General features: G+C 39.5%; 2 protein-coding genes and 1 long non-coding RNA gene across 4 annotated transcripts; 2 read left to right on the top strand and 1 right to left on the bottom strand.

Annotated features, from left to right (window-relative positions):
- Positions 1-11734: 11734 nt before the first annotated feature.
- On the bottom strand, positions 11735-13197 carry LOC124271310. Its single transcript, XM_046706406.1, has one exon. The coding sequence runs from the start codon at positions 13153-13155 to the stop codon at positions 12190-12192; it is 966 nt and encodes a 321-aa protein (XP_046562362.1). The 5' UTR covers positions 13156-13197; the 3' UTR covers positions 11735-12189.
- A 24130-nt stretch (positions 13198-37327) lies between these two features.
- On the top strand, positions 37328-99018 carry LOC124271309. 2 transcript variants are annotated; one of them, XM_046706404.1, is made up of 3 exons: positions 37328-37431; positions 94492-94579; positions 96684-99018. In XM_046706404.1, exon 3 carries the CDS (start codon positions 96793-96795, stop codon positions 98704-98706), a length of 1914 nt encoding a protein of 637 aa, XP_046562360.1. In that variant the 5' UTR covers positions 37328-37431; positions 94492-94579; positions 96684-96792; the 3' UTR covers positions 98707-99018. The 2 variants fall into 2 exon arrangements, with proteins under 2 accessions (XP_046562360.1, XP_046562359.1); XM_046706403.1 differs by having other exon boundaries at positions 94492-94588.
- A 13036-nt stretch (positions 99019-112054) lies between these two features.
- LOC124271308 lies at positions 112055-123944 on the top strand. Its single transcript, XR_006897004.1, has 3 exons — positions 112055-112204; positions 118090-118094; positions 123934-123944. It is a non-coding gene; the product is annotated as an uncharacterized LOC124271308 (long non-coding RNA).
- Positions 123945-144179: the final 20235 nt, after the last annotated feature.

Raw genomic sequence — 144179 nt, 5'->3', positions numbered from 1 at the left:
AAATGGATGTAAATTGTGGTCCTTAGGGATTGCAGGTTATAGTCTGTTTGCAGTGAAGCAATGCCGATAATTTCACTTTACACCAAAAGTAAAATCAAATAATGTGAAATTAAGATTGCGAATCCTCATAACTTTACCTTGCCAATTAACCTCAAATCTCAGAATTTTGTTAACTTAGGATAAAAATTGTTTAACAAACGATCTTGAATTTCAAATCGCTAATATTGGTATGTATTACAAGGGGTATACACGATAAATATTTGAGAACAAAGAAGGGTTAGTTCTACGGTAGTCCTAAGTCAACGCTAATCACGGACCACGATGCATTTGTTTCACTATTCCAACTACTGCGTACCTTGTAATACAAACCAATAATAGCGATTTGCAAGCCCGAAAAATATTAATGTTCTAAAATGGGTGAAAATGGGACTTTTGGATCAATCATGAGACATGTTGTCAATACACAGAGAAGCAGCCAAGAACCTGACATTGAATGGTCATGATATATTCATCTCTTGACAGACACCTGTTGTCACTACCGTGGAATAGCGGCTGATAAGTACATGCTTATAATAGAGTATATTGTCAATGTATTCACAGGTTTTCCTGTGTGTGACTCCTACGGAATTCATCTATATTGTGCTTTTATTAGCAGAACTTCAGGTGGCTCGGCAACGGTTTTGTAGCTTTTATTATCATATGCAGGAAAAGGATTTTGTTGTTTTTATTTACCGCTACATCTTATTCAAAATTGCCTTTGTTCACCAGCAGAATGGTACCCAATTAGGATAAATTTAGTTTGTGATTCCCTGCGTAGACGTGTACATAAACGTTGCAATGGTAAAGCTCTGGGGTGAACACCCACAAAGCAAATGACGTGTGCACTGGCCTGTGCTCCTGCCCTGTAGGAGGGGTAGAGTAGCTTAATGGTTAAAACGTTCGCTCGTCACCGCCGAGCCAGGTTCGATTGTCAGCTATGGTTAAATCCATTTCTGGCGTTCCCCGCCATGATATTGCTGGAATGTTGCTAACCACGCGTGTATTCCCTGCCTCGGCGTCTGCAGTGTGTCACTCTGCGGCGTGAGTAAGCAGCAACATTCTCCCAGTGGTCAGAAATGTATAAAGAAACTTCATGCAGGGAAACCAACTCGCGTGGCGATGGGGTTGTGTTGGGTAACTCTACTTTGGCACTCTGCCCCGATGTGTGAGGCGAGAGCCAGAGTCAAAGCTGCCGTACCATTAGATACTTTATCCTCACAGTCAACAACATTATAAAATATGGTTACATGTTGAAGGTGGCTAGTCTTATTTACGGACCAATAGCAGTTGCTTGTCTAAACTGCATCTGGTGAGAGTGCATTCTTGTCAAATTCTTGGTTTCAAATCATACAATGTGTGTTTCATCACAAAGGTCATGTTGACCTAGATCGCTCAGCATGCGTCATGCGGAATGTTTAACCAACCAACCAACCAACAAAACCAAACCAAACAAACCAGGATCCGGTTGTATCATTGCTTCATTAACTAATGCCAACATTGGAACCCCAATGATACGGTAAATCCTTAATAGTTATTAGTTAATGTAGGCAAAACGGTTGTATCAAACACTTATTAGCATATTATTATCTAATGACGTCCTAATGTAAATATTTTTCATTATATTCGGGGACTCCTAAATATTTCCCACAATATCGCGACGTAAACACGTAAGCATTACTCTCGGTCGTCTGTGAAAATGGCATCTTTACGGCTAAACCTCGGGGAAAAAAACAACATTTCGACTTCTGTATAGAAACACGTCTAAATAATTCTGAAACGTCGCCGATAAACCTAGAATCGTTTGGGATGTTTTTGGAAAATACACGAACACGAACGCCGAAGTGAGCTTTCCGCCATATTGGATAGTGTTTACAAAATCAAGTTTCGCTAAGGCCGGTCATATGACGCCTACTACATCACATATATTTCATATTCGAGTTGTGACAAATGCATCGCTGAATTCCTCATACATTTTAGAATCAACTTACAAAATGGTCTTTGTCACTAAAACCAAGTGTCTGGAAAAGACGAAACATATTGGATTAGAAAACGGGCGTTGTGCTCTCATAACACAGCGCTTGCTAGAACAGTAAAACAAAGCGACAATCAGATTTTATGCTGGGCATCACTTTCTCATGTTTTGGACATCAGTTTGTCTATTCGTAGCATGCATGAGCTACATGCTTTACAATATGCACGGTAAGAGTAATGTCGCAAGAACTAGAAATTAAAATCAGATTCAATACAGAAATATGATATATTCATACGAAAGTTCTGTGCACCGTGACGCCATGCCAGACGTAAATCACGGAGAACAACATAGGCAATTATCGGCAATTATGAATTTTCAATGAAAACAATGTAAACAAATAACCATACGCAGATAGTCAGAATGTTTCCGATTACTTACATCATACATTTATGGACAAAGGTTCCCTCGCAAAATCGTGGGCACCCATATCCACGAAGCCGCCATTTCATGAGAAATCGGTCATCGGTAGTGATGTCATACATCAACATTGTTAGACATAATGTGGCAATTTTTTTTAGGTTAAGGTCGGTTGAATATGAGTAAACACAAGCACACTGTCCTGCGGATTCCACTTTTAGTATTAATGTATACTTTCCGTATCGTTCACATATGGTTTCATGAAACTAATTTCATTATCAACATTTAGTATTTTAAACGTAAGTAAAACTGATATAATAAATGAAAATGATTTATTTATTTCATGAAATGTATATATGCACACATTTTGAAAGGATATGTCTTGTTCATCGAATTTGTTTATGTTGTGTTATAGACAAAACAACTACGTATAATCATTGGCCAGGTGCGTGTTTGTCACAAATGTTTTGAGTATCATTGTTTTCGATAATTCCGTGAACAAAACATCAAGAAAATATAATGTCCTTATTCACAGCAAATTCTCTCCAAGTGACCTGAGTTGCAATGACTTAGTATTAAGCATAGCGGAGTGATGCCGCCTTATCTTTATAAGCATATGACCTTTTGTAGCCATTTGACGTCATAGGGGAAAATCCATTTTCAACACATATTGCGAGTTGCTTTTAACATTGAGTGTATAAAGTTATACATAAACACACAAACCAATTTAATACATACCTATGTCGTTCAGGTATAAGGCAGAATTTTGTTCGCTCACACTTTCCGTAAACATGCCAAATTGAAAATACAGTAGCACAGTACTTTTATCAGTGCACGATAAAAAGCAGAGAAATTTACTGTTTTTAAACGCATAACAAAAGTAGGAGTAACATTCAGCGGTATCTACTTTTCCAACTGAGTTTATACCATGAGATAGGACATTTAATACTCTACATTTCTGTGTAATTTTATAGCTGTAGGTAGATCCACTGCTGCGCAAACAAAATTCTGGCGCAATGTTCACTTTCCAGGAAGTTTAATGACGCTCTAATGATACCCAAGGACCTTCATTAAGTTAATGACGCACTAATGACAACACGACGTCATTAAAACGTTAGTACAAAAGAATTGGATGATACATTTGTTAATGAACGTTTAATGGCACGTTCATGCTTCATTAAAGTTTGATACATCCGGGTCCTGAACATCAACCCCCTATGAATTGTAATTTAAAGATACTTTCATAATTTGTTCATCACATGGTACTGAACTCACGGTACGATTTCTTGGTACCAAAAGTTCCCGGGTCGATCCCACCTTCAGCACTGTTTTCGTTCAATATTTTTTTTTCAGATCTTCTTTACTAGACTTCTTCTCTACCCACAACTTCAAGTAATGGCTAATAGAAAGAGCTCACGTAAAATATGAAGAGATGTTTGCCAATGTGAAGAAAACACCTTTCTCAAATTTCCGTTGATTAATCATGCTCAAGTGGCTATAATACCATGTATAACATGTCCCAACTTATCACACATTGTGCAACACTATGCAACATTACTCGGAACCAAACAGCTGTACTGTCTTTCCGCCCATTAAATATCAGTTTTTATTCCACCCCTCAATTAATACAGTGTAGGAAGACCTACAACAATGTTTTTAACTTTACAAAGCATCTTCAATGGCAGATGAAAAGAAAATATATTTTCAGCACGCAAAAAAGAGAACAGAAACATTATGTTTATCACATACTGTTAAATACTGATACTGAATAGCGGGAGTTAAGGAGCTGACAGGCTAACAGTCCCTATTTTGAAGACAACAAAATGTAGGAATATCTAATTTCCATCACAATTCACTTTGTATCAGTGGCCTAGACATACTAATATCCGTCAATTTGTGTTGATGATGAGGAAACAGTATCCGTGGATATTGTGGATAAAGCCTCAATGCCTATGACACTGTGTGTATTATGTCCGACGATGTACAACACTAGACAGTAGTGGTTAGAGCGTCCGCCCGGAGAGTGGAAGGTCGCGGGTTCGATCCCCGACCGAGTCATACCAAAAATCGTTACAATATGGTACTTGTTGGTCCCTGCCTGGTGCTCGGCATTAATGGGTTCAACAAGGACAGTGGACTAGCACTATAAATCCAGCTTAAGTCTGGGCTAGTACAAGCAGCCGCACATACACACACACACGCATGCACGTCGTCATATGAGCGAAATATTCTCAAGCACGACGTTAAACCCAATTTCACCTTACCTCACCTATATGGCAACGGTCTGTAGATATTCGAGTCTTTACCACACAATCCAGTGATCAAAAGCTTGTACATCGATCTTAGCAAGTGGGATCAGACAGCAACTATGTGAGCGAATCTCACTACCGGGTTTGTCGTTCTAGTGAAAGTATCCATGTCGAGACATCATTAGGCCCACAGACTATATAGCTGAAGTAGAGTGAAGCTGTCAAACAGCACATCACACGCACCTGTTGATTTATTGATACTAACCCTAGCGCACCGGAAAACACTTAAATGTATTTAAATATAACATTTGAATTTGAGAGGAATGTCATTCATACCCCACGATGTTTTTACAATTATGTAATCCAGCTAATTTACAGCCTATGTGGTTGTGGTCTTAATAACCTTGGTCATGTTGTGAATAATATTTTCTCAAATTAGTCCTAATTGCCAATTTTTCTGACCCCTATTTTAAAGAGTAAGACCTCCAGGGGGAATATCAACAGGCTTCTGTGCATGGTGTTGTGGTGTCTGTGCATGTATGGTGTTGTGGTGTCTGTGCATGGTGTTCTGGTGTCTGTGCATGGTGATGTGGTGTCTGTGCATGGTGTTGTGGTGTCCGTGCATGCATGGTGTTGTGGTGTCTGTGCATGCATGGTGTTGTGGTGTCTGTGTATGGTGTTGTGGTGTCTGTACATGGTGTTGTGGCGTCTGTGCATGGTGTTGTGGTGTCTGTGCATGTATGGTGTTGTGGTGTCTGTTCATGGTGTTCTGGTGTCTGTGCATGGTGATGTGGTGTCTGTGCATGGTGTTGTGGTGTCCGTGCATGCATGGTGTTGTGGTGTCTGTGCATGCATGGTGTTGTGGTGTCTGTGCATGGTGTTGTGGTGTCCGTCGTTCAGATACCCGAGTAGCGTTACACAAACAGTGCATGTTGCCATGTATACTGAGGCAGCAATGCATTCAATAATGTCATATCTGACTGAAGGCGTCAGTAGCTGTGACAGTGTGTGTATCATGGTTAACACTGTAAAACAGTAGTCACATGCACAGCCAGTCAGCCTTCCGAGCAGTTGATTACTGGATTGCCTGGTCCAAACCGCCACCATATAGTCGGGATGAGCGCGGCGTTAAACAACAAACCACCACAACCAACAACAACTACAACAACAAACCATTTAGTCAAGAAAAGTAATTTTATTTTCACTACAAACCAATAACGTTATGTCAACAATACTGTGACATGTAGACAATAGAATGACGTCATAGCTTGACGCCCTTACATAAACATTCATGGTACAATATACTTCACAGGAGCAGTTAAACCAAAGCTGATGTTACTGGTGTTGGTAGAAGTTGTAGTTAATGGTAACATTGCTGCCGTGCATGACAGATCCGGGGATTCGGGCCAAGCAGTTATTTACCATGCTGCTCTGCACCTGCACATTAGGCCTAAGTGCAGAGTCAGTAGTTTCACGAATATCCAAATCTTTCAAAGTCAACATCATTCAGAAAGTTATTGATATCGTCAGCAGGCGGGACAATATCACAGGTTTTCTCAGTTATGGTGACTGACATATTTTCCTTTTGGCTTTCTCATCAGTGTAGCCAGTATATGTTTTGAGGCAAGATTCAGACTTATGTCCGGTCACGGTCATACTCTGAAGGAAGGGACCTGAGCTGCGTTCAAGATGTGACCTTTTGTCGCTCTCAGTGACTGATTGGTATACTTCATGGAGAGCCTTGCCTTGATGCTCAGATTTGGCATCATTGAACCGAGACGGTTGTGGCCAAGGGAATGGGATAATAATGCTGGTTATTTTCCATCTTCGAGGTCGGTTATTGGAACAACTTATGGCAGTTTTCGTTTAGAAGTCTTACGTACTTCACATAAGAAAAGGCATCTGGGCATCTTGTATTATCTGTAAAACAATTAATAAATTGGATGAATAAAAATACATAAAAATGTAACACATTGTGGATTTGAACCTTTGAACAAGCTCTTATCTAAGACTACAAACCACAGCTGAAGGAAATTGAATGAGAGTGACGTCACTTGATATTGTAGTTATGTTATGTGGTAACTTTGGTATGTATCCTTTCAATGTAATCACATTGGCTTACATTCAAAATATTGTTTTCAATAAAATTGCATACCTTTCTTCTCTTACATCCTCCCTCTAGCCCGGTCTCCGTCATGTTGACGGTTCTTAGTCTGTTCATCCGTTCACATGTAAACAAACCTGTCTCCGTCAGCGTCCGTGGTAACCGCGTGGTAATCTTTCTCCTTTTTTGCTCCTTGCTTCGATATACAACTTTGACAAAACAGCGTCTAAATCTTCAGGGGCGAGGTTTTCAAATTCAATAGATTTACCTTTTTTGACTAAGATATTCCCAGAAAACACGAATCGCCGTCGAAGTCGCTTTCTTCGTGTTTTTAGCATCAACATTTTCCAAAATGATATTTTCTTCATTTACTGAAATTCCGCAATTCTGTCGTCTCGTCGTTAACGAATGAAGCGGGATCCCTTCAAGCAAAGCAATCTGATTGGTTGAATCATAGGGAAGTCCTCATCCGGGTCTCTCAAAATCTATATTCAGAAACTCAAGTCAATATGACTTTTGGTCGGACCTGGGTTTGGAGACAATATGCTCAAAGGCTTGCCAATCTACCAACCATCTGTAAAGTGCCCTTTTCATTTAATTCGCAGATATTTCTTCAGTTCCTCGTTTGAACCCCAAATAGGCTCCCTCTTGTGTGGTTCGTTGAGATGCTTGTAAAATATGAATACAATTGATATTTGAGCCATGGATGGATGGATGGTGTGGGTTCATGTGTCTGAAGTGTGTATGTTCTATCTCAAAGGCTTGCCAACCTACCAACCATCTGTAAAGTGCCCTTTTCAGGTTTTTTGAAGACATTTCTTCAGTTCCTCGTTTGAACCCAAAATATATTCCTCTTGTGTGGTTCGTTGAGATGCTTGTAAAATATGAATACAATTGATATTTGTGCCATGGGTGGATGGATGGTGTGGGTTCATGTGTCTGAAGTGTGTATGTTCTATCTCAAAGGCTTGCCAACCTACCAACCATCTGTAAAGTGCCCTTTTCAGGTAATTCGCAGACATTTCTTCAGTTCCTCGTTTGAACCACAAATGGTCTGCTTTGCTGAGATGCTTGTAATTGATTAATACAATTGATATTTGTACCATGGATGGATGGATGGTATGTGTGTATGTGTCTGAAGTGTGTATGTTCTATCTCAAAGGCTTGCCAACCTACCAAACATCTGTAATGTGCACTTTTGAGCCAGTTTATAGACATTTCTTCAGTTCCTCGTTTTAACCCCAAGTAGGCTCCCTCTAGTCTGCTTTGCTGAGATGCCTGTAATTCATCAATACCGTTGATATTAGTGTCATGGATGGATGGGTGGTACAGGTGTATGTTTCTGAAGTGTGGATGTTCTATCTCAAAGGCTTGCCAACCTACCAAACATCTATAAAGTGCCCTTTTCAGGTATTTCGCAGACATTTCTTCAGTTTCTCGTGTGAACCCCAAATAGGCTCCCTCTTGTGTGGTTCTTTGAGATGCTTGTAATAGATGAATACAATTGATATTTGAGCCATGAATGGATGGATGGTGTGGGTTCATGTGTCTGAAGTGTGGATGTTCTATCTCAAAGGCTTGCCAACCTACCAACCATCTATAAAGTGCCCTTTTCAGGTATTTCGCAGACATTTCTTCAGTTTCTCGTTTGAACCCCAAATAGGCTCCCTCTTGTGTGGTTCTTTGAGATGCTTGTAAAATATGAATACAATTGATATTTGAGCCATGAATGGATGGATGGTGTGGGTTCATGTGTCTGAAGTGTGGATGTTCTATCTCAAAGGCTTGCCAACCTACCAACCATCTATAAAGTGCCCTTTTCAGGTATTTCGCAGACATTTCTTCAGTTTCTCGTTTGAACCCCAAATAGGCTCCCTCTTGTGTGGTTCTTTGAGATGCTTGTAATAGATGAATACAATTGATATTTGTGCCATGAATGGATGGATGGTGTGGGTTCATGTGTCTGAAGTGTGGATGTTCTATCTCAAAGGCTTGCCAACCTACCAACCATCTGTAAAGTGCCCATTCCAGGTTTTTCGCAGACATTTCTTCAGTTCCTCGTTTAAACCACACATAGGCTCCCTCTTGTGTGGTTCGTTGAGATGCTTGTAATAGATGAATACCATTGATATTTGTCTTGTGGATGGATGAATGGTGTGGGTTTATGTGTCTGAACTGTGGATGTTCTATCTCAAAGGCTTGCCAACCTACCAAACATCTGTAAAGTGCCCTTTTCAGACACTTTGTAGACATTTCTTCACTTCCTCGTTTGAACCCCAAGTAGGCTCCCTCTAGTCTGCTTTGCTGAGATGCTTGTAATTGATCAATACAATTGATATTTGTGCCATGGATGGATGGATGGTATTTGTGTATGTTTCTGAAGTGTGGATGTTCTATCTCAAAGGCTTGCGAACCGACCAACAATCTGTAAAGTGCCCTTTTCAGCCAGTTTGTGGTAGACATTTCTTCAGTTCCTCGTTTGAACCACAAATGGGCTCCCTCGTGTCTGCTTTGCTGAGATGCTTGTAAATGATCAATACCGTTGATATTTGTCCTATGTATGAATGGATGGTGTGGATTTATGTGTCTGATGTGTGGATGTTCTATCTCAAAGGCTTGCCAACCTACCAACCATCTATAAAGTGCCCTTTTCAGGTATTTCGCAGACATTTCTTCAGTTTCTCGTTTGAACCCCAAATAGGCTCCCTCTTGTTTGGTTCTTTGAGATGCTTATAATATATGAATACAATTGATATTTGAGCCATGAATGGATGGATGGTGTGGGTTCATGTGTCTGAAGTGTGGATGTTCTATCTCAAAGGCTTGCCAACCTACCAACCATCTGTAAAGTGCCCTTTTCAGGTATTTCGCAGACATTTCTTCAGTTCCTCGTTTGAACCCAAATAGGCTCCCTCTTGTGTGGTTCTGTTGAGATGCTTGTAATATATGAATACAATTGATATTTGTGCCATGAATGGATGGATGGTGTGGGTTCATGTGTCTGAAGTGTGGATGTTCTATCTCAAAGGCTTGCCAACCTACCAACCATCTGTAAAGTGCCCTTTTCAGGTATTTCGCAGACATTTCTTCAGTTCCTCGTTTGAACCCCAAATAGGCTCCCTCTTGTGTGGTTCTTTGAGATGCTTGTAATAGATGAATACAATTGATATTTGTGCCATGAATGGATGGATGGTGTGGGTTCATGTGTCTGAAGTGTGGATGTTCTATCTCAAAGGCTTGCCAACCTACCAACCATCTGTAAAGTGCCCTTTTCAGGTATTTCGCAGACATTTCTTCAGTTCCTCGTTTGAACCACAAATAGGCTCCCTCTTGTGTGGTTCTTTGAGATGCTTGTAATAGATGAATACAATTGATATTTGTGCCATGAATGGATGGATGGTGTGGGTTCATGTGTCTGAAGTGTGGATGTTCTATCTCAAAGGCTTGCCAACCTACCAACCATCTGTAAAGTGCCCATTCCAGGTTTTTCGCAGACATTTCTTCAGTTCCTCGTTTAAACCACACATAGGCTCCCTCTTGTGTGGTTCGTTGAGATGCTTGTAATAGATGAATACCATTGATATTTGTCTTGTGGATGGATGAATGGTGTGGGTTTATGTGTCTGAACTGTGGATGTTCTATCTCAAAGGCTTGCCAACCTACCAAACATCTGTAAAGTGCCCTTTTCAGACACTTTGTAGACATTTCTTCACTTCCTCGTTTGAACCCCAAGTAGGCTCCCTCTAGTCTGCTTTGCTGAGATGCTTGTAATTGATCAATACAATTGATATTTGTGCCATGGATGGATGGATGGTATTTGTGTATGTTTCTGAAGTGTGGATGTTCTATCTCAAAGGCTTGCGAACCGACCAACAATCTGTAAAGTGCCCTTTTTAGCCAGTTTGTAGACATTTCTTCAGTTCCTCGTTTGAACCCCAAATAGGCTCCCTCGTGTCTGCTTTGCTGAGATGCTTGTAAATGATCAATACCGTTGATATTTGTCCTATGTATGAATGGATGGTGTGGATTTATGTGTCTGATGTGTGGATGTTCTATCTCAAAGGCTTGCCAACCTACCAACCATCTGTAAAGTGCCCTTTTCAGACACTTTGTAGACATTTCTTCAGTTCCTCGTTTGAACCCCAAATAGGCTCCCTCTTGTTACAGACTCTTGTCCGATTGTGTAATAATTCACCTACACCTCTTGTTACAGACTCGTGTCCCATTGTGTAATAATTCACCCACACCTGTTGTTACAGACTCGTGTCCCATTGTGTAATAATTCAGCTACACATCTTGTTACAGACTCGTGTCCCATTGTGTAATAATTCACCTATACCTCTTGTTACAGACTCGTGTCCCATTGTGTAATAATTCACCTACACCTCTGGTTACAGACAGGTCTCATTGTGTAATAATTCACCTCTACTTCCGGTTACATTCATGTAACATTGTGTAATAACTGACCCACTCCTCTTGTTGCAGGCATGTAACATTGTGTAGTAATTCACATACATTGCCTGTAACAATTAATCTACACACACTGGTACAAACGTCTCTTTGTCTAATGTCTGATTTTACATCAATTCACGTGCGCATTCGTTAAAGCATCTGCCAGCACCTAACGATTAGCCAAATCATTTCTGTACCAACATGTCCTATTGAGTTACTGTCCACCACGTCTCATTCACGAGCAATTCAACAATTTACCAACATAAACCTGTAGAGGATGGCCCGAAAAAATTCTCTTTCGTATCAATTAGAGACAAAAATTCTAATAGCACAGGTGACAATAATTTAATAATACATCAAAGTGAATAACTGAATGTTAATGACAGGTTCGTCGTGCCTTCGTCGCACCTTGTATTTTAAGGAAAAACACAAGTTTATTTTTTTTACAAAATTTAATTAGTGAAACGATGTAAGTAGATGAATGGGCTCTGTTACCCGAAATCACAATCTACTCACGAAGTTAGGGGTCATTTACTGGTTCCTGGACCCATCTAACATGTCACAGCTAAACCATTTGCCCGACTAAAGCAAGGTTTTGTGGAAGAATTGAAATACGCAATTCATCCCAGATAAATTGAGGTTAAAAGTACAAGGCAGTCTAGTGCAGAGTGAGGAGACACCGCAAATTCGCTCTACAGAGTTGCGTCCCATGTGTACTCTGGATGCCAATTATCCTGGGTTCTAATCCTGCTTTGTTCTAGGTTCGTCGGCATTTCCTTTCATCACTTCAGGCTTTCTTCCCAAATTAAGCTAACATGCCGTGACGTAACTGTATTACTGTTCAAATCGGCGTTAAAACAACGCACTCACGTTAAACAATTCATGTTTGGCAAATATTGTAAATATTGAATATTTGGGCGAATTGCATCTAGAAAATTGCATCAGAAATGTTTACCCTAAAGCTTAGCAAGAGACTCCTGACGCGACACGTGCTCTTCTAAAACCTGACTGTCACTTTCCTTCTTGGGCCGGTTTTGTTTGTCAATGGCTTCAGAATGCAGCTTGACTGTTTGTCCTGACAGTTTCATGCCCTCGATGATCCCTGTCGTCGTTATCTTCAATGCATACTTCTTAAACTCATCCCCCGGCTCCGTCTCGTCCACAACGTTTACTTGCTTCTTTCTTATTTGCTTGTCAAAAATGGGCTGAAGGTCACCAATGGAAAAGGAGGAAACCAACTCCTGACCCTTCTTTCGTCTGATGAACACCGGAGCCGATCCCGACGGCATCCTCATCAGTGTCTCAACCTTGAACTTTTTACAAATTTCCTTCTCCGTGAACACGACCTGTGCAGTGCAGTGGCTGTTGGCTTCAACGTTGATATCACTTGTCGTTTCAAACGTCAACGTTTCTTCGAACGTCTGACCGGTAGTTTTGGAGATCTCCAGCCGTGCTTCCAGACCTGCTTCCAGACTAGCTTCTGCAACTCCAATGGAAAACTTTGCGGACCCACCGATAGAAAATCCTGTCTGGAAGGTGACGTTTACTGAAGCTGTTCTCGCCCGTTCCATCCTGAACTTGTAGACCTGGTCCCTATTGGTGTCGTTTTGATAGTCAGTGGATAGGAGAGATGTGTTGGGAATCTGGTCGCCATGCTTGAGCTGCTTCGGTTTGGGCCTAGAATCGGACTCAGAATGGGTCTTTGATTCGGACTCAGATTTCTTGTCAAGCTTAGCAGGCAAGTCTTCAAATTGGTAAAAGTTCATGGGGACATCTACATCGAAATCTTTCCTTCTGAGGAAGAGCTTTCTCCAGAAAGATGATTTGTTGACGAATTGATCCCATGCCCAGTCCTGTATCTTCTTTTGTACGTCGAAAATTGGGGAGACGTCTTCTACCTTCGATTCACCACCACAGACCATGGTAATCACTTCTGAAAACAGAAAGATCTCTTAAAATATGTCGCAGATACAGTTGTGAAGCACAGGGCATGTTAATGACCACGCCAGCTCTTTTGGGAAACAATTTTACTATTTCAGATATAAACATCATGTATTTACATTGTAGTCTTCGTTTCGAAAACAGGTAATATTCCACCCTCTTACACGCAGACGGGATAACTCTGTATCTTGAATTCTCTTTAATATCTTAAATATTTCCCTCCTTACTATTTGAATGTTTTGTGGAAAGTGTGCATTAATATAACAGTTTAAGGACTATCATTCGTCATTCCGAGTAGGACAACATGTTATAAAGTTCTGAGACTTGTTTTTCAAACGATAGTTTTCTGTAGAAAAACAATTAAGTCAATAATTATAACATAGTATGACGCTACAATATGTTTCCTTTAACGCTTGAAGTGATGTGATGATTTGATTTGGTGTGACAACAGTATTATGCGAGTTTTATGCAATATATTGGAGGAAGTAAATCTGAAATATATAAATAAAGCTTACAACAGGAAATTCCTGCTAAGTCATGTCATTTACATATTCATCGGATCGTGATCGCGTATATCGAAGTTAATTATCCCACGGATAATACCTAGAGATTATTACACGAGCAAGTGTGTCATTCGACTTATACAGAACGAGTGTGAAATTGTGTATTGTCCGAGCTCGAGTCTAAAAGGTTCTTTAATTATCCATTTATGCATGTACATTTGTGCAGTAAACTCGGTAAGCAACTATGGCGACCCTCTTCATTTACGGTACGTTCAGTTGTTTAATAACGGGGGCGGTGGGGTAGCCTAATGGTTAAAGCGTTCACTCGTCACGCCGAAGACCCGGGTTCGAATCCCCACATGGGCACAATGTGTGAAGCCCATTTCTGATGTCCCCCCGCCGTGATGTTGCTGGAATATTGCTAAAAGCGGCGTAAAACCAAACTCAGTCAGTGTTTAATAACGTCACAGAGGACGGAATACAGAAAAAATGGTTGCTAGGCAAGAGTGTATATACACAATGTGGGTAATAACTGTCATGTGAGAAAATAGGTTTATCGTTCTAAAATGGTTTCCACTGAAGATATTTCTTGGCGACATCAAGGGGATTTCCCGTTGAAAATGAAACTGCATTATACCATAACGAGACAACCGAGCATGATCACAACACTGCCCTCTCCAGACAGGTCACTGATTCTAACATTTTACTAACTGAAAATGCTTAAAGAATGACATCGGATTGTAAACATAATCTCACTCTCATGTATATTGACATCTCCCACTCTCGTGTTTAATTTCTTCAAATATATACAGATTTAAACGATTACCATGAATATCCGCGATAGAATTGGTCTTCAGCAACCCGTGCAAGAGGCGACATACAACCGGTATATTGCTGAGTGTTGCGTTGAACAACAACGAAACCAACCAAACGTATTTAAACGAATAAGGCAACATATGAAAGTACAAGTGTTCCTATATCTCTTTCTTGATTTCACCACAGTGTAATTCAAAGGCTTCGACGAAACCCGGAAAAAGAATATAGGGACACTGGTCCTTTTGTATGTTATCTTGTTCGTTTCTATCGATATTTCAAAAACGGTTTTAAAGCACATCGGCAAACCATGAAGTCTTATGTCAAACTGAGAATTAGTTTACAGTCTAAAAAATATCAAATGAGTAGTATTAATGATATATGTCAATTGCTATGACATTATTAAATGACATGATTAAATGTCAAGATATAATGTATACAGTTCAATCGCATAAAATCTTTTCATACCCAAATAGCAAATCTCAAAATGCATATTCTATCGGAATACGTTTGTAAAACAAATAGATTAGAACCATGGGTTTATTTCCAAATAACAGCATTCAGTTGGATTCCACCGTTATATTTGTCTGCTTGTTTTGGTTGAGAAATTAATTAACACGCGTCCTTTGGTACATCTGTATCTTCAAAGATCCCGGGTATTCAGTGTTCAGAAATGCATCTCACATATGATGTAACATTTTTCTAACGGTATATCACACTTTTATTACAGACGGTAGCCCAGTCCATTGTGATGTTCAGTTACGTCAGCCGGCGAATCGTCACAAAGTAGGTCGAGTCCCTGGTTGCAGCTCGTGACAGCCTGGTTGATTGATCAGTGCACCTTTAAACATGTACTGAATCCTTTTGAAATAGTATTTTGGAATGGTACGCTTTTTGTTCGACGACGTCTCCTAGTTTCGTTTCCCTGAGTGGATGCAACTTGAAAAGCTCTCACACAATTAAGCCAGTAAGCGTACATTGCCTAAGAACCCTAAGATCGTTTAAGCTTGAAAATATTTCAGCATTAGGACAGATGCAATAACATTTCTAAAGATACTCATGTCGTGCACACATCGACGATCATAATAACTTGCTGACATCCATTAAACAAAATGAATATAATAACTACCCTGTGAACATACCCATGAAGGTCCGCGTGAGAACTGATCTTTCACTACCCATATTACTCTTAAGATACGACAAACTGGATGGGGTGGTCAGGCTCGCTGACTTGGTTCATTCACATAGTATCCTTGTTACCGTGATCGATACTCTTGATGTTGATCACTGGACTGTGTGATACAGAGTCGAATTTTTACAGACCGCCGACAAATAGCGGGAATATTGCTGATAGCGGCGTTGTAGAACGTGGACTTGAGACACTGTCAGTAGAGGAACATTGTGTTTTAATACCTTTATATCAAGTAGTAAAATTTTAATCAATACTGCTGATGTTGCTTGAAGCATACTCAGTGTTAGTTAGGCTAAATGAAGTCCATGTGTATTGTTTCTCTTAGATATTTCCAGTTGATTTCACTTTATGATTCAGTTTCAGTTTTGCTCTTTTGTGGTACCTTGGGTTAAGGGGCGGTCAGGTAGTCGGGTAGTTAAAGCGTTCGCTTGTCACGCCGGAGACCCTAGTTCGATTCCCCACAAAAGTACAATATGTGAAGCCGTTTCTGGTGTCCCCGTTGTATTGTTTATCACACAGGTTAAGTGGTGGTCAGGTAGCCTAGTGGTTAAAGCGTTTGCTCGTCATGCCAAAGTCCGGAGTTCGATTCCTCATTTGGGTAAAATGTGTTGAACCCATTCTTTGTACCCGCCGTGTGATGTAGCTGGAATATTGCTAAACCTGGCGTAAAACCATACTCACTCATCTTTTCATACACAAGCATCACTGATCATGTTTGAAATTAGTTACATAACCTATAGTCTGTTTTCAGTGAAAACGTACCGAAGAATTTCACTTTAAACAAAACAGTAAATCGAATAAAGTGAAATTAAGATAGCGAATACTCATAAATTTACCTTGCCAATTGACCATTTAAATATCAGAATTTTATTTAGCTTAGGATAAAAGTTGCTTAACAAACGATCATAGTTTCAAATCCCTATTATTAGTTTGTATTACAAGGAGGTATGCACATTAAATGAAACACCGAGAACAAGTAGGGTTGGTCTAAGTTAACGCTCATCACGTACTGCATGTACATTTGTTTCACTGTTCCAACTACTGTGTTTACTCCCTTGTAATACAAACCAATAATAGCGATTTGAATCTATGATCGTTTGTTAAACAACTTTTATCCTAAATGAAATAAAATTTTGAGATTTAAATGTTCAAATGGCAAGGTAAAATCATGAGGATTCGCAATCGTAATTTCACTGTATTTGATTTACTTTTTGGTTTAAAGTGAAATTCATCGGTACGTTTTCACTGCAAACAGGCTATATAATGGGCTCCGCTTTGCTTATCTATAGTATAAAGCACTTGAGATAAAAACATAAGACGTGGTCAAATGTCCATTTCTTCCCAAGCTTAGGTAACTCTTGTCCATATGTTATATCGTCAAAAAGGCTTCAAAGTACTTAATAATAGTCACAGAAAATGCCTACATCTTGATTTTTGTGTGAAGAGGTAATGCACTTGAAACAAAATGAAGTGTATTGAATACGTAAGGCAAGAGTGAGGACGTAGGCAATCGGAGAATGATGCTTCCAATCACGAAATCATCTGTCAAAAAACACTGTTGTGCTTTCTGTGATAGACTGATGTTTAGTACAGAACAGAACAGAACAAGTTTATTTATAAAGACATGAGCTCACAAAGCCCCTCGTCAACGTTACATGTAAAATAAATTTTACATTCAGAGCAAGAGGCAGGACATTTCAAAATTAACTTTAGTATGAACTTTGCTTTATGATTTTATCTAGACACAACTGAGAAATCTTATTAGAGGGTAGTCACAATTGAAAAATAAATAAAAGGTTTATTACAGGTTATGTCAGTAACAAAGCTTGTGTTTGTTAATTGTTGTCTGTTTGATCGACAGGGTATGAATGTATATGACGGTGATTAGAAGCTCTAGTCCTCCAACATTTGCTTCTGGGGTATTGAGGTCATCTCAGATTCCGATTCACATTGCCGACATGGAACGACTTTACCTAGTCAGGTGCTGGGTCCTTTTGAACTACAAAACCGGTCACAAGTACATATCTGTTCATTTGAGCGATGCTGAGCTCGATACAAACAGATGAGACATTTTATAAAAGTATTCAAACTTCAAATATCGAATTCACATTCAATTCTTATTACCGAGGTTTTCTTTTCACTGTAGATATAACTGTACTAAGGTATATATAATACTAAAGATGGTGGTCTCTTTAAACATTCAAACATTTAACTGAACGTATACTCCTCTTCTCAATTTTCTTTATCTCAAGAGGTGAATCCTTTGTGATACCCCCACTAACCTCGCTGTGTATGACAGGACTGAATAAGAGGTGGTGAAGCTTAGTCTCTCACAGGACACCCACTACTGTTGGATTCATACAATTTTCTAAACAATTTATGCACGCTACGCTACCCCGACATTTTATTCAACAAGGACGTGAATGACACACCACCACCATGGTCCAGCATCAGTGAGTTATTGCATACGGCTGTCGCCGTGAAAAGCAGGTCAGTTCAATACTGCAGTAAAGCTGAACTATGATATATGTGATTAATTATTTTTTAAGGTCAATGCGAGTGCAGATTTAAATTCTCGAGTCGGCTTTTTTGTGTCGAAAGTCCGGTCTTATCGAAGTAGGAGGTCATTTCGCGTTTAGTTGTTTACATTCTTTTCAAGGTCAACGCGTGTGTGGATTAATCTCGGCAAATTATACAATTAAACACAGTTGAGTCGAACTTTCATATGCCGAATTTACGGATGTGTCGAACTTCCTTTTTCTCGAAGTAAGAGTTTGGTCCCTGTTTATTCCTTCCTAGGTTATGTGGCGTTTATACCGAACCTGAGATAACTCGAAGCAATCACGTGGGTCACTTCAACCACGACACAAGTGTGATGACATAAGGGATACTTAATGGCCCAGCCTTTACTTCGACACATCGGTGTTTGAGTGCTATTGTACCGCCTTTATTAGTGCTGACGGTTGGTCATCGCATTCATAGAACATGGTACTAATCTCACACACATTAGTGCATTGAGCAGTCTCAGGTGCATGGTTAAAAATGAGTCCATGTGGGTCGTAGCTAAGCGATGAGTAAACACATCAGCTGAATATATTGCAATGTCACCGTGTACCTGACAGCTGAATGACACAATTAATTCGTCTACGTACTGAATATTGATCGCTTGTGCAAGGGAAAATACGTCTACGAACAGATTAGACAGCCCAGCAATTGAACGACAACATGTGTGTCAATGGTGTCATCCCGATCTGACGACAAATGAAAAATAGGCTGTTGCTAGCCGTCGACAGAACAAAAAACCCGGAGTGTCGACATCGCGTGGTCAACATACCATGACGGTGTTAATTAATGAAAGAGAATGTTTGCTTAGTGATTTGCAAGTGACTGTGGTCATTATGTTCGATTCATGAGTAAATGAATTAAGTTAATTATAGAGAATGTCTTTTTAACAATTTGTAAGACAATTAAGGTTGCAAACAGACTATTATTTTACGTTATGCGAGTGGAAGGATTACCATTTTGAAGTTTAACATGCAAAAAAAATACCCGAAAGAAACAGAGAGCTTATAAATTATTTTGGATATTGGGAGTAGAAGGATTATCGAAATGCTGTTGAAAACATTTATTTGGATACATTTGGATTCCGTTACTACCACCTGGGTAGAAAGTCCATGGACTCTGCCAACTTGGAATCATTTTGAAAATGATGGACACAGAACTAACAATAATTTGGAAGGTTGGCACAACAAAATCAACAAGTATGCCATAAAGACACATCCGAATGTGTTTCAGGTTGTGCGAATGCTGCAAAAAGAACAGCCAGCTACTGAAGATAAAATTCAGCAGATCCGAGGACAGCAGACATCCCGTCCGTAGACGTCGCTACTGAATCATCAACGCTAGGATTCGATCCTTGAAGGCCGACCTTCTTGCCGACAGACTTACCGACTTGAACTACACAGACCATGTGTCAAGAAGAAATATCTGGACACATCTTTTATATATTTATTGCTTATACACCAGCATAAATCACTTATTTCTATAACACACACACACACACGCACACAAATATATTGTGTGAGATTTATGAAATATATATACAAATATGTTATACTCTGTGACATATGATACATACATGCTGTTATACTGACTAAATAAACATATTGTCTTCTATATATATCTCACTCTGTTTTTAATTGGTTTGTTAATTTCGAGAACACTGGGCGTGAAGTCACTCCTGTAGAACATCATCTCCCTTTCCCCGGACTGTCGACAAGTTGTTTGGATGGATTATTTGTTGTTGTCGACAGTCCGGGTATAAACCGTCTCAATTATTTGTTGTTGTCGACAGTCCGGGTATAAACCGTCTCAATTATTTGTTGTTGTCGACAGTCCGGGTATAAACCGTCTCAATTATTTGTTGTTGTCGACAGTCCGGGTATAAACCGTCACAATATTGCTAGACATTCATATTAGGAAGCAAATTCACGTGTACACTTGACAGAGTGGTAATGAGGGCAATAGCATACAAGGATTTTCTGCATAAGGAAACGTACATTTGAGCATGTATTATCTCATGTTTTCAAAGTGTACGATGTTTTGTTTGAACGCCACACTCTGCAATATTCAGCTATGTGGTGGAGTCTGTAAATAATCGCATCTGGACTAGACAATCCAGTGATGAACAGCGGGAGCATCGATCAACGCAATCAAAGTACGATGACATGTGTCAATCAAGACAGCGAAGCTGACCACACGATCCCGTTAGTTGCCTTTTACGACAAGCATGGGTTGCTGAAGATTAATTCGACAGTGGATCTTCACGGGGATGTGTGTGTGTGTGTGTGTGTGTAATTCAGTGAGTGAGTGAGTGAGTTTAGTTTTACGCCGCACTCAGTAATATCCTTCTATATGGCGGCGGTCTGTAGTTAATCGAGTCTGGACCAGACAATCCAGTGACCAACACATCATGAGAATCGATCTACGCAGTTGGGATACGATGAGATGTGCCACCAAGTCAGCGAGCCTGACCACCCGCCTCTTACGACGAGCAATGATATTTTCCCTCTTGGCATGGTGGAACCTTGCTTAAGGAATCCATCATAGCTGAGTAGATAAACGAACATTTGACTGAATACACGTTATGGCACCAACTTACCTTGTGTCTACTTTCACTTTGACCAAATCATATTCATGTCTGTTTGGGAGTTTGAGATCTAATGTCACATATCCTACATCCTAAGTGTCTTTTTCGCTGGCACTGTCAACTATTGTTCAACTATGTGTACATCAACACCGCCATAACGTCACTTGCAAGAGTCATCAACAGGATCTGTTCGCGAGGTCCGTGAGTTCTGGACCTGCCTCTGGACCGACTGACTGACTGAGCTTGGTTTTACGCCGCTTTTAGCAATATTCCAGCAACATCACGGCGGGGGAACACCAGAAATGGGCTCCACACATTGTACCCATGAGGGGATTCGAACCCGGGTCTTCGGGGTGACGAGACAACGCTTTAACCACTAGGCCACCCCACCGCCCCACCTGCCTCTGGATCTTGACCTGCAATGTTGACAGAATAGAACTGGTCCAATGTGTTGAACTGTGCTATTCGTGTGACAGCTGTTATGACATCAGTCATAAGCCTCATCTTACTTCATTTGCTCATCTTTTGCCAACAATATCTCCTGTTCTTCGGGATATTACTGTCTGGTCCCGACTTGATTATTTACGGAGAGTCGACATATCGCCCTGAAAATTCCGACTGCAGAGTTAATTTATACAGTTACAACTGGCGTTTTGACACAAACGAACAACTTCCAATGTCGGCTGCAGAAACCTTCAGAGCCTGGCGCCGTATAAGTACTTTTAAGGGGAGGCAGACTGGGATCCGCTGAATGAAGCCTTTCTTCACGTCGTTTTGTAACCAGAAATAACCAGTTTCAGATGGGTTAGACCTAACTTCGATGTAAACCTTTAATTCATGGTTATATATAATAATTATCATAAGTCCACAGAGTATTAATATTTGCCGGAGTTTGTTTTTCCCACCCGGTACCCATTCCGTTCCAGGGAGCGACAACTGCATGATGTCGGGAATTATTCAAATTATGTAGTGCTCGGAAACCAGAGACACGCTAGGATTCTTTCCACCACCTGGTCATCTACCATCGGAAGAGTGTTTTATCATAGTGAATATCATGTACACTATAGTCACACGACTGTTAATACTGACATGTTAACTTTGTTCCCACAAGTCTGAATAACAACCCAGTCACCAGCTGACACGACCTCATTTTTGCTAGCTACAATTTTTTAAATGGATAAGATTTGCCTCTTTTTAATGTAAAATGTAATGATCAACTCATAAGGGAAGCAAATGCTAAATCAAGCTGGCATCTCCGTATAAGCGATGTGACACATTTAATATTCTCGTTTTGAGCAGAGAATACAAAATGTTACAAAATGTCCAACGTTTGCAAAAGGATAAAACAACTATATTACCACAGGGTTTTTAAAACAGTATGCAACAATAATAATAATTTTTCACTTTTCAATGCATTATGAAAACGGGCTATAGATCGTCAGAAACCAATGTGTACCAAAGACCAAGAACCGTACCTCTGCTGCTGGCATAGCACCAACAAGAATAATATCGTCCTTCCGGTCGCTGGTAACGGTAATCCGTTTTGGCCAAAATGTATGTGACACACATTTTTTGTTTTATACAGTCGAAGATGATTTTCTCTGAATGACATATCATAAGCGTAACGATACCTTCTCATGAGGGCACTACTGTTTCTGTGCTTCAAGCAGGTGCTTTTACGGGAACTTCCGTAAACCATTCTGGCAATATTAATTCCTCTGGGCCTTCCTGGTTTATAATATGACCTCATTTTACGGCTTTGCTACCTGTTACGTCGGCTCCGTTAACATCCTGTGTAATGTCTCGTGTGTGGAACAGTGAAGGCGATACTGGTCTAGGTCAGATACCGGTGTCGGTGAAGTAGAGGGTGGTGATGGTGAAGGAACGAGAGAGAGAAACTCTGGGTCATGAAAATGGTTTTACTGAATCCTCCAAGCCTTCGGGCATTTATTCTTAAAATTGTATATGTGGCCCAAACTGGGGCAAACTGTCTAATGCAAATCATGTAGATCCTTCTAATACCTTCTGTCGTGTGGTATCATATGCGTTTCCCAAATCGAACGATCGACAATGAATCATATTTATTTTCAATGGTAAGTTTACCCGAATATACACATCTGCCTATATACAATCTAAATTATGCTGCAAAAGACAACTTATAATCTGGGCTTCACAATTTAATGCGATGAATGATGGACAGAAACTATTATATTTACAGCATAGATGAAATTCAGAATCCTGATCCACAAACCGTTTCCAGCTCCAGTGATAAACTGTGTAGTAGAGTTATGTGAGATCGTAACGTTACGAACGCTTTGTGAATCCGGACCCTGCCCCATGCGGCCTAAACCAACCTTCCTCCATTCGCATGGTTTCCTTCACACGAAAGAGACTCAGAGGGTAGGATATCGTCCACAGAGTGTAGGATATCGTCCACAGAGTGTAGGATATCGTCCACAGAGCGTAGGATATCGTCCACAGAGGGTAGGATATCGTCCACAGAGTGTAGGATATCGTCCAAAGAGTCACGATTATTCTGAACGTAGGGCTGGTGCGAGACGCCTAATTCTAGGAGTTTGGGTCGCTTCTAATGGTATTGTTTCGTCCACCGTTTTTTGAAATAATAAAATATATTTCTTTACAAATATGTTGGTGATTCTCGCCCATAAAAGCGAGACGATTGGAAGCTAACTGGAGATTTTACGGTTCTTCCTTCACTTACGAACATACCATCTGAAGTAACATATCGTGCAAAATGACACACGTTTGCCTGCTGACACAACTTTAAGACAAAAGTGATATGAGAGTTGGATTAAGATTGGTCAGTAGAATGATATAGAAACGGCATAACAACTGGTGGCAATGCGATCGAGCCACAAAACGCCATCCAATTTCGTCAGTATATATTGGAAACAGCAGAAGAGGACTCAAAATATTGATGAAAGCAAGGAGCACAAATAATCCAAGAAAACAACAAAGAAAATGGATCTAATAATGTTTTATATAAACATACATTTGAGACACATTGAACACAAACATTTATTTTATCCTTGTGTGTCACTTGATGACAGCACCAATGCGAACAAACACTGACATTGTTTTAATAATCTTGTAAGATAAGGTCCGTCTCTTCTCCCACGGAGCTATCTATGGTGTAATCAGATGTAAGTTCATCTTACCGAGGCAGGGGAGTTAACGAATGAGAGGAAAACAGGTGTTTACATCCTGCGCCACAGATGGTACCAATAACAAACGATAACATTCTTTCATGATTATATCTGGGGCGGATGGGTAGCCTAGTGGTTATAGCGTTCGCTCGTCACGCCGAAGGCCCGGGTTCGATTCCCTACATTGGTACAATGTGTGAATCCCATTTCTGGTGTCCACCGCCGTGATATTGTGGAATATTGTTAAACCCGGCGTAAAACCATATCCACTCACTATGATTAAACCTTCATGGGGCACGTAAAGCCAAGTCGTATTCATCTATGAATTTTGGTTCATAGATGGGTTCGAATTCCTGTCCACCCGATTGTGTTTCTAGGTCTGTTCGCACCATACCCGTATTCATGGTTTACCCAAACGGGTAAAGTCTGAAGCCTGCATCACGTCGGTATTTCCTCCCAGGAGGGCTGACACGACGTAACTGGAATTCTGTCGAATGAAGCGTTAACCCACTGCACTCAATCACATACCCTCGTAGAGTAGGAAACAACGCAGAACGCAGCCAAGGTCCAGAGGTACATGTTCATTTTCGTACCAACACTCACCGCATGTCGTAAACCAAATATATCTATCTGACCAATCATGTTTAATGACCCCCAAGGTAGTGATGCAAATATATCCAGTCAGAATTTAAATACCCATAACTCCTCCGCCATATCGAACTGGCTGTCACGGGTTTTCTGTAAGGGACCACAGAATTATCCATGACTTCGTGACTTGATCACAGAAGCACCAAGATTCCTCCGCGGACTACATGAGAAATCCATTGCTGCCATGGAATTGTGATATTGCATGAGTGAGTGAGTTTAGTTTTACGCCGCTTTTAGCAATATTCCTGCAATATCACGGCGGGGGACACCAGAAATGGGCTTTACATACTGTACCCATGTGGGGAATCGAACCAGGGTCTTCGGCGTGATATTGCATGATGAAAACCATGTAACGCCAAATTGTGCCGCGTGGCTTGTTTGTTGGTGAACGCCGCGAACAGCAATATTCCAGCTATATGGCGGCGGTATGTAGTTCATCGAGTGTGGACCAGACAATCCAGTGATCAACATCATGAGCATCGATCTACGCAATTGCGATACGATTAGATGTGCCACCAAGTCAGCGAGCCTGACCACCCGCCTTTTACGACGAGCATGGGTTCCTGAAGACAAATTCTAACCCGGATCTTCACGGGTTCCTGCCGCAGTGTACATACTATGTTCTAAAACAGGTTCTTCCATAATTATATCAGTCAGGTCACACCTTGATTAGAAGACAAACATAAACCGTACTTCAAGAGCTATTTAAAGTTCAGTGCAATCGCCAGGTTGTGCTATAGGGGAGCCGCGTACACGGTACTAGCTCCAGATAGACTTCTCCAAACTACCGACAAATGACCTGTTGGACTGAAACGAGCCAAGTGATCCCAGCGGTCCTAGTTCCAGCGGTGATCGATCTCTTTTATCGCCCAGTTGGCGGAAGGGGGAGATATAAACCGTTACTTCCTGGGTTCTGTGGGTCGGGATCTACTTTATCACCGTCTAGTCCTCTCTTTAAATGTATGTCTACGAGTTCCAGGCCGCTCTCTGACAACTGTAAAGTAACCGGGTGAAAACCTCTCTTGCTGTAAATAGGGCATTTTTTGATGCGATGTGTTGCGGCAAACAAATTAAATTCTTCCTGTTCTAATGGGTCTAAACTACAACTTAGTACAGTATTACTTGGTATGATTAATTTGTTATTTGTACTGCTGGTCCAGTGACTGCACGCGCACGCACCCGCATACGCACACATAGGCCCGCTCGCTCTCACTCACTCACTTGGTTGGTGCATGTCGTCGTATCTCATGTTCGTAGATCGATTTTCATGATGTCAATCACTGGATTGTCTGGTCCATGCTCAACTGTTTATATTATACTTGGAACATTGCTGAGTGCAGCGTTGAAAAAAAGAGAAAACAAACTTGAATCATCAAACATGGATAGACATTGCGCCATGGTTTTGTATCCCATTTAATACAACGCCCAGAGGTTGTACGTAACACTCAGCAATATAGCTACGATCTGTAAATATTCGTGTCTACACTGGACAATCCAGTGATAAACAGCATGAACATCGCAGTTGGGATACAATGACATGTGTCAACCAAAATTAGCGAGCATGACCACCCAATCCCGTTAGTTGCCTCTTACGACAAGCATGGGCTTTTGAATATCAATTCTAACCCGGATCTTCACGGGTCTTGGTCAATATGACCCGTGAAGGTCCGGGTTAGAATATTGGCTTGGTTGACACGTGTCATCGGTTCCTAATTGCGCAGATCGATGCTCATGCTGTTGATCATTGGATTATCTGGTCCAGACTCGATTATTTACAGACCGCCGCCATATAGCTGGAATATTGCTGAGTGTGGCGTAAAACTAAACTCACTCACTCTTGATCAATATATTTGAGCTTATACGCGGTAATATGATTGGACAACAAAGCGAATCAGCAAATACTTGTTTTCCCGGGGTCCAGATTCCCTTAATCGCTTTTAGTGTAAATTTACTTTATCGCCTGCATGCATAGAATGAAAATGATTGATGAATCGACCTAGCTATTGTTGAAAACAACAACGCCGGTTCGCCGAAAGCTGGCTAGGAACCAGTTGCTACCCTACTTCTCTGAGTTGCGAATAGGAGGTACAGCTCGTTTTGCGAATCACGTTTTAAAACATTTCGACAATTCCTGAATCATCAGGTCATATTAATTTACTGTGTATTTGTGAAATGCGTTGGTCTGTAGAGGGAAGTAACTCTGTTCACACTGTGCCGTACCTTACTAACGCCACACACAAGGCAAGGTGGTATTATCAGCTCTCTAGACATTGTCACAGAACCAAATTCGTCAGTAGTCAGAGAAATCATATTATAATCTTGCTGCTTGAATGTTCTTTAAAATCATATAAAGTATGTTTATTGAAGTATCACAGATTGTGTTTTCATTAATTCCAATTATTTATGCAATTTTAACAATTCAATATTAATTGCAAATTGAACCATTTTAGTATTTCTGTCACGAAACAGGAAGTGTTAAAAATTAAGAAAAGAAGATTGCGGTATATATTCTTCAAATTGTCACGCGATCACCCGAAACTCGAAACCTGTTGATAATATTATGATAATATCAGATTAGTTTCAAATTGTGAGCACTGAATTCGAGTCTTTTTCATATGTTAAGTGCACATTCTCTCTTCAGGTATGTCCAATAAAGGTTGCAATAAAGGCTTAAATTTGTAAAAAAAACTCCCTTCAACCCTTCAATATGTATCTCGGATTCAACATTATTTTTACCACAATGTTTACTGCATTTATGTACACCTCCCACGGAAATCAGAATCAGACCTGTGAAAATCCGGGGTAGAATATGTCTTCAGCAACCCATGCTTGCCACAAAAGGCGACTATGCTTGTCGTAAGAGGCGACTAACGGGATCGGGTGGTCAGGCTCGCTGGCTTGGTTGGCACATGTCATCGGTTCCCAATTGCGCAGATCGATGCTCATGCTGTTGATCACTGGATTGTCGAGTCCAGACTCGATTATTTACAGACCGCCGCCATATAGCTGGAATATTGCTGAGTGCGGCGTAAAACTAAACTCACTCACTCCAAGGAAATCAGATATGGTTTCAAATAACAATGAAGCTTCATATTTTAAGTCTTTTTTTTCGTACAACCACTACCGCTCCTTCCCCCAACACTAAACAAACGAAGGAGCAAAAAACTGAACAGAGAAAAAACGTTTTAGATGAAGTGAAATTTGTTATGACGTCCATTTTATTACATTAATAGAGCAGTGTTGTTGCGTATGACCCCACTGAAATCCCGCGCCGCAGTTTATCATAAATATCCCACTCAGGCACATTATGTTGAGTCCGAGTCGACAAATTTTAATAAGTTTTATTCCTTTAATTCCGAGCGGACCAATAAAACTCCGGGTTAGAACTGGTCTTCAGCTACACATGCTTGTAAAAAGCCACTATCGGGAGCGCGAGGTCAGGCTGGCTGGCTTGGTTGACACATGTCATCATATCCCAATTGCATTGATCGAAGTTCACGCTGTTGATCACTGGATTGTCTTGTCCAGACTCGATTGATGACACACCGCCGCCATATAGCTGGAATATTTCTGAGTAACAACACGTACCATCTTCAAATATTTTTACTACGTTTTCAGGGGATCACATCGCCGACCTTCGCTCTCTGAGCACATGTCGTATACATTTATAAAATGTTAGAAATTCAGAAGAAAGATGTACGATGGGCAAGGAATATTATTTTATATTTCCCAAGTTTCATTATTTTTCATTATGGCAATAACTAATGTCGTGAACAACGAATGACATCATCTTCAATTATTTACGACATATTGCCAAATTACTGAAACCGTTTATCAACAACGAAACGACAAGCTTAACCGACCTAAATGTTCCAAGCAGCAATTATGTTCCCAAATTAGGTTGGCCGAAAACAATTCCCCTTATCGCCTTGAATTCAGTGCAATGTTTCTGAGCCGTCGTTATGTCTGCATTCAAGAGAGCACGCCACATTGTCATATAATCATTGATTCCAATACACCACGACCATTGGAAGTGTGAGCTATGACTGGTTATTAATCACACCGTCTCATATCATATGCATGACAAATTTCGTCTGCGCCGAAAGGTCACGCAACCTAATTACCTATCGCTTATTGCGGCTGTAATAGTTTAAATACGCCCGAGTGAATAGTTCACATTACTGCGCATGCGTTAATAGAGCTCGGCATTAGCTGATAACATTGTGCGGCTAGAAGTGTTATGAAGCCTTACTAATGACACAAACCATTATGGGGATCGGTATTCACTCTGTGCCATCAACCGTGAACTAATTTGCATTTTTGAAAAGGTGTTATAAAATGTTGAGTGTATTATATAAACAGTTCACGACTGTAATCAAGAGAAATGATCTGTTAGTGGGTGTAACTTATATGTATAAAGATACAGTTTTTTGTTATTTTAGAACCCGATTTTTTTATTACAGTTAGAACGATTGATGTCTGTACGGTACAACGTTGACGAGAGTGCTTGAATAAAATGGGAACTATATTTTATTCATTCACAGCTGGAGCAGCCAGATTTCCGTAGACGTAAACCTTCCTGACACCTTCCAATATAACGTTTGTTTTGTTTGTTTGTTTATCGCCGTACTTACCAATATTCCAGCTCTATGACGGCGGTCTGTAGATAATCGAGTCTTGACCAAATCTATTGATTTGCATCGGGATCGTGGTCAGGATCACTGACGTGGTTGATACATATCATAGTATTCAAATTTCGTAGATCGATGCTCATGATGTCAATCACTGGATTGTATGAACCGGACTCCATTCTTTAGATGACCACCGTCATAAAGATGGGATACCGATAAGAGTTCGATAAACAAACAAACAATTTTAACAACTTTAAGTGTTTGTAACAGTGATAATTATATCTTAGTTTAGTTATAACTGTGTCTAGTTATATTATTAGCCTAGTTATATCTGTGTCATGAAGGATGAGTTCTGTTTACTCTCTGTGACGTATATTGTGTTATTGATCTCCCACAATCATATCCTTTGTTTTGATATCAACCTCTGTTTGAATAATACCATATCCGTTCTTTTAATTTTGTGTTTTTATATCAACCTCTGTTTGAATAATACCATATCCGTTCTTTTAATTTTGTGTTTTTATATCAACCTCTGTTTGAATAATACCATATCCGTTCTTTTAATTTTGTGTTTTTATATCAACCTCTGTTTGAATAATACCATATCCGTTCTTTTAATTTTGTGTTTTTATATCAACCTCTGTTTGCAATAATACCATATCCGTTCTTTTAATTTTGTGTTTTTATATCAACCTCTGTTTGAATAATACCATATCCGTTCTTTTAATTTTGTGTTTTTATATCAACCTCTGTTTGAATAATACCATATCCGTTCTTTTAATTTTTTGTTTTTATATCAACCTCTGTTTCAATAATACCATATCCGTTCTTTTAACTTTTTTGTATTTGTGATATCAACCTCTGTTTCAATAATACCATATCCGTTCTTTTGGTAACTTTGTGTTTTGATATCAACCTCTGTTTCAATAATACCATATCCGTTCTTTTAATTTTGTGTTTTGATATCAACCTCTGTTTCAATAATACCATATCCGTTCTTTTAATTTTTGTTTTTATTTTGATATCAACCTCTGTTTCAATAATACCATATCCGTTCTTTTAATTTTGTGTTTTTATATCAACCTCTGTTTCAATAATACCATATCCGTTCTTTTATTTTTGTGTTTTTATATCAACCTCTGTTTCAATAATACCATATCCGTTCTTTTAATTTTGTGTTTTGATATCAACCTCTGTTTCAATAATACCATATCCGTTCTTTTAATTTTGTGTTTTGATATCAACCTCTGTTTCAATAATACCATATCCGTTCTGGTAATTTTGTGTTTTGATATCAACCTCTGTTTCAATAATACCATATGCGTTCTTTTAATTTTGTGTTTTGAATATCAACCTCTGTTTCAATAATACCATATCCGTTCTGTAAATTTTGTGTTTTTATATCAACCTCTGTGTCGATAATGCACATGCGTTCTTTTAATGTTCGGCTAAAATTCTCAATAATCGCCAATACCTGAAGGGATGGTGTAAAACCAGCTTCGGCCCATGCAGGTAGCATGGGTGTTGTAAGGCCGCATCGTCCCTAGTATGGTGATCTACATTTAGCTGCAGCAACCCGTCTTGGTTTTGTGTTTTGTATAGTTCTTACGGTAATATAGTTTTTTGATATGATAACATGCTAGTTTTAAGTCAATATCTGTGATACTTTAATAGTTTCACAGTCCTTTGACAACAGGTTTTTATGGTCTAATATTTTTTTTCTTGCATTTTGAATGTATGACCTGTTCTACTCACTATATTGCTGAAATATTGCCCATGTGACGTTAAATATTAACTCACTCACATATCATGTATAGTGTCGCCACTCAAGCCCTTCCCGGCTCACTTGAATAATCTCTTTCTCAAAAAGTTGGTTTTGCAATAACAAACATCCATTGTCAGCACTCGCACATGGACGGAAACCCTCGTTCCCTCCTTCATCCTGTCTACATCCTTCTTCGTCGACATTCATATCCGGCTATCTCAGTACACGTGTATCGAAGGAAACTTACTGACGTGACAGTGCATCATTTGCAGGAAATAATTATTGTATGTTTGCTCTTTTCCTCTCTGTCGCTGCATCCATCTGACGGAAGCCGAGATAAGGAGATTCTGACATTAAAATGTTTCGGATGGGCACTTTTGTTTGTTTGTTTGGTTGGTGTGTAACTCAAGAGTATTCCAGCTATATGGCGACGGTCTGAAAATAGTCGACTGGCACAGACAATCCTGTTATTAACATCATGGGCATCGATATACATGTACACAGTTGGGGGTGAGTGAGTTTAGTTTTACGCCGCACTCAGCAATATTCCAGCTATATGGCGGCGGTCTGTAAATAATCGAGTCTGGACCAGACAATCCAGTGATCAACAGCATGAGCATCGATCTGCGCAATTGGGAACCGATGACATGTGTCAGCGAGTCAGCGAGCCTGACCACCCGATCCCGTTAGTCGCCTCTTACGACAAGCATAGTCGCCTTTTGTGGCAAGCATGGGTTGCTGAAGACCTATTCTACCCCGGATCTTCACGGGTCGTAGACAGTTGGGATACGATGACATGTGTCAAAAAAGTCAGCAAGCCTGATACCGTGTGTCGCCTCTTACGACAAGCATGGGTTGCTCAACACCAATTCTAACCCGGATCTTCATGGGCTTGTTATCACTGACACAGCATTACGACTTCTTGCCCCTTCCTTCACTTGTTGTCACGTATTCATATTTTCCCGTTAATGGTGAGGTGTTGTGTTCTTTAGGCCACACACATACATATGCACCTCGGTTAAGGGGCGGTCTTCATAACGTCAACCATTGGGTTAGCATGTTTAGCTTCAAGGTGAGGTGAGATGAGGTGAGGTGAGGTGAGGTGAAATTGGGTTTAACGTCGGGCTTGAGAATATTTCGCTCATATGACCATGTGCATGCGTGTGTATGTGTAGGTGCGGCTGCTTGTACTAGCCCAGACTTTAGCTGGTATTATAGTGCTAGCCCACTGAGATACCATGCCGCAGTGAAGCATGAATACCCCACTCAGACACATTATACCGACTCCGAGCTGACCAGTCCTTGTTGTACCCATTAATGCCGAGCGCCAGGTAGGGACCAACAAGTACCATATCTTAATGTCTTTTGGTATGACGCGGTCATATCAAATGACATTAAAATATGCTGTTTGTTGGAGGGATACAAACCAGAAGTCAGTACGTGTCTGAGTGGAATGTCCCGTGTCCACACACGCCCGCGCGTACGCAGGCATGTGCGGGTTACCTATGTACAATTGTCATGAACGCAAGGTTGAAACCTATATTCTTCTCAATCCCATATTCTTCTCAATCCCGTTTATCCATACATTTCTTTAACAACAAGGGGGACGGGGGGTAGTCACGCCGAAGACCATGGTTTGATTCCCTACATGGGTACTATGTGTGAAGCCCATTTCTAGTGTCCCCCGATGTGATATTGCTGAAATATTGCTAAAACGGCGTAAAATCATACTCAAAGAAAAACAAAACATAAAACAAAAAAAAAACTTAATCAGCACGCTTTCGTTAGAAAACGCGCAGACCTGTTTAAGAGGTTTCCATTGAATGTTGAAACCTACTTCCAGGAACTCTAATCCTAATGAAACCAGTTTCACTGCCCTACTTTCCAATGACAGTCTACTACTTCTGAGTATGATGGATAAGTTGTACAGCTAACTGGAATGGAAGGCTGTGCTTATAATTTTAAAAATCAATACTGCGTCATATTGTGATGTTTTGTTACTGTTTACATCGTAAATCAATGTCACTTTATCTGCTACACTGAGTTCAATTTCATCAAAAGCTAATAGGCAAGTAATAAATACTTATTTTCAATACGGTGTACTACATAATTTGAATCCTGTGATATTTGACCATTGTTAACCCAGATCTTTACCGGTACCCATAAAGAGTGATAGGCTTCATATGTGATGTGAGATTTTTCGAATTGGGGCCTGAACAACATGTCACGTTGTACGTGTATTGGTTTCGAATAGGCTAGAAATCCCCCCAAATAACGTTATCGCCATTATAGTATTTCTTAGGTGTCCGTATAATTCTTGATTTTAAGCACCATGAAGGTGCTCGTAGGTTTCAAAGATTACTTCGTCTGGCTATTCTCCCACATCGTGTATTTAACTGAAATGATGTAATTATTTATCTCAGAATAACATTAAAATCCCTAACACCTGTTATTGAAACTTTCATTTTCATTTTTTGATCTTTGATTTAATTGATTGTAATAGTTTTCATCATGTTGAATTAGTGACAGAACTGGAATAGTAACTTATTATATTGAGATGTCATTAAAGATTACAAGTGACTTTGAGAAGCTGCCAAAATACATATTCTAACAAGAATCACTAGAAAAATTTAAAACCCTTTAAAACAGGAAAAAACAGAATGCTATTTCCTGAGGATAGACGGTGTTCATTTGTAATTTCTATCATCCGTCAAACCAAGATGTCCCAATTGAGTGTGGTCATTTCTATAATGGATTACAAGGATTTTATTTTATTGATCAATATAGTTTATTGTTTCAGTAACTACGTTTTTTCACACATTAAATTCTGTCACACACTAATGTCATTAGTGTATCAGTGAATATTTTTGATAAACTTGTGGTTCAACTGTTGTGCTTGTCGAAGGCCTGTTTCTTCGCGAAACAGGTCCAAATTACCACCGATTGTGAATGTGTTGGTCACAAGCATATTTCACAGTGATGATATTCTCTCTCTCGAAAACATGTGTAAAGAGCGCCTGATACGTTCAAGTGAGCTTGGGGTGAAAATTGATTTCAACAGCTGGGCTGCGCTGCGCTGGGCTGCGCTCATAGCGCATGCACAGTGAATAGGTTCGCGCAGCTTGGACTCGGGATGTCCGGATTATAAGGGCGTGAGCAAGAGTAGTCTAATCAAAACAAATAGTAAATCATCTACTCGTTACATAAAAGAACCTTGTTAGGATCTAGATCTACTCAGCTATGTGTCAACCAGTGAGGCGTTCGACATTTCAAGACGGAAAACCTTCGCTGGCGGTGAGTACTCGGTGAAGGCTTTGGTGTGAGCTATTTTCTAATGTTTTGTTGATATTTCACAAGCGTGAGCTTTGTATATGTTATACCAGTAGATTACCGATTTAACTGTTTATATAATTTCATTTGTCTATTTCACCACACGTTCTTCTTACCGAGTTACTTTCTCAGTTCGATACTTGAAGGCAATGTCATTATTTAGCATTTACAGAATTTCTAACTGTGATATATATATGTCTTTGTCACAGACAAAACTCAATGTCTGTTTTATTGACACCTATGTGTCTGCCTGCCTGTCTGCTAATGACAATATGCAATACACAACTTCGATCACTGACCACATGCAATTTGAACTTGAACTTGAACACCCATCAGGCTATACACCATAAACAAAACGCATTGATTTATGGCTCGTGTACCGAGTTCGGCCTCTGTCACATTATGTAATTACACAGACAGGGGTGATACTTGTACACATGACATGTTATGATGTCTGTTGATTGCAAAATGCTATACACAAAAAATGAGCATGTATTTACAAAACCCAACATCTCTGTATACACACACACACACACACACAATGAGCCGTGAAGGCTACGGCAAACGAACCAGCCAATGAAAGCCTTCGTTACACTTGAGTGCACACCCACCCGCTCTGACTGGGTTTTCGGTATCCCGGGTACTTTGTTTCGAGGGAAGTAAAGCCAAGCACAAAATATTGCACTTTTGATTTGCGACTGCACGCTTTTAATTTTGTTTATATGTTTTTTCATAATCAGCAATGTATATTATATATCATGAATAAGTGATAATTGTGTTTTAATTATGTTTGTTTTTTTGGTTGCATGTGACCTTTAAGAATCGATTCCAAAGATGCAAAGTAAGCAAAAACTGATTTTTATTGATGCATAAGTTTAGCTCGGGCAGCAGGACCAAATGACTAGAAGTGTGGGCATGTATTGCTCCTACCTGTCTTATACCCAGGACCCGATCGCGTTTTTCTGGTGTCAGTCGTAGTATTTCAGTTTTGTTATACTTTGACGTGCCGACAGTATCATGTATCTACCTTTGGCTGCACAAACTGCACAATTTGTTTCACTTTTTCTGAATTTCTACACGTGCGGTGTACGTGTATCACTTTCTGCATAGAGCATTTCTGTGTTTGGTAGATGGGCTGGCATTGATCTAGTTTGAACATCTGTTCTCACTTTTTTGCCAACTTATTTTTAAAGTGGTGTAGTGTGTCAGTTGATAAAACATCTGTACAGTTGAGATTTATCTCTTCATGACAAAACAATGGAGCTATTAAATGATGGAAATGATTTACTTATCAGACTGTTGGTTAACTATATTGTTTTGTTTAATGTCTGTTTTATTAATCTCACACTGTGAAAGGTTGGCATGTTTGCTTGTTTGTTGTTTAACGCCGCACTCAGCAATATTCCAGCTATATGGCGGCGGTCTGTAAATAATCGAGTCTGGACCAGACAATCCAGCGACAAGTAGCATGAACATCGATCTACGCAACTGGGATACGGTGACCAAGTCAGCGAACCTTACAACCCGATCCCGTTAGTCCGCGCTTACGACAAGCATGGTTGCTGAAGACAATTTTAACCCGGATCTTCACGGGTATGCTTTGCATGTAAGTGTTTATTTGTTTTCAGATTAGAAACAAGAAATACCCAAATAATTAAATCTTAGAAATGACAGCAAGCAACATGTCGGGCTTTCTTACCAGATAAAGTTGTTGTAAATGAAATACTGTTTAAAGCGGCTTAAAACCAAGCTCACTCCATAAAACATAATTCTTCCATATCTTTACAGAACAGAATACATTCCCATCCTTTTATGTTTTAAAATGAAGATATGTATCAAAGTGATCTCATATACACCCTAAAGGCGGACAGCTGATAATATGTTAATTCATATTTGGTCGGACAAAGTAGGTTTGACATGAGCGCAAAGGAAAATCATTTTCCAAGAAAAGGAAATGACATGTGGCCTATAATATTATTGCCACGTATAAGTACTAATATTCACTCACACACTCACACATACACGCACTCACGCACGCAGACAGAGAGAGATGCACGCACGCATCCACGCGCAGATGCACGCACGCACGCACACGTACATACATACACACAAACACACACATACATACATACAGATATACATACATACATACATACATACATACATACATACATACATACATACATACATACATACATACATACATACATACATACATACATACATACATACATACACACACATATACATACATACATACATACATACATACATACATACATACATACATACATACATACATACATACATACATACATACATACATACATACATACATACATACATACATACATACATACATACATACATACATACATACATACATACATGAGCTTTTCCTTTCTCTCTATGTAAGCACACATTTGAGCCAAATGGACATATATTATATTTTGTCCAGAAAATAGAAAACTTATTACCGGAAGAACTTACCACACCGAACTGTCCCCATGCACAGATAAAATATTCAACATGATAATGGTTACCGAAAGATAGATTCTGCTGGACGTTAAACAGCTAGATACAAATATCCTTCCCGGTGTTAATCGTCCCTTGGAGACGCTAGGATAATAAAACTTCCCGACTGTTTAAACTAGCCAGCGACATATATGCCATGTTAAAACCCCGCAGTCCTTCATCGCAGCATCTCTACAAGCCGAGCAACTACATCGAATCGACAGGGAGTTCAATGACGCTGCCAGCAAGTGGCCAGAACCTCGCAGGCGCTTCCATCGAGAGAGATATATCACTGCGTTTATCTCTTGCGAATTTTCATTGAGCTCCTTGCTTCATCTTCGTCAGGCTTTACATGTAGGTATGATGCTTAAGTTTTAGCTTGACTCACATGTCGACCAATCATCTGGAAGTATGATGTCACGTGGTGTAACAAGAGGAATGTGGTGCTTGTTTCGGTGCTGACAGCTCATTGCTGAATTCGCTACGATGGAATAGACTGGATTATATGTACTTTTACCAAGACGTGGAGTCAGTTACGTGGAGATGTAAGTATATTGTTTTCCTTCCTCTAGTTACCGAACATTTCCGCTTGTTTGATTAATATTTAGGAACATTAGTTACTGAGATACAACATCCTCAACGCAAAACATGGCTTCCTCTCGTCTCTGCTCACTATTGCAAACGTGAATATATGATTTCTTTCGATTTAAGACAAATTAATTAATGTTAAAAATGTTTCCATACGAAGGATGATGCATACTGCATGTAAGTTTCAATAAGAAATAGACACGCACATGCATTTGTTATATAAACACATGACACAGGTGATGTTAATAACATGTCGAATGCAGGTGGTGTAAAAATACACAGATCTCATCTCAGTTGCATGAAACTCGGATACATCATTCTGCCATAACGCCTATGGTAAGTAACCAGTGTATAACGTATATAAGCAGCAATTATCGCTCTGCAGCGAGCTCAGCTGGCGTTCCGGATAACAGTGTAAATGAAAAATATTGACTTTGTTCTACTGTAGTGGAGTCAAGTGCATATAGTATACCTAATCCATTCGACAAACGGAAAGCGCGCGTCTACTCTGTGTGAACTGACTGACATTTAAATTAAAGTTGTAAACAAACCGCATTGCTTGTTAATCCTCTTCTAAGATGACAGAGGTCAACTTTGGTATAAAGAGATGCCCACAAGGCATATCTGAAAAAAATCTTTATGTATATAGATAGCATCAACAAAGGTTAATGGTCCTCTGTGAAACCCTGAACTAGTTTGCATACAAGGTCGCCAAGTAAATCAATGACAGTATTTACTTTGTTATGATTTCCTAGATTTAGTGGTTTTGTGGCTATTTGTTTTTACTCGTTCTTGTTGTACGGTGGAGAGTAAATGTCAATAATACAGTTCATGGACCTTATTTATGGACATTATTTGTGGACATTATTTATGGAGATTACTTATGGACAATATTTATTATGATGTCCAGGCTGGTCGTAAAATACCGTTAATAATGCACTTCTGAATTCAGGCATGGTGTTAATTGCAAGCTTCTATAAACTAATTATGTTTGTTATTCAGTAAATTGGCACCACTAGTCGTAGGAGTAGCAACCGTCTACTGACTATGGTGTCATGTACTTTACAGATACCAGTGGAATGTATGCTTATTCTTGTACAAGCTGTCAGAGGAAAGTACATATCAGATATATATGTACGTGAATATGTATAAGTATGTGCTAATGTATCTTATATATCTCACATGTATCATGTATAACCCTGCTGTAGGACTCAACCGCTGGCATATACGAACAACCGTTTAAATCGGGTAACCATGTAAATGAATATATTAAGAAACAGGTCTAAGATTGTGCATACCTTCGAATTCACCGAGTTCGAATTTCTGTGATCAATAAGACGCATGCGGTTCGCACGTGTTCTCGCCATCACGAGATAGGTACGGATACAAATGGTACTGGAATATACCAGACACGCTCCACCAGTGCTCCACCTCGAGACCACCAATATACCAGACACGCTGCTCCAGTGCACCACCCGGAGACCACCAATGTACCAGACACTCTGCTCCAGTGCACCACCGAGAGACCACCAATATACCAGACACGCTGCTCCAGTGCACAACCCGGAGACCGCCAATATACCAGACACGCTGCTCCAGTGCACAACCCGGAGACCACCAATGTACCAGACACGCTGCTCCAGTGCACCACCCGGAGACCACCAATGTACCAGACACTCTGCTTCAATTTACAACCGAGAGACCACAAATACACCACCCACACTGCTCCAATATACCATCCACATACCTCCAATACAGATGTCATTCCTCTGAAATATACCACTCCTGCAACTAATATACTACTTTAAATCTACACACACACACATCCCAAATATACCACATACAACTCCAATATAGCACACACAAAAACAAATATATACCACACTGCCAGTAGTGCAACTCTAATATATACCACACACCGAGTTGAAATATTAACACCCCCCCTCACACTGTTCCTATGCACCACCCACAAGGCTTTATTGATAAGCCACACTGCTCCATTTCACCACACATTCTGCTTCGAAATGAGTCACACACTGCTGCAACGCAAAGCCAGCACTATTAAAGGAACCTACAGAAGTACTCTGATACACACCATGACACTACTCAAAATACACACACACACACACACACATACAAACACTACCTCTTCTCCCATACATCTACGTTAAGTACAAATATTCCACTCCACAGCGTCAAGAAACACTTCTCACTTACATCTAAACCACTTCCCTGATACACCCAATTCCAAATACATACAGCCACATACCACATGTACCTACTCATACCACTGCAATATCCCACATCCTGGCATCAATACACTACACAATACCACTATACATTTCCTACCAACCCTTCTCTATTATGCCCACTAACATCTTTTCCATCTTAACGGAATAAGCTGGTTAGATGGAGTTTAACTCGACAAGAGCACAGGTCTACTCACACCACTCTGCTTTTAAGTCTATTTGACCAAACTAAAAGCAGTCCAGCCACAGACGCTCAGTGTATTCCATTCCATAATGAGCCATAGTTATGAGTAACGGTATATGCGCCTCAACGATCCCTGTAAAGTATGTACAACAATATGCACTTAACTCAGCGACGCTGCAGACTGACGGTGCTGGTTTAGACGTCCCCGGGGAAGATCTACAGTCAGGGAAGCAAAGAACCCACAACAAACGCATCGACTTTAAATTATATTTTTTCGTCCTTTTCAATTTGCGATATTGAAGCCGAAGGCAGCAAAATGAAACTTTTGAGATAATCTGGGTTCTGAGAAAAGAGGACCGTGGATCAACACTGGAATATTTCAAACCGCTGATTGATCTCTCCAGAACGAAAGTCTTTTTTCCTCATTCGGTTTCCGTCTTTCTTCATTAAAGGTGGGACGATGTGAAACGAGTTTGACGTCGCGTTGAAAATTACGGGCTCGTGTGTCTATGTCTGTTTGCATTAGTCAGGAGTTTTGATTTGCTGGCTCAATGAGATCCGATGTAGCAGTTTGACACGGATAAACAGATCTGACACAATACACTGACTCCGATCAGATAACATTTTGACCGTTCAGTCCCTGCTTCGTCCCCTATGTGCTGAGTCCCAGTTCAAGGTAAAAACAATTAATTTCGTGGACCTCACACACTGTACCCGCCTAATTCTACTCTACCAAACATACACCTTCTTGCCATTTACAAAATGCCAGTTACACTTGTCACATATACTTAACCACACATTAGTCACTGTGTTGCACACACCACACTACGGCATATGCCACACTATCAACGGACCACTCACCACACACAGCACGTAACACACCGCACGCACCACACACCACATATCACACACAACACAGCACAGCACACACCACGCAGCATCCACAACATATCACACACCACACACCACACAATACGCACCACACAACACACACCTTACGCGGCACTCAAAACATAACACACAACACACAATACGCACCACACAACACACACCGGACACAGCACTCAAAACATAACACACAACACGCACCACACAACACACACCGGACGCAGCACTCAAAACATGTCACACAACACACACCAGACGCAGCACTCACAACATGTCACACACAATGCAAAACACACGCAGCACAACACGCATCATTCACACACAGACAGCACACACCACGCGCTACACACAACACACAAGACACAGCATCCACAACATATCACACACCACACAATACGCACCACACACCAGACGCAACACACAGCACTCACAACATAGCACACATAGCACAACACACACCACACACCGGCGCAGCACTCACAACATATCACACACAGCACACACCAGACACAGCACTCACAACATATCACACACAACACACACCAGACGCAGCACTCACAACATATCACACACAGCAAACACCAGACACAGCACTCACAACATATCACACACAACACACACCAGACGAAGCACTCACAACACATCACACACAACCTAGCACCACACACCACACGTCACGTATCACACAACACACACCAGACGCAGCCCTCACAACACATCACACACAACCTAGCACCACACACCACACGTCACATATCACACAACTCACAACACACAACACATACCACAGACAGCACACTATCCACACTCAATACCAGATACCACACTTCACCACATCATGTATCAAGGATTCTGTACTTCAAATACGTTAACCTCCTCATGGTTCGTTAGATAAACACAATGTCAAGAAATTTATTATTAATTTGAACGTCATCGTGTATGTGTAAGTGATTATCTACCTCGATGCACCTTCAGTCTGTCACACATAACCTTCCAAGCATATTTAATATTATTATGTATGCAAACAGCCGGTGTACCGTTCTCATTCCCACACATTTAGCTTACAAATGAACTATGTGAATAGACGCACTCAAACACACTTGGAACACGTGCAATGCTGACATCGATACAACAATAGCTATATATTGCATCAAACAAACATATTAGGCTCAAATTTAAGAAAACTCCCAGAAACCATGAACCGATTGACAAATCCATCCGTGTTCATGAAACCTAACAATGCCTGACTTTTCAAGCTCCAGAGGATCAATCATAACGTGATTAAACAGAGTGTCGTCTTGTAACTCTACCTACATATTTCATCAAGTTACACCTGATAACTCAGGTGACTAAACGCGCAAATCAATATGAAATTGATTAAAGTTCCTTTCATCCGACTTGGTGAGCCTATCACAGCTGGCGTTTAACTGAATTGTTAATATATAACAGTGTTCTTGTATTAATGATTGAATTGTTCTTTTATTACGAAAACGAGTTGTAAATGCCACGCATCCAGTCTTATAACATGACCCAGTTTACATAGTTACATAAAGCCCTATTGAATGTAATTTGGTGGTGGTGGGGTAGCCTTGTGCTTAAAGCTTTCACTCGTCACGCCGAAGACCTGGGTTCGATTGCCACATGGGTACAATGTGTAACGTTACTAAAACGGTGTAACTATATTCACTCTCTCGAATGTAATTTGAGAATAATATTTCCATAAATAATTAACAGTGAGAGTCATGTGCGACTCAGACAAGTCACATATAACTGACATTTGTATTTTTGTAAGAAATACAATGGTCATTGTACGAGGGGTTTATCTAAGATTGAAATCTCCACTGACCCAGCTTTGCAATGATATGTCACCATTGATCAGCAAGTTAACTAAAAACACTGTCAAATCTATCGCAGAGTATATTCAGTTCACTTTTTTTCAATCTCAGTTGGGATTCTTAGCATGACATGACATCGGATACCTCCAACAGCCTGCAAACTCACGTTTATGCCAGAGCTCACCTAATATTGTGAGTTCCTTGCATGAATGAAGATACAATCGCGTGCATTCACAACTACATTTTGTGTTATTGTATTTCAAGACATGGATCGGTAACGCAATACGACGCAGCGAACTTTTTTGTTTATTAATTGGAATCAAAATATCAAGTTCCTTGTATGCCGTTTTCCAGAACAACAAATTCCCCCCCGAATCTATGCAAACGAGTTAAAGCTTTCTGTAATTGGGTTTATCCTTAATAGTTTTCTGAAGGCCGTGACCGATACAACGTCCAGCATGAATAGTCTTTAATGGCGTGTAGCAGTCATCTTCGGAGATCCACACAGACATAATGAAGACTGTTCAGTGTTGGACCTTGAAAGGAAGCCCACAAGTTGCCCCGCTATCTATAATGAGAACCATTTTCTCATAACAGGGAGTTAATCTTGTTATACTCGCCTATAGCTCATATACCATGTTCACCATTGAGCATAAATGCCCATCCATCAAACACTAAGTTACGCCTCCAATTGAGCCGAAATATGATGTAGTGTATTACCAGACTAGATTGCCAGTAAATCGTCATTCTGGCGCTTGGTAAGTGCTTCAGATTCTGGAGGATTATGGTTGTGTCTTTGCAATATTCAGGCAGTAATGCTAGTAGACACAGCGCTATATTTAGTACAAGGGAGATTGCAGTTCGGATTCGATTTCAAGATTTACTGACATTCATTTGTCTTTATTAGAAGATACATGAAATCTAGGTCGCCAATGGTATTAACCTGTCCCATTCGTTAGATGATTGTACAGACTACATGTATTTTTTGTCTGAAGCCCACTCAGCAGTTAAGTGAAATAAAACCGTCTTTGAAATCTTTTAGATGAAAAAATACACTCGACGTAACTGACGAGTATTGATGTTCATTTGCAACTCTGTCTTGGAGAAGCAGGGCTTTCGTTTACCCAATAAAAATACAAGTCTAGCTTCATGAAGTGATAATTTAGTTCTTTCGGTTGGAAACATCCTGAACTTTAGAACTACCTTAACTAAAACTCCTCTCGGTACAATTTTGTTTTCTCGAACTTCGATTAACTTAATCAACCTGTATATATTGGAAAATGGAGACAATTATATTCGTTGTGCTCGCTTTCTAAAGTCGGAACCATTAACTGACTTTACTGACAACGTGTCTTTGCTCATAATATCAGTCATTGGTTTGTCTTGACCATTACTTCAAGGTCCTCGTTAAATAGTTGAAATAATACACAATCAAATCCAAATTATATATCCGCTGTGTAATTGTATTTGAATTGAGGACTAGAAAACTATTACGAGAGTTATACTTCAGTTAATTTGCAGAGTGAGTTCTGAATAGCCGTGACATTGAGACCAAAATGGTAGGTCTTCTGTTATAAATAGTACGTTCAATGGAATGGAACTGCCCTATACCCTATACCTTATTGCTAATGCTGAACTGATCTATATCATTCTGTCAATGAATCTCTTATTGACTGACAGAGCAGGCACCTAGCACTGTAATGACGCTTGTGGGTTCAGTGGAAACTCCATTGCCAGGGTGAGTTGTACTTCTTTCATGGCATCGTGTACTCACAATGTATTCACCATTATTTTCATCAGTCTCCCACTAGATCTATTTCCCGCTATTCAGGACAATTCAGAATGTAACATTCTTCGGATGAACTCTTTTTAAAGACTAATGACTGTTGCCATTGGTAACGCGATGCCTATCTGGATGCTTCGGGCGTTCCTAGTTTCATCTCAGTGTCCCTTGAGACATATAAAACATTATCTCCAGGAAATCGTCGATTCGGTTGATTGTTTAGATACGGGAATCATAACGTTGGTGTTGTTTTTCTAATGCCCGAAACAATGTCTCTGTGTACATGAACAGACAGTCATCTCCATATAAATGAGATGATACACGGGGAATGATGACAGATCAGGAAGTCAACATTCAAGGACTATAAACTAACAAACTCTATACTGTAACCTTCTGAGCGTTTTCTGGTAGACATGTTCAGGAAATCTCCTCTTTTTTCGCCCTTGTGACAAAAATGATGTTCATTGTGTTTCTAAACTTTGAGTTCGTTTAGGTGGGCCGGGGTTAGACTCTATATCGCCTGCACACATCAGGAGGGAAACTACAAGGTATAATATGACACACCTGACTGTTGTTCGTTTACCACCTGGTAGCGTTATAAGGGGGATCAGGCGTGGAGTTCGCCTGCCAGGTTGAAAAATGTTCCGATCCTCTGTCTCCATGCTTCTACAGACATCGACATGAATGAAAGAGTGTTCACTATACCTTATACTACAGGAATGTCAATTCAGTTGGGTATATGTGTTTCGAATAACAACTTTAAAGTGAACGTGTACAGACTGAATGAGGATGCCCCACGTACGAACTATGTGTGTTCATTCTGTGATGCCGCGGTACAGAGACAGTTACTTCAAACAATTACAAAATGTCTACAAAGGCCCACTCACTCTGCCGTCAATTGTGCAATCCAAAACCCCCCAAGTCATATACTGCACAGCACTATTTTTACATTATGTTTTTAAAGTAAGATCCTAATACAAATGATGACCACTGTTTCAAGAAACCGCCAAAGTTTGTGACTGTATTATAGGCCATGAGGCCGATATTACGAATAAACTTCTGTCTGTCTAAACTTCTGTCTGCACCAAATCACCCCTTGTTCGTCTAGGTGAACTACTGTCTTGACCTTTGCTTGTGTTCGTGAACGGCCTCATACATTTATTGTCACAGACTCGGCAAAGTTCTATCTACAGATAAAACAACCCACAACAGAAAAGTTGATAACATGATCAAACGAGAGTTTGAATGATCCCAGCACAATGTGGCTGGTTACGCTGATCATCAGCTCAGGGCTTTTGAATGCGAAGACTCCCTAACACTGCAGCCCTGAGAAGTCCTGTGTTCCTGGCAACTGACCAGGGTTACTCTCCAAGTGTCAGAGACTGGAGGGTACCAGACCTAAGGGACCGAGAATAATTGGGAGCCGGACAACTTGTTGTTTGGGATACAAGCGTGTCATTCCGTAAGCGAGGTCCGATATGTCTTCCCGATTCTTCTAAAAGGACAGAAAATTCAACAATAAACAGATTTCATTGGATTTATTCAAACGACTGACTGAGTTTAGTTTTACGCCGCTTTTAGCAATATTCCAGCAATATCACGGCGGGGACACCAGAAATGGGCTTAACACATTGTACCCATGTGGGGAATCGAACCCGGATCTTCGGCGTGACGAGCCAACGCTTTAACCACTAGGCTACCCCACCGCCCCTTATTCAAAAGAGAAGCTCCGGGTAGTAAGCATGAACACGTCTATTCCATGACACCCTCTACATATTCCAGGTCGTACCATGACTCAAAACTATAACCATGTCGAAGAAGGTAATATGCCGATCGAGCCCCGCCATCATGTCACTTAGGATATTGTGTTTGGGCCAACCATGGGCTTGCGCTGGCAATATCATTCTTCTTCTTCTTCTTCTTCTTCTTCTTCTCCTCCTTATGGTAACTAACAGTGTATTCCGGCTGTTGGTCATGCAGCGGAACGGTATTGAATGGAAACATATATTTTCCACTGACCAACGCATCATTCTGGAGTATTGATGTCTGTCTTTCCACCAGTATATATTGCGTGTTTTGTATACAGTTGTTCATATATCGCGTGTGTCATGTTAATGCATTATATTCATCCAACGGCTTCTCACGACTTGGTGTCATGTTTTTCACATTATATACATAGACTAATTAATCTTCATGTCTCCATGTAGCTCTCCTATGTGGAACATCACGTCGTCATTGTGTGACAGGGTGTATGCTAGTTCAAGGTTCGGGGTCTTTTTAAGTGTAATATTTACTTTGTAATTTAGTAGTATTTAGGTTCCGCGGGTGTGTGATTTAATGAATGTGAGATTAAGGAGAATGGGATTAAACTGGTGTGTGAAGGAGCAATACCTATTAATCAATGAGTGTTGGAATGTGGTTGAAGATATTTGAGTTTTCGCCAACGCACTTGATACGCACTTGATACAAAACGCAACCTGGTAGATTAGAACCAAGGAGTAGTGATATCAACTGGGGTCCTCTTGTCGCTTCAAATGGAAGATTATAGAAACCGCCCTATTTTCCGCAGATCTCCAAAGCTTATGGTTATGTCTCACTTCAAGTAATCTTCATGATCGTGAACACTTTGTACATGATAGTCCCCGGTAATCCAAAGTCGCCTTACACCTCTCTAGCAATATTCCCGCAATATCACGGCAACAACATCAGGAATTGGATTTACACACAACTTGTAGAAACGAACCCTGGGTTTGGGGGTGAAAAGCGAATGTCTTAGCCAGTTACTAACCACCTCCTGGTCCACCATTAGCATGCTGAACCATATTAACCTATGTCCGACTGCCATTGCCAGCACTGTGCTCAGCTTTGTTGAACCATGTTATCCTATGTCCGACTTCTATTACGAGCACTGTGCTCAGCTTTGTTGAACCATGTTAACCTATGTCCGACTTCTATTGCGAGCACTGAGCTCCTCAGCGTTGTTGAATCATGTTAACCTATGTCCGCCTACCATTGCGAGCACTGTGCTTCGCACTGGTGATTGATGTTCGCCTATATCCGACTCCTATTGCCAGCATTGCGCCCTGCTTTGCTGAACCATAGTATCCTATTGCGAGCACTGTGCTCAGCAGTGCTGAACCATATTATCCTATGTCTACCAACTATTGCGAGCACTGTGCTCAGCAGTGCTGAATCATGTTATCCTATGTCTACCAACTATTGCGAGCACTGTGCTCAGCAGTGCTGAACCATATTATCCTATGTTTACCAACTATTGCGAGCACTGTGCTCAGCAGTGCTGAATCATGTTATCCTATGTCTACCAACTATTGCAAGCCTTGTGCTCAGCATTGTTGAACAATGTTAGGCTCTGTCTGTTAACTATTGCGCGCGTGATGCCCTGCAATGCTGAACCGTGTTAGCCTATGTCTATCAACTACTGCGAGCACTGTGTCCATACCCAGCAGTGCTGAATCATGTTAGAAATGTGTCCGCCTGCTATTTCGAGCAACGTTGAAACATTCAAAACAACCTCTTCCAACATCTGACGGATGCTATTTTTCTATGTCAAAGAATAGAGTTCCTCAGGAAACAGCTAACAATGTAACCACTTATGTAAATACAATTATCGTCGCCAGTAATGCGATTCCTGTCGGATATATGAGCACAGCCGATGTGTTGCAAGCATATATCTATCTCGAGGTTAGATCGATTACACGTCCTTAAGGCTCGCTATTTGCAGGACATTCTGAACGTGAAACAAATGCTTTTGTAGGGCTCACAGTATATTGTCCAGAAAGGAAACTTTATCTTGCGTGAACTGTTGTTCCTTTTAGTTGCATGAGGGTAAGAAAAGTTAAAAAGATTTTGTTTGATTTGTTGTTTAACGCCGCACTCAGCGATCTGTAAATAATCGAGTCTGGACCACACGATCCAGTGATTAGCAGCATGAGCATCGATCTACGCAATTGGGAACCGATGACATATGTCATCCAAGTGAGCGAGCCTGACCACCCGATCCCGTTAGTCCCCGTTTACGACAAGCTAACCCGGATCTTCACGGATTGAAATTTAAAACTTAATTCATCTGGATGTGTATTTGTAAATTGTCGACATTTCTCTGCTCTGTTACACATTACGTGTTCTTTCTGTTCACCAGCATCAAACTGGAAAATTACGAAAGCTTTAAAGACGTGTATGCCACAACATGATGTGATTTTGACTGTCCAGGTATTTTAAGAAGCTTAACATGTTAACCAGACATTCTAGTCTGAAATAACAAACCGCTGCGAATAAATGAACAGCTTCAAAGGCTTTTAGCACCGTGTTCCTCCCAACAATCCATACACATTAACACCACAATGAAACTCAATGAAACCATGAAAGGTTTCAAACGTGTTATAATGACCCGCTAATGCATCACGCAGTGTTTCCCCGACCAGAGCTAACCAGGTTTCCAATTTCAAGTGTAAATACTCTGTATATTCAGCCATACTACCAGACTCAGGTGCAGATCCAACACTTGCTCCCAAACATTAATCGATCCACGTGTTATCAAGCCCACGGTGTATTCGTACAGTAAATCAACCTCTCACAGTTAGCTATTCAGACACAACAGTGCAGTCTCAGGAGAAATACGGCGAGCGCCGTTTAACCTAACGTTGAGCATATTGCACGTTGACATTGTTGATGTTTTAATGTGACATGACGAGATTGGACAACTTGCGATCCGTGTTCTGTCAGTATCGGATTAGCTGCTTCTGGATCAGCAGAGTGAGTGAGTGAGTGAGTTCAGTTTTACGCCGCACTCAGCAATATCCCAGCTATATGACGGCGGTCTGTAAATAATCGAGTCTGGACCAGAGAATCCAGTGATCAACATCATAATCATCGATCTGCGCAATTGGGAACCGATGACATGTGTCAACCAAGTCAGCGAGCCTGACCACCCGATCCCGTTAGTCGCCTCTTACGACAAGCACGGGTTACTGAAGGTCCATTCAAAGCACTGTGGTTATGTGTCCCAGTCCACCCAGCTGTGAATGGGTACCTCGTAAGGACGGGAATGTCGCAAAAACTCGGTGCGGCAAGAGCAGCAAGAGTTGTATGCTCCCCAGGGAGCTGATATTGATAATACGATGTGCCGTTGAGACTGACATCCAATGATCGAGGGAAAAATACAAGCGCATTGAGCATGCACTTGTGCGCTGATATGTGCGCTATATAAATATCCAATGAAAGTCATTTTTTTCAGCGTGTGACTTATTCAATGAGAGAGTGTGTTGAGTTCAAACTTCTTTGACCAATTGTAGTTTGGTTTTGCGTTTGTTGCTTAAAGTGGCACTCGGCAATTTACCAGCTATATGACGCCGTTCTGTAAAATTCCGACTTCGGACCAGACATTCCAGTGATTGACATCGTGGGCATCGATCCAAACAAGTGGAATAAGATGATATGCATCAGAACACCCGAGACCTAATCAGCTCTTATGACGAGCATGGGTTACTGAAGACAAATTCTGTTCCTCATCTTCATGGGTGTACATCGGCGTATCAGCGTGATGTGGAAGGAAATTCAGACGTTTACCATTTTGATGCGAACTGGATAGGCCTACCAATGGAAACAGAGAGAAACCAAACTAAAATATATGCCACACACATTACAAACAAGAGATAAATCATCATAAAACGTGTATCGTATTTTCAAAGGAACCAAAGACAGTAAATGGTTTTGACCGTCAGAAGGCTGAGTGTGCACTTAATTCAAATAATTCCATTATGCAGCTATTAGACATTGTTGTTTTCAACCTGAAGGAGTCTGTTGCTGTCGTACATTCTTTGTTTGAGAATTACGGCGGTTGCGGATTTTAAACCGATTGGAAAGGACGTTGTAAAATGTACGCCGTATATATCGTAACAATACCTCTAACATATTTGCGAAGAGGCTTCTGCCACGCTCTAAATAGCGCGGTTTATTGATAGACACGTGGTCCTTTTGCTACATACACTGATGTACAGAAGATTAATGATTAGCGTTCGAAAAGATTAATGAGTGAGTGAGTTTAGTTTTAAGCCGCTTTTGGCAATATTCAAGCAATATCACGGCGACGTTCCCCACAAATGGGATTCACACACTGAACCAATGTGTGGAATCGAACCCGGGTCTTCAGTGTGACGAACAAACGCTTTAAGCACAAAGGAAATTGACAATATAACAAAAAGACATGTAATACACAGACTCAGAAACGAAAATACACTCCTCGTGCTTTGGAATTATTTAATGTGTTTGTTTTTTGTTTTGTTGTTGTAGTTGTTGTGTTCATTTTGAATGATATTCATCTTCTGTAGCTGCTCCCAGTAGACCCCAAACCATTTCAGCCTCGGAAAAATATGTTTAATCAAACTACAAAAAAAGCGTTCAAAGTTGCGTTTCAAACAAGTGGCTCACTCGAATGTCAATAAGCAGGAGGTGTATTTTCTGTGAAGGAGTTATGTTAATGTACAAGTCCTTTTGCTCTTTGAGGGCGGTGGGGTAGCCTAGTGGTTAAAGCGTTGGATCGTCACGCCGAAGACCCGGGTTCGAATCCCCACATGGGTACAATGTGTGAAGCCCATTTCTCGTGTCCCCCGCCGTGATGTTGCTGGAATATTGCTAAACGCGGCGTAAAACCAAAACTCTGTCAGTCAGTCAGTTTTGCTCTTTTACGACGCCCCTGGGCCAACATTTTAGTTAACCAACTCACCATATTACTTTAAGACCATTACACTGTACACATGTACTTCATTACAAAGTCTAAACAAATCAAATTTGAGATAAAAAAAATTCATTTTTAAATGTGACAAATAAATATTTCCTATTGATGTAGGTCTCATTCTCAGATAGTGAAATATTAATACATTGGGACTGATAGCTGAAGTATCGTGATATTATCATCATAACCGTGCTAACTGAAAATAACTCTCAAAAGATAACTTAATTATATTTCCACACGAGAGCAATCTGTACATAACCCTAGAGACAAGAACAGGAACGTTCTATTGATTTTATGTCGTTATTGAAAACGCTGAAAATGTATTGAAATTAATTTCTCCTTCACAACTTTAGTTTTAATATTCTGCAATTTCGCGAGCAAGATAAAGCCAAGCTTTCAATCTTCATAAAAAGATAAAATGCAAATCTGAGACCGGAAATGACTCTGGTTTCCCGTTTTTAGAGTACTCATTTTTGCAGGCATTGATTTTTTGGCTTTGTTTTGGGGAGTCGACATAAAGCTCAATTTTGAACAACATTTCTGTCGATATTCGGAAAGAAACACCATCATGTGTCGAACATAAACATGATTGAGATTACACGATATTGAGTGGGAATCACGTGACGTACCGGAAGCGTGTAATATGAACAGAATTACTGCCCTCTCCTTGTTCAGTGGGACGCTATTTACACACAACTGATTATATTGGTGGGTTTTTGTTTCGCTATTTGTCCGACTGGTTGTTGGATGTAATGAGCTGTCAACTCTCTGAAAGAACCTAATCTACCAATCTGGGAATAACCATATAAAAAAAACAACTCCGGACGCCTTACCGTCAGGATGACGACAACCTACACACTCGGAGAATACCTTGGGTGAAACCTCATTTTTGCCTCAGGATTACCATAACCATGTGACCGCTCATTGCAAAAACCCACCGTAGTCTGAAACTTGCATCGACGTCTCAAATACTACGATGTGGAGAAAACATGAGTGCACTATTCGAGTCCCTTTGAGTCTAAACATGTTACACTTGACATAAATGTGAAGGTGTAACTGGACACTCACACGAGCTTTTGACATATATCTTATCACAGCCCATTTCAGCATATATCATGTCACAGCATAAGTAATGGTAGCACAGAATACACCCCTTCACAGCTCATGCCTATCATCATACACTGTATACCACATTGTTAATACAATATACATCCAATTATCCACATGCAGTTTAGTACAGTATATATATCCCGTTAACCTTAACAGTTTTAGTACAGTATATATATCCCATTAACCCCATACAGTTATAGTACAGTATATATATCCCATTAACCCCATACAGTTTTAGTACAGTATATATATCCCATTAACCCCATACAGTTATAGTACAGTATATATATCCCATTAACCCCATATACAGTATATAGTTAACCTCATACAGTTTAGTAAGTATATATATCCCATTAACCCCATACAGTTTTTAGTACAGTTTAGTATATATATCCCATTAACCCTCATATACAGTTATAGTACAGTATATATATCCCATTAACCCCATACAGTTATAGTAGTACAGTATATATATCCCATTAACCCCTCATACAGTTTAGTATCAGTTTTAGTACAGTATATATATCCCATTAACCCCATACAGTTTTCTTACAATATATATATCCCATTAACCTCATACAGTTTAGTACAGTATATATATCCCATTTACCCTCATGCAGTTTTAGTACAGTATATATATCCCATTAACCCCATACAGTTATAGTACAGTATGTACATCCAATTATCCACATGCAGTTATAGTACAGTATATATGTCCCATTAACCCCTTACAGTTTTAGTACAGTATATATATCCCATTAACCCCATACAGTTTTAGTACAGTATATATATCCCATTAACCCCATACAGTTTTAGTACAGTATATATATATCCCATTAACCCCATACAGTTTTAGTACAGTATATGTCCTATTAACCTCCTGCAGTGTCAGTACATTATATGCCCCATTTAACTCTTTCAATGACAGCATATATTCAAAAACGCGTTCTGCAGTGTGAATGTAATTTATTTCCCATTATGTTCCTTACAGTGTTCCCAGTGGGTGAACATCTGTGTTGTATTTGTGTTTTACCTATACAGTTGATCATGAAACACTTTCATGCTTGAGCTATTTCAGCAACGCCCATCAAATTTAATAAAATTCATATGAGTCCTTCTAAGGTATTGATCAAGTGCAATGCTCTCATTTGTCCATAGCGTATGGAAGCTAAAGGTTCTTCAGTGATATTGACGTGAAGTAGAATCAGCAGCTGGATTCATATCTGTCAAATAATATTTGCGATTCATCGACCTCTCATTCTCTGTTTAATTTTTGCTCCGTCTATTTCCGTTTGGAGACATCTCATCCCGCTCTGTCGTGCTCCTTGTCATCAGCAAGATGTTTCTTTTGAAAATGATCAGTATTAAAACCAATCTTAAACTCAAAAAGCGTAATGTGAGAAAAACATAATTGAAACAATGCCACGTTTTTTTCGGTATTTCATTCTAATTTATATTGCAAAAAATGTCTCGTATCAAGTTATACCTCGGTATACAACGACTGTTTTCTGACCATGATGATAACCTCAGTGAAATATGAGGAGAATGTGTGTCTTCGGGCGTGATAGTTTCGTATGATATCCAGTACTTGCATATGTGTTAAGCATGCGAGCTCTGCATCCCTCACCCGTCATAAAAGGAATTCATAGTTGCTAGTAGTAACGTCTGTGAATGGTACTTGTGAAGTCTTTACAGTAAATAGCGGATCAAATGTAGCATCAACTTGCGCAAGAAATCTTCATTCAATAGATACAATTTCCTGTCAGTTCTCAGTTTCATGTGTTTTCCAAATATAGCTTAAATGTTCAAGTTACAGGTTTGTGAAAAGGTTAAACTTTAATCTGGTATAGTCCAACAATTTGGATTTGACGCAATTCAATCCTTGACATTTTGTCAACGTCAAAGTTAAGGTGTCATTAGTACCGTTTGGAAATGTCATTATCAGATTTGACATTTAAGCACATTTGGTTATAAAAAGTACAATACATAAACAGAGAAAAAGCACGTCTTAGCAAAATAATGACAGCGTGTTCATTTAATGACATCGTCTTTATTGAATCGATGCGTTATGTTTTGTAGGTTTTCGTAAAAGTATGTGAATGAGCAAGTGGGATTTGTTGTTGTTAGATTGAAACCTTGCCGTAAAGATTATGTGGGATTATGTGGGAATTGAACCATGCCTTTGCTGTGGTGGGCCTAGCTACGTAGCTACCATACCAACCCTTAAGAAAGCAGCAGAGAAAATATTTCTCTCTGCATGTCAACCTATCCGTTGACTAAAACTGGGAAAGGTCATGTTTAGGACTCGAAAGATGAATTACAAATTAGACATTGCGGCTTTCCATTGTTCGATGATTCCGTGCATCCCCAGGCAACAGAATACACCATCGTACCATTTACAGAAACGACAGAAACAACACGATTTGTACTACTGTAGCGCTTGGTCTTTGGCAATATGGCGGACTCCAGGCACATTTGACGTCACGAGCGGAAAGGTCACGTGGGTTCGAGCGAAATATGCATAATGGCCGAAGCTGAGATTTACAGAAACTGTTTTCGCGATTAAAACATAATTATACATACTTTTTAATTGAAAATTTGGGAATATGTTTCTGATGACTTTATCTTTCACCCAGCAAATTATTGCAATTCACTCGTATTCTCCTTTTAACCATATGTTTTATTGACATGTTATAGTGCTGAAATCGGATTTCTTTTAAATATAACAAACAACAGCTCTTTTATAAAGTAATCCACTCATATTATTGATACCACTAAGACTTTTGTCATTTTCGGCAAATGAAATGTCTGTCAACATGCAACCGAGTCTTTATGATGGGGATATGCAAATATTCAAGTCTTGACACACAATTCATTCAATGACATCACGACCATAGGTCTATGCAGTTAGGATACGATGACATGACATGGTCACGTTTGACGCCTCTTGTGACAACATTGGCAATACGACCACATAAACATCCTTAAAATCGGCTGTGTTAAAGGACTAGTTCGTGGGTTCAAATCCCAGATTAAGTTTCGACTGCGCGATGCTCGTGATCATGCCTATTGGTTTCATCGAAGTGGTAAACAGATATAAACAACGTAGTTTGGGGTTTTATCTCAACTTTAATCAGAAATAAAGTTCAAAGTAGCCTTACAGCATACTAACACACTCATCTGTATTCTGCAACGAGAATACATGGATAATTATTTCGAAAAAAGACACCGACGCTATATGCCATCCTCTTGTGGATAGCATTGACTGACCAAAAACCGTCCCCCCAAGAGAAAACCAATTTAGTAAGTTATCTCTAATGTCCTGACCCCAGGAAATTGAAGCAAAATAATCTGGTAAGGAAACTATTAATATTTTCATAATTCATTTTAGTAATGTAGTGATTGATAAAAACTGTCAGAATTTAATCAAAAGCCCGTTCTACTGAATAACATTACCAATTTTCTTAAACAGTCTGCCCTTTCTCGTCCAGTTTCCTTTGAAGCTAATATCGCGATGTCAGCAGTTTGTTGCTTTGAGGTACAACGTGCAGAAAAAAAACTTAACAACGTTTGACCGGGCATGTTGGGTGGGATCCGCAATTTATGATTTGTCGCCTACCAAAATACGCCAATTTTGTAACGCTCGTCAGAGAGATTGAGGGCACTGTCTTGCAGTTCCATGTAAGTTTGTCTCAGCTCCATCTCGCCAGAGCTTGTTCAAGATTAAGATTAAATATTCCGGGTCCATTTAGATTCTTGCTTCCGGGAAAACAGAATTAGGCAAGATAATGAAAATGCCATAAGCTGATGGGCTGGTTGTATCGATGGAAGTTGTTCGTGAACTTGGCAATGGCAAATTGGTTCGTTTAGACTCAAAGACCACAGTAGCCTTCCAACATATCAATTCTTCTTGATGTTGGCAGTGCATTATGCAGGATACTTTTGTAATGACATGTGTTGGTGTGGCGTTATCTGTGTTAATATGAAGAATATTGCAGGATGTTTGTGAGATGACATTATACCAAATGACCGTGGCAATAGCATGATATGTCTGCTCAAACAAAATCATGTAAAACAAGTCTACTGCCGTCATGTTCTTTGTCGTTATCTACGAATGTTGTGTACTAGTTAATGACTCGTTCCATGATTTGCAAAATGGTTAATGCCATGAAAACCATTTTTATGGTTACTCATGTATCAAGTGCATAATAAGGTTAGATGAAAGTGACTGCTTGCCTAAAGAGGGGTTACCATATTATTATTTATCCAGTTTTAAATGGATGCAATTTCAAATTATGAATCTACTTTTGAGAAAAGTAGTGAATTTTTGTGATCTTTAGCAAAGTGTCAGTAGTATACATGTGTATGTACCACGTGGAAAATAGAATTTCTTCTTATCAAGTATTGCCGCATTTCAATGCAACAAACATTATATAACGTTAACATTTACGCCAGAAATGTCAGAAATTAAGTGGTAAAATCACATCGTGTCATAGTTGAACTGACCTTAATGGGGCGGTGGGGTAGCGTAATGGTTAAAGTGTTCGCTCGTCACGCTGAAGACCCGGGTTCAATTCCCTCACATGGGTACAATGTGTGAAGCCCATTTCTGGTGTCCCCCGCCGTGATATTGCTGGAATATTGCTAAAAGCGGCGTAAAACCATACTCACTCACTCACTGACCTTAATAAATACATTGAATTATGTGAGGTTTGACACAACAACAGACAGGCTAAGTTTCGAAGATACAGGTACAAAGCTTTTGCTTCGTGACAACCGAAGTTCGACACAACGATGTTTTACTTTAACTAGAGTGAGTGAGTGAGTGAGTGAGTGGGTTGGGTTTTACGCCGCTTTTAGCAATATTCCAGCAATAGCACGGCGGGGGACACCAGAAATGGGCTTCACACATTGGACCCATGTGGGGAATCGAACCCGGGTCATCGGCGTGACGAGCGAACGCTTTAACCACTAGGCTACCCCACCGCCCCTACTGTAAATAGAAACACTGGCTCCCAGGTTGTAGTCCGATGTGTGAGCTGTCTGTATAGGGCGATTCTTTTTTTATGAAGTCTTGATCTTTTACGACACAACTGTGCCAACATGTTAGTTAAGCAGCTTACCATCTTACTTCAGGACCATTGCACTGTATATTTGATTTCAACGTCTAAACAAATCCAGGTAGAAATGAGTTTTTAGGACCATTACATGTATTTCATTACAAAGTCAAATCAAATCAAATTTGAGATATTTTTTTTTTCATTTTTAAATGTGACAAATAAATATTTCCTATCGATGTAGGTCTCATTCTCAGATAATGAAGTATTAATACATTGGGACTCATAGCTGAAGTAACGTGATATTATAGTTATAACAGAGCTGACTGAAAATAACTCTCAAAAGATAACTTAATTAGATTTCCACACGAGAGCAATCTGTACATAACCCTAGAAACAAGAACAGGAACATTCTATTGATTTTATGCCACTACCGAAAATGCTGAAAATGTATTGAAATTAATTTCTACTTTGCAACTTTCGTTTTAATATTCTGCATTTTCGGGGTCAAGATAGAAACCAAGTTTTCAATCTTCATAAATAGAGAAAATGCAAATCTGAGACCGGAAATGACTCTGGTTTCCCGTTTTTAGCGCAGTCATTTTTTGCAGACATTGAGTGGAGTCAACATAAAGCTCAAGTTTGAACAACATTTCTGTCGATATTCGGAAAAAAACAACATGTGTCGAGAATAAACATGATTGAGATTACACGATATTGAAAGGGAATCACGTGACGTACCGGAAGCGTGTAATATAAACAGAATTACTGCCCTCTCCTTATTCAGTGGGACGCTATTTACACACAACTGATAAGATTGGTGGGTTTTTGTTTCCCTATTTGTCCGACTGGTTGTTGGATGTAATGAGCTGTCAACTCTCTGAAAGAACCTAATCTACCAATCCCTGAGAATGATATAAAAAATCTCCGGACACCTTAACGTCATAATGACGTCAACCTTCACACTCGGAGAAATGTCCTTTTGCCTCAGGATTACCATAACCATGTGACCGCTCATTGCGAAAACCCACCGTAGTCTGAACCTTGCATCGACGTCTCAAATTCTACGATGTGGAGAAAACATGAGTGCACTATTCGAGATCCTTTAAGTCAATATCCGTAACACTTGACTTAAATGTGTAGGTGCTTTAGCACAGAACACATCCCTTTACAGCCCATACAGTGTTTATACACTGTACATCGCATTGCTAGTACAATAATATCCAATTAACCTCAGTGTTAGTACAGTATACACATCCCATTAACCTCATGCAATATGTTAGTGCCGCATATATATCCAATTTAACTCTTGCAGTGCTGACAGCATATATTCCAAAACGCGTTCTGCAGTGTCAGTGCAATTTATATCCCACTTTGGTCCTTACAGTGTTTCCAGTGGGCTAACATCTGTGTTGTATTGTGTTTAACCTATACAGATGATCATGAAACACTTTAATGCTTGATACCCGTGAAGGTCCGGGTTAGAATGAACCTTCAGTAACCCATGCTTTTCGTAAGAGGCGACTTACGGGATCGGGTGGTCAAACTCGCTGGCTTGGTTGACACATGTCATCGGTTCACAATTGCACAAACCGATGCTCATGCTGTTGATCACTGGATTGTCTGATCCAGATTCGATTATTTACAGACCGCCGCCATATAACTGGAATATTGCTGAGTGCGGCGTAAAACTAAACTCACTCACTCACTTTCATGCTTGAGCTATTTCAGCAACGCCCACCCAGTTCAATAAAGTTTATATGAGTCCTACTAAGGTATTGATCAAGTGCAATGTTCACATTCGTCCTTATGGTATGGAAGGTATTGGTTCTTCACTGATATTGACGCGAAGCAGAACCAGCAGCTGGATTCATATCTGTCAAATAATATTTGCAATTCATCGACCTCTTATTCTGTTTAATGTTTGCTCCGTCTATTTCCGTTTGGAGACATCTCATCCCGCTCTGTGTCCCTTGTCATCAGCAAAATGTTTTTGTTTTGTTTTGTAAAATGATCAGTATTAAAACCAATCTCAAACTCAAAAAGCGTAATGTTAGAAAAACCATAATTGAAACAATGCTATGGGTTTTACTTGTATGTCATTTTCATTTCTATACCAAAAAAGGTCTCGTATCAAGTTATACCTCGGTACACAACGACTGTTTTCTCACCATGATAGGAACCTCAGTGAAATATGAGGAGAATGTGTGTCTTCGGGCGTGATAGTTTCGTATGATATCCCATACTTGCATATGCGTTAAGCATGCAAATTCGGCATCTTATAATCGTCATAACAGAATTTATAGATGCCACTGGTCATTCAGCGAATGTGGTTTTTGAAGCCTTTACAGTCAACAACGGTTCAAACGTAGCATCCCCTTGTGCAAGAAAACTTCATTCAGTCGACACAACTACCTGTCAGTTCTCAGCATTAAACTGTTTCATGTGTTTTCCAAATAAAGCTTAAATGTTCAAGTTACAGGTTTGTGAAAAGGTTAAACTTTAATCTGGTATATCCGCCAATTCGGATTTGACGCGATACAGTCCTTAACATTTTGTCAATGTCAAAGTTAATGTGTCAGTAGTACCGTTTGGAAATGTCCTTATCAGATTCGACATTTAAGCACATTTACTGGTTATAAAAAGTCCATTACATAAACAATGAAAAGGTATGTCTCAGAAAAGAACGACAGCATCTTTGCTGATTCGGAGGGTAATGTTTTGTAGGTATTGGTAAAAGTGTGTGAATGAGCAAGTGGGATGGTCATGTTCAAGACTCGAAAGATAAATTAAAAATTAGACATTGCTTAAACCATATGTTTTATTGACATGCATGCTATATATGGTGCAGAAATCGGATGTCTTTTAAATTTCGCAAACAACAGCTCTCTTATAAAGTGATCCACCTACATAATTGTTACTGTTACTGCTATTTTTCATTTTCGGCCAATGGAATGTCTGTCGACAGGCAATCGAGATTGGTCCTTTGTGGTCCTTATGTTTCCATCGCAACCTCTGATGTATACAATAGTATGAGGTTTTCGTGTCCAACCTTTGGGAAATTCTGTTGATCTTATGATTGTAAAACCATAGGCGATTTTTTTCCCTGTCTGTCTGTCTGTCTGTCTGTCTGTCTGTCTGTCAGTTTGTTCGTTGTTTAACGCAGCACATTTTTCCAGCATTATGACGGGGATATGTAAGTAAGCAAGTCTGGACACACACTTCATTCAGTGACATCACGGTCCTAGATCTACACAGTTGGGATACGATGACAAGACATCAGTAGACCAAGACTCGGATCTTCATCGATCGCCGTTGACAATAACGGATTTGAATGTTGGATATAGGATATGTCACTTAACACACGCACACAAACAAATTCCAACTGCTTCCTTGTACAAGGTTGTGTACAGTGATACATTACAGCCAGGCATGACGTAATTGGATCAGCTGAAGAATGCAATGGCAGCAGTCACTTTTTTGTAACTAAATTGGCTTCAACAATACCCACACGTGGAGCGGCAACACCAACAACCTTAACGTTGGCTGTGTTAGAGGACTAGTTCGTGGGTTCAAATCCCAGGCCCCGATTTCTCGAAACAAACTGAGTCTGAGTTTTGAGTAAAGTTAGAGTTTTTACTCAAATTTGAGAAAACACATTTCTCAGAGTGAACCGAAATCGATATTAAACTCAAACATAGTAGACAATTTGAGTTTGGTGAATAGAATAATTAAGTTGTTTGGGCTTTTTAATTTTAAAAAGTTTAAAATTTAAATTTGAGTAAAAACTTAAGTTTGTTTCGAGAAATCGGGGCCAGATTAAGCTTCAAGGTTCGTCCTTGCCATGTCCGTGATCATGCCTATGGGTCTGATCGAAGAGGTAAACATATGACAACAATGTAGTTTGGGGGGATTTACCTCAACTGTAAGTTGAGATAAAATTCAAAGCAGTGTTAGAGCGTACCAACACACTCATCTGTATTATTCCTTAGGAATCCATTGAGATAAGCAGGATATGCCATCCTTGTGAATAGCATCGACTGAACAAAACCGTCCCTCAAGAGAAAACCAATTTAGTAGGTTATCTCCAATGTCTTGAACTCGGGAAATTGACGCAAAATAATCTGATAAGGAAACTATTAATATTTTCATAATTCATTTTCATAATGTAATGATTGATAAAAACTGTCAGAATTTAATCAAAAGCCCGTTCTACTGAATAACATTACCAATTTACTCTTAAACAGTCTGCCCCTTCTCGTCCAATTTCCTTTGAAGCTATTATTGCAATGTCAGCATTGAGGTACAACGTTCAGAAAAACAGAACAACGTTTGACCGGGCATGCTGGGCGGGATTCGCAATTTATGATTTGTCGCCTACCAAAAATACGTCAATTTCGGAGCGTCCGTCAGGGAGATTGGGGGCACTGTCTTGCAGTTCCATGTAAATTTGTCTCAACTCCAAATTGCCCTAGCTTGTTCAAGATTCAGGTTTAGATGTCTCGGGTCCATTTAGATTCTTGCTTCCAGGACAACAGAATTAGGCAAGATAATGAAAATTCCATATGCTGGTGGGCTGGTTGTATCGTTGGAAGTTGTTCGTGAACTTGGCAATGGCAAATTGGTTCGTTTAGACTCAAAGACCACAGTGGCCTTGCAACATATCAATTCTTCTTTGATGTTGGCAGCGCATTATGCAGGATACTTTTGTAATGACATGTGTTGGTGTGGCGTTATCTGTGTTAATATGAAGAATATTGCAGGATGTTTGTGAGATGACATTATCTCAAATGACCGTGGCAATAGCATGATATGTCTGCTCAAACAAAATCATGTAAAACAAATCTACTTCCGTCATGTTTTTTGTCGTTATCTACGATTGTTGTCACGAAACTGTCGGTGTTAATTCTTCACTGTCACTAAAGATCCATAGAAAAGAATTTTGGTAAATGTGCTTGTATTTATAGATATTCCATATTTACAGTCCACTGTTCCATAACTGGAATATTTTTGAGAACACGATACTATTTACATGCATCAACCAAGTCAGCGAGCCAAGCCGCCAGATCCTGTTAATCGCCCCTTACGAAAAGCATATCATACAGGTTCATTTACTAAAGTGTGGATAGTTTTCTATAGATCTGTTCGAACTACAATGTATATATACGGTTAGGTTTTTCATGAATCACTGTTCGTGTGTTATACACATGTAAAACATTTACCACCTAGAGAAAATGGCTTTCTTCCTATCAAGTATATCTGCATTTCTTTGGAGTGAGTGAGTGAGTGAGTTTAGTTTTACGCCGCACTCAGCAATATTCCAGCTATATGGCGGCGGTCTGTAAATTATCGCGTCTGGACCAGACAATCCAGTGATCTACAGCATTAGCATCAATCTGCGCAATTGGGAACCGATGACATGTGTCAACCACGTCAGCGAGTTTGACCACCCGATCCCGTTAGTCGCCTCTTACGACAATCATGGGTTACTGAAGATCAATTCTAACCCGGATCTTCACGGGTAACATTTCATTGGAACCAAGCTTATAAATACTATAGTAGATACTGCAAGTTGATTGTATTCGCAGAGACCACGGTTTTCGAGACACCCGTATGTTCGACATCACGGGTTTTGACTGTAACTAGAAATACTGTCTCCCGAGATATAGCCCGATGTTTGAGCTGTCCGTATAGCCCCTGCTATCTATGGGAAACACTTGCGTTATATCGATCTGTCTCAGACACAGACTGCCTTTAGTCAGTGTGATATATGTTGAATGGAATTAACTGTGTATATTAGGAAGCTTGTGATACGGCTTAACATGCCAAAGGCGAGATGGAGCGCTGCAATGATTGTGAGTTGTGTCGGCTGGATTACAACTATTGTTGTAATTTAGCGTATAAGATGACTTGTTACAACTGTTGTCGGTTGCTGCAACGATTGTAATTTAGCAGATAAAATGAAGTGGCACCAGAATTGCCCTTATCCCGTCCTTGGCTGTAATTTGTCGTGCATGGTTCAGTCCCGAAACATCTCTGATCATAGGTTCGAATCCTGGTCGCCATGAATTCCTTTTCGGTTTTGTCAGCATCATACCGCTCATCAATTTTGTGAACGTAGTAAACATCTAGCAGTAATGAGTGAGTGAGCTTATTTTTATGCCGCACTCAGCAATATCCCAGCTATATGGCGGCGGTCTGTAAATAATCGAGTCTGGACCAGACACTCCAGTGATCAACAACATGAGCATCGATCTGCGCAGTTGGGAACCGATGACATGTGATCTAGCAATACGACCTGAATCGCATGGGCTTTTAACTTGCATGAAGCTGTCTCGCCTTCATATAACTCATATACCAAGCGGCATAAAACTAAACTCACTCACGATCTCATGTATGTCGAATAATGGGCTATAATAACACTATGGTTCTTAAAATAATTAAGCTTTAACCAATACATGCGAAACGGTATTTACTGCTTCTGAGTAAGTTAAGGTTTGTTCCGAATTAAACAACATTCAGCAATATCACGGCGGGGGACACCTGAAATAGGCTTCACACATGGTATTCATGTGGGGAATCGAACTCGGGTCTTCAGCGTGACGAGCTAACGCTTCGACCAATAGGCTAACCCACAGTCTCTACTACTTCTGAAACTGATGTAGGAACTAATCCTTTATTGGAGTGTCACTTCCGACAGTGTGGTCACACTTCAACGCGACACAGCCCACAATTTGACACCAGAAATGATTAGAGGTGAAGTTGAGACTGGCATCCGGTTAAAACAGGGTCCATTCCACAGCTTTAATTGGTCATTAAGGAAGCAATACGAGGCAGCTATGTGTTACACTGGAATCGATTCCAACTTTCTGTCAGTCTGAAATTGATAGGTTAGGGAACCACCTACACGACATTGACGCCACGACACGTGGAATGGCAACACCATTAACCCTTTATCAGCTGATTGTGGACTTCCTTGAAGTATCATCTTGTCACCATATCCATGTGTTCAAGAGGCTGAAGTTTCAAAATCAATGGAAAGGTTTTGTGTAAGAGCCAGTAAAACCCTATTATAATTGATTACCACAGCGAACAACTTTGAACGTAGGAAACGTTTGTAAGCTGTAGCTTGCAAAATCATTACATCGTTTTCTGCGCTCCCCAGACAGTCACGAGGATGTAATGTTAGCACTGTCCATATACGTACATTAACACCAGTCAGATGGGTAGGAGTCCTGATTTGACGTTGCCTACGAGCCAGGAAAGTATTGCTTGCCAAAGTTCCACATCGGGATGCGACGAAAATACCTCCTTTATTTTTTGGATCTGTTTTTCTAAAACAGTTCATCGGCATGAAACAACGTTCCTATCCCGCAGGAAACACGTCGCTGTCTCCTGTAATCAAGTGCCCGTTTAGCAGTGAGTCCTATACGTGGACATGTCCAGATATATGTCCAACTGAAGTTATAATCGCCTGCTTCGCAACCTACACAGACAAGAAGGGCATGGTGAATTACTCGAAATATGTTCATTAGGATACAGAAAGCTTAAGCTTGTTAGTGGTGCTAACCTTTGGTGAACGAAATCGGGAATACTAAGAACACGCGCGTTGAGTCGGTTGTAGCTTATGACGTATTTGGCCTTAATTGAAGGACAATGTATTCCATTAACCCCAAAAAGCGAGATAAGGTATGAAATGCAGAGTCGTTGCCTGTGTCTTCGCATCACAGTGGGCATCGCAATGACCCATGTCCATATGTTCATCAGGAAATCGGAACTGCGAGAAAATCCTCCATTTTGCCCTAAAGTTGGACTCTATCAAAGTGATAGATACTTTTCAGATACTTAATTTTATTTTTAAGCAGTATGTGGAGAAAATGAAAATGTGTTAATTTGAAGTGCTTGACGCTATCTGAAATATATTACGATATGTGTACATACTGGAACGGAATGTCCATATTTAACAATTTGAAAATATTTATTTTACAGTGCATTGAACATCATCACATCATTAATTCAGAACTGTTTCCGAGCAACGTGGTTTCAGGAATAATAATAATAATAATAATAATAATAATAATAAGTCTGCCCAGAGTCGGTCTTTTGTGGAGAAATGCTTTCATGATAGAATTTTATTGTGTACTTTTGCTGAGAAGCCATTGCATCGTGAGTCGTACATGCAGTGTGTTGAACAGAATAGCAATCCACCGACTCCTTCGCCTGGATGAAGTCGGCTGGTCTTAAATGTGAAACTGAGGGCTTCCTTTTGCTGCTCAGGACCAGTCACTTCCCACTCGCAATCGCCTAAATGTGATTCTTAAAGAAAACATCAATATGAAATGTCGACTTTGCAATGAATTCACAGAGACTGTCCAACACCTTGTCAGTGGATGCCCTTCCTTGGCACAAACAGCATATCTTAAACGACATGATGGCATGGCTCGTTGCTTTTACTACCGTCTCTGCCATGCCTGTGGCTTTGACTCCGAGGTCCATCCATGGTACGACCCTGAACATGTCCAGGGCGTCATGGAAAATGATGCTTTCAAACTTCTGTGGAATAGGCCCATATACAGCCTCAGAAGAATTCCTGCCAACAAACCTGATCTTGTCCTTTTTGATAAAGCCAATGAATTTATTTATATCATTGAATTTTCTGTCCCTTTTGACAGGAATGTGATTGACAAGATTAAGGAAAAGCATGATAAATATGCGGACCTCGCCTTTGAAATGTCTCGCTTGCATCCTAAGTACACTGTCGTCAGGCTCCCCATTGTTCTTGGTGCCCTTGGTTTGGTACCTCCTGATCTCTTGGCGCAGATCAGGAGAGTGCCCGGGTTCTCCACCGGGAGTACAGCCCTTCTGACACTCTGGGTAATGCAGAAGGCTGCAGTGTTGGGGAGCCTTCATATTCTCCGGAAAGTCCTTGGTGGGTTCGACTAGGCAGCGTTTCCTGGGAGAAGTCCCATTCGCTGTCTGGGCTGCGTGTAGAGGGGGCAAGGGCCCTGAGCTGATGATGAGCCTTACCAGCCTGACTGTGCCAGGATCACCCGAACCCTCCCTGCTGCATACAATCTTTAATCTGTAAAACATAATAATAATAATCACTGTTAGGCTACTGTTTTTATTGGGTAGTGGGGTAGTCTATTGGCTATAGCGTTAGCTCGTCACGCAGAAAACCCGGGTTCGATTCCCCACATGGGTACAATGGGTATCATTTCTGGTGTTCCTCGCCGTAATATTGCTGGAATATTGATAAAAGTGGCATAAAACACTACTCGTTCACTGTTGTAACTGAGTTAATGTTGTTTCATGCCGCACGCGTGTCAGATGAGACATCGTGACCACATCCTCCTTTTTGGCTCGACATTTAGGCCATGCTTTTGAACCGAGCCGAAAATCCTGCAGTGCTATTGGGGACGACTGCAATGTTGTTATCTTGACTGTGCATACGGTGATCTTGGCAATTTTATAGACTCCCCAGAGAGGTGATAACGCAAATTGACTAAACGCTTGTATGTTGACGGTGGTTATGATTTTAAGACCATGACTTATGCACATATGGAAATGAACATAGATTCAGAAGAAGGCAACAAAGGCAATGGTAACTAGTATTTGCTGACATTTCGATGGTTGTCCTCACTCATGATGATGATGATGATGATGATGATGCCCATTAAAACGATGATGACGACGACGACGATGATGATGAAGAAGATGATGACGACGACGATGATGATGGTGGTGGTGGTGATGATGATGATGATGATGATGATGATGATGATGATGATGATGACTGTCACCTGACGACATCACTGACGACAACGTTTTCAATGGTTGTCCTAACTCAACATTGCTAACATTCATCGTACAATAGACACGCTGGATATTGATATGCCGTGCTAAACGTTCTAACCTTTCTCCAGCACGGAACATTTACAATCATCGAATACCGAATTCCGCCGCATTTCACATTGCCCATCACTCGACAGCCAACTCATTTCCTCGTTGGAGGATAAGGCTCTCTGAGACAACTGTCAATTCAATGTATTTTCGTCTTTGATATCACACAATGATAACATCGCATCCCTTTCTCCAGCCACACATGCTATAATGCTATGTTTTTCTATTCACACACCATCGGTTTTGGTAATTTGATAAATTTCACCACTCAAACTCAATCGCACTTTCTGTAAAGAAAGGTTACAGCAACCATTAGATTCTCACAACACGAGCGGAATAGGTTAACCCATGCGTAGTAAGACAGTTGAGCCATGTAAAGGTTATACACAGATTCAGGAAAAGATGCTACGACAAAAGGGCCCTTACTGTGGACAAAAATATCTTCATACCTCATCCTCGGTATTTTTCCACTATGTTGCTAAAAGGTTAGGAATCCCTTTTTCATGCAGATAATTTCATTTTTTGGTCATAACTTGAAAATAATAGAAAATATTGGATTTTCCGGGAGTTTATGTTTTGCGGTAAAGAAGTTCCTAAAAGCTTTAAAAGCTTGTTTCCATAGAAACTTGTTTTTTCGTGTGATAGAGCGGATTTAGACATCAGGTTATATGGACGAATCATTGCAGACTGAGATCTTGTGACTGTGCTGCGTCATTACTTCCTGATTGTTTCTGTAGGATATTCTGACGAAAAGTGCATTTGCGAACCACATAATTATATAATTCATGTACATGTTTTCATGAATTGACAGACGCGGATGGTCCGCTAGACCGAGACAAGTGAGAAAAAAGAGACCAGTGATTTACTGCTGGAATATACTGTAATGCATCTTTTCTACTTGTCGAGTTGGGGTTAACTACGTTATTGACAGTATTCCAGCTGTAGCAAGACGGGTCTGCTATATGTGGGAGGAAATCCCGAAGTTATACTGGTCTCACACGATGCAGCCTACGAGCACGGGCATGGTGTAGGCAGACATGGAAACATAAATCTGGATTAGAATCAACAGTCATATTTTTCTGCGGTGACCAAGGATGCATCTCAGCACAGCTAATTGTAGCGCCCCAGGCGACTGGCCTACACGTGAAAACCTGTATAGACATTTGGTTTGCAGTAATGAATTTCACGTAACCGCGTTATTTGGTCCTTTTATGGACCTTTTTTTATTTGGGGTTTTATCCCTTTTCCTCAAACTTACGAAATGATGTTGGTTATTTTTATTGAAACATTTCCCGTATGTCATCATTTCTCACACATGCCGTATGTGTATCATTCTGTCCCAGACACCACGATCATATCGGAAAATGCACTGTAAACATATGTGGTTAATAGAGCGTGGCTATTCACAATATATAAAAGGAATTAACCAAACGGGTAATCAATGCCTCGCAACAGGAAATGAAGGATATTACTTAAGAAAATACCATCAAAATGATAAAAAAATCAAAATGTAAAAAGATATTTACAGACATAAAAAGTATCTTGAAACTGGAAAAAAAAACTGACAAAAGACGAACAGAGAGACCGATTTTAGGATATATTTTTAATAATATTTTACATCGAACCTGATCCTCCGTCATTTCAGAGTAGGTGATGTGTATTTTACATGCAAAAGCTTCTCATGATGCATAAAATATATTGATATAGATCCCGTCTGCCCTGCCCTGTGTTCGTAGCGATGCCCCAGCCACACTGATGAAGCTTGGCGGATGTGTGAGTCGCACACAACTCAGCTGCGGTTGAAGTTTGTACGATACAGTTTGCACGTTGCAACGCGTAATGAAGCAAGACAGCATCTCCCATGGCTTGCTGTAAATCAACATGGCGGTCGTGATGAAGCATGTAAAGATGTTGCAATGTAGAGCGTGTTTAGGCGATATGTTCTCTGTGCTTGTTTAAACAACATTTTGTACATGTTATATAAATAGGTATATTTTTCAATTTATCACTGCATTTCCAGTTAGAACATGGGCTAAAAAGTTCAAAATGAACAAGTGTACAGTCAAATATCAGTGTGCCGAACTTAAGGTATCTCCAAGTACAAGCATGTTGATGCGAATTCCTAATTGCAAGATGCAAGACAGTAATGAAGAAGGTATGTCCTGTTCTTCTGATAGCACTCACACTCATAAAAAATGTTTTGGAAAAGCTGCAGTCTTCATACACTCCCGCGTTGACCAGATGATCGGTTGACGAATATGTCAAAGCTTTGACACGACAGCGGATTTACTGATTATAACAAGCCGAAAACGACGGGTTTTTTAAAATTTTAGTCTGCTGCGTACAAGTTCAAAGATTGATTCTGCATATTAGTAGAGAAGAACATATTGACAGTGATCAATATGATGTTCACACAGCAACATTAATTATTGCTAGGTATACCGAGCCAATGATGAAACTCGACTTCAATACAGCTACAGAAAAAGCATAGAAAGCAACAATGCAAGGCATATTCAAACCAAACCCCAAGCAATCCAAAGAAAGTTTCAAACCCTGAAAGAGACCAAGTCCTATCGATCAAGACACGCCAGCACGATTTAACTCAAATACGGTTGTATCACAGGAAAGATCGAACACCATTAGACAAGAATCAACGGGATTGAAATAAATCAAGCAGGGTCTTGATGAACCGATGCAGTCTAAGCCTTGACTTGTGACCAAGACCTTGCAGATTTCAACCGGTGCAAACTGAAAAGAAACACTTCTCACTATTATCAAAAACAGGGGACAGGCAAATCATTCGCCGAAGTCACCGCAATTCGATGTACAGACTTACCTCACTCGGCACGATTGAATCCTGCGAAAGTTTGCAACTGCCATACCAGAAGGATTACCTGAACGCGGTAAACGTCTAAGACATGCTTCACTGTTGTAATACATTGATATTATTTCGTTTCGCTACTAATCCTAAATTTATAAAATGAAGATGTTAAAGCTTTATGGATGATCAACTTCTTTATTTTCACAATACCGACGTTTCGGTACAGCTTCTTTTACCGTTTTCAAGCACTTTGGGGAATGATGCGGTACATGGAGCTATACCGAAACGCCAGTATTGTGAAAATAAAGAAGTTCCTCATCCATAAAGGTTTGACATCACTACTTCTAGAATGTCACTCAAATAAACAAACAAACAAAAAATAATCATAATGTGTATTCCAAGTAAGAATGTCTCGCTTTTATATACTCATGCCCCTCCCCACCCCAACCCCCACTCCAATTAAAAAAAAATGAAGGGGGTGACAACCATTATTGGCATGAGTATATGTTATCAGTGCGTGCTTCCAGAACCAGAATAAAAAAGTACAGATTCACACCCATGTGTTGTCACTGAAATTCCACAGCATGGAGACAATACAACTTTGAGTTGACAAACCATGATATAATTGTTCGAAGCGGAGTTAAACTTAACTCTCTAATTGTTTCTCAGCAGAGTGGCCGAGTTCTATTCCCAAAGAGGGAAGAATGTGTAAAACCAATCGGCCCTGTCTCCCCAGCAACGATATTGTTGCCATACACATGTCAGTGACGTACAAGCCTCCCCAAGAACGCAAAGCTACAATAAGTTTGCACACTGAGATATTATTGAATTTCAAAGCGGCGTTAAACTCATAGCTAGAAAGCAAAAATACACACAAAAAAACAAAGCAAAAGCATTAACAAAACTCGTCGTCGACGTTCGAACATGTACTGCTGTTTAAGCGTTCCCAGAAGGAAGGCAACATTGAAGAAATTATGCAGTAGTTAACTTAGAACATCCTCAGTCCTTTTGGGATTTATTAGTTATCTGGCAAATTGGATTTTAAGGACTATACCTCGGGTTGTCATGGAAACGCGGAATAGGTGACACTTCATATTGCTTTCTCCAAGGGAGCATCTTGAGTTGGATATGGACAAGTCTTTAGGAAACCATTTGGCAGAATATAGAGTGGCTATGGTGGTAAATGAAACTATTCAATGACTTTCAGTGTCGAGCTAGATAAATTTCCTCAGCTCAGAGAAACGTTAATAAAACTTCTCAGAATCATTACAAATCTTTTGCCTTGGAGGCCAGTATTATGTTCATTTGAAGTCAGTGTGACATAGTTATCACGTTAGAGTGAGCGTTAAATACTGTGCTCTATCGATGGATTTACGATGTACGGGGAGGTCTCCATCCATTTAGTCTTGAATTTACTAACAACGAACGCCCTTCATCATTTATCAAACAATCCCTCCGATGAACTTTCCTATAAAGTTGTCCGAAATAACACCATATTTAACAAACTTTACTCTCGAGTAATTTCACTTGAAGGCTCCCCATTGAGTGATTGTGTGTTATTTCTTACCAACAGGTCTGCGTTGAGGTGCCAGCATCTAGTTTCAGCATTACATCAAGTTATGAGTAAATATAAATACTTAATGCCAGATTATAACGGGCCTCGATTTTCTTTACGAAAGATGAGTCAAATGAAATATAAGGATGAATTTTTTTTAAATGGATTACTAAGAATCAGTGATGATGCTTAGAATTGGCGAAAGGTCCTGCCAGTTGAGTTAAATTTGTTTTTCAGCAACAAATTAGAGGCGACTAAGGGGGCCGGGTTTGCAGGCTTGCTGACTTGGTTGACACATATTACCGCATCCAAATTGCGTAAATCGATATTCATGCTGTTGATCACTGGATTGTCTGGTCCAGATCGTCGCCACATAGGTGGAATAATGGAAACAAACAAACAAACACAATTCCACCAGCTTGAGTGTAGGAAGGATATGCCGTTACTTCTTAAGAAGGGTGAAGGTATGACAGGAATAATTTCAAATGTATCCTCGTGTCGTGGAAGTTCGATCACTTAAGAACTGTCGCTGAATTTTCAAAGTAATATTCATATAATCTTATTTTCAAATCTCTTACCTCTAAAGTTGTTTATTTATGTCAAACATTTCCGAAATCCAGGTACTTTTACTGCTTTTCACAATGGCGGCATGACCGCCCTCTCACTATCAACACAAGTGACCCAGAAAGCTACGTCACACAAGTTCGATCATATGATTAACTGGCTTGTCGCGTAAACAGGATGACTTGTATGGACGATCTCTTGTGTCAAATTCAGAGTTAGCGCAGTCTCGAGTAACTTTATGGTATGTATGTCCATGAAAGGTTCATTTTCTGTTTTAATACTTCTACAAACGATGAAAAGTCACAAATATTCAGCTTATATACAAGTATTATGCAGGGAGTTATTCTTCAGGCTCATCGTGACAGGCACCAAACCTCAGAATGTCGACAAACACCATGAACTGGCTTGCAGAATCGTAAATATGTTCTGTGCTGACAAGTAGGGTGGATACATTGTGCCCAGGTTGTATTTATCAATGAGGTACTAGCTCGAACCTCATCAGGTACAAATTGACAGAAATTCTCAAAAAGCATTAAGTTTTCTATATGAAATGGCCCTTACTTGTTTCCAAAGTTTTAAATTTTGACAAGGATATCACATGTCTGGTCATGTGACATTTAGACCAGCAATTTACTGATTATAACAAGCCGTCAATTTACAAGGTGTGAAATAAATACTGTTTACATTTGATTTGTGCTTATAACCATGATTGATCTAGGGTTAAAAAGTTGCCGAATATGAACTATAAACTATGTTTGGTAACTTGACACGCAACATTTTCCGGTCCAAACGAATGAAAGCGGTGTCACCAGAAGATCAAAGCTGCAGATATCGTAAGTTATCGCTACGTCTCGCGACAATTACCATTCAAAATGGGCGATTGAAGTTACATGTCGATCGAACTTGTGTGACTTGACGATACTTTTTAAGTGTGGTGATGTCACATGATTTGCAGAATCGATGTACATGAAATCTCGAATGACACGAGGACAAAAATTGCTCTTTAGAATATAGGAGTTTAGTCGGCGATATCGACCAAGGTGGACGCCATTTCGAGGTATGTTGTCTCAAGGTTTAAAAGATCAGCAGATTCTGTTTACTGAGACGAGAATAGTTACCCTGGACAAGATACACAGTGGTGTCTGAGGCATAAAGCTCCAAGGCTCGTGATAATGAAATGGATGCACTGGGATATTATCCACCTTTGTCTGTCTCCGACTGTGATGTCATCAATCCGAAGCCAACGCATCTCCTATTTGAGTTGCAATGGGCTTCTGAAGTTCCTCTTCAACAAAGCTCTCATGTTCCTCGTCAACACATATGATATGTTACTCATCAGTACAGATCATCTGTTCCACATCAGACAGCACACTTGTTTCTCTTACAAGAGAGAGACAGAGAGAGAGACAGAGAGAGAGAGAGAGAGAGAGAGAGAGAGAGAGAGAGAGAGAGAGAGAGAGAGAGAGAGAGAGAGAGAGAGTGAGAGAGAGAGAGAGAGAGAGAGAGAGAGAGTGAGAGAGAGAGAGAGAGAGAGAGAGAGAGAGAGAGAGAGAGAGAGGGAGAGAGAGAGAGAGAGAGAGAGAGAGAGAGAGAGAGAGAGAGAGAGAGAGAGAGAGAGAGAGAGAGAGAGATCTTTATTTCCTCCAGATGTTATTCCGAAGATATATATTATCATTCATTTACAAATGAGCATGGACAATAAAGAAAACAATATACATATGTACAAATAAAGAGAGTTATAACTGAAACATATCAATCATAGCAAAGCAACAAAGGTTGTCTGATGGAATACACAAACGATGCAAATGTGATTATAATGTCAGTCCAGGTTTGAATCTCAATACATTCAATCGGGTAAGTATCACCTCCAAACAGGAACGACAATATTTCAAATTTGACATAGGTTTCAACATCTAGGTGATCTATTAGATCAGAAAAAAAACTGTTTCTGCTTTGCAGAAGTTTCTCTCAGTGCAATAGCACATGACAATCGTAATCATACGCATATTTGTCACAGAGTGTACATGTTTTAGAAACAATATTACGGGATGATATACGAATACAAAATTGCAGCATTGATCTGTGTTGTGGATAAAGAAATATGATATCCCATAGAATATGATATGTGAGGTTACAGTGGATTTTCCTATACCGGAACATACCGGCGTTTATGGAAACCTTGTTGAGCCATAGTTGCTCCTCATAACCGTGAATTGTATCAAACACCACCTTTCGGCATTTATCTTTTGGTAGAAATATTCCATGGTTCACATAGGACCTAACATATTTGCCCAGCTTATACTTAATAGCAACTGTTAAAAGATTTGCCGTTATAGCTTTAGATGACGTAGGCTGTGTGACAGAGGCACAACAAATACTCTTTGCAGTATTGCTACATTTTAGGTTACACAGGCGTCCTAGAAATAACAACTTGCATTTGTCAACAACGTTATAAGATCGTTAAGGAATTCAAGGAAAAAACATGCTGAGATAACTCTGCCCTTTCCTACTCCTTGATGCACATCGTACAAATCTGAATGTTCACCACCATAAGAAACAAATGCTAAACTATTCCTTCAGTTGTCAACACAGATCATATATTACTTATCAACGCAGATCATATATTACCTTCAACATACATAATGTATTTCCTTCAATGCAGATAATGTATTCCTGTCAACATATGTACAGATCATGTGTTCTTCAGAATCAATGACACTGGGTGTCCACACAATGTTCTGCTCTACCAGCAGAACTATCCATTCCTACAATTTGCAGTAAAAATCAAGAGCAATGTTTGTTGCCTTGCTCCGCAAACCGCAATATATCCTGACGTACGATATAAAACAATCGGGCCTTGACAAGATAATCGGATAAAAGCGAGTTTTGATCAACAAAGATTACTTGTTCCTGGTTAACACACATGATTCGATCCTGGTAAAAGGCGATTAAGAGTATGCAACTGATATATTTATGATCCAGGCCATCACAGATCAGATGATCGACATGTTCGATACCCCCACTGGCCACATATTTTTCTTCACAAATGGATCATGTCAGTAGACGAGTTGATAGTGCACTGTGTTTCTCGTAATCTCTCATTACCTAACACATAAACATCATTATTAAATCTCATTAAGGGTTTAGATGACCGACTTTATCTCACCCTTCATGTATTTATTTCAGTGAACACAAACAACAATTAAAGGCTGACAATATTATGGATATAAAGTTTTTGTTATGATATACACGTATGTTCTTACTCAATCATCTGAAGTCGTCAGATTATACTCGCCGCATTCCACCTTATACAGAAGTTGACAGCCATAGATATTTCCATATTGTGATTATCACTTCTAAATGTCATATAAATGTTTGAAACAAGTTAGTTACGTTTCTGTACGCAGATTCTGAAATCACTCAAAATTCCGAAAGTCGCTCTTTACGCGGTAATATGTCCCTGAGCTCCAGTATTGCATTAAGGGTTTAGCTTCAGATGGTGGTTTTCTCTTATCATACTCTTCAGACCTCTCCAATCAGCTGTAGCACTTAAGTAAACTCAATCTGTGGCCATTGTTCTCGGACAAGTAACTTCATCAAAAGGTCACTCTGATCACATATCATCTCTAGTCCCTCGTCATAGGCCATCAGCGCTTGGTAATATGGAAATATAATTGACGAGGACTCTGGCAATTTACGGATGCAGATTATAGCGTATTATTGGATTTCGGTCCTGATTAGAGTTACGAACAAACATAATGGACACCAAATGACCACTGGGGTCAGTTATTAACAGCCATGCCGATCCTCTGACGTATATGCGAGGCTATTAATGGGACAGAAACGGTGGTTGTTGGAGGGTATAGGCACTCATATTGGTCACGCGTCTAAAAGAAATCTGAGGTATCCATCGTCTGAGAAATGGGATACTGGCAAAACACCATGAAATATAGTTCTTTTTAAAGAAAAGTCTTGTCTTGTTCCTTCACTTTCATGCTTAGTTGATTTCACTCGAGCGTTTTGTCCGTTCAAAAATAAAAAATGCCATTCTTGGTACCCTTAAATGCAATTACAAGGTTAAGCAAGAAGTTGAATACAGATATTACCCTGTCTGAAAGAAGATGAAAAAGAATGGCGTAATAATTGTGCCATCGTGTATTAGTCAAAATGAAGTCGTTGCATTAACTTCACGCTGTGTTCGTCGGATATATTATTGCATATGCATTGACAAGGTATATGTCAGTGGCCACGGTACCATTCTGGAAAGAACAAGCATTACTGAACGAATAAAAGCATACGTGTCACATCCTATCACTACTATATCCGTACCTTTAAGGGGAAGCGAAAAGCACTTTAATTTATTTGATTGGAGAGTTCCGTTAAGATGCGCCATACGTTAATCCCCATCCCGGAACACAGAGACAATGGGATGAGAGAGACAGGATGTGCTGCAGGCAAAAGGAGTCGACGGTCAGATGACTCCCCCACGAGACCCACAGATGGAGCCATTGTTCTCATTTCCCATAGAGCTTTATACTTTTAGGGCAATATTGACGTTTCCAGTGTGAAATGAGGGAGACGTTTTAAGTTTGTTTTGATTAGGGAATACGATAAGTACATGGTCCACTTCTGTTTTGATGGAATATCCTTTGCAAAAACATATGACGGTTGTGCAAATAAGTAAAATAATTTCAGCGTTGCATAGAACTGTGGCCCCGTCACGTCGTGTTATTGTTAGGCGTTGCTTAAATAAAGCTTTGGATGACTCCGTACATGAAGTGTTGTAAATCAATAGAAAGTTCTCCCGTGAGTCGAGCTCCATTACATTATTATTGGAACTGAATTTGTAATAGTCCCGGGACAGTAGTGATTTCATAGGATACATGTTCGTGTATATTCATCAAAATAGTCCACATGCTCAGGCACCAGGTAAGATGGCAACGCTTTTGGGTAACAGGGACTGGAACTTCAAGAATGGGGAAGCATTTAGAAAATAGTCGTGAATGATACTATTTATTTGATTTTGTTCCGGTTATGGGTTATGATAGACATCATAATATTCAACCACAAAGCACAGGCTGCATGTGAGGCGCTAGAAGGTTAACAATCATATGACCATCTTATCCCACTGGGTACCCATTCTCTGCTGGGTGAACAAAGGCAATTTTGAATAAGATGTAGCGGTAAATAAAAACAAAATCCTTTTCCTGCATATGATAATAAAAGCTACAAACCCTTTGCCGAGCCACGTGAAGTTTCTGCTAATAAAAAACACACACATAGATGAATTCCCACAGGAGTCACACACAGGAAACTTGTGAATACATTGTACAATATACTCTATTATAAGCTATTCCACGGTAGTGATACCAGGTGTCCGTCAAGAGATGAATATATCATGACCATTCCATGTCAGGTTCTTGGCTGCATCTCTGTGTATTGACAACATGTCTCATGATTGATCCAAAAAGTCCCATTTTCACCCATTTTAGAACGTTAATATTTTCGGGCTTGCAAGTGTAAGACTGCGTAAGCCAGGACTAAAAGGTTTCATACCCATATTTTCCTTGACTTTAAAATTTCAAATTTCATGACTGCGAAATGGGCCCCCATCTTATACCAACAAACTGTCAGTAGGAGAATGTTCTCCTTCAGATTTAGCTGATCATATGTGGATCCATCTGAGACACACACCAGGATTGCGTTTTGAATCGGGAAATATTCGAGAGACCAGGTTCACATTAATGTTAAATCTCCTTTTATATGTCGTGAATTGCAATTTCAAATGCAGAATCCATGGTGTAAGACTCAAACATATCCGCAACATTAATTTCCAAGCACAACTCTAACAAATCTCTTTTAAACCCGCTGCCAAATCTTTTGATAACGGCATTACATAGTCTGAACACGTTAAATACTGTACGACATGGTCGTATTCACTTTTCTTTGAGGCAAGGAACGCAACGATAAGGTATTAAGGTTTGGTTGGATCTCTATGGAGATTAATGTTTGAGCAGGATGCCAATATCAGTCTTGTTCAGCGACTGCGCCCTGCCGCGTTGCCGAGTGTAATCCGCGGTCCATCACTCACAGCAACGCTGTAGCCACGAATTATCGACAAATGCATCGTTCGGGACCAAAAGTATATTTGCAGCCAAAAACCCAGCCCTCAAACGGCGCGTCAAATTAGTCTTTTGGGAGATGGCAGCTCAATCGATTGCCATGACGGACTTTCTTTAAGTAGACCAAAGAAAAAAGTTTCGGAGGTGACCTTTGAATATTTTTTATGGCCCAATTTGATTAATTCACAACTTTGAGAAATTTAATAGGCTTGTAATTGGATTGCGATATCGTAACGTTGTTAAGTTCAGATGAAACGGTCTTGCGAGACCTAATCACTTGAGCCATACGTTGTTTGGATGGCATGGGGATTCTTCAAAAGAAATGTTACTTGGTAATACCAGGATAGTGCCTTCACTGACACTAGATGTCACCAACGGGTCTTAAATATATCAATAGAACAAAAGATCGACAGAACAACTTAAGGCAGACATTAGCGTATCTGGAACCGTCTGTACGTATAGTAGTAACAAAGACAGATGGTCAATTAAACGATAAATATGTTACAACGCATGGCAACACCGAACGTTAATGGCTTCACCAGATTAATTTAAACATTAAATGTTCCCAGTTAAATAAAAGCATATTAACATTTCATATTCTCTGACTATCATGGAACAGCGTTATTGATTTTACATTTTTCATCGGCGGCTGCGAGTGGGGCTCTAGATAATGGCATCTCCATGCCAAATGTTGATACATTAGCCAGACATCGCGGCCTCACATGGCCACAGGGTTGCAGTCTGTCGAAAATAACCACCTTCTTGCCAAAGGTGAGGAACTGTCGATTGGAGTGAATATTCTGTAATGACCGGGCCATTCAAATGTGTTATTGATACCCTCCATTAATGTGTTGACGAGTCTGACAGTAGCACCGCGAGAAATATTGTCGGTGATCACCCACTGCCTGAGGAGACATGTGAGCGTTATAACGTGACACCACGTTTTTGTTGTAGGCAGAGAAACCGGAAGTGTGTCATTACCTATGGGAATGTGGTGTTTGGTGCAACAAGAATGCATAACTATAATATTACCACAAGGGATATTTCAAGCGTTTGTTGTTTGACGCCGCATTCGTCAATACTGAAGCTAGAGGAATGTTGCCTTCCTGTTATCGATTCAGCCACAAACTAGTGACTGATGTCATGAGCAATAAGGAACGCAGTGGGGTTCAATGACATGCATCAATATTGTTTGTTGTTTTACGACGCACTTAGCAATATTCCAGCTATATAGTGTCGGTCTGTAAATAATCGAGTCTGGACCAGACAATCCAGGGATTAACACCTACAAATTTGGGGAACGATGACACGTGTCAACTAAGTCAACGAGCCTGACGACCCGATCCCGTTAGTCGCCTCTTACGACAAGCATGGGTTGCTGAAGAACAATTTTAACCCGCATCTCCATGGGTCGACATGCATCAAGTTAGGAAGCCTGGCCATTTGTAATTCTTGACTCCACATACGTCAATGCTATAGTCTGTTTGCAGTGAAAACGTACTGATGAATTTCACTTTAAACAAAAAAGTAAATCACTTAAAGTGAAATTAAATTGCGAATCCTCATGATTCTACCTTGCCAGTTGAACTTTTAAATCTCAGAATTTTATTCAACTTATGATAAAAGTTGTTCAATCATAGTTTCAAATTGCTATCATTGGTTTGTATTACAAGGGGGTACGCGCAGTAGTTGGAATAGTGAAACAAATGCACGTGCGGTCCGTGATTAGCGTTAACTTAGACTACCGTAGAAACCAACCATTCTTGTTCTCGGGCTTTCATTTAATGTGCATACCCCCTTGTAATACATACCAATAATAGCGATTTGAAACTATGATCGTTTGTTTAACGACTTTTATCCTAAGTTAAATAAAATTCTGAGATTTTAATGTTCAATTGGCAAGGTAAAGTTATGAGGATTCGCAATCTTAATTTCACATTATTTGATTTACTTTTTGGTTTAAAGTGAAATTCATCGGTACGTTTTCACTGCAAACAGACTATAACCTGTAATCGCTAAGGGACCACAATTTACATCCATTTCCAAATGTTTCTTTTAAACTTGTCCTATCTGTATTTTGTTGTTCAATGGTGAGGTGCATTAGAGTACATTAACAGCATATGCATATAACTTTTCCATTTTGTTTGCATCTGTAAAGCAGTGTTCATTACGTACACGTGGCTGGACGCAAGATCAATGGCGTCCAGTGACTTCAAAGACAACAGATCGTGTAGAGACCAGTCCCGGCAGACGTTTCACTTCCTTAAATCAGCTGAACGCCCATTGTTTGTAGATCACTGTATTCATACTGCAGACAACGATAGAGTCAAATGCTTGCGTCCTTTTGATCAAACTATAACAATTTGGCTCCTAAAAGGCAACAAATGATGCCCAGCCACGTTACAAGTCTTAACGTATTTTGTCTTGATGGATATTTCATGACATTACTGTACTGTTGAGAGAGATTAAATATTTCGTTGTAACAGTAATCATCACATTTCAGGGACCAAATCCTTGATATTATTATCAAGTGATGTGGTGAATGCGTTACACCATTCCCAAAAGAGAAACTGAAAAAATATCGCATACATTTCAGAGGCAGAATTATGTGTGCAAGGATCTGGTACGTCATGCTATAAATCAATGACTTTAATGTCCTCCCTTGGCAGAATCTCGCGTGTTCGCTATACAATTTCTGGTGTTGGTTCCATTGTTAATGAAAATAAGCTTACAAATTGTAAACAATTATACATGTACATTCAGTTCTGTTCTGTAAGACCTGAAGCTCGCCATCGGAAATGAAATACTGACGTGCCGTCAGGCGTTTCCGTTTTCTAGGAATAATAAACTCGTCCCTGTTAATACCTTATGAATACGTATGAATGAATATAGAATAATGCCATAAAGACGACTCACGGGATCAGTGGTAGGACATGTTAACTTGGTTGATGCATGTCATCGTACACAAATATCGTTCTTTATTGCATCACAGGATTATCTGGTCCAGACGTATTATCTACAGATTTCTGTCATGTAGCTGGAATGATTGGGGCGTTAAAAATCAAACAATGTTCTCCATAATTCATTTGTTAAAATGATGCAAAATAGGAAATGATTAACTTGAGAGAAGTGGTTGCTGGACCATGCGACCATTGAATAAATAATCCCATTCAACCAGTTTTCATTTATTCTTACATTCCTGTCGACGATGAACACAGGTTCATTAAAGTTGTCCCCGCTTTCTTTAAATTGTCGTCACTCCATGGTCCCTAGTACGATGATCCACCATCAGTTGTTAGCAATCTATAGCCTGTTTTTACATTGTCTTGTTATTTCTAGTGAAAACGTTTTAGGTTTAATTACTGACTGAGTTTGGTTTTACGCCGCTTTTAGCAATATTCCAGCAACATCACGGTGGGGGACACCAGAAATGGGCTTCACACATTGTACCCATGTGGAGATTAGAACCCGGGTCTTCGGCGTGACGAGCCAACGCTTTAAGCACTAGGCTACTCCACCGACCCAGGTTTAATTACTAGTTTTAAATGGTTATCTGTGATACACTAGTAGTTTTAATGTTCTTCGTCAACAGGCTTTTAATTTCAAATTTTATTGATCTATAATACAATTATTAATTGTTCTCGTCACGATATGGCTGAAATATTGCCGATGTGACGATAAATATTAACTCACTCACTTACTCAAATTGTTGTCTATGAGGGGAGAATGTAGTTGAGAAGTGTAAGAATGCTTTTCTGACAATCCTGAACGTCGCAACTACACAGTCACGGGATTTCGCATCATCTATAAAGTGGGAAATTCATGGATATTGTTTTAACATAAATACCTTAGAAACTATAAACTGTCATCATAATCAAAATAATATATATTCTGTACATATTCCTTAAGGGTGCAGTTTGCGTTTCTCGTGCCTGGAATAAATGCAATTCTCGATGATTTTAGCAGATATCTTGGAATCTGACATCCGACTGAGATATGATTAATAGCTGTTATCATTTCTCAGAAACATGTCACGTCAACCACCTTGGCATATTAACAGTTTCTAATCTCATAAAGTGCTAGAACATCTAACATTGCTTTATGCATGTATATAAATAATTGTAACATTTTCTAATCTTATTAAGTGGTGAAACTCAGTCTGTATATGTTGCTGATAAATGATGATAACATGTTTGCAAGGGGATTCATTTGGTGCACTTTGAAACGTCAGATTCATTCAATCTCGGAAACACATACAAGAGTTTAAGTGCATGGTTGTTAACCATTATGAACGTAACTGATAAGAGCATGTTACCTCAACATTTAAGGACAGACGAAACTAACTCTGCTATCGTCTTGCCTGCTAAGACGATAAGCCAGCCACTCAGTCTCGCAGTCTGGACAAGAAAGTTCTAACCACACACCAAATACCAATAAGTGTTCTGTCTCTCATGGGTCACCGAAGCAATTGGCAATACAATTGGTGAACGATGCAGGGGAAGGAATCGCAATGAAACTGAAGATGCAACGACGAGATTAAAAAAAAGCCAGTACCTTAAGCTTTAAGGCTGGACAAGTAAGTTCTAACCACACATACCACATGGACCAATACATGTTTGTCTCCCATGGGTCATCGAAGCAATTGGCAATACAATTGGCAAAAGATACAGGAAAAGGGATCGCAATCGTAATGAAGCTTAAGATGCAACGAAGAGATCAAGAAAAGCATGTACCTTAAGCACTTAGTGCCAATATTCTTGAGCGTCTAAGACCAAAATTCATATGTGTCTCATTTGTTGGATGGGATGTGTCAAAGTCAAAGATCATTATGCATGAAGGTCATCGGCCCATCTACATATAACATATATAAATATATTGGAAACATGATGTAAAACAATTAAGAGTTTAACAAAATATGTCTCTTTTTATAGCAGTGTATAATGTATTTGCATAAATTTAATAATGATTCATTTGAAGCGGAAGATAACAGGCTTTTGAATATAAATATACATGTATTTGGAATTTGGTTGTAAACATGTGGATAATAAAGCAATGTTTCTTCAGAATAATATTTGCATGCGAAAAGAAAATGGAATTCATCCTCTATACCGAATTTACAAACAGGACATGTGCGTAGAGATACATCAGTATTTAACCACCTTCCTTCATTTATTTTAAAACTGTAGGAGGGGTTATGGGAGCTGATAGACACAATATTCTTTGAGACACTGCTTGACAAAGCATATCTTTATTTCTGTGAAGAAAATATAATATGATCAAGCCTATTGCCCCGAAATACGTTGAAAGATTATGATTTATGTTGCCCTGCCTGGTACTCGACAGTAAAGAGGAGGTGAGGTGAAGTGAAATTGGGTTTTACGTCATACTTGAGAATATTTTGGTCATATGACGACGTGCATGCGTGTGTATGTGTATGTGCGGCTGCTTGTACTAGCCCAGACTTGAGCTGGTTTTATAGTGCTAGCTCACTGAGATACCATGCCGCAGTGAAGCATGAATACCCCGTTCAGACTAATTATACTGACTCCGAGCATACCAGTCATTGTTGTACCCATTAATGCCGAGCGCCAGACAGAGTCCAACAAGTACCATATTTTAACGTCTTTTGGTATGACGCGACCGGGGATCGAACCCGCGAACTTCCGCTCTCCAGGCGTAGTAAAGAGGAGAGAACAACAACTGGATCTCGACAGTATACTGTGGCTGAGTGGGTTATCCAATCACCAAACCCGCTTGAAAACACACCTGTGATTCTGTGAAAAGAATACCATCTGAGCCCTGCCACCTCCATGGTCTGGAGGCGGTCGGTAGACAAGTGGTTAAATCCTTCGCTCGTCACACCGAAAAACCGGGTTCGATTCCGCACATGCACACAAAGAGTGGAGCCCATTTCTGGTGTCCCTAGTTGTGATATTGCTGGAATATTACTAAAAGCAGCGCAAAACCATACTCACTCAGTCACTCCGTGATCTGGTGGAAATAACGTCCTGGGGGTTTTGTTAGTAAAGCCCTTCTCTCTAGCCAATATTACTGCCAAATGTAGAATTAGGAAAACCTAAATAACAGTCATAAATACTGAATCATCAACAAATCCTCAACCGTCTTGTAGTGTTTGCTTTAGTGTTCAGGCTACGCTGCCCGATAATGAGAAGGAGCAGCTGCTAAACAAGCTGCATAAACCATTACCCGCTGGGATTGTTCCATTCCTGGGTAAAAACAATGTAATTATGGTGTTCTAATCCTGACATGAACCAGCAGTGATTATCACAGCGACGTGGCACACTGAACACTGGATGCTGAAAAGAACGACTTAGCTCTGTTGATTCAGGCCGTAATTAAAATAACCCACATATAGGAACTCAAGCCAGTAGAAGTAGGAACATTTTATCTGTAAACACTATCACAGATAAATTGGAAATTGGCCAAATTCCGTCGACCTCTGTAGCCAGTAATACCAACATATTTTAAGATCGGTTTCAGCTCAAAGTTTGTCTCATGTCTAAGCATACAGGACCAGTGTACTTTGTCAGACGAGCTACATCTTAAGAAGAATACAGACGGTGTACTTGTGAAGCCAGTTTCATATCAGAATCCAAACGAATGCGATGATTGTTTATCCTTTCCAAAGGTTGGTAGATCCTACTGCCAGCCCCAAACTAGGATATATATAAAGTTCTGGATGCGGTGGAACAAGAAAAACACTTAAAAGAAGCTACTTGAGGAAACGCCAATATCCAGGACTAACATAGCGAGGATGCTAATATTGGCATTTTTCCCGAATGTCCGAGAACACTCGCCCTCTTCTCAATCTGGCGAAATTAACACTGAAGAGGAAATAGAGAGAATTGACATTTCAATTTGTTGGCCGGGGAACTTCTGAGATGTGAGACTGCGTCCCTTCAGATCCCATCAGACCTGGGATGAAAGAGCTCGCAGTCGGACTGGAATCACATTGTGACCTCGTGAACTTCATGACAGCAACCATTGTCCATTATGATAAGTCCATGCATCGCCACTTTACATACACACATACTTATATTTAAAAGGAATGTCTTGATGTGGAAGGGCGGTGGGGTAGCCTAGTGGTTAAGGCGTTCGCCCGTCACGCCGAAGATCCGGGTTCGATTCCCCACATGGGCACAATGTGTGAAGCCCATTTCTGGTGTCCCCCGCCGTGATATTGCTGGAATATTGCTAAAAGCGGCGTGAAACTAAACTCACTCACTCACTCTTGATGTGGACATTGAAACAGTACAATGTTATTTACATTTTTGAACAACCTGACACCGTATGTAAAACGGCGGAAAAATTAACTCACTCACTCACTCACTCACTCACTCAAGTGACACGTGTACGATTCTCAACATCTGCACTATATGTGAAGCCCATGTTTGGTATCTCCCGCCGTGATATTGCAGGAATATTGTTAAAGCGGCGTAAAACTGTACTCAGTCGCCCCGCTTACGACCCTATTGTTCTCGCGTTAAACCTAAGACCCGGCACATTGGTACAATATGTTCATCCTGGTGTGATATCACTGCAGATCATTCACACAAGGCGATAGAGTGAGTTGAGTTTTACGCCGCACTCAGCAATATCCGATAGCGATAGAAACGCCTGTATATAAAGAAACGGACACTATTATGTCGCCACGTTAAATTCCGTCCTGATTAAGTCTTGACAAAAACATCTTGTATGTGCGGATTACATTTGATAGTGTTTTCTTAAACTAAATGTAATTTAGACACCAGTACAGGTATAATGAAAAGATATTTGCGTGTATCTACATTCGATGAAGCACAATACGTCACTAATATGGCTCAGTGCACTCACTCCCATACCAAAATTCAGCCTGTAGCCATCAAGTTATAATACGTCTATCGTCCAGTAGTTGTTGCTGTACACTGCATCAATGTTTTCTTGTGCTATGGTGGTCGTGGATCGACCAGACAGGGAGCCAAACACTCTCCCCGGTCATGCAATTCCTTCGCCGAACGTTTTATTGTGACATGTTATTGGACAGAAACCTCATCAGCAGCATGAAGTCTTTCATCAATATACTTTGTTGAACTTCTCTTTACTCCAGTTCAGATATGATGCGTAGAATACCCGAGAGTATGAAGCACGCCAAATTGGAAAGGATGACCTGACAAACACAGGTCAATAAGGAACTGTTACAAGCAAAATATCCTTGTTGAATTATATTACTGCCTACGGTTAGGGCCACGTGGTTTGCAGCCGGATTGACATCGGGTTTGAACAATGAGGACAACATGGTGCAGTTTTAAACGCTAGGTTATATTGTCATTGGAGTTGAGAACAGCATTATGACTAATGGCAAGTATTCCGACGCTAGGTTATATTGTCATTGGAGTTGAGAACAACATTATGACTAATGGCAAGTATTCCGACGCTAGGTTATATTGTCATTGGAGTTGTCAAGTATTCCGACGCTAGGTGGAGTTGAGAACAACATTATGACTAATGGCAAGTATTCCGACGCTAGGTTATATTGTCATTGGAGTTGAGAACAACATTATGACTAATGGCAAGTATTCCGACGCTAGGTTATATTGTCATTGGAGTTGAGAACAACATTATGACTAATGGCAAGTATTCCGACGCTAGGTTATATTGTCATTGGAGTTGAGAACAACATTATGACTAATGGCAAGTATTCCGACGCTAGGTTATATTGTCATTGGAGTTGAGAACAACATTATGACTAATGGCAAGTATTCCGACGCTAGGTTATATTGTCATTGGATGTTGAGAACAACATTATGACTAATGGCAAGTATTCCGACGCTAGGTTATATTGTCATTGGAGTTGAGAACAACATTATGACTAATGGCAAGTATTCCGACGCTAGGTTATATTGTCATTGGAGTTGAGAACAACATTATGACTAATGGCAAGTATTCCGACGCTAGGTTATATTGTCATTGGAGTTGAGAACAACATTATGACTAATGGCAAGTATTCCGACGCTAGGTTATATTGTCATTGGAGTTGAGAACAACATTATGACTAATGGCAAGTATTCCGACGCTAGGTTATATTGTCATTGGAGTTGAGAACAACATTATGACTAATGGCAAGTATTCCGACGCTAGGTTATATTGTCATTGGAGTTGAGAACAACATTATGACTAATGGCAAGTATTCCGACGCTAGGTTATATTGTCATTGGAGTTGAGAACAACATTATGACTAATGGCAAGTATTCCGACGCTAGGTTATATTGTCATTGGAGTTGAGAACAACATTATGACTAATGGCAAGTATTCCGACGCTAGGTTATATTGTCATTGGAGTTGAGAACAACATTATGACTAATGGCAAGTATTCCGACGCTAGGTTATATTGTCATTTGAGTTGAGAACAACATTATGACTAATGGCAAGTATTCCGACGCTAGGTTATATTGTCATTGGAGTTGAGAACAGCATTATGACTAATGGCAAGTATTCCGACGCTAGGTGATATTGTCATTGGAGTTGAGAACAACATTATGACTAATGGCAAGTATTCCGATCACTCTTTGAAAACTGATCCCACTTCACATGGACGCCATATTGAGTCTCACAGCCATGTGAAGAAGCGTAACAGAACAATTTCAATTAGCAGTATAGAACAGAATAAATCAAATGCAAACTTGTCTTCTTTGATCTTATTGAAAATGTGAAAAACTGTTTAAAACCATTACCAGATCAATTCATTCAACAACTTGTTTTAATTAGAACACGCCAAAACATTTACTTGTAGATATCGGTTGAGTTAACACATGACAAAATTTAATCTAAAGGTCGACTTCAGTGTTCCCGTTGTGACATCAATAAGGTAATTTATCTGATTTAATCCCAAATGCTGACGCCAGAGTGGTAAGACATCATTTAGTGAAATAATTGTGTTAGGAATTTTAGTCCCCTTCGACCAGTGGGGCGGTGGGGTAGCCTAGTGATTAAGGCGGTCGCTCGTTACGCTGAAGACCCGGGTTCCATTCCCACATGGGCACAATGTGTGAAGCCCATTTCTGGTGTCCCCAGCTGTGATATTGCTGGGATATTGCTAAAAGTGGTGTAAAACTAAACTCACTCACTCACCTTTCGACCAACATGGAGTACGTCGAGATTGTATTCCGTTGTGCTGTTAAGTGCCTTGACACGGCATACACAGTGATAGAATTTACTTGCTTTAGAGCTATTCAACGCCGCGCTATTCCAGAGATACAAGAGAGGTCTATAAATAATCCAATTTGGACCAGACAACCCCGTGAATAACGCCATGAACATCGATCTATGCAGTTGATAGGCATTGACCAATTCAGGGAGCCTGCACACCCAAACACTTCAGTTGCCCCTTTCAATGTTAGCATGACTCCATATTGATAAGTCATTTTTAAGGAATCGTTATATCATAAAATTTAAGTTACTCACGTCCATACAACATAATTGCCCTCGTCTTTCTGCCTGTCAAGAATATACCCCTAAACGATTTACAGAATGTAATCAACATGGGAGGAAAGGGCTTGTGAAGGAATTATCGAGAAACTGTGTCTAGTTAAGTGAATATCATATGGTTCGGGCTGGTTTTAAAAGAACAATGCATTAAGTCAAATTGCGGCCATATGTTATCAGGAAGGGAGGTAATCAAATTATCTTTAAAGCGAGGCCATGTTATGAGAGAGGCGTTTAATCAATATTACTTCGGCAATGACTGGAATTACGGTTTAACTTGGACAGTCTTACTGCAACATGTATTATTACAGAGCGCTCTCTAATATGCGCGAGTATGCGAGGTGGGCTCGTTGGGCATAATGCTGGAGTTTCTCAGATACATCACAGCATGTTATAATGATGTGAGAGGAAAGTGCTGGGAGGCAGCCCATCCACGTTTTTCAGTTTTCATAAGCCACATAACTGGTGTATGGCTGACATACATGATAAATATTGTTTATGAATTAAAGGTATTACGAATATGTTCGGGAATTGCGCCATGGTATGTAGTGCTGCGAATCGTGGATTGTAACCAATGATCAGCAGCACGGAAAAGGAACGCACTACTGACCCTTGAAGATCCGGATTAGAATTATCAGTAGCCCATGCTTATCGTAAGAGGCGACTAAAGGGATCGGGTGGTCAGGTTCGCTGACTTGGTTGACATATGACATCGGTTCCCAATTGCGAAGATCGATGCTCATGCTGTTGATCACTGGATTATCTTGTCCAGACTCGATTATTTACAGATCGCCGATATATAGCTGGAATATTGCTTGGTGTGGCGACAAACACTCAAACAACGCCATGGCTTGTTGTGTTGGATCTTCGTTTGTAACCAAACATCAGCATCACGGAAAATAAACGCTAAACTGAAAAGCAATTCGCCAGCAGCAGGTAAAACAGCCAGACTCACGTTCACATAACCGTATGCTGTGTCACACATCACGAGTAGGAAGTGTAACAAAGTGCAAAATGGGCCTTGATTCTTCCGCCGGCGTCCCAAACCTTTGCTTGTCTTTTTAATGAAATTAAAACAATTCTACGATGAATTAGTGGAACGTTTTTGTCTGGTCGCGCGTCCAAATGCCCTGTTTTGTATTCAGGCTGTTGGAAAGTCATCAGCAGAAGGAGCTATTGCAGACTCTCGACTATCATTTGGAGCGCTAATTGATTGGAAGCGTATATTTTACACAAGGCGGCCCTGGGTTAAATAGAATTATGCTATTGATTTTGGTATTTAAACCAACCAGAATGGCCTCCATCTACTAGCGTTTGCTAGAAACCTTGCCTAGTATTGCGAAAATGGTTTACAATGTCTAGAGGGTGTTTCTGAAGAGTTTCGATCGATCAAATGATGGCAGATTCGTTGTAACTAGAACTTTCCACTTTTTAGCCTTTTAAATTTGCAAAGGATTAAAGATTTCTGATGGTCTGAGTTCCTAATGTGCGTTCGGCCCAAAGGTCTTAGGTTCAAAGACAGTTTTCTTAAACATTCTGATGGCATGTTTAGAATTCACTATGTTCTTATTGCGATGGAAATCTAATTTACGGAGGAAGAACTCCCACAGAGTATTGAATAAACTTCAAACAGAAGGCCCCTTTCGCTTCTCATTAGATGGTGGATTTCTAGTAAACACCATTTCATCACCAATAAAAAACACAATTAACCTTACCAGGTTAAATGCAGGTATTGCATATCGTTCGGGCTGATCAAACAGGTCAGCTCTTTAAATTTCTAAAGTGAAGGATATAAAGTTACCACTGGCAATAAAGAGCGTTCAAGTCACAAAATAAATACCACTGGTGCCACAGGAACAGAAACTCCAAGACACGATCGGGCCAAAATGTTCATCTCGATAATGATGCGATTTAAAGGAATGCAGTTCTGTCGAATTTCATTATTTGGAATCTGTTGGGACAGTTACTCGGCATTCTAAAACATTTATTCTCATTAACCACAACCAGTATTAGCAATCCATATTGATGTCTTGCAATGGAATGGTGATCTACAATTGGCTTTGGGCTTAAGGGCTAGCTAGTTATTTGGCTCCAATGACACCATTACTACAATGATATGGTCGTGATACCTTTGAGTGACATTTGACAACGCCATAATTTTGCCATCCTTTTGACAATTCTCACAACAAAATGCCCTAGAACCCAGAAGCAAAGAAAATCCAAGGCGGTTATCCGCCGAATGGACATAACATGCTTGAACACACACTTACGATGTTTCTAGGGATAAAATGGCCCCTGCCACTCTGTGTCAAAATCGGATCAAGAGCAAAAGTGTCAAAAGAGTTGAATAAAACACACACTTACGATGTTTCTAGGGATAAAATGGCCCCTGCCACTCTGTGTCAAAATCGGATCAAGAGCAAAAGTGTCAAAAGAGTTGAATAAAACACACACGTGTGAAACTTTAATATGCTTGACGACGATGAGAGGCTGTAATTGTTTCCCGGCACAGATATACATGACTTTAAATTAACTGAAATTAACTATGATACATGGGAATACATAATGCTCTCACTTCGTATGGAATCAAAATAAACATCGTACGTAAATCTACTAAAAGCACTCGCCGTATTGCTCACAAATTGTGCAGTTATTTATTAAGGGCAGTGCAACATATAACGTGTTTTCAGTTTGTTACACTGACATGATGCAAATGATCTATTGTAAATACTGACTGTATTTGTCGTTATATAATCTTGGAGGTTGTATTTAACTGTGGAGGAGACAAAGCCATTCATTCATTCATTCATTCATTCATTCATCCATTTATTCATTCATTCATAGAATACTTGACAAAACATAAAACACGTCACAATTTAATTCTGGACTCACAAAAGTCCAGAAACTCTCCGCACTGTGGGCACTTTCTGACAAGGGTTTTGACCAAATGGAACATGCAGTTGTTATTAATACATGCCAAGGATGAAAAAATGCACCAAAAAAATGTCGAAAACTTTCAATTTACACTCGCTCGCCCATGGGCCACTGTTCGCCCATGGGCAGGCCCATGGGCGAGCGAGTTGAAATTGACAGTTTTCGAAACATTTTGTTTTCATTTTTTCATCCTTGGCATGTATTTATAACAACTGCATGTTCGATTTGGTCAAATCCCTTGTCAGAAAGTGTCCACAGTGCGTAGAGTTTCTGGACTTTTGTGAGTCCAGAATTAAATTGTGACGTGTTATAACAACATGTGTGATGTTATGCACAAGGTATCCAAAATATAAAACCGACATGTGTGATGTTGTGCACAATGTATCCAAAATATAACACCGACATGTGTGATGTTATCTACAACGTATTGAAAACATAACACCAACATGTGTGATGTTATGCACAAGGTATTCAAAATATAACAGCGACACAACACAACGACATGTGTGATGTTATGCACAAGGTATCCAAAATATAACAGCGACATATGTGATGTTATGTGAAAGGTATTCCAAATATAACAGCGACATATGTGATGTTATGTGAAAGGTATTCCAAATATAACAGCGACATATGTGATGTTATGTGCAAGGTATTCAAAATATAACAGCGATGTGATGTTATGTGTAAGGTATCCAAAATATAACAACGACATGTGTGATGTTATGCACAAGGTATTCAAAATATAACAGCGACATGTGTGATGTTATGCACAAGGTATTCAAAATATAACAGCGACATGTGTGATGTGATGTTATGCACAAGGTATCCAAAATATAACAGCGACATGAGATGTTATGCACAAGGTATTCAAAATATAACAGCGATATGTGATGTTATGCACAAGGTATTCAAAATATAACAGCGACATGTGTGATGTTATGTGCAAGGTATCCAAAATATAACAACGACATGTGTGATGTTGTGCACAAGGTATCCAAAATATAACAGCGACATGTGTGATGTTATGCGCAAGTTATTGAAAATATAACAGTCACATGTATCATGGTTTCTATCAGCGGTATTCAACGCTCTTCTAATTGATGACCGGGTGTGAGATATAGGCTTTTCTATTTGTAAGGGGCTGACTAAATCAATCTGAAAGATCTGTTTACACAAGTGAGCGGGCATCTTATTTTCTCTACTTGAAGGTTATTGGTCTGTATCATATATTATAAACACGTATAAGTATGACTAATTGCTTGTATTAAAATTCGGTGTATGGTGTCATGTTAAAATATATATACTTTCATAATAAAATGTGTGTATAATGCTTTTAAATGTAATGTATTTACAATGTACTTATGTATGTACATATGGTCTCGTCACTATACAGCTTAATGAACTCCATGTGAGTGAGTGAGTTTAGTTTTACGCCGCACTCAGCAATATTCCAGCTATGTGACGGCGGTCTGTAAATAATCGAGTCTGGACCAGACAATCCAGTGATCAACAGCATGAGCATCGATCTGCGCAATTGAGAACCGGAACTCCATGTGAATCCCCGTGAAGGAGTTATGCAACCCTTTTACATCGCACGTCTGTACTACCATCACTGCCCACTGTGACACAGAACAATGTCTCCATGACGTCTATAGATATTTCCCATTGACTTAATAGCAACATTATATCGTTAACATATCAACTAAACCCACACCAGCTATTACATGTCCATGTGTGCATAGTGTGGCCTTAAAGCAGCAATAAGAACAAAAGGAAATGAATACCTTAACGAGTTCCTTGCCAGAGTACGGGAAGCTAAACAGACGAATCCCAGTTCCTCACAAAATACCCATGGTCTCACTCAGTTAAGTCATCATGTTAAAGAGGACAGCATAAAGTATTGACAAATATGGTCAGTTATATTTATTGGATGGATGAACATTTTAAAAACACAAAACACCCAGACAAAATCATCATACCTGTCAGATGATGCAACATGTAATGATGGCAACGGAAACCGCTTCTTAAACTCCGGATTCGGATTTGGTGTCTGATTCGATAATTGTACAAGGATTTGTTTTGTCAGAGGGACAATTTTTAAAATGAAAAAATACATTGCTACGGCGATGATGCTGCCCTTATATCAGTTCATTATAGCTCTCGTCGTAAACGTCGTTTAGTGAACATGGTCAGCGTAGGAGTTTTGACATCGGGTTCCTGAGTTTTGATTCTGAAGATGGTAGTGCTTAAGCATTGAATATTTTTTTATCATGGTGTTCGGAATTTAGTTGTTTAACTACATGACAAACCTCTCCTGGGGGTTGTCGATAATGAGTATTGGATGAATAAGATGGCTGATTGTGTGTCAACTCACACATGCTATCGCTAATTGGTTTCCCTTGTGGATTAATTTGTATTAAGGTACCTTAAAGGACCACACTGTTTTCTGTTGTCACGGTAATGAGATTTATCGCTTGCGAAGATAATTTCTCTCGGGAACGTGTCTCTGTAAAATTTGAAAACTGTCCATAATTTGATAACATAACATGAATCTCTATATGTGTCATTTCTAATATTTCGCTGCCAAACTTGTAGCATGTAGCATTGTCCAGACCAGTTACCATCCAATCCTTGTAACTTAATAACATATCAATTTGTTTTCCGAATGTTATTTTGTTCGGACACCAAAAACACAAATGTGACAATATTGACGCTTGTGAACTGTTGGCCAGCAATGAGAGGTTGTTATTTACATGTTATTGTTGTTTTGTTTCAGATGCCTGTCCACTGACAGATAAGATGGACACTCTATGAGAAGGCTGCCGCCACGTTTCAGTACACTTACCAACTCTACTTGCGTCAAGGTTTGTTGAGTATGTACACATATTATACTTGTGTTAAGACCTACGTATACTATGCAAATGTGTCGATATCTGTCTGAACTTAACGACCCGTGAAGGTCCGGGTTAGAAAGAGCCTTCAGTAACCCATGCTTGTCGTAAGAGGCGACTAACGGGATCGGGTGGTCTGGCTTGGTTGACACGTGTCATCGGTTCCCAATTGCGCAGATCGATGCTCATGCTGTTGCTCACTGGATTGTCTGGTCCAGACTCGATTATTTACAGACCGCCGCCATACAGCCGGAATATTGCTGAGTGCGGCGTAAAACTAAACTCACTCTCTGAACTTAATGCTAGATCATCGGCTACCAGAGGTGTAAAATGTCAATCACCGATGTGTCGAACTTTGATTTCTCGAACCTACGGTTGTCTCGAAGTAAAAGTTTGGTTCCTGCGTATTCCATGGTCAACCAAATTTTGCGGCTGAGTCGAACCTGGTATAAGTCGAAATATATACATAGATCCTTTAGACTTCAACGCAACTGTATTTGACTGTAAATCTCCAATAGGTCTTTGCATGACATTTAGTAGTGATACACATAAGGAAGAGAGTTTTTATGGATGTCGACTTCATTGTTATGACGAACACCACGTTTCGGAGTATATCCTTACTCCTTCATCAGGTGAATGAATGGTATGAGGCAGAGAGCATATTATATATGTACATGTAAGAAACAAAAGTAAAAAGACAACAAAGATGCAGGCTAAACAGTGGAAGCCAACAGCTAACTGATCATGACATTGATGTTGATTGTATTTAAGAAAATACTCTGGTTGCACCCATGCTAGAAGCCTCGCCACCATCCTTAACGTATATAAAACTTTGTACAGAATGTGTCTCTGTATGGAATTTGTCCGGAATGTATTATATGATTGGATGGGTATATTTAGCGCCATTTCAATTGGATCAGTTGGAGATGTCATAACGTATTAGATAATATATAATACCTACTGGGTAAAGTTTGCGCGTCCTGCCGACGAATCCCTACATGACACAATGCGTGAAGCAGATTTCTGAAAATTAAAGACCAGTTCATCAAATGTCCCATGCGACGCACTGCCTCAGTGGAATAAGGTTTGGCAAAGATAGTGTGAACCGTATCACTTCATTTCTACGGAACTGTCGATTGTTCGAACGTCAAGTTGAGCAAAGCTGTGAGGATATACCCGTCTCATCGATTCTGCGAGAGTGGTGGGGTAGCCTAGTGGTTAAAACTTTCGCTCGGTTTGCTGAAGACCCGGGTTCGATTTTCCACATTGGTACAATGCGTGAAGACCATATCTAGTGTCTCCCGCTGTCATATTGCTGGAATATTGCTTCAAGCGGCGTAAAACTAAACTCTCTTACTCACCCATCGATTCTGCCGTTTGTTCAAGCCAGGTGATAGCAGTCAAACTAATAGCCACTGGATCTGCTGTAAGGAGCGTCTGATTCCAGATGTGCCCTAATAGAGTCTATCTGCACCTTGAATTTCATCAATGAGATAAGCCTCATTTTCGCTTCCATCTTCCATTAAACCGACACATTCTATGCAACTGAAATACAAATGGAAGCAGCCTCAAGTCAAATATCGATTTTGTTTTTGTCTTCTATGGCAAATTGGTTTCGTGATTTGACTTATTTCCAAAATTAATGGCTGCTCGTCACATGACATAGTTGGAGCGCAACATGCAAGAAACGTTAATGCATGTAACATTTCACTGCTGACGTACTGATTGAGGGTAATTTCAGCAATTCCGAGGTTAACAGTCCATCGTCATGCTTTAATTTGAACTAAAAGTAATCCACTCGAGATTTGGTTTGGGGCCTGAAAACATATTTCTAACGTGTCCGACATAGAATAATGGAGACAAATGACACAGACATCAATTTCTGTCGAGTTTAGTGGATGGTTCCGAATTGCCCTAAAGCACGATAAAGCAACTATTTACAATAGCCCGAAGTGAATTACATTTATTTTCTCGTATGGTTAAGGTAAATCAATAATAAATAAAATGTGTACCTGTTCAAATATATCCATGATCGACGAACAGCATATAATTGAACATATTCACCTTATCATTTCAGAGACCTGTCCACGAGCAAGCTTTGAATATCCTGTTTCCCGAACACATCGCCATCCAACGGCGATTGATCTATGCAAGGGAGGAAACCCCGATATTATAACATAGCCTAGATGAGAATAGCCATGATTTGTTCGTGTGGTAAGCGGTCTTTGGAAACGCCTCCAATACTGGATGTGGAGAGAATACTACAAGATTATGCTTGGAAAGATTTTAAAGAAAAAAGTGGACCAGTTGAAAAGATATTCCTGCGCAGACGAGATTTCGATGTTGAGGTTCCTATGAACTACTTCCATTTTGAAGACTCTGATACGATTCTAAAAACAAAAGATTCCAAACCAAAAACGAAAGCAGCAGCCGGTCAATCTATTCCAGAAACATCGGTCCTGCAGACACAGTTCAGAAACAACACCAATAAAAGTCAGACGTACAAGTTCAGAATAGAAAGGACAAGGAAGGCCACGATCAGCGTCACATTTCAGAGAGGTTTTTCAATTGGTGGGAAGGCCCAGTTTAAACTTGGGCTCCCGAAGATGATGTCTCAAGGAGGCGATGTTGACATGAGACTGCAAATATCCAAAACGACTGGGGAAACGTTTGACGAAACGCTGACATTTGAGGCCAATAGTGATATCAATGTGGAGGAAAACTGCAACTACACTGCGAATGTGGCCTTCACTGAGAAAGAAATATCAGCTGAGTTCATGGTGCAGACGTTGATGAGGATGCCGACAGGAACAGCGCCTGTGTACATCAGACGAAAACGAGACCATGAACTTTATGCAACAGTTTTTATAAACGACCTCAAAGACGTTTTCGCCGATTATAAAGCTTCCGCAGAAATCATTGACGAGTCTGCTAAGGACGCGAAGGTTGCTCGGTATGCAATCAAGTTCACTACAACTGGAATTGTTGAGGGAATGCGGCTTTCTGGTCAGAAAATATATCTTGACTCTAAGAAGTTAGACAAGGGAGATAAATCTGGCATGGAGGTGCCGGTTGCGAGTCAAAGTGCATCTGCAATGATTGCGGGAGTTGGCGCCGCACATCATTCTGGACTATTTCGAGCTAATTTCCCATCAGACAGTGATGATGCTAAGGAAGACTCTACAGATGGCGCCTCCGTGCCTACATACAGAAGCATCAACAATGGCCAGTCGGAGACACGGATTTTAAAGGCACCTCAGATCCCTACCATCATAACCACAGCTCCAAGCTCTCAGGAAACGTCTCCTCCCTCTGATGCTGGCACTAACACAAGTATGGAGACACAATCGCTTCCTGAGGACAAGAATGAAGACGTTTTTGACAAGACGACACCTTGTTCTTCTGCAACACCTTCTCCAAAACCAAGTCCCGGAAAACTACCCTCTAAGGATACGCATAAGGAAACAGGCAAAGTGCCACTAAAAGAAACAAAGTCTTCGTCAAGAGGATCTAAGGATGAGACTAAAGTCCCCACCCATGAGGTGAAGTCGCCAACGCAGGCTCCAAAGCCAAAGGTGGTGAAGGAAGACAGCTTTGGCAAACACAAAATGGTGAAAGAGGACAGCCTTACCAAAGCTGATGCCACCAAACTTAAAGCAGAACCTCAAAGGGTTAAGCAAGAGCCACAAAAAGTAAAAGATGTCCCAAAGGTGAAACCAGATCCCTCAAAGGTCCAGAATATTAAAATCCTTACAAAACAGACCTCCAACCCTAAAGAGTCCACAGACGCACCAGAGAAGCAAAAGGATGAGAAGTCAAAGGAAGAGAAGTCAAAGGATGAGAAGCCAAAGGAAGAAAAGACAAAAGATGACAAGTCAAAAGATGAAAAACCAAAAGATGAGAAGGTAGTGCTTCGTCGAAGCTTCAAACATGAGACTTTGGAGAGAATGGAAAGGGTGTCATCGCTTTCTGAAAAGCCCAGAATTCTGCCTAAATCTGGGAGTTTACCCAGAGCGAGTGTTCATTCGATTGAACCGCAGAGTTCAGAGGAAGACAGCACAAGCAGTTTAAGCAAACTATCTAAGTGCACTAGTGTCTGATGAGTAGGCATACAATGACAACCCCATAGAACATTTAACGATGGTCACAGTACGTATGTCCTGACAATATTTCTGAATAACCAAGCAGTTAGGAATAGTAAACATGAGCATGCCGGTATCTAATATCTGTAAATACCAACTTTGTTCAATTCTGCTGAGACTTGTTGATACTACATTCACTTCATAGTAAGATCTTCAGGAAAACTAACCTACTTACGAGGACTACTTATCAGGAAAACTGCGACTTTACATTTTGCCAACCACGTGGATTCAAATGTAATAAAAGCATTAACGTCAACCATTGTATCATGACGTCATAAAGACAGAGTGACGTGGGATTTACGTAGAAGAAAGTGCTGCCGACACTTTCTGACAATGGTAGCATTTAAGTGGGCATCCAATGCTCAATAATGTCTGCAAATCTGAAAAAATGCTGTATATTTGCCAACTGATAAACGTGATTCCAATAATATCATTGATCTTAATAGAACTGAATTGTGTGAAGTGTTTTTGTATTTATTATCTTTCATTTATAGTGCGTTGACATGTGACTGCTTCTAGCATGTTAGTGTTCCAGTGTTCTTCTCCTATCTTATATTGAGGACTGGTACACGAAGATGGACGACGGGGCAAGACGGAAATCGTTTTATGCCCAATTCATCAAGCCTTTAATTGTTGCCTAGTCTTGTTAGTTGATATCGCATGGAGAAGAGATCGGAGTCTAATCTTTCCAGTAACATGGCGGACTTGGGTTGAGCCTAAAACACGTTGGTGTATAAGATATATTTTTGCGCATAAGAACACGGATACTAATTGTGATAAAGCACAAGTGATATTCTTATTCTTCGGACATTGTACATAGAGCATTTCGAAGGTTTTATACTTAGTATGTTATCTGTGAGAAACAACTGATGTGATGCATTGCTTTACACAGGAAATGTGTAAATGGTACATTATTAATAGTCACGAAAGTAATTTTTGTTGATATGTTTTATTTGTATTTGCTATGACAAGGTATATCGGATTGACATACTAGATACTTGTGTGTTGATTAGATTAAGGCTTTCATAAGAAAGGTGAATAAAAAATAAATAGGTAACGATTCATGTTTCTAGTATGTATCCCTTTCACGTGGTTCTGTGATTCTTTAATCTGGATTCAAATCAACCCATGTACATGTACATTTGCAAACATGACAACATGTGCAAACGACTTCAACATACTGAATATCAAATAACTAAATAATTACATTGGTCTGACTAAATCAAATTTGCTTGATGAATTACTCTGGGGTTAAGCATCTTTTGCCTTGCGTGCCTTACGAGAAATACAGTGTCCATTAGCCTATCGAAGCCTAGTGTCTAACCTTGCCATTTTGTGCAGTGTTTGAAGTGTATATCGTGGCGACACGCCTTAAAGAACACGAGGTGTGTCCATTATGATGAAACCGTGATATCAAATATTTCGAATGGTGCCCCAAGCTTATTACCATTTCAGACAATCTGGACGATCAAATAACGATAAGATTGGATATTTTATGCCTGACAGACAAACGAAATTATATATTACCACAGTATAGTACTTATTACTGCCGCTTTTAGCTCCTACAATAATTGCGGCAAACAGACTCCTAGGTATCAGGTAACATGGCAATAATTAGAAATGCTCCAGGGATCGTCCAAAATAGCATTACATCTCATAAGCGTTCAGTCAAACGACATAAGAGAAAGAACAGTGACGTTTGCACTCATACTTGGGAGCAGTTTTAAACCACATTGTGCATGTTTGTCAAAATCTGTGAAATACTTACAGAGCAGATTCGACAGGATATAGATGGGGCAATAGCAGCTATCACGTTTTCGGAACCGGATGTTGTATTGGTGATCTCGGTCTGGATTGTCGGCATACAGCGAGATTCCTCTCATATTGTATCAGAGATGAGTAGGTGTGGTAAAGGTATTAACTACGCTTTCAATAGGCCAGATGACACTCGTGTCTCGGGAATATGCCACTTGCGAAATTCATGTTTACTTTTTTCAGCAATTGCTGAAAATTACTTTCGGGGAAACCGTTTGATATTCAATGGTATTCTTCTTCAACGCTACCCTTTTCTGCTGGACGTGCTGGATGTACTGGAAAACGTAACGTAATTTTTTATTACAATGGAATGTTCCTCCCTACGTCAGGGGTGGTGGGGTAGCCTAGTGGTTAAAGCGTTTGCTCGTCACGCCAAAGACCCGGGTTCGAGTCCCCACATGGGTACAATGTGTGAAGCCCATTTCTGGTGTCCCCCGCCATAATATTGCTGGAATATTGCTAAAAGCGGCATAAATATAAGCTCACTTACTCCTTACGTCCAACGTGTCATTGGCGGAAGTCAATATATAGCGTTCGCTTATCACACCAAAGAACATTGTTCAATTCATCAAAAGAGTGCAATGTGGAGCCCATTTCTGATGTCCTGGTCATGACGCGGCGTCATACCGGACTCACACTTTCTCTCACTGTCATAGAAACTTAGTTATCACCTCATTGATCGTGTCATGGCATCGTATAGATTGCACAGTAATCTTTTGAACCACTGCTTTATCGATATCAAAGGTGTTTCGAAAGTATTGCACGAGTGCTTCATTCACTATCTTGATGTAATACGTATATTTCTGATTATTGCCATTTCGTGTCGTTTACTGATGAAATAGGCACGCAAGTCGGTAAAAAGAAAAAAAATATAAATGAATACACCTTATATATGTGATGCTTTGAAAGCAAAGTTAAAGTTGCACTGGACAAACGACGAACGAAAACAACAACTACTACTACAACTACTACAACTACTACCGCTATTACTACTACTACTACAATCGCTATTACTACTACTACAACCGCTAGTAGCTTATTACTACTTCACTACTACTACTACTACTACTACTACTACTACTACTACCACTACTACTACCGCTATTGCTACTACTACTACTACTGCTATAACTACTACTACTACCGCTATTACTACTACTACTTCTACTACCGCCATTACTACTACTACTACTACTACCGCCATTACTACTACTACTACTACCGCTATTACTACTCCTACTACCGCTATTGCTACCCTACTACCGCTATTACTACTACTACTACCGCTATTACTACTACTACTTCATATTATTACTACTACTACTTACTACTACTACTACTACTACTAACTGCATTATATTTACTTACTATAATCACAGTATTATTTACTCACTACTACTTTACTTACTAACTCACTACTTCACATTAATTGATATTTTCACATACTACTAAACATCACATTATAATACACTACTCACATATATACTACTGCCAGCACATTATCACCACATTTACACTACATCACACATTCATTTACACAGCATTACTACTCAAGCACTACTTACATTCACTACTACTTACACACACCACATACTACTTCACACAGATCATGATGTATTCAGAGAAAGACATCTTACACAGACACGACAGACACAGACACAGACAGACAGACAGACAGACATGCAGACATGAGATGACATGACAGACACACACACATACACATGACATGAGAGAGATATAGACAGACATAGACAGACACAGAGATGACAGACACAGAGACAGACACATTACATGGACAGACAGACAGACAGACAGAGACAGACACATAGATTGACAGACATGAGACACGACAGACAGAGAGACAGACATGACAGACAGGACAGACAGAGAAATGACATGAGACATGAGACATGAGACAGACACAGAGAGACACACAGACATGAGAGAGTAGAGATTACAGAGACATGACATGGACACATAGACAGAGGATAGACATGACAGAGACAGACATGAAGGACATAGACAGAGACAGAGGAGGACATATATAGACATACAGACAGACAGAGAGACAGATATGACACAGAGAGAGACACAGAGACATATATGAGGATTAGACATGATGGATGACAGGAGTACATATATATATACAGAGAAAGAGGAGACATGACATAGAGTATGAGGACAGACAGACATGCATGGACAGACATGAATAGATAGAGACAGATGAGACAGAGAGACAGAGAGACACAGAGACAGAGACATAGGACAGACAGACAGACATATATGATGATGACAGAGAGACAGAGAGAGACATGAGACAGAGGAGGAGGACATGACAGTAGGAGGACAGACATAGAGAGAGGAGGAGAGAGGTGATATAGAGACAGAGACAGATGACATGGACATATATGATGGACATAGAATGAGAGGACATGAGCAGAGAGGATGGACATAGAAGGAAGGAAGAAGGACATATATAGACATGATGATATATAGAGACAGAGACATAGAATACTACCAACTATATATTTACTACTACTGCACCACTACTAGACTACAGACACCGCTATTACTAACTTACAGCGACTTTGACCGCTATTGCTACCACTACCACTGCTTCTACTACTACCTCCTGTTACTACTACTACTACTACTACTACTACTACACAAGCATATTACTACTACTACTACCGCCACTACCACTACTGCACTACTACCACCACTTCTACTACTACTTACTACCACTACTACTACATCACTACTCCACCGCCATTACTACTACTCACTACTGCCACTACCACTACCACTACCGCTATTCTGTACTCTACTGCCACTACTATTTCTACTACTACCGCTATTACTACTGGTACTACTACCGCTATTGCTACTACTACTACTACTGCTACTACTATTACTACTACTACTACTACTACCGCTATTGCTACTACTACTACTACCGCTATTGCTACTACTACTACTACTTCTACCGCTACTACTAAGCAATTGCCCCTACAGCTACTAGTTATAATATTAATAATTCTTATAACAAAAATACTAGGTCGCAATTGGCGTGTTTCCTTTCACCATTATATAATGCCAATTAGAAAATGATAATTGCAACATGCTAAATTTGGGATCACATTTTCTCTGTGAAGTACAGAGTCTTATACTTTTCTTAGGTTGAGTCCCATCCGAGATTCAAACCTTCGCTTTCAGAGTCAGACACCTAACCGCCTGCAACTTTCTAAATGACATTCTGTATTCATAGCTTTCGGCCTGGGGGAGCCGTGCCATTTCACACTTGCCAGAGGAGAACTCAGAGGTGATGTAGACTACCAGTTGCCCGACGTCTGACTACCATAGTTGAATATCCCTGAGTTTGTGGGCAAAATAGTTTGAAGTCGATATATAAGAACCCATTGAAACCGTGATTTGTATATATGATATGACATGATCCAAACACCATATACAGTGAACTACTGTGTACTAAACCACCAACACGGTCATAGTGTACGGTGAGTGAGTGAGTGTAGTTTTACGCTGATCTCAGCAATATAACAGCTATATAGCGGCGGTCTGTAAACAGTCAAGTCTGGGCCAGACAACCCAGTGATCAACAGCATGAGCATCGATCTCCGCAATTGGGATACGATGACATGTGCCAACCAAGTCAGCGAGCCTGACCATGACCACCCGATCCCGTTAGTCGCCTCTTACGACAAGCATGGGTTACTGAAGAGCAATTCTAACCCGGACCTTCACGGGTATACAGGGCACGGTACTGTTGCACAGTTGTATCCCGAAACCAGTGACAAATTTCTTCGAATTCCGGATGATATAGTAAATTTCTCGAACACAATATCTGTCCTGCAAAAGACAATACATGAAATAGAGAGTATTGTGAAGATATACAACTACACGTAGACCGCAAAGAAGAAAATCCATGAGCGAAAACACTGGTTGTAAATACTTCATATACCTTCATCAAGATACCCGTAAAATGTTATAGTATGAAGCTACTACAGGATAGTCAAAACTGAAAAGAGAGTATTGCCAGATATAATTGTATCACGTTTTCGTTTCGTTATCATTTAACATTTCACTGACCTATTCTGGTCACGTGGAAAGGTTTTCACGATGTAAATCTGCTGATGGACAAGCGATGCCAGTAGAAGACATGATCTTAATTCCATACTAGCTGCATGAATAACTTACGATACACAGGTATTTGGGTGGCATTTCGTACACCTTGCACACTTAATATGCAGTTAAATGTGATACTGAGTCAATGTATGACAAGACAGTTCTGGCACCAGTTGTTGGTATCTTTCTTGTACCTTTCCAGGGCATGGTTCAGAGCAGCATATCCTTTCTTCCTAGGTGGAGGTCTGGCACCGTTTCTTTGCTGTAGAACATATGCCTCATTTAAAATTAAAATTCAATTTATAACAAATGATTTGAAAATAGTTCACTTAGTTTATCTTGTGAAATATGTTCACCGGTGGTCATGAGATTGCTCTGCTTGGCCATGATTGGAGTGCTGGGTAAACTTATGTCACATCCAAAGCAGGGGTAACAAATTCACACTGCACAATCACTGACCCATAGCTGTTACTCTCTTTTCGCTTCCCCCCCCCCCCCCCCAGCAAGTTGGGTAAGTGGGAATAAGCCAACACGTGTACCCTATTCACATGCATTCACCTTCATTCGGAGGAAGGGAGCAGACTTACCATCTTTTGATGTATTTGTTAGTGTGCGGCATGCAGAAGATGGAAGCATAAACATACTGCTATCAGACGTTTATCCACTGAATTATGAAGCTGTCCTACCTATTGAATAACATTAAATCTAATATTTAATGCAGAGATACAGTCTCTGGTAAAACATCAGTTTCTTTCCAGACACCAATCCCAGGCTAAGGCAAAGACTGTAAAACATCAGTTTCTTTCTAACCACCAATCTCAGGCTAAGGTAAAGACTGTAAAACATCAGTTTCTCTCCAGACACCAATCTCAGGCTAAGGTAAAGACTGTAAAACATCAGTTTCTCTCCAGACACCAATCTTAGGATAAGGTAAAGACTGTAACATCAGTTTCTTTCCAGACACCAATCTTAGGCTAAGGTAAAGACTGTAACATCAGTTTCTTTCCAGACACAAATCTTAGGATACGGTAAAGACTGTAACATCAGTTTCTTTCCAGACACCAATCTTAGGCTAAGGTAAAGACTGTAACATCAGTGTCTTTCCAGACACCAATCTTAGGCTAAGGTAAAGACTGTAACATCAGTTTCTTTCCAGACACCAATCTTAGGCTAAGGTAAAGACTGTAAAACATCAGTTTCTCTCCAGACACCAATCTCAGGTTAAGGTAAAGACTGTAAAATCAGCTTTTCAGTTTCTTAAAACATCAGTTTCCAGACACCAATCTCAGGCTAAGGTAAAGACTGTAAAACATCAGTTTCTCTCCAGACACCAATCTCAGGCTAAGGTAAAGACTGTAAAACATCAGTTTCTTTCCAGACACCAATCTCAGGCTAAGGTAAAGACTGTAAAACATCAGTTTCTCTCCAGACACCAATCTCAGGCTAAGGTAAAGACTGTAAAACATCAGTTTCTCTCCAGACACCAATCTCAGGCTAAGGTAAAGACTGTAAAACATCAGTTTCTTTCCAGACACCAATCTCAGGCTAAGGTAAAGACTGTAAAACATCAGTTTCTTTCCAGACACCAATCCCAGGCTAAGGTAAAGACTTTAAAACATCAGTTTCTTTCTAGACACCAATCTCAGGCTAAGGTAAAGACTGTAAAACATCAGTTTCTTTCCAGACACCAATCCCAGGCTAAGGTAAAGACTTTAAAACATCAGTTTCTTTCTAGACACCAATCTCAGGCTAAGGTAAAGACTGTAAAAATATCAGTTTCTTTCCAGACACCAATCTCAGGCTAAGGTAAAGACTAAAACATCAGTTTCTTTCCAGACACCAATCTCAGGCTAAGGTCAAGACTGACTGTCTGTTTGGTTGTTGTTAACGCCGCACTCAGCACGGGACCAGACAATCAAGTGATCAACAGCATGACCATCAATAGACACAGTTGGGATACGATGACATGTGCGAACCAGGTCAGCGGGCCTGACCACCCGATGTCTCACGAAAATCATGGGTTGCTTAAGGCCAATTCCAACCCGGATGTTCATGGGTTAAAATGTTCGGCAAAATATCCATGATATCCGCTCTAAGCCTGTTGATGGGTCGACTATCAGTCATATATATATATATATATATATATATATATAAGAAGTTTCGAACAGCACACATGTATCCTTCACAGGTACAAAGTGCTGATCAAAAGAAACCATTGCAGAGAAATAGTTCCCTATCTTCTATACATATATATATATATATATATATATATATATAGAGAGAGAGAGAGAGAGAGAGAGGGGGGAGGCATGCACAAAAGTGATTACAGAAGAAGCACGTTTGTTTACGAACGAGATGAAAGTTCGATCGCTTTATATGTAATTTAGCCTGTGCCAGTGACGTATATAGCATTCAACTCCTGTTTGTGAGGCCTAATAGGTCACGCTGTACTTGAGATCGAACAGCACACATGTATCCTTCACAGGTACAACGTGCTGATCAAAAAGAAACCATTGCAGAGAAATAGTTCCCTATCTTCTATACACTATACCATTTCCCAAAAATGTTTCATCAGCACGGGAATGTGTAACACAATATGTACAACAACGGTTTCATACCCTGTCTGACACATACACTATTTTTGACAACTATGTCATTTAAATACTGAGATAGTCGACTACCATGTTCGCCTCAACCGTTTAACAAAAGCCACGCAATCAGTGTTTAACAAGCTAAAACTGAACCTTTCCCATATGGAGATTTTTCACATGAGACGTCCAATCATTGAACATTGAAAACGAGAAAAGACAGAAATGCTTTGTATTCGAAACAGCATGATGCTGGCTGAGGTTCAAAGCATGTTGCATGCCTGCCTAAGCCGCCTTCGTACACTTTTTTCTGTTTCCCGTTATTGCGACAAAATCTCTGATGCGATTTCTACTTTGAAGGGTTACATCCAGGCTAAACTGACACTGGACAACATGAAAGAAACGAGGAAAATACATACACTAAACAATAATTAAGCGTCACAAGGAATCGTAGTGAAAGTATAATTGCATTTTGCAAGTACTCAGTAACACCCATGTGAAAACACACCTTACAGAACTATTACAAACACACCGTGGTCATGATGGCATAGCCATTGTTATTGCAACAAAAGAGATTAGTAATGAGATCCCTAACACAGAATTTCCCTTTACTGCACCGTCATGTTGACAATTCGTGATGCTTCAAATCACATCGCATTAGCAGGATTATAACTTGGGTGAATGAAGACAAGTTTGTGTTTACAAAAGAGTATCGAATAGACACCGAATGGTTGGCCCAAGGTATGATCACAAAGTAATAATGTCCTGTCCCCATGGCAATGGTAAAATAGCTCAATAAATCCGCACGGGTTGTAGTATTTTATTGGTAGAGCGCTGTAGATCAGGGTGTCTGTCCGGTATCGGCTGTGAGACCAATTTACTGTTACTGATTCCAACTGAAACATGGAAAATAAGTTGATTGCAGTCAAGGGATACGCCCTTCAAAAGACATTCAAACTGCTAGTGACTTTGCTAAATTACAGTGGAGTTAATTGCAAGTACGGTAAAAGGGACAACGGTTGTGGGATTTGCTTAAACGTCCTATCTCTTGTAATCACAGTGCTTACTGTGATACTTGGATGGTTCCACAATGGACGAGTAGGATGGCTAACCAACTGGAAAAACTTGACTTCACCGAAAGAGGCAAGCAAAGTCATGTTTTTCATATTACATTTCTACAACGTCTGTTTACAAACTGCCCTTAATTAATATGTCCTGGAGGAACAACGCACAGGTTTACTTTGAAAAACTGGAGAGATCGAAAATCCGGCTAACAAGAAGAGCACACATGATAGTCTGGTTAATTTTGGGCTCGTGGATCATGTTCCTCTTCCTTTTAGAAGTGTATGTACCATACAGTGTCATATCCGATACCAGACACAGCAAAAATAACTTGGTTTCCGCAATGCGGAAACCTGGTGGAAAGTGGACTGAAACTTAAGTTTCCACCTAGAATCCAGTGAGTTTCCGTTCTTTTACATTGAGTTTCCGCAATAACGGAAACTTACAATTACCCACTTTCTAAGGGTTTCCGCACGGTTTCCGTTACCCACACTCCAACAGGTTTCCACAAGGTATCCGTTACCCACACTCCGACAAGTTTCCGTTGAGTTTCAGTTAACTTTGAATCCATCAGGTTTCCGCAAGGTTTCAGTTATTAATAAGACTCCAACAGGTTTACGCAGAGTTTCAGTTACCAACAATCCGACATAGTTTCCGCATAGTTTCAGTTACCAACAATCCGACATAGTTTCCGCATAGTTTCAGTTACCGGGTTCAATTTCAGGTACACAGGTTTTCATATGCGCTTCAAAGAGCCAAATTTAACCATTCTTCTTTATTCAGATCATAAACTCTTGTTAAAAACAATAGAAGAAATTCGTTATTATCATGACATTTACTTAAAGAAAAACAGAATATATAATAAGATTCATTGTTTTATTTTCTCAACATGAATAAGCATTTAAGGCAAATAAAGATCATACATATAACTAGTGATATAGCACTAAAAAACAGAGCAAAACATTTTGGGATAAATCAATCCAGTTTAAGAAATCATAGATCATTTATAACAAAGTAGGAATTTTTCATCAGTTAAACTTTCATTCACTTATTATCTTGAAATAGCATGTTAGATATGAAATTTATTTCAAAAATCATGCTAATGGTGAAAAATAACACTAAGATACAACTTAACAAAGTAATAAAACATAGCTGCATCGGACATTTATTTGCACGCCTTGGCATTCAGCCACACACTCTATGTCACAACTATCGCCAAACATCCACTATGATATACATCATACAATAACACAACATACAGCTTACAATACAAAATAAAATAAAATAAAAATTACATTATGAAATTGAAAAAAAATTCAATTATGTTGCAAGAGTTGGTCAGTTAGCCCAATAAGGGGCATCCCTGGGCGGAGATCCCTCCGGTTGGTTGGATGCCTCATCCTCGTCCTCACGTTGGCCATGACGAGAGCAGTGGAGGTGTAGATTCTTTCCAAGTTCAGTGTCGTCGTGTATGCCCGAAGCTTGCTGGACTCCCAGACAAAAGAGACGGAATGCAACTAATTGACGTCATCTTCGTCACTCACGACTGGTGATGTCATGTCTATGGTGAGTGTTGTCGCTACCTTTTCTTTCGTCTATCTGGCCAATCGATAGATGCAAGTCTGTTTAGGCGTTGTGCAAGTTTCTGAAAATGGCAGGTAATAACGAATTTACTAGGTTATTTTGATAAATTACACAAACATCAATCAACAAGAAACTGAAAATGCCAAGGATGATTTAAAATGAGTAATCCAAAAGGAAGTTTGAATAAAAGAGAATTGAACAATCACACTTTGCACTAGTTTTCTCAAAACTCAAATTATGCAACTCATCACACTTCATTGACCGAATGAAATATCTTTTTTTCTAAAGAGGACACACAATCTATACAAAATTTGCTCTGGAGTTACATGCTTCCCAGACCAGAGGTAGTAATACGTTATATATATATCTGAACATTTATTGCATATTCTATATAGTAATAATGGTACTAGTAATAGATTTTCATCAAATTGCTATATTCAATCTCTTACAGTTCGTATTGAGCCCATTTCTGGTGTCCCCCACCGTGATGTTGCTGGAATATTGCTAAAAGCGGCGTAAAACCAAACTCAGTGAGTCAGTCGTATTGTTGAAGGCACAAGTATATTCACCCAGTAGTGACTGTATGTTTACACCATTTAGTCTTTCAAGACATGAATGTTTACGGATGTCAACGTCTTTATTATGTGAAAACACAATGTTTCGGAGTGAATGATTACACCTGACGAAGGGGTAAGCAGTCACTCTGAAACATGTTTTCACATAATAAAGGAGTTGACATCCATAAACCTTGTCTCTACACCATTAATTTGAAATTATTTACTATTTATAATGAAAGTCACTACAGATAGGTCAAAATTACCTTCACATGTTCCTGCTGACCATCCTTGGTCATTCACTATACAGTCTCCAGACTCATCATCAGCTTTGCTGAAAAAAATAAACAATAACACGTTACTTTTCTTTGCATTTCCCCATTCATTCATTCGAGTTTTAAAAAAATCCCAAACAATTGCAGCGACATTTATACCAACAAGCAAACTACAGATCTATCACTTTAGATTATGCAATCAGTAAGTGAACGGCCTGACATAAACATCCTGATGAATGGAGTTTAGTTATGTCATGTGACATAACCTTGGAGTAATTACGGTATTGTAAAATCAAGGGGTCAGTTTGACTGCAATTTCACAGGGATACGGTGATTTCGCTGACTGAACCAGTTCGTAGACGCGGTGGATTCGTAACCCAGGCTGGTTCGTAGACGGTGATTTCGTAGACGTGTATTAATAATTGAATAATAGTATATATTAAGTTTGATTTTTACTTAGAATGTGTATAACGAAGTTGTTATGCTTTGTTTTCAGTGATACGAAGCTAAGGGCAGATAAGGACAAGAAAGAGTGAACGAATATTTTCCCGTCTCTTGTCTAGACTTGTTTTACATGTATTTATATGAATCTAGAAAACAAATTATATAAATGTGAGACATAATCATTATACTAATAAAATGCAGATACTTTTTAAACAAGATCATCTGAAAAGAGTGTAAAAAGAAGCAAAAAAAAATGTTTGTACAGGTAAACTTTGTAGGCGGATCAGACAAAATTAGTCTACTCATCATAATTTCCGACTGTTTTCATTGTTGTGGGAGGATTAACAGGTTTCACTGAGTTGTTGTGAATGTTACTTAGAAGTGGTGAGTTGTTTTGATTGCGAAATACTCTGTGTAGGAGATGTAAGTGTTTTCTTAAGAAGTGTTTTCTGGTACTTCTGCTGGTCTGCGTAGTTGAATTGAATGGTGATACTTACCTAATACATATCTTTTAATTTTACACAACAATATTTTATTTATTTCACAAAATGCAAACACTTTTCGTCGATTTTCATCATCATTGAGGTTGAACTTTTCCCATTTTACTAACGTCTACGAATCCACCGCTCAATCCGTCTACGAATCCACCGGATTTCCACGTCTACGAACCAGTCTGGTCTACGAATTCACCTACAGCCATTTCACACAGGTGTGAAGTTAAGATTTATTTGGTCCAATTTGAAATCATGATTAAGTTACCGGTTATTCAAATCCATTTGCAAATGTAACTTTAGTATGGTTCATTTTGTGAAAATGTATAAAGGGAAGCATAATAATAAAATATTCAAAGTGAAATTATGTCTATATTTCGGGTTATAGCTAAAGCGGAACCACAGCAGAACGGCACCAAAATCGTGCGGCGAAACGGCACCGTATTGGCGAAAAACGGCTACTGATTTCTGAGCTAAAACGGCACCATATACAAAACACAGTATGATGTTGACTTTATGTTGTAGTTCGTTTAATTATAACATTAGAATCAACATATAAAACACAGTATGACGTTGACTTATGTTTTTTATTTCAGCAAGATTATAACACGCGATATAGCTGGAATATTGCTAAAAGCGGCGTAAAATCATAACTCACTCGATCAACCATTACATTAAAATAACAAGATTATAATAAAGACGATAACAAACCGTCAACATAACACATGTTCACACGTCCATATTTGGCCGGATGCTTGAACGATTGGTCCATGGATCATCGCACATCTTGACAGTAGCTGCGACAGAGACAGGTCTCCATCCTTGAATTAACTCCACAATTCGAAAACCTCCTCCTGCCTAGCTGTTGAGGATTTTCGGATGTATGCCTTCAGCCTTCCTTCCTGTATAAGTCTGAGTTGAGTAAATGTACTTACAACATCAAAGGTTGTGATGTTTTCACGCTAAATTTACAGGCTTTTCCAATCACTCGGCACAGTAGATGTTTTGACTATCGAAACATTCTACAAGCCGATTATCAGTCAGACTCATTCATTATCTAAACATACTGGAATCCGATTATCAGCTAACACAAACTTTCCAATCACTGTCGGCAGAGTAGACGGCTTCCAAAATTCTGTATTCAGATTATCTAATGACAAATAATGACAAATAAGATGTTCCTAATAATTATAATTTTATTTGGTGCCGTTTTCACCATAAGATTTGTAGCCGTTTTCGCCAAGTGGAGGTTCCGTCATGTCCAAATGGTGCCGTTTTCGCCTGGTGCCGTTTTGCTTGCTGTGGTTCCGTTTTAGCCTGCACCCCTATATTTCGTAGTACCATAAACACATACCTTCAGTAAGAGAGGGTGATCTTTTCCTCCAGGAGTAGTCGTGACACATGTTTCCTCACAACAGCCTAATTGAATAAAACAAATCCATTAATATATAATCTATTTGCTATATTTTCAAAATTGTAGTAAAGTTTTTAGATAGACTTATTTTTACCATCGTTTGAAAATATTTCTAGCAAAACTGCTTATACAGCCATGGACTTTACGTCAGTCGGCAAAATTCTCATAGACTTGCATGCTATTTTAGTGTAGCTGTGTAATTTTCATTAATTCAGTTTTCCATATTTGGTTGTCAAATTTTGCAGGTTGTTAGGAAATCATCTTGGTCACAGATACATAATTTTCCGCATTGTAGTTACATGAGGCAACACATATATATATAACATTGCGTATTCTTTCCCCATAGACCGCCATGTTAAAATTTGCCATAATCATGACACGCACTGAATTGAAAATAAAACGGAAATTATGTCTTTGTAGCTGAGATGATTCATGACCCATGTGCAAAATATGAACAATATCAAACGGATATGAAATAAATTCAAGACATATGTCTAGCTGCACCAAATTAACATGTAAGTCGAATTATGCATAGTGACGAATACCTATGGCCAGTGGCTGTAATTCGCCAGATTAGCTTGTTTACCAATCCGGATTTCTGTACGTAAAGTAAATAATAATTCATTAAACGTTATTTGACAACAAAATAACTTGGTCTTACCTGATAGGGTCGTGGTACTGCGAGTTTTTCGCAGCCATTTCCATCTTTCTTTTCCAGGTAGCGAATTCTCTCTTCCAGTGCTTTGAGGGAAACTGAGGCGGCTATGAAAATGGCGGCTCGCAAAGACTCACGGGAAAAACACTTTGTTATTGTTATTTAATCTTAATCTAACATTTACAGCTTTGACAATATCTTTCCGCGTTATACAACAAAATAAACATACACTATACACCTAAAATGTCAGCTGTGTGTTTTTATAATGATTTAGGTAGTCTCGCGTGGACGTGATCCGGTCGCCATTGTTTTATTTGTTTACATTGCCGACATCAAAGGGGACCGTGAAAGGTGGAAATGAGCAGATTGAATGTGAGTACCCAAAGTGACAACAGTGGGCTTGTATGGGCTTAAGGGTCTTTTCATCGCATTATGGGCACTAATTGCTCCTCCTCAGTGTCAAGCATCAACATGTAGGCCTAGAGATAATTAACAGTGAATAAATCTGAAAACATATTCACGTTACTTTAAAAGTCCTGATCGAGCTTCATGAGTACTACTCATGAGAGCTTGTGTTAGTGGCAAATAGGTGACTTTTCAAAACCCTGTCAGGAGTAGGCAATATACGAACATATTTCTGCTGGACGTAAAACTTCATCATGTAAGTAATTTACCTTATTGAGCTCAAAACATGCAAGTGTATTAGACATGCTTATATCATGTTCATCCTTTTCAGTTCTACACCTAGATCTACGTATACTATTCCCATGTATTATAAGTTTACTTATTACTAGTTTATATGTAATGTCAGCTCAATATATCTGAGTGAGTGAGTTTAGTATTACGCCGCACTCAGCAATATTCCAGCTATATGGCGGTATTTATCCAATTATACCAGTTCATCTATGTTAGTGTAAACATATTTTATTCAAAACAAATTGAACCAGGATTGGTAAACAAGCCGCAATGGCTTATTTGAATACCTCTCCATTCCATTGATACAACGAACAAAACAAATAATAAATAGTATGCAGCATGATAGGAAAGCAAGCAACTCATCTATTTTATCATTTTATAACCATTAAAACAATTATTACATATACTTTACACTCATAGCTTTGTGTAATAATTTGTGTAATCAATTATTAAACCTCTTAGTCTTACAATGCATTTCCCACGACACAAGTCACGTGTAACATTTCTAAAAAAATCATTTTTTCAATTTACAGATACGTATTGGTGGATCCACTGACTTGTTGGAGATTGACAAGAGGCTTGGCTTGGTAATAATTTATAGTTACACACCATACCATGCTCCTAATTTCATTAAAGGAAATCTTAAAACAATATTTTTTATTCATCAGCATTTAGTCAAAAACAAGTAAACACTAAATCGATACATAGAATAAATTTCTTTATCTTTGTGAAAATATAATCACTCAAAATGTAACAGTGCGTGGATTCCAGTGTAATTATAAGTTGATATGTTTTTCAGTTCCAAGAAAAAGACCAGTTTTCTGTCCGCACTGCCAGTCGTTTGTTTCAAGGAAACAAGGAATCCGTCTGGAATGGACGGCAGTTTCTCATCAGGTTAGTCGTCAAAGATACTTCACTTCATAGGTTTCACATAACGACTTCAGTTTGATCTGTTCCTTTGTTATCCGTCATATATCAATAACGAATATATTTAATTATTGTATATCAGATATGTAACTGTAACTGAAAGTGAATAAGTTGTGTTACACATTTTACAGTTTTTAAATTAAAGTAAAGGTCACATTAAAAAATAATATTTTATGTTATTATATTGCTGTGAATGTTTCCTTAGAGGGTTGATAAAACTAAGAAATACCCACGATTTTTCATTCATGGGAAATGTTAGGTTTTGTATGCTTTTCTCTCAGTTGAGTTGGTCATTTCAATTTGAAATGAATAAGATCACATATATAATCAGGTGTTACATTCAGTGTTTAAACATGATTCGTATCTATTTAAAATATGTATGTACCGTCTTACCTATGCTTAGATTTCAATTGGCGATTTCGTAGTAGATGTTACCTTGAATATGAGTACAGTAACAGTAATAAATATTACCACAATTTGCTTCCTAGAATACTGGGTTGGCTACTATTTCTGGTACCAATCAATCAAATAAGTGACATGTCCAATGGAAGATACAATATACATGTATACTACAGATCTTTCCTTTGTGATTGTGAAAAAAATCTTTTGGTTACATCTACAAATTAGTCGTTCTAATTTTATAATTTAATTGTGATCAGATGTACCACTGTGCATGTTTTTGAATATGTATACATGAGTTACTTTGGCTGTTTTTGTAGTTTTACTAAGCATTGTATGTATTGTATTTGCAGGATGATGCAGAGTCTGTGTGGGACGATGAGCATGGCAACGATGTTGTGCCAGACATCAACCAGGACTCTTCGTATTCACCCACAGATCTTAAGTAGAGCATACACCATCTGTTTGCGGTTGTGGACTGGTTCAAGCCTTGTTGTAATCAACTTGGTTATATTTCCCCTTTCTCTGTGTGGCAAAACAAATGTCTCATCTCAGGCTCTGCTTCATATGTACAAGATCAGAGGATGGCTATCAGCTCAGTATGAGTGCAATAGAAGCTTTAGATTGTCAGCAAGTTGCCAAGTCTTTACTATTTGAGATTGTTAGTGTGTATATGTTAAGATACATTGAGGCAGCTTCAAATATACATTTCATGTATATGGGCCCATGACCTTTCATACAATAAACATTTGAATTTGAAATCTGTTTAATAAATACCACAGCAAGTATGTTATGCCTGCACTAGTAGACATCATTTCATCATATGCATAAAATGTTGTAGGGTTTCGACATATTTGTATTTGCATATTCATACAGAAGTTGTGTTCTCCAATGCTGAAGATTCCCTCTTGATGTGGCTTCTCACATACCTACCTACCTACCTACCTACCTATCTACCTACCTACCTACCTACCTACCTACCTACATACCTACATACATACATACATACATACATACATACATACATACATACATACATACATACATACATACATACATACATACATACATACATACATACATACTACATTGTTGGGTTCTATTGAAATGTGAGCTGTTCAAAATAATGAAACAGATGAATCATATTAGTGACTGTGTTACTGTGTTTGTTGTTTTCCGTGTAAAATGTAATAAATGGTACATTCACAAGTTATGCAGAATGGTAGTGAGTTACAAAGTCACATCGGCAGCCATATCGTGACTAGGAAAGTCGTAAATCTAAATTTGTAAATGTGTACATGAAATAAAACAAACTTATATACTTTACCTGTCTTCGAAGGACAGTAAAATAACTTGTCTATCACAAATGTACACTAAAAACTGGCATGTAACCATAAACACTTAAACGGTACAGTATAAAAATGGGCTATAGATTGCAAACACCTGAAGGTTGATCAACATACTAGGGACTACGGGAACGTACAGTACTTTTGCTTCCTGCATGGACCCTAGCTGGATTCTGTATATAGAAATTATCTTGCAAATGTAACAGTAAGTAAATATTGTCCCCCAATGGAACAGCACAAAGCTAAGTTTGCCATTTCATCTTAGCTGAAACCAACAGAAACCTAGCGGAAACCTACATTACCCAGTATCCAATAGGTTTCCGCAATAACGGAAACTAAGTCATTTTGCTATGAATGTTTCAGCGAACTGAAACTAAATGGAAACGCATAATGATAGTTTCAGTTGTAGAAACTTGACGGAAACCTAGATTTGTTAGTTTCAGTTTTGTAAACTATGCGGAAACTCGCATTGTCTGTTTCCGCATACTGAAACCTAGCGGAAACCTACATTACCCAGTATCCATTAGGTTTCCGCAAGAACGGAAACTAAGTTATTTTTGCTGTGAGAGCTGATAAGGTTAACGACAGTTTAGTGACTCACCAGAATGGCACCGTTTGTGCCAGGAACAATCTTATGGGATATTGGTTTGATTCTCTACTGCCTCCATATGGCATTTGTCTACATACGGCTTGGTGTCACACTCAGCTTGTTAGTGCTTGCTGCCTATCACATCGGAACGGAATTTAAATCAGTACAACAAAGACTCAAAAGGAAACAATACAACACACAGGTCCTGGAAATGATTCGTGAAGAATATGAAGATGCTGTCAGTTTGGTGGACACACTTGAATCCATGTTTTCTTCAGGAACATTTGTTACCTACGTGTGTTGTCTCCCATTGCTATGCTTCACAATCTACAGTTTCCAGAAATGGGAATTCTCACCAGATGCAGTGGTTGTTATTTTCAATGCCGTTGTTGGCTCGGCATTTCCTGCTGCAGTTATCACACTTGCTGGAGCCTACATAAATTCTATGGTAAGTATATAGATACACGTCTCACTATGAAACCGATTTGCAATAAAATTGAAGATTTGAACAAATACAATCTCAGACCTATTGGTAGCTCCAGGCACGATTGTAGGCCACAAACCTGAAGGAATTTATTTTGACTGCTTTGCTACGCCTACCACTGCATTAATGTTACAACCGTCATCGTTGGGATGGAACCATTGGAGACGTTTTAAGTGCTGAATGCTCTTTATTGCCATGTTCAACGATATTCCCATTATGGCTACGTCAACCAGTAGGGAGTAACTTTTCTGTTAACCCCATCGGTAACTTAAATCAGTAACAAAGAGCAAGGTCATCATGTTTAATGGCACACTCATCAACGTCACACATGTCAATTACTTTGAGAATGTCAGACATTTTATTGACAAGAGGATGTTTGTAATGATCATGGTAATTGTTTCTCATTATCTCAAAATAATGTAAATTGTTATAGGCATATTCAAAGAAAATATTGTTGAATTCGTCCTGGAACGAACTTAGCATGTTCTCCTCTTTACATTTCACGATAATACGTACCTTGATGACAGTTGTTATATTTTTTAAATGTAGAAACAGCCCCTGTCCTCAGATATTTATTTGAAATTCAAAGTTCAAAACAATGACTGATGCAATTAGCTCTACGTTCATGTATTTGATCATGTCAGATGTCCAAAGTGTGCAGGGGTAAGACACACCAAATCCTAGAATCCAGAATTTTTAACTTAATATTGTGGCACCAAATTCAGCATTACACTAACGTTTTCACAGACGTTTTCCACTGCGGGAACGTGAGAGGGTAAAATATACTTCGATCAGTTGAACAGGATGTCCACATTAGTATAGTAAAGGATGTCCACATTAGTATAGTAAAGGATGTCCACATTAGTATAGTAAAGGATGTCCACATTAGTATAGTAAAGGATGTCCACATTAGTATAGTAAAGGACAGTGAGTATTTACTTTTTACTTTCAGAGCACCTGCTTCGAGAATCTCCTTCACAGGATAAGATTGCAGGACATGGATGAGCAAGCAGCTCGATCTGTAAGGCCAGCCTGTTCTTGACAACATTATGCCAATTTGTGGCCAGCAGTATATATTTCTAAGCTGTCAACTCATAATATCTTTGCTTTAAATGAGATATCTATTGCAAGAGGACAATTAGTTGCATTAACGTTTAATCTATATAGTAGATTGTCAACATCATGAACACGTGTATTCGAATAGCATATTATTTTACATTGCTACCTGAACTGGCATCAATGTCGATCACCGTTTTTCTTCAAACATCCAATGAATTATCTTTCAATAGAGCTGCAGATATGTAGGACCCGGGTGGTAATGTCTTTTGCTGCAATTGTAGAAAGTCCACCAATATTCAATATGACTTTCAAAATATTTGGTCTGTTTTTAATGGAGTATTTTATAACAGCTGCAGATGTTTACGTCGCGTGTGGTTACGTCTCGAGTTGGAATCACAGCTGTAGGACTGTTCCTGGTAGAGAGAGCAACAATACTCACAGTAGGTAACTTTATTATCAGTTAGATTGTGATAAAGTGTTACCACGATTAACTATATGCATGTTTCAGTATCCAAACACAACTCAAGAAAGAACGTGCAGCACTTTGGAGAGCGGTCTTTGAACAGCATTTAGAAACTGGACGAACGTGAATACCTGACACGTTTTATTGATAACAACTTCTTTTCATTCGTTATCACGACGTTTCAGGGCTTATTCTTCTTTCTCCTTCATCATGTGCAAGTATCAAGAATAAATAATTGTTGTCCATGCTTTTATTTTCTGTTTCATCTGGCTGGAATTGTCATCATTTATGTTATTTTTTTTGTATGTTTCAGTTGGCAGGACTATCATCACGTATGTTGTGATTGTACTGCAGTTCCCACAATATCCGACTGGACCCACGTATCTAAATGGAAACACATCTTGTAGTTGCTAGGGCAAACAAAACTGGGTGAATATTGAATCTTGCCTAACCTGATGTATTACAGCTACTGAATTTACAACTTGTGAAGACTTTATTTTGCAAATATTGTCATTCAGTCGACGTGTATATTCCTTCTGATTCGTTACTGTTTATGTATATTTCTGATTAGATAACACTTACGTATGTCGTATTTATTTTCGTCCAAATTGACGTTCACATCCCCCTAAAATATGTATTTTTTGCATTGGTTTATCTCCTTGCATCAGTGATAGTGGGAGTTGGTTGGTTCGTCGGCTTGTTTTTTGACTCAGCAATATTCCATCTATATGGCGGTGGTCTATAAATAATCGAGTTGGGCCAGACAATACAGTCATCAAATGCATGAGCATCGATCTACGCAACTGGGATACGATTACATGTGACAACTAAGTCAGTGAGCCTGATCACCCGATCACGTTAGTCGCCTTTTACAATTAGCATGATTTGCTGGAGACTAATTCTAACCCGGACTTTAAAGGAAGATAGGCATGGGTTGCCCAAGACCAATTCTTCACGGGTGGATGTTGGAAGTACATTCTCAACATACATGAGTGAGTGTCTTTAGCTCCTCCAAACTTTTTTGATTTCCAGCTGGGCAAGAGGGAAAAGTTAATTAGATAAGTGATAATGGCGAATGAGTCCACTGGAGAGGAAGAATAGTTCCACAAGGTGAAGTTTTTTATTATCCTCTATGTCGAGGGTGTGTCCCCCAAGAAGAGTCTTTGTTTTTTTCATTCAGTTCCATCGAGTCCAACATGACATACACATCTGCGCCAAACGTGTCCAGGATAGAGAGACACAGAGTCTCTCGGTTGTCAGGGCATTCATGGAACAGATGATGAGACTTCTAGGCTGCCGAACAGAGCTGGCAGCTACCTGATGTAACTGGTGTAGCAATCGCATTCACAACACAGTTTACAATAAAATCCTTAAAAAAGAAAATCGAAAATAAAATATTTATTAGTTTGCAGTAACTATGCCTCAGACATGTTAACAGTGTATGAATGAAACTGAAAATAGCAATTACTTTCTTTAGTGTATGTAAGGTAGGGAACGTCGATGTAATGTAATGTGGTTGTCAAACAAAACTGCTATCTGTATGGTTCCAAACAACGCATTTATGGCAAACTATTGATCACACTGGAACCTTCAACATCGTGATAGGATTCATTAGATAGCAGTGGTGTGCCTTGTTACTTTATATTGACTGGGATTCAAGAGTATTCTGGTAGCTTCAAAAGCATCCTCATTCATGCAGTATTGGACAGAACATCCAAGTAAGTATTTAGACAATATAAGAGTGGCCAGCCTGCAAACCAGCATTAAACATACATGAATACCAGGTGTGCGTGAAGATGTCCTTTCAAACTGAACTCCCAGCTTGGTAGTTTTGGAAGGCTGTCCACTATCGCTGCTTTGTGATTAATACCATCAGTGTCGTCACTGTTTGTTTATTATATTTCAACCGGATTTGAAATACACCTAGATCCTTACTGCCATTCTACTTTCTACTGTCATTGTAATTACTTTGTAGTAGCTGCATTGATTTGTAAAACTAATTTGAAGCCCATTTCCTCATTGTAATATAGATCGATACTTCCACATGCAGCTCAACATCCTATTCATTCACTGTAAACTCTGTCAAGTTTAGAATACAAATGTTCATTCTATAACATATATTTGTTGATTTTTAGATTCATGCCTAATTCTCTTACGTAAAACTCTGCTTATTGTACGAACTGGAACATTAAACAACGTTGAAGCGCAGTTGAAGAAAGTTCATACAGGAAGTTTCCTTGTCGAATGTAGTGGAATGGTTAGGGCTGCAGTTTCACACAGTGGCAGGGTCAAGGTGTTCGTGTTCAGGGCAATTAAACCCTCCAGCAGTTTGAAATTCTACAGCCACATGTCCTGCCCATTTTACAGACTATATGCGTTTATCAGGGAAACTGATCTTTCGAGTGTCTCACAAACATTATTTCCTAAAAGCCATTATCCGGAGGTAGTTCATAAAATGTTATCCATACGCATGATATGATGGCAAATGCTCTTTGGCAGTTTGAGGATTTGTTTAATCCCTCAAGCTGCCAATAAATTGTTCATGACCGGAAACACATTGATCAGTGATCAATCTGAACATGCCAGCTTTATCATATCGTGTCGGTAAACCTAATATTTATGTCAATAAGTGATAATAGTCAAGGGAATGATATTTCTCTGCCTCATTCTAGTTGCGCATGAAACGTTTGTTGAGAGGAAGCTCTGTCATGTCGATCTGACCTACAAAGTAACAGTGACCATGTTATACATTTCGAGCACTACGCAGATAAATAGTTCGCACTGATATTCAAACGTTATGGTGTCGAAATATTTAGAATTTTGCTCTTTGCGAACGAAATTCTGAATAAATACAAGCATGCCTTCTTATTTCAAAATGAGTGTGTTATGTCACGTTGCAATCACGGGTATTGCTTGTTTGTAGTGAAGTGCAAACACTTGTGCGCTGTTTCACAAGTTCTAACCTAGAGATATCACAAAATGTACATAATTCATATTTGGCTGAGCGTGGCCAGACCAGACCTTGTTTTATCGCCTGCACAAGCATGTATCAATACCTACTATCTTATAGCGTGTTTGGTATTGTGCAGACGCTGATCATACCGCTTTCTGGGCAGATGTCTATCCACATTGCCATGAACATGGATTGCATAATGGGTAGTATCAAAGTATCGGAAAAAGTAACTGTCACTAACTATACTTAGAGGTCTATAACTAAAATGAAACCCGAGACACATACTCAAATGGCCTGCCCAGCATCTTCCTGAGGCTGTATTATAGGGATATTGTGGAACGTTCGCAAGGTGTCTGCCGAAAGCCTCTCCAAAATGCACCATTGGTTAACTTAAGGCAGTCGTGAGATCATTGTAAATTACATGAACATATAGACACCTTTTTGTACATTAGCCAGTTGTAATCTGCTTCTCTGAGAGGAAATGTGTTGTTGAGTAGCCAGAGCGGCCTCTGCGTCCCGGGTCAGTCATATGTGCACACAAAATGCCAATCTTTAAGATGGGATTTGAAAACAGAAGCTAAAGAGGTAAGAATGTATTTTCTACTCCAACTCTTTTCTCTAACTAAACGATCTCTTCTTCAGAACCTGAAACAGAACAACTTTGGAAGTCAAGCCCATCACATCAAATCAAACAACGCACATACAAACTGCACTGTATCAGGTGCTGACGAAAGCTAATCTAGCGAATATTTCAATCACATTATATCATCAGGATTACAACCGAAAATGAACGATAACAAATACACGCCAACAGCCACCAAAAATATCTGTTGACAGCTAATGGTTAAGCAAACCAATGATGGCATGTCTCCATGGCAATGATGAAAACAACTTTTCAAATCCACACGTTTTACTTTATTGACCGAGGTGGCACTCACTGTGCATCGGTAGTTCTGTCCAGCATTGCCAGTTGCAAAGATTTATATATTCTGATTTCAACTGCATCATGGAAGGAGAGATGATTACAGTGAAGGATTATGCCTTTAAAAAGATATTCAGGCATCTGATGACTGTAATAAATAATTGTGGAATATATTACAAGGACCTTACTAGATATAAAGTTCGTGAGAAATGCTTAGGCGTGGTGTCTTGTGTAATCACAGTGCTTACTTTGGTACTCGGATGGTTTGAGACCGTGCGGATAGGATGGCCTAACCAACTGGAGGAACGTGACTTCGCCGAAGGAGGCAAGCAAAGCCATGCTTTTCATATTACATTTCTACAACGTCTGTTTCCAAACTGCCCTTAATATGTCCTGGAGAGACAACGCACAGGTGTACTTTGAAAACTGGAGAGATCGAAAACTGGCTAACAAGAAGAGCACACACATGATAGTCTGGTTGATTTTGGGCTCGTGGATCATGTTCCTCTTCCTTTTAGCAGTGTATGTACCATACAGTGTCATATCCGATACCAGAGCTGATAAGGGTAACGACAGTTTAGTGACTCACCTCAGAATGGCACCGTTTGTACCAGGAACAATCTTTATGGGATATTGGTTTGATTCTCTACTGCCTCCATATGGCATTTGCCTACATACGGCTTGGTGTCACACTCAGCTTGTTAGCGCTTGCTGCCTATCACATCGGAATGGAATTTAAATCAGTAAAGCAAGGACTCAAAAAGAAACAATACAACATTCAGGTCCTGGAAATGATTCGTGAAGAATATGAAGATGCTGTCAGTTTGGTGGACACCATTGAATCGATGTTTTCTTCGGGAACATTTGTAACGTACTTCTTGTGTCTCCCACTGCTTTGCTTCACAATCTACAGTTTCCAGAAATTGGATCCCTCGCCAGATGGAACAGTAATTGTTGCAAATGCTCTTGCAGGATCCATCATCCCTGCTGCAGTCATTACACTTAGTGGAGCTTACATCAATTCAATGGTAAGAATATATTTATATTCTTTAAAAATATGAACGGTTTAAAATGTTTCTGTCGTTGTCAGTGCAGCTTGGCGGATTCTGGCACGTTTATGGACCGCAAATCTGCAAATAGTGTATTTTGACGGTATGACAACGTTCACGCCCTTACATCAGTGATCGTGAGAGTACATAATTACACCCGTTACAGTACATAATTACAACCGTTACAATACAATACATCCGATACATTACATAATTACATCCGTTACAGTACATAATTATATCCGTTACAGCATATAATTACAGCCGTTACAGTACATAACTATATCCGTTACAGTATATAATTACACCCGTTGCAGTACATAATTACATCCGTTACAGTAAATAATTACATCCGTTACAGTACATAACTATATCCGTTACAGTATATAATTACATCCGTTACAGTATATAATTACACCCGTTGCAGTACATAATTACATCTGTTACAGTATATAATTACAGCCGTTACAGAACATAATTACAGCCGTTACAGTACATAACTATGTCCGTTACAGTATATAATTACAACCGTTACAGTACATAATTATATCCGTTACAGTATATAATTAAAGCCGTTACAGTACATAACTATATCCGTTACAGTATATAATTCCACCCGTTACAGTATATAATTGCATCCGTTACAGTATATAATTACAGCCGTTACAGTACATAACTATATCCGTTACAGTATATAATTACAGCCGTTACAGTACATAATTACATCCGTTACAGTATATAATTACATCCGTTACAGTACATAACTATATCCGTTACAGTATATCATTACACCCGTTACAGTACATAATTACATCCGTTACAGTATATAATTACATCCGTTACAGTACATAATTACATCTGTTACAGTATATCATTACATCCGTTACAGTATATAATTACATCCGTTACAGTACATTACTATATCTGTTACAGTATATAACTATATCTGTTACAGTATATAATTACATCTGTTACAGTATATAATTATATCCGTTACAGTATATCATTACATCTGTTACAGTATATAATTACAACTGTTACAGTACATAATTACATCTGTTACAGTACATAATTACATCTGTTACAGTATATAATTACATCTGTTACAGTACATAATTACATCTGTTACAGTACATATTTACACCCGTTACAGTACATAATTACATCTGTTACAGTACATAATTACATCTGTTACAGTATATAATTATATCCGTTACAGTGTATAATTACATCTGTTACAGTATATAATTACATCTGTTACAGTACATAATTACACCCGTTACAGTACATAATTACACCCGTTACAGTACATAATTACATCTGTTACAGTATATAATTATATCCGTTACAGCATATAATTACATCTGTTACAGTATATAATTACATCTGTTACAGTACATAATTACAGCCGTTACAGTACATAATTACAGCCGTTACAGTACATAACTATATCCGTCACAGTACATAATTACACCCGTTACAGTACATAATTACATCTGTTACAGTATATCATTACATCCGTTATAGTATATAATTACAGCCGTTACAGTACATAACTATATCCGTTACAGTATATAATTACACCGTTGCAGTACATAATTACATCCGTTACAGTATATAATTACAGCCGTTACAGTACATAATTACATACGTTACAGTATATAATTACATCCGTTACAGTACATAATTATCCGTTACAGTAAATAAGTACATCCGTTACAGCATATAATTATATCCGTTACAGTATATAATTACAGCCGTTACAGTACATAACTATATCCGTTACAGTATATAATTACATCCGTTACAGTACATAATTATATCCGTTACAGTACATAATTACATCTGTTACAGTACATAATTACAGCCGTTACAGTACATGACTATATCCGTTACAGTATATAATTACACCCGTTACAGTACATAATTACATCTGTTACAGTATATCATTACATCCGTTACAGTACACAATTATATCCGTTAAGTATATAATTCCATCCGTTACAGTATATAATTACAGCCGTTACAGTACATAATTACATACGTTACAGTATATAATTACATCCGTTACAGTACATAATTATATCCGTTACAGTAAATAAGTACATCCGTTACAGCATATAATTATATCCGTTACAGTATATAATTACAGCCGTTACAGTACATAACTATATCCGTTACAGTATATGATTACACCGTAACAGTACATAATTACATACGTTACAGTATATAATTACATCCGTTACAATACATAATTATATCCGTTACAGTAAATAATTACATCCGTTACAGTATATAATTACACCCGCTACAGCACATAATTATATCCGTTACAGTATATAATTACAGCCGTTACAGTACACAATTATATCCGTTAAGTATATAATTCCATCCGTTACAGTATATAATTACAACTGTTACAGTACATAATTACACCCGTTACAGTACATAATTACATCCGTTACAGTACATAATTATATCCGTTACAGTATATAATTACATTCGTTACAGTATATAATTATATCCGTTACAGTACATAACTCTATTCGTTACAGTACATAATTATATCCGTTACAGTATATAATTACATCCGTTACAGTATATAATTATTTCCGTTACAGTACATAACTATATCCGATATTTGTCGAAACAAGTTTCTCAATGATTTCTGGGAATATTATAACACATATTATATACGCTTTCCTACGAATGCAACTGCACATTCTTAAATAAGGGGCTTGGGATGTGTACTCTGGACAGAATATTTTGGTAATTTCAGAGCGCTTGCTTTGTGGATCTCCTACATGGGATAAGAGTGTCTGCCATGGATGAAAAGGCATCTCGATCAGTGAGTTAATGGGTTAATTTGTTGTGAAAGATTTAATCCAATAGAATACATAGTAACATTGATATTGTATCTATATCTAATTGTACATATGTCACTATACCGATTACATTTCATAACCACGACCATATTTGACATATACATGAAATTGCCATTATTTTCCACCCATGCCCAGTAAAATGTTAATGTCTTTTGTTAATTCCTTTTGAAACAGCTGCAGATGTTTTCGTCGAAGGTGGTGACATCACAGGTTGGAATCACAGCTATGCGTCTGTTCCTTGTATCGAAGGCAACAATACTTACAGTTGGTAGCTTTAAATTGTTTTTCGACTTATTAGCCACCGACACTAACTGTGTGTATGTTACAATATCCAATATCTTACTTTCAATAAAATACTTTGAAGAAAGGTTATGTTAACTGTAATTGCGAGAGTTTCTACTGCGAAATTCAACCGATTCCACAAATCTAATAATACAACAAAGCTGCACAAACGCCAGTGAGTCAGTGTGACATTGTGTCATATGTACTCATAGTTTTCAGTTGGACAAGAGGTCGTTCACGTGACGTTTATACTGACTGACTGAGTTTGGTTTTTACGCTGCTTTTAGCAATATTCCAGCAACATCACGGCGGGGGACACCAGAAATGGGCTTCACACATTGTGCCCATGTGGGGATTTGAACCCGGGGCTTCGGCGTGACGAAGTATATGATTATAAGTATATGAACGACACATTTCGATGTAATCATCATGACACACTTCCGAATCAGAAAATGTTCGTGTTGGCTTGTTTTACTGTACCTGGTCGGCTGAGTCACTGTAAGTAGTATCAGTTTTCATCGTGATGGTGTATTCTTTTGTTGTAAGAGTTGTCTGTCTCCACACGAGACGTCAGAACTGGCGCCTTTGCACAGATGCCTTAAACGAGAAACCCTTCTGAACTGCTTTCACACATACACTATCTTGAAGGGTATGGTTCGCGCGGCAAGGGTTACTGCCAGGAACCTCTGTCTATTGGTCTTGATATGGTGGTTGGTTACTGGTGGGCGACCATTACAGGGACGATCTACAAGTTTGCTCAAGGTGTTTCTGGATGCCAAATGTTTTTCGACTTCTGCACTTGCTAAGGTGGCTCTGCGTTGCACTGACGAGCGTCTGGTTGCCAGGCCTGAAGTTAATTTTGCCAGCTATGTTTGAATATGTCATGCTTCTGGCAATATTCGTTACCGTGCAATTCGGGTGGGGTTGTTCAGCCATGTTGTAACACTCTTTTATCTGATTGTCTAAAAAAATCAACTGATACCAATGAAAAGAATTTATGTCACAATATCTGTTGCCTCTCCTGACTGTTTATGGATCAAGCGTCTATTTCATAATAAATGTGGATGTAGATCTCCTTGTTCGCCCAAAAGAAAAATGTTCTGTATGAGCACGGGAGGAATTTAACTGGGCCTTTGCAGACCGTCTTACTTTTTATTAATATATGTGTATATATGGGCCAATAATATGTTTTAAAACTGCTCTTAAAGTTAGCCGGAGCACTAATTACATATGTTGGCTGTTATCTGATTCAGCTGGCACACTATCGTCAGATATGTTTCTTTGAATGTTTCAGGTACAGAGACCATCCAACATGTGTTCTTTGTTATTTGCTTCAGATGGCTGGGACTTTGTCATCACGTATGTCGTTATTGTGGTGCAGTTGTCGCCGTACCCGACTGGGCTCGTGATATCCAAATGGAAACACAACTTAAATCTTGTTAGTGCAAACGGAACTCTGTGGTTCTGAATCTGATCCCTGAACGAACAGATCCCTGGTTTAAAGCTACAACAACGTAGTACTCAATTTGTAACTGATGAAGGCTGTATTCTATGTACATTGTAGAAATATCGCAGCACCTATGATTTTAATCCCACATGTAGACAATTATGTTATCATCATAATTATGCTTGTTTCTATGATTATTTTGACTTTTACATATATGTTTTTAATCATGTGTGCAACCGAAATCAGAAACAATTGCAACACATTAATCATTTTCACGCAACATTTCTTACACCTCGATAACTTGAATTGATATCGTTGTTTAATACCTGGACAACTACTACTTTAAAGACTGCCGCGTTATCGGTGTAGGTTTGTTTTGCATATCAATACGAGCTATTGCTAAAGATGTTGGATATCACCCAGTGATGACAGACGATCGGTCAGAAAACATCAGCGCAAGCGATGACGTTAAGGACCAAAAGCGTTCAGGTTGGCTGCGAGTAGAAAAGCCCTTTGGGAGTTGCACGGCCCTTCTCAGGATCTCAAAACTTCAATTCGGTCATATCAAATTAGCATGGTAAAAGCCGAGTGGCTTAGACATTATCGTCAGTCCATCCGAATGGTCCAATATTGCCTCAGATCGGGTATACCGAGTCAGACGACCCCATGTCAGATGTCCGTTGTTATCCCCCGTATGAAATCAAGGACGTGACTACCTTGCGTCAAGCTCGATCAGTCTCGAGAATTTGGCACCATAGGGGAAGGGTTCACAGGTTACCGCCAAGTCGATTTCCTTTGTTCATGGCCAGGCTGGCCATGTTGTCGCTGGTGGGGAGACACAGCATATGCCTGCAAGGAATATCCTACCAGGCGTAGCGTTTTACAGATTTCATTGATGGGTGTGGGTGTGCTCGCGGTACATGATCGTGTTGAACGGGCAACAGTCACCAGACTGAAGCTACCTATTACCATTCTCGATGGCTATCCACCTCTCTGAACAAGACAGGTTCTTCATGAATCCACATCGCTAGCCGATGTTAAATGCTATGTGCTGTTTGAGATTTTGTTATGTCCAAGCACCGGTAGCAACTCTACCCCATAGTCCTTAGCCGCTCTGCAGTCCAGATCTCAATCTGAGAGGATCATCCATGACAAAAACGGTTGATGTACTGGGATGGATACCTATCATCAGAGTGGAAGGCAATAATAGCTTGGCGACAAATTCAGCGACTGATACAGTCAATGAAGTAGGATGTTCAGGGCTGTTGCTGAAGTTACACCAGAATACACCGGAGGTTGCAAAATGATACAATTCAGAGGTTGCACCAGATACACCGGAGGTTGGTGCAAGATATACCGGAGTTTGCACCAGATATTGACCTTATTGTTGGTTACTGGGCGCCATAAACGGCTTCTGCGGATCTTTATTTCATGTCGGCTCATATCTACGTTGCCACGCCTTTGGCGCTTTTGCAGCTGTTTTCTTTCTGTGAATAAAGTTACTACGGTTTGTCGATTAACTTTCCCACATAGTAGAAGTTAAATTGAGGTTGGGATAAATTCCTTATGTTGTAGGCAATGGTACCATATTGATACTATGACAAAATATGGTATTTAAAAGCTATAATGATGCCCGTAATAGCTTTATACGCTGGAAGCGAAATAATGTAATGCTGCTGTATATATTACGGGTGGATTTAAAAACACCGCACATTGTACCATTGCCACCCAAGCGCACCTAATATATCTCACAAATCAATTGAATGTAACATTGTTATCCAGGGGCAATCATAGGTTATTTTTGGCTAATTGTACGTGCATGTTCATCAAGACAATCTAAGTGGTTCTCCTGGCTTCAAAACTGATGGAAAGAAGCTGAAGAAGGAAGGTAATGGCATTTAAGGATGGTGTGAAGAAATCAAACAAACTGATTTCTCGCAAGAAATATGTTTTTGTAAGTTCACAAAACAATTTGTATAATTTACATATATGCTCAATACCCGCACCCGAAAAATCGTTCATGTCTGTTTAAATGTGGTAAATAACGCAGGTGTGATAATAAGATGGGTGTGGAAACTTGTGTATGGCGAACTACTGTAGCGGAACAGTAGATGGGATGGTGTTGTTTGTTAGCTTCAGCGGTATTGTGAGTACATCAATGCAGATGAGTTGGTGTTGTTTTGTTCGCTTCAACCAACCCATTGGCGGAATTATCACTGTAGATGGGATGGAGTTGTTTTATTCGCTTCCAACTTACATTGGCGAGTACATCAGTAGATGGGATAGTGTTGTTGTTTGTTAGCCTTCAACACATGGTAGGTATACGTCAGCAGATGGGATGGAGTTGTTTGTCTGCTTCAACACATTATGATTACATCAATGAGAAGGGATGGTGTTGTTCCGTTTACTTCAGCATTCCAGCTGGTGATTACATCGATAAGATGGGATGGTGTTATTTGTTTGCTTCAAGACTTTGTTGGCGGTACATCAGTGGGTAGGAGGATGAATTGTTCGTTCATGCTTCAACACATTGTGCTATTACAAGTGGTGACCTCGTAGGCGCGTTTTCGAGCGCTGCTTTGGGAACTAGGGCGCCATTAGTGCAAAGTTGGCAATACGGAATGGATATTCTTGTACAAAAGCGCCGAGAGACTAAAATAGTTCACTTTTTGACCCATAAGGCGAAGCTGAGGTTGCTTTTGTCGAAAGCTTGCAGCAATAATCAAGCCATATCACGGCGGGGGCGCCAGAAATGGAAGCTACTACGCATTTGGCGCATGTTGGGGAATCGAGCCTAGTCCCTGGCGTCACGTGTTGTAAATGGATGTTGAGGTGGGTTTGTTCTGTTTGTTAATTGAAAATTTTGGCTTTTGGCGGCAGGTCAGATACCTCCTCATCCAAAACCAGACACACGTCCTGCTGTTTTAGGTTTGTTTCGATTACGTTGGTTGAAACATACAGTATATAGCGCTGTAATGATGCTCGGTGATGCTTCCCTCAACACTTCTACTACGGACGATCTTGGGTTGAACTGTGGTTGGCATAATTCGATCCATAAGTACGGAATTTCTCACTTCTATTTAGAAATACAAACATGTAATGAAATGTTGACTGAATTTTGACCTCAATTAGTCAGTGTCAATACCCTGTATGTTTGATTATTATTTTTCAGTAGAAGCTTGTTGCTACAAAAAATAAAAATAGTTTCGACTGTTCACAGCACCAACTACTTAAAGGACGTGGCTGACATTGTTCAAAAATAATACTGCATCTGTGTTGTCTGTTCTCTGTGAATAAACAAAATCAAAAGGATCGATATCACCAATGAATTTCATTGTTTTATACAGTGTAATATGTGGACGCCTTTTACTTATATACCATCAATCCATGGCTGATTTTGCACCAAAATGTAAATATAAATCATGGTGGTACTGTAGGGGATTTTATGAGGGAATGACCTCATGACCTTGTCATGGGATGCCTACCGCTGCCACTGTAAACACAGTGTTTAAAGCGACATGGTATGGTCCTATATTATCGGGGAGAGCGGAAGGTCGCGATTCCATCCCGGCAGCGTCATACCAAAAGACGTTAAAATATGGTACTTGCTGTCCTCCTTGCCTGGCGCTCGGCATTACTGCTTACAAGGACTGGTCGGTTTGGAGTCAGTATAATGTGTCTGAGTGGGGTATTCATGCTTCACTGCGACATGGTATGTCAGTGAGCCAGCACAATAAAAACAGCTTAAGTCTAGGCTAGTGCCAAGCAGCCACATACATCGCCCATGCACGTCGTCATATGAGCGAAATATTCTGGCACACAGGACAGACAGACAGAAGACAGAAATATTTATTAAAGTGTCACGATATTACAGGTAAAACAATATTTCATATGTCTAGATAACACATATCACCCAGCCATAACACTGGCTTACGAGACACTACTAAAATAACTTGACCCTAAATGTACAATATACAATCTGGACGATTGCATCTATGACATACATAAAACAGTACATTACGACGTTAAACCCCATTTCACCACCTCAGCTTACATTATCGTCTTCGCCTCCTATGCGTATGGTTTCAACTCAGAGGTTCATCCATGACTCGGCCTAGACATGTAGAGCTCATTGAAGATCCCTCGCTCTGGAACGTAAGGTCAATGACCGTGAGCTTTGGTAATGAACTCACTAACCTGGCTTAAATAGGATCACTTCTCGGTTACAGGATATCTATAACAACCAATTAAGATTTTGACCTGAGCCCCTCAATTGTTTTCCTCCACTATTATGACTAAGCATTCAAAGCATATTGATCAGTATATATACGTATATCATTATGATTCAATACATAATAATGCCCGCTTTATCACTATATTTGAAACCGTTGAAGAGTACCTGCAGTACAACCAAAGTCAAATGCCATGTAGAACTATGTTTTTATTTCATTTGAAAAAAAACAGGCTCATTCCATGGATGTTCTGCATGAGCAAGAAATGTGCCTCAAGAAAAACAAACGCCAGTGACAGGGAAACGCCCGAACAGATACATTTCGTGATGTATTAATTCGTATAATGAAGTTCGATAAAACATTATAAATACATGGACATCTGTTCATGGTTCATGTAACTGATGTCTTGTCTTCTACTCATAAATAAACAGTTAATATCTGTTCTAAAACTGCTTTACAATGAAATATAAATTCCCATGAAATATAAACAAGAGATTTTGGTGGTATTGCCAACTGCTCTGCAGAAAAGACAGCACGTTGTTGAAACGACCTCAAGAGTTGCATTACCCAAGAATTTAACCATTATCTCTGCCATATCCAAACATAACAGAATCCAATGAAACTCCCATGCAGTAGTCCCGGCATTGATGAACAAGCACTGAGCTGTATTTATTATCTCCTGTGACATGAATTCTCAATATTTTGTATACACGTTACCAAGTCATTTAGTTAGAGTTTTGTTGATTTCTATGAGACAAAATGTCTGTCAAGAGATTTTTTCTGTTTTGTTATTTTGTTTTAACGCAATAATATAGCACAGCTGCAGATGTTTACCTCACGGGTAGTAATATTATCTCGAATTGGAATCACTACGGTGAATGGACCCTGGTAGAGGCGGTTCCAAAACTTGCTATCACTCTATTTAAATGTGGGCATTACTTGTCACACGGAGGAATCGGTCACTTAACCCTTAGGCTCAAAACATTAACGACATGCGTCTTAACATTACACCCCACATCCTTTAACATTGCAGCAATAAAATCATTATTTTGGGTATGCGTTTGCATGCAACACCGTGAGGTATTCTTTTAACAGCGAGTGGGCACAACGTCGATTCAATCACTATTCAGTTACATAACAGGTGTGCTATGTGATATTTCGCTTCACATATTAATTCACATTGCGCGTTTGTCAATTATACCCCTTAATCATCATCTTATCATCGCTTTGTCATATATACATTCAAGCTGAATGTAACTATAGCCTTATAACCAGTCTATATTAAAATACAACGAAATATAGCACAAACATAATTGTAAATGCTAATACTACGCCCAGCACTGTAAATGTAAATATATCCTTTCAACATTCTGGCACATATAATACCCATATGGAGATGTATCTGGTTAACTCTAACAACTGTGGCAATCCTCTCCAGGTACATCTGTTTGACACCTGGACTAACATAAAAACGAGGATCCTTTTACGTTAGGAGTATAATCCACAAAGGATGTTCCACTGAATCGCCTGTTGTCTCACAAGTCCAATGTCTTTGTGATTATGAGAGTAAGGTTGCATTGATCGACCTGTATGGAGTCAGAGCCAGGGAAACTGCAGGATGACAATGAGAGGTATACTGATAGTCCCAACCATCTGAAAAGCAAACAAAATAGTGGTAAGATATTTCTGAATATATCAGATTATTACCTGCATAAATATTCTTTTCTCTCTATTTTTTAAAGACAACTAGAGCCTGCAACAGCCATTTTTCTTTCTTTTCAAGCAGGCCATATTACATGCCTTTGGAGCAGTGGGATCGAAAATTATTCAGTCTGGCATACACCCACCATTCTGGCCTCGAATCGGCAGTCCCTTTCAGGCGCCGCCGTATGGCCTCGGGTCCTGGTTCACGCAATAGCGTGATCTGATCTTAAGTGATGTTGCATGACGGCATAACTAGAGAGGAATGGCCACTGAATGAATTTCAAGTGATCAGAGTTGGTGAAAATGCATGTCATGTCATATATCGTATTTTCATGATGCCAGCCACTTGAATTGCCTGTTGAAGACATCGATTATTCGTGGCCTGTGGTCATATAGAAGGATTGAAGCAAAACACAAAACAGCTCTGAAAGTGATTTTCGCCGCGTATGGACAGATATATTAGAGAGGCGCAGTAATAGTACATTCAGCAATGATTATATATATGAGTGGTAAAATGTATCCAACAGATTCAAAGGCAGATGGACAATGTTTGATATCATGGGTAATGAAACATATTCACCAAGGTCACTTCACTCTCACTCACTCACCACTCACACACAATACTGTCATTGGCTACCAATACACACACACGGTCAATAATAATACGACTCCAACCGATTACCTACTTCAAGCCCACTTAGCACCCAGTGAGTATTCATCGTGATTGTCGTAAAATGGCGGCGGATCAGATGAAGAGCGATTAGATGATTTTATCTAATTTTCATTCAGTCTATATCACTGGAAATAGGTTGAAGTTCGAACGTCTACAAACAGAAGCTTAAAAATCAAGTCACATGTGCCACGAAAGGATCACGGACTGTTTTGATGTACCGTACTCATGGTTCCCTTGCTGATAGGCAAAGAATCAAGAGCTGTGATTCCAACATCGGACGTGGGATACCTGAGAGAGGAACGTCTGGTAATTGCATACACTATGCAGATGCATACATGTTTATAAAATATTTTACCCACTTTAAAATATATCAGCATTGTCGATATATATGATCGAATACAAGAGTAAGGTTCGATCTATGTATATTCAAACCACACATTCAGGAATAAATAAATAGCTACTATGAAAGGTAGTGAATGAGTAAACCTCTAAAATCACTCTGGCAATATTTCAGCCCATATTGTGACTAAGACAGTAAATGTCTATATAATTTGATTTTATAAAATCTATCGCCAAAGGATGTAATCCCCATCTCATATGGCGCTGAGGATCTTCCGTCATCCTGGAGACTCATGGTGGACATGTATATTTGGTCATGGTTTTCATTCTTTATAAAGTCATATCATGTAGAATTGGCTTCAGATCCCGGTTCATGGCAGATATTTGATAAGATCAGACGTGTAGGCTTTCCTTTTGTATGGTTCTTCCACAAGTACCTCCAAACGCGCAAAACGTGTCGTGGCACACTTACACACAGACTTAAGAACTGAGCCGGAAATTTTACTTGACAAAGAAATTAAACAGGTATTATACTGAAAGATACACCATTCATGGTGTGCTAACGTTGATCAATCAGGAGAGAGTGCACATGGTTTGTGCCAAACGAGCCACGTTACCGCTAATGGTTCAGTAGTAGTGCCACGGGGCTATGGGCATGCTTCTAACCAAAGTTTCTTTCTTGGACGCATTTCAACACACGCAATATCTGGTCCAAATCCAAAGCACAATATTTTACCAGATTGCAATGAAAACACATTCCATGTCACAATAACATCCGAGTATATGCTTTTACACCTCTGATTATTTCTACTTACAGCTCCTGGTGGTCTTGCCATCACTCCAGCCTATTCCAACCTGATAAAGGGAACATCTTCCATACCTTTTGACTGAAACAAATGAACACACCAAGTCGACAACAGCAACAGCGGAACAATTGCATGAATACTTTTCCAAACAGCTGTTATGGAAACTTACACAAGCTGATCACGTTGGGTATATATATGACCTTTGGCACTATGTAGGTTCGACAGTGTCAAAGAGTACCTTAGAACTCTGTTTTTTCTACAATGGTTTTATACTTCGCCTTTATCCACAGTCATTTCTCACCTTATCAAAGAAAGCATTACCTTGGTATTCCATATATGAAGATGTACTCCATCTCATGGAATTAAAGTATTTATTTCTAGACAGGTTCATCAGAATACTAACTACATAAACACCAACTACTCATTCAGCAGTGAAGTGGGTGAATTCCTCTGTCTTTCCGGTCCATCCGCTTTGGTGAATGAAAATGACAAATTTGATGACGGATGCCATTGTTAAGTGATATCGCATTGGATAGAAAGGAGTTCTTATCATCACACAGGGTATGGAGATAACAGAGGTTTTCCTATTGTGAAGTCCTGGTGTTTCGTCGAGAGACTTGGATTTGCCCAACAGAAATGAATGGCTGGAAAACCTTTTCTGGTGGTCTGACAGGGTTCATTTTACGCTCTGCTTTGACAAAGCGTTTTCTGTTAGTAAGATAACTTTCCTTGACTATGCATCTTTGACAAGCTTAAATCAAGATAAAAACTGTAAAATATCAATAAAGTTACATACGCACTCAGCATCACTACCAACGATAGAGGGAAATAAGGCTCGGCAGTCAGCCTTTTCAATTTGCTTAAACTGAATTTAATGGCTGGGAACTGTTTGTTGCCAACAGTCTTATAAGGTTGATTTGTTGTTTGCTTTGAAATGAGGTTCTTAGTTGGAGACTTACTTTCTGGCTGGCTGTAAATCCCGGTAGACTTCATTGACAAGTTTAAATCAAGACGCAAGTTTCAGATATCACTAAGCGTACATATCCAACACCGCTACTAACTATATCTATAGTCCTGGTCGAAAAGGACATGGCAGAGTAATGGGTATAATAAGGCCCTACATTCAGCATCGGAAGTCCAAAGGTCAGCTACGAATGCCAAAAGTATTTAATAACACCTTAAAAACTGAACGCACATCGTTGACATCTCCACTTGCTACTAACTTTTTAGTCAAATTTGAAAACAAGTGCTGAATAATGGGCACCAATAGTGGTTTTCGATATGTTCTACCATGCTGTCGTTTTGAGCGTCCCGTACAAACTACTGAAAAAACATCAGGGGTATCATCACTGGCGGGGAAAATTTGAAGTTACAAATTAAATTGTCAGAGTGTCGTATGAGGCAATTGAGCCAGAATCTTATGCCAAATCATGAATAGCTTAGTTATTATACCTATCAGTATTGTCATTATCGTATTGTCTTTTGTGCATGGGCTTTGACATTTGCATTATATGAACAGTGGGATGAAATGTATGTACTTACCGCAGTGTTTATTAAGGTTCCAGCTAAAGTAAGAATGGTGATGTAAGTACAAGCCCCCATTAGAAACTCTATTTCAATGGGAAACTCCTCTCCTGCCAATGGTACTCTAAGTACCCCATAGAGGAACACAAATATATTCGGGAGAAGCAGACTGTAACATAAGAACGCTTGCCAGGTGACAAGCGAGTCAAGTATATTTGTTAGAGACACTGAATGTTCATATTGCAGTCTTAGGTCTTTGATGGTGTCAAACGTAACACAATGTCCAAGTTGTCCCAAATAAATCACTTCCTTCCTCAGCAGTTTGAACTCCCGCACAATGTGATAGGAAGCAGAAACGTAGAACATCAGTAGGGAGTACATTCTGGTTATCCAGAACGTATTGAACAAGGCATACAGCAGGTTGACGATGTCCCAGGTAAACATCTCGGGAGTAATTGGAGCCATTCGACAAACTGTGAGAATGTCCATTTCATAACCAGGCTTCAGCCCAGATAAAGACGTGTAGATATACGCAGAATATCCGACAGCCGCGATCAGCACCCACCCAACAGGAACTTGTAAAACTTTACCAGTCTCCGCCCAACTGTTCCTTTGGCATCATGTAACTTCTCAAGGAGCAAATCCCAGTTATTTCTCGCAGACGTAATGCAGACGACATTCAGTCCTAAAATCAATAAAAAGGTGAGGCAGTAAGTCACCTTTACCATCTCGGCTCCTGTGGCTAATTTGTTCCAGGATATCACGAAAAGTTGACGTACAAAGTTAAAGAGCTCTAGGGCTATATTAAAACCGGAAAGAAACATCAAGAAGAACACAAGAAAATTGTGCCTTTTCTTTGATTTCGCCTTCCACTGATACTTCCACGTATATATCCCAGTAAAATCAAAAACTGTTCGAAACATGTCGAACACATCTTTCACTGGAACTTCTTGAATGCTATCTATAGTTGTGGACTCCATTTGCCTTCGACATATGACTGTTCTGTACCTTTGATGACCGCCGCGTGCAATATATATGACACATATGTCATCCTGACACGTCCCTTAATTGCTGGATGAAAATTAGAAAACACCATTCTCATGAGTAGCGGATAATGACTCCAAATCGATAGCCACACATTCGTGTGTGAGTATTGTAGCTGAATTATCATACTCATGTATGTTTGTGTTTCCAGATTCCAGGCAGTGGAAGGTATACATTACATAGCAGTGTTTGTGCCAGTATTTACAACATACTTGTATGCTTCATTATAATGTGTGCACTGTGTGGACAGCACTTAGGTTTACTTCGTGTTGATCATTTATCAGGTCTTGATTGGGAGTTGTGATTCTGTTCTCAAGGTGATGAATTCGGCTAATTGTCATAGTAAAATATGACACTGTCGCCAAACATGACAACCATCAACTTGTAGTAATCGCAAACATTCACAAATGTCCGGTACTATACAGAAAAGCAGTGCTTATTTTAATGAGCACAGGCAAACATCGTCAGGGTGCACTGTCCCGTCAGTTCTCCTGACCATTAATACTTGATAGTCAAATAGTCATTCCAATATTTAATAGAAGGATTGGTCGAAATAAACCAGTGCTCAAACGAAACTGTACACAGCAAAATAATCCATAAATATTCACACAAAAATGAAGTGATAAAACCATACTGTGCCATGTCGCAAACGGCGACACCAGTTAACCAGTCGGTTAAATGTCGCTAAAAATCCCAACGGTCTTTTTCTGATGTAACACGAAAGGCAGGTGCATACAGGCGGTATAAACAGCCTATGCGATACGTGAGCAACACAGTAGTAACAAGAACAAACAATATACACGTTTGAGGCAAATCAAAAGAAAGAGAGAGAGAGAGAGAGAGCTGTCGGAAAGGCCCAAGAAGCAGCTAACCACACCGTTATTGTCAGAACCTTTGGCTGTACCCGAGTAACTGTAATAAGACTGATGCGTCGACTAAGACAAACAGATAACACGTCAGACAGGCCTAGGAGTGGTCGACCACGTGTGACAACGCTCGGTGATTACATTCTGACAGTTCGTCTGAGAAATCGTTCTTTAACGGTAGCGACAGCACTAGGGCACCGTATCATTCAACATACAGTGTACGGGCGACTAAGAGAACATGGTGTTCGAGCACATAGACATTAAAGCGGAATGCATCTGACTCTTCCAAACCGACCTCGTCGTTTAACATGAGCCAGGCGAGTTTGACGTTGGCAGATGCGTGATTGGCGACATGTGATGTTCACAGACGAGGGCAGGATTTGCCTGTACAGTAATGACGACCGGGCTCGTGTTTATAGACGAGTAGGTGAACGTTTAGCGCTGAATTGCGTTCAGCAAGTCAGACCCTTTGCAACCGATAGCGCGAAGGTGTGGGGACGGATCTCGGAAAAATATTTATGCAACCTGAATTCTTTGCAATCTGAATGCTCGAGGATACAGGGATAAATGTTTGCGACCGTTTCTCTTGCAATTTATTTAGCAACAACCACGTGGTATTGTCTCCCACCACGATAACGCAAGGTTTCATACACCAAGACTTTCTGCATGACGCTAACATCATTGTTTTGCTGTGGCCAGCATGTTCTCCCGACATGAATCCGATAGAAGAGCACCTACGGGACTACCTGGATAGACAAATCAGAAGACTACCAGCGCAACCTGTCACCGCTCAACAACTGGAACAATATCTTCGACAGGAATGTCAACGAATTCACGCCTAACGTCATTAGTCGTCTTGCGTTATCGTTGCGTCGACGTGTTTGGCGTGTATTAAAGCGAACGTTGAATCAGTACTCACTATTGATTCAACGTTTAGTGACATTTTGCAGACATACAACGCCTTGTTGATTTGTGTAAAAGGTCAAACTATGATACCACGACGTCGTGTCTTTCAGTGGCAGTCAAACGGTACTTTCGACTTTGTATGAAATGAAATTGTGTACATTTGCTGTAGTAATGAATTCTCTATTGAAATTAAACAGATGTTCATTTTTATATGCTTTTCATTTCTTTACCAGTTTGGTCATACACACTGGTTTATGTCAAGTGGTTACTCCTTTCTGACATTGTCCTCGCCATTCAGCTGTTTCCTTATTGTACGCGAAAAAATCACGGGGTTCTGTTTCACGCTGAAAGTGGAACGCCCAAAACAAGTGTTCAAATGTTATACCATTAAAAGGCCATTGTGCAAATACGAAACGTGCATTATGAGTGAAGCTGTAGTGTGTGGGACAGATTGATAGTTTGTGTGTTTGACTTAAATGAAGGTGATGCGATGCAAACGTTAACCTCATTCTTTGTGTGAAGCCCATTTCTGGTGTCCCTCGCCGTTATATTACTGAAATATTGCTAAAAGCGGCGTAAAACCCAACTCACTCACTTTCAGTAAGTAATTGTCACCGACAGGAGTATCTACATATACGATATTGACGTCAGAAATGTGATTTTCGGTATTCAGGGACGGTATATGCGTTAATGTGACATGTACCTTATGAGAAGCACTCTCACAATATGCATGATGCTACTTTCTTTGCTTGTTACGTTTTACCGTTTGGACGTTTTGCGTCAGTCATTGCGTCACGCTGGACTGAAACATTGTGTTGAATGTACCATTTCAGCTAAACACATCTATTTGTTGCTATGATACTCTAGTAGTAGTATCTCCCCCCTAAAATCTGAACTTTGGGCTATTTACTTTTTAAGCACGTGCTGTTTAAGATTAGAACGATTTTAACGATTTCATAATAATTTTAGGGTTATCGCTAGAAAAAATATCCGTGATCCCTGGTAGACGTATTTGTTTTGTTTTTTGTAATTAACAGATTTAGATATTTAGACTCAAAACATACACTAAATAACGCCGTAAATGGGATTTAGTAATGTGTCAACTACGATGATTGCGGTTTCAGTGAAAGGCAACTAACGGCATAGGGTAGACAGGTTTGCTGACTTGGTTGGCACATGAAATCGTATCCCTACTGAAACAATCGATGCACATGCTGTTGATTACTGGATTGTCTGGGTTCCTGTTACAGACTGTGACCATGTAGCTGGAATATTGCTGAGTGCGGCGTTAATCAACAAACAAACAATCACTGTTTCCAAATATTATTTTTTCGCATAACTGGCTCCACTGAGATGAATTTATTAATAATCATTCATAGCTTCATTGGCATGTCAGCTTTAAAATCAGTTTCTAATTATCTATATTTTGCTGTTTCCAACTTCAGCATTTGAACCTGTTATTTGGACCAGATAACCAAGTGATCGACGATATCACGGTTCGAATTTACAAACCAAAGTTTATGGCATTCGTAAACGTGTGTACCACATGCATGTCTGTGAAAATCTGCATGAACGCACCTGACACGTTTTGATATTAAACGTGACATACCTTATCAGCTCAATCTCCCAGATAGTGAATACAATACCATTATGTATCCATTTCCAAATTAAAACTAAAAGATTGGTAGTGAATATGTCTGTAACAAAACCTACTGTGAAAGCAACAAGTGAGTAAGTGAGTTACAATTTATCATCACATCGGCAATATTTCAGCCATATCGTGACGAAAACAATTAATTTTAAACAAAGTAATTGATGATAAATTGTAAAAACCTGTCAACGAAGTACAGTAAAATAACTAGATTATCACAGAATCGAATTTCAAACTAGCAATTAAATCTAAACTAGTTTAACTACAGATGACAATACAAGGTAAAACAGGCTATATATTGCCAACAACTGAAGGTAGATCACCATACTAGGGACCATGGGACTCACAGTACATTTGCTTCCTGCATGGACCCTAGCTGGATTTACACCATCCCTTCAGCTATTGACAATTTTAGATAATCTTGCCATACATAACAAATTACGATTACAAATAGTGGTGAAAGCAACAAACAACAGCAAACATGTTGTAATTAACTGTTGTATTCTAAAAGTAATAGTTCTCAAATCAATACAAATATATCACTTTTGTTCCAGACAACAGAAGGAACGAAGTTGAAGGTAATGCAACAGCAGTGATTGTAAAGATAATAACATTGATTGTAATGTTCACCTTGGTAATTGTAATCCAGCTTGCAAGAAAGGCTTAAGCAGAGTTGCCAGGGTATAATGATGATACATATACAATACCAGCCACGGCAATTCTACAATGCTCTCGGGAACACCCTGGAATGAACACCTTGTAGTGCAATCTAGATCTGTTCATTATGAGCACTGGGTCAGACCACAGTCTAAATATGGAGTACACTGAAATTGCTTCACGTCGTAGCAGGTACAGTGTATTACATTTGGTACATTGCATCACAATGAATAACAATGAGGTGTTTGAATTAAAACAAACCAGTGTATGTCCTACCTATGCGATTTGTGTTACCACTGACAAATGGTTTCTTTTACGAAGTCCAACGTTACAACTAGGTAAAATAATAACATTTAGCATTGCCAGGTTTATTTATGATACTTCTTAGTGAGTGACTGAGTGAGTGAGTGAGTGACTTTAGTTTTACGCCACACTCAGCAATATTCCAGCTATATGGCGGCGGTCTGTAAATAATCGACCAGATACTCCAGTGATCAACAGCA

The sequence above is a fragment of the Haliotis rubra genome, unplaced genomic scaffold, assembly GCF_003918875.1.
Source record: "Haliotis rubra isolate DU_JTF1 unplaced genomic scaffold, ASM391887v1 Scf1599, whole genome shotgun sequence".
NCBI lineage: Eukaryota > Metazoa > Mollusca > Gastropoda > Lepetellida > Haliotidae > Haliotis > Haliotis rubra.
Note: the sequence above shows the minus strand (reverse complement) of the source record. Positions and strands in the feature narration are given on the sequence as shown.

Bases quoted from the DNA above. Each gene is read 5' to 3' on its own strand.
- LOC124271310 (XM_046706406.1), bottom strand. From the start codon at position 13,155: ATGGTCTGTGGTGGTGAATCGAAGGTAGAAGACGTCTCCCCAATTTTC.
- LOC124271309 (XM_046706404.1), top strand. From the start codon at position 96,793: ATGAGAATAGCCATGATTTGTTCGTGTGGTAAGCGGTCTTTGGAAACG.